The sequence below is a fragment of the Solanum lycopersicum genome, chromosome 7, assembly GCF_036512215.1.
Source record: "Solanum lycopersicum chromosome 7, SLM_r2.1".
Taxonomy (NCBI): Eukaryota; Viridiplantae; Streptophyta; class Magnoliopsida; order Solanales; family Solanaceae; genus Solanum; species Solanum lycopersicum.
This window is the reverse complement of record NC_090806.1, coordinates 61,325,231-61,436,616: the sequence shown is the minus strand read 5'-3', so window position 1 is coordinate 61,436,616 and position 111,386 is coordinate 61,325,231. Positions and strand designations below refer to the sequence as shown.

Below are 111,386 nucleotides of genomic sequence, written 5' to 3'. Positions count from 1 at the left end.
GACGTAAATTTAAATTTAATCAGACTTCAATACATATTGACCACTAAGTGAATATTTTTTTTAAAAAAAGTAGAGTGACTATTTGACTAATACTACGAGTCGTGGCAAGGTAATCGAACTATTTGACTATACTTGCTTTATATTTTTTATTCAGATTTCTTGAATTTGAGTCTTTTGGATATGGAGTTATCTTTGTTGAATTTTTTTTTTAATTTTTAATATAGTGTAAATTTTAATTTGATCAAACTCCGATATAATTAGTGGACTTATGTATGAAAATTTAAAAAGGAAAAGTAGGGTGACTATTTGACTAATACCTATGGGTCGTGGTGGTTAAATAAGATGAAATCTTAATTTGAGTATTGTGAACGGAAAAGAATAGTTTTTTTTCTTTTTTTTGGTCTAAATGTGGTATAAAAATAAACTAAACTAATCAACAAATTTTAAATATTAAATTAAAAATTTCAATAGTTGGTAATAGTATAGTAAAAGGATTGCATAATATATTTTATTTATTCACGTGAATATTAGGGTCTAGACTTGATGAAAAACTTGTTTTATGGTTAAATGTTTTGTGTCCATTAATTTTAAATGAAGTCTCTTTCTAACAAATAAATGTTAGACAAATACCTAATAAACGGTCGATAATTTTAGCACGATTATAGTGTTTAGTAAATCAATGAAATTAATAACATATTTAATAGGAAAGTAACTTTTATTTAATGATTTTCACTCCAAAGTTTAAGTAATTAATCATCTATTATTAAGATTATGGTCGGATAAATAAGGCATATTTCATAATTAATCAGAGATCGATTTCAAATAGATTAAAAGAAAAGTTCTTTTAAACACTTCCCTTTAGTGAATTTTGTATGATACAAAATCAAATTAATCAACGTATCAAATAATATTATTCATTTGGTGAAAAACAATATCTATTAGTAAAAATTGGTCTTCTTTGAATCCACGATATTATATTATTCATATTGTGAGATTTTGATCATAAAATTATCTTTGTTAGTACAGTAACTCTTGACATAATTAAATTAGTACAATTCATTATTTAAGTTTAGTCGCAAATGAAGAAGTTAGAAGAAGAGAAGAAAAACATAAGTTGATTTTAAACTTTTCTTAAACGAATATTAAAATGATTGTAAAAAACCTATTTGAATTCGATTATACCAATACAATAAATACATAATATGTGTCTCGTCTTTTATGTACATATTTTATCACTTAATTGTAAATCAAGTGATATATGTTATGATATTATTTTATTTTAAATTATTTAATTTAATATAAATACTCAATGCAAATAAATATTTCGTGAGATATTAATGTATAAGAATTTTGAATTGACTTGATCAACTCATCCAATATCCTCAAGACCAAATTATCCTTCATTTTTTTTCTTCACAAAAAGACCATATTCTTATTCATGGTCAAGAATCAAAACAATATAACCAAATTAGATGTCCGCATTCTACACGTTATACTACTAATTAAGCTGGAAAAATATATTGTGATCAATTTTAATCTGATTTGATATAGAATTTATCTAATAAAGTATATAATTTTTTTTAATTTTATGGTACTAAATTAATAAAATGTTAAATGTATCAAAAACATTATTTAATTATCTAAAACATGTCATGTAGATAATTGAAATTAAAAAATTATTAAAAAATAAAAATAATTATTTTGAACAATTAAAAAAATAAAACAAACAAATTAAATCAAAGAAAATACCTTTTCTTTTAAATTTGAAATAATTACAAGGGAATATTATATTGACTTGCATAGACCATGTATCTGCTTACATTTATTAGAGAATTTGATATTGATTCCAATAAAATATTTTTTAATGTAATTTTAAGTTTATCTTGACAGAATTATATATTTAAAAAAGTTATAAATACATTAATTTTAATATAATACACTTCTATTAAAATATTAATATCTTACATTATCTTATTACAATATTTATCGTACAATAATTTAGTTTTGAACGAAAATAGAAAAAATAAATCAATATATACCACATATTAATTAACAAATACAATACACTGACATCATAAAACATATTTTTATACAAAACAATTAAATATATACGCATTTATCGGAAAATAATTACGTCGACAGTAACTAAACCATTTGCATATATAGTAGGTTGCAAACGTTTACTTTAATTTTATTCTATTATTTATGTCTTAGTCATTAAGTCACATATTCTACATATATTTGCTAATTATATAATATTCAAATTGAAGCCCTAATAGCTCGTATGTTAGGATTTAGTAACAATTAAAACTTTAAAAGCTAATGTCATTTTAGTGTTAGGATAGTGGTAGTTAAAAGATAAGATGAGATCAATTATTGTTAATTATAATATAAGGATGAACTAAAAAAAATATTGTACAAAGCATCACTAGACCAAATTTCACATCTTAATGTCATTATTGATAATAATGATATCTTATAATATGATTAAGATTGGATTATACGTTGATCATTTGAGGTTATCACTAACATATATAGAAATTAGAAAGTGACAATTTTGTCATATGAAGTAAGTGATTTGGATGTTTTCCAAAGTTTAGATGATTAATGACAAGAGAGAAGAGAATTTTTTTTCCCAAAAAAATGTGTATTATTTAAACATATTAAACATCCTGAAAATGAGATTTTTGGTCAATGATTTTATTTGTCATTTTAATATCTTTTTGGAAATAATTTGGTTATTCAATAAAATCTCAAACAACTTGAATTCACTCAAGTTCGACTTGCCCGTTAATATTAAATGTAAGGGGTGGACTTACTACTTAGATGATTCCAATAATTATTCGTTTCACACTTAGCTATTCAGTATTTATCGTGGGTACGATAACTGATACACCAGAGGTGCGTTCTTTCCGATCCTCTCGTACTAGAAAAAGATTCTTTAATATCAATACTCTAACGCTCATATCGAATATGGACCGAACTGTCTCACAATATTCTGAACCCAGCTCACATATCGCTTAACTAATGAGCGTACAATCCAATCCTTATAACATACTACAGCCCGATGGCGAAAAAGCCGACATCAAGGTGCCAAACCTTCCCGTATAAACTCTTGGGGAAGATCAGCATGTTAGAGTAACTTTTATTTGTAGAGCCGACTTTTGTCCCTATATATGTCACATCCAATTGTTAATAACAAATAAAAAATTAAAAAATATGAACAAATGAGAGTGTTTTATAAAACTTGTAGAACAATTTTAAAAAAAAATTAGCCCAACTAGTTTAAAAAATTTTAGCCCATCTAGTTAACGAGGTGATCCCCTCATGTCATCATTGGGATAGGGAGGGATCCATAATTTGAATTTTGTGAATTTGGGTTCAAAATTGTACTACGATTTATTTAATTTATACTGTGTTGCCACTAATTATTGAGTAATACTTTCTTTAATAAATAAAAATTAAATGTAGGAAACTAATAAATCAGAGTGGTTTGATTAATCAACTATGCACTATTGCTAGCTCAAAAAGTTTTTTTGTTTTGTTTTTATGAATTTTGAAGTACTTTCTGGTGGGATTAATTAATTGCTAATTCGAATTTAAGTACAATTATATTCTATTGGGAATTAATTAGTTGGGTTGTGCTCCTATACCTTCGTAGCATTCTAGTATATAAACAAGTTGTGACAAATGTTGCAAAAAAGTATTTATAATTAATCAATGTATAGTGTGGTAGCTTTTCTTTTTCTTTTCATTTTCTTGTTTTGCGTCGGAAGCTCGCATTAGAACCTCAATTAAATTCAGATCAGGCACTACAGGGCCCGTTTGGTGATTGCGATCCCAACATAATTTTTTCCATCTAGGACTCGAACTTGAAACCTTTAGTTAAAGATGGAGCAATCTTGAAAAGTGTGTAGTTAATACTATAACACAGTTTTGAATATACAATGATACAATCAAACTCCAAATTTACGTTAGAATCAAATATTTAACATCATGTCAAAAACTATAGCCGATAGCAAAAAAATAATTTTCTTCTTTTTTTAGTGAACCCTTCAATTTACATGACTCTGACCTAGGTCACTCGACTTCTTCGTTCTTATAGGTCTTCCCATAGGCAGAATATGGTACTTATTCACAACTCTTACTACTAAAAGGGATTTTTTCATAAAAAAAATTATCGAAGTAGTATAGTTTGCTTAAAAGTTATTATTATTTATGATAAATTAAAGTAGCATGCAAATAAATGAATTGAGTGTGTACTTATTATGTTGAAGAACTCATCAAGCTAAGTGGGACAAATATTAGTTACTCATTTCACAAATATAATGTAATAATCTCAATAATAAGTTGTTTGTAACACCTTTCGGTCACTTGTCTACTAATCCAATGAACATCAATTTTATTACCATTATAGTTAGTGCTTCTGCCAATTATTCATTTTTAAAAAAATAAATGAAACTTTGATATGACAGCCATTAAATTTTATGTTGTCAGCATTACAAGTGTTTTAGTAATATTTATTATTACTAATACAAGTCATTAGAAATATAATAAAGTTTTTAAAACAAGTTAAAATATTATAGGTAGCAATTTTACAAAAAAAAAAATTTAGTGGAATGTTTAAATGGTCATTTAATTTATGGGATAATTGTATATAATAGCAAACTAATAATTTAAAATAAATAAAGTAGCTACTGTTTGATTTAATTGTGCCCCATAGCAAACGTTTGCCAAAGTTTGTCAGTCGTCTCTCTCCTAAAACTCTCGCTCGCCACTCTCTCATTCTTGCTCGCCACTCTTCCTCTGCTCGCCTCTCTCGCTTTATACACATAAGTGTATAAATTGTGTTTTTGTTTTATATAAAGCGAGAGAAAATTGTATATGCACATGCACAAACATATATCTTCGTCCTATACACTTAATTATATTATTTACAAACATTTTACTTCGATTCAATTGTATACAAATGCAAATCTTATATAAATATAGCAGCAAAAAAGGCCAGCGAATTATACAATTGCAGTGAAATAAAATTTTCCCTCGCTTTATACAACAGAAATGTATAAATTGTGTTTCTGCTTTTGTATAAAGCGAGAGAAAAACATATATCTTCTTCCTATACACTTATAATTATACAAAGATACAAACATTTTACTTCGATTCAATTGTATGCAAAGCAAATTTTATACTCATATTGCAGCGAAATAGGCCAGCGGAATATACAATTGCAGTGAAATTGGTCAGCGAATTATACAATTGCAGCGAAATAGGCCAGCGAATTATACAATTTAGACCAGCGAATTATACAGTTTTATATGTATAGCGGATTATACAGCTATATGTTTGCTATGAAGCGCAACTATACAAATTTTGCTATAACATACAAATATGATTTTTTTATTTGCTATATGCAAAAGTTGCCCTTCATTTATAGCAATAGATAATCAAAGTTATTAAATTTTTTTTTTTTTTTTATAGTCATCCAACTTTATCTAGTTAGATTTTATGGTCGTTCAACTTTGTTAAGTTAGCTTCATCGTTATTTAGTCGAAAATATAATTTCTAATACATACTTAATGATGTGAAAACTGTAATATTCTAATCAAAATATTAAATTAAATTAAAAGTAATATTTATATTTATTTAAGTACTTTTAGAATTAATAATTAGTATTGTAATAAGTTATCTCTCTTTTAGGTGAAATAACTTATTGAAAAATAAAATAGTTAAAATTAGAAAAGTACCCCCATCAAATCCTTACACGATATTAAATAACAAAAATTATATTTTTGGCTAAAATGATCATGAGAGTTAACTAGTTAAAGTTTGATGACCAAGGAATACTAGATAAAATTAGTTAACTTTTTGAAAACAAAATTAAATTGAGTGACTTTGAAAGTTAATTAATATTTTAAATAAAAATAATTGCAAGTGCATATTCCCTATTTAAATTACATATCATGATTTTTGAAAAATAACTAAGTCAAATTATATGTTATTTAGAAATTTAATATAAAATTAATTATTTTTCTCCATTTTATCTTTAGTGGCAACTTTTTATATTACTATAAATACTTTGATAGAAAAAATATTTAATGAAGAGATATTTTATGTTGGGACAAAAGAGGGTATATAATAAATAAATAAAAACCTCTAAAATAGTCTTAAGGTGTCAATAAAAGGGAAACGCAAAATAATTTGATACAAAGGAAGTAAATTGTAAATCTATTTAAAGGCATATTTTTATTTAATTATTTATTTAAAAAAAGAAGGATAAATGAATAATTTAAACTGTACAACAGTGTTAACCAGATTCTAAAAAATCTTGGGCATGTATTAACTGCTACTACTCTACATTTTAAGCCATCGGATTATATATTCTTAATTAAAAGGAATCGAAAAAATTATAGAGCTCAAATACCTAATTGTCTAGCTAGTGAGTATGTTGACTTCCATTTAAGAATCAATCTAGAATTACTTGATATTTACCTTGGGAAAAGATAGTAAATATTCATGTGCTAATAATTTTGTATGGTAATACCAATTTTCAACACAAAAAAAGTGTGGTACATGGTAGTCAACGTGTTCAATTGGACACCCTTCGTCAGACAAAATGTGGTATATATAAGAAAAATGATATAAGAAATGATTAAATAATATAGTTTGGACACCCATAACATAACAAGTTGTTATAGCCCAGTGATTTCAGATACTCGGAATGAGGTAGTGCTGATATGTTCGATTCTCACTAGTTTTACTTTTTGAAAAGAGATTTTTATGTATTATTTCTGGATATCATTCGTGAATTTCTGACTCCACTACTGACAGATAATTAAGCACCTGTTACATTAGCATAGTAGCCAATACTCAACTACCTGTTACATCAATATAGGCTCATCTCAAAGTATTCACGAACTAGTCTAAACATCACCATAATTTTTTAAAGAGAACAAAATAGAAGGTTATATTGGTACATTTACATGAAAAGGATTAATTAGTCTCCTTTTTTGTCATAAATAAAAACTAGAAAGGTAAAGTTTAAAATGATTTGCTTACTAAAAAGAAGGCTAAAACTAAGCAAGTTGTGTAGATTGATAAGTACTACTACTACTACTATTTAATAACTTTTGTTTTTAGCTTAGGGAATAAAGGTGATTAGTAGAAACCTATGAAGCTATGAAGGGACAATTAATTTAATTAAAAATTAGTAGTGGCTAATCAGAGTTTATTTATAATAATAAGAATGATTATGACCCACACGGTTAAGAAGAGAGACAACTTTCATTATTAGATAGAGAGATTACGTAGGAATAAGTGACTTCCACTTCAGCTAACATGCCAATTGATCTCCACCCACTTTAACTTATCTTTCAACTTACATTTCTTTGAACATTTTATTATTAGCCAAATAATTTTTATTTATTATTTAAAATAACACATTTTCTTTTTTTTTTATGATGACTGTGTTCGGATGATTTTGAGCTTCTGTGTATATTGACTTATTCTACGGGAACATGTCATTTTTCATCACTTTAGATAACTACACTAAGGTTAGGATAGATGAAAAAAATCACCTCGTATTTTTTTATTTTCATTAAATTTTGAACCTAAAATCTCATGTTTTTCTACCACTTCATTGCCACCCGGTCATACCTTTTGGTGCAAATAATAATAATAATAACCGGATACTTTCTTTTGAGAATGTAATTATTTGATCTAAATCTTTTTTCAAGCCAAATTTCTATATATATTAAATAGAACGTGTCAATTTTAAAAAAAGTGTGAATTATATAAAAAAAAAAAATTAGAAAAAATATATCAAAATTTATAGAAAAATAAATTTTCTACAGATTTTCATATTAATCTCCAAAAAAAATTCTTATATAATTTACACTTATAAGAGTTATTCAGTAGGCAGATTAAATTATTTTAAAATTATATAAGTCTTAAAATAATTTATTATAGACGAGAGGCGGGATAAAATAATATAAGTTGGATGAGATTAAATGAGATATTTAGAATTCTAGAACTTCCTTAATATTCTACCTTTATTCATTCATTGTAAATCACTTCTGTCTATTCTCACTTGCAATATAATATTGAAAATCTAATATGAATAGGTAACAGATATGATAAGTGGCGAAGTTAAAAGTTTTAATAAAAAAGTTTAAAATTAAAAAAAAATACATAAATTAATTAAAAGGAATTTGATGTTTAATCTTTTTCTATCAATCTATTTTATTTATGTATAAATAATAATATTTTTTAAAGAAAGAGTTTTGATTAAACTTATAACAGTATATTGGCTCCACCCTAAAATGTGATGTCTCTTTAACTTTGTTCCATTAAGTATCATTAGGAGATTTGATATCACATTCAATATCACTAATATTAATTTGTAAGATTGTTCTCTTGTGATATCAAATCCCATCTCCCATTATTTTATTTTGTCAAAATTGAAAAAGGAAAAGAAAATTCCTTTTTTAAAACTCTTATTAGTTTATTTTTCTTTTTTCATTAAGGTCTTAGTTGTTAAAAGAAAACAACGACTAAGTAATGTTAATTAAGTAATTTCATGTTCATATTTTGTCTTTACCTACTTGGAAAATGTGATTAATCAAGTTTCAAACTTTGCTATCCAATTTGGGATTATGTATTTTATTCATTAATTAATTTGCATGCAATCACGCAGGGATTCTCCCTCTTGGAGATGTAATTACGTTAGCAAAAGATAAAGAAATAAATTAAAAAATGAAATATTGTTTTCCCTTTGTCCCCCCTTAGTTCTTATTTATCAAAAAAAAATATAAAATTGGTGTTTATCTTATGGCCCACAAATTCTTATCTTCAAACATCAAACAAAACCTCTTTATTCTTTTTGTCTAAATTTTTTACGTTCGATATCAATTTTGAACTTCGAATTAATCTGAATTTACTCAATAAAGAACAGTGAGACTTATTAGAATCAGGTATTTAAATTTGTATGTAATTATTATTAGTGTGCCTATAATTCTTTTATTCAACTTTAATTTTATTAGATAATCATCAGCTTATCGAGCACTTGTATGCAATTATATCACTCGATTAATCTATAAAATATACGTTATTTCATTTTTTTTATTTTAATAACTCAATTGTGAATTCTAATTTAAAAAATTTATATCTATCACATCATGAGTCATGCCAAATATATCCATTCATTCAACTCCTTGTGTTTCGAAACAAATATATAGTACAAATTTAATATTCATATTTTTAGTCAAGAAGATCTCAAATGCTTATCGTGATGAGATATCCTTTTTTTTTTATATTATTATTAATAAGATCTCGTGTTTTCATATATCTAAATAAATATTCTCCTAATTAGGTAAAGGAGAATGCAAGGTAACAATTTTACCACAAAACTTCTATACGTTATTAAAAATAGTATTAACATAGTCTAACTTAGAGTTTGAAAACATTATTACAAAGGTAAATTTTAATAAAATACATTTTAAATTAATCTTTTCTAAAATATAAAGTCAATATGAATAAATAAAACGAGGGGACTGAGTTTTAATTAATTAATTTATTTTAAAAAATTATGACATGCATGAATGAACAATGTTTTTAAAAGTAAGTGTGTTTCTTGGTCTACTTCCTTTTTTTCATTTTTGTGTGTTCCTAAATGTACTTTGTTCCTTCATTATATTGGAGTGATATGCATAATTAATTATTTTTTAAAAAAAGTTGCCAAGTCATTGATTGGCATGCGCTTAATAATATATAATAGAAGTTAGATCTTAAAAACATTATTGAATAATTTATATTATTATTGTCTGTCTGCGCACGCGTGTGCAACTAGTTTATATTATATTTATACAAAATAATAATCTTTGGTTCAAATATTACATCAAAGACTTCATATATATATAACTTTTACTATTCCTTTTACTTGTTCGGTATTAGTTTCATATATTAATGAAAAAATAATAGAAATCTCACTCTTAAGTTTTTTAGTATCATTATTCTTTATTATTTTTTAAAATTTTTTTAATTATTTTTATTTTTACGCATCAGATTAATATATCAGGGCATCAGATTAGTGTATTTTATGCATCAGATTAGTGTATCTCGCACGACATATTAGTGTATCATGTATAATATGTACGTCAGATAGTGTATCATGTATAAAATGTAATGTGTCTTACTTAACGATTAATATATATCGCATATCAGATTAATATACCAACACTTATATAATTGTATTAGTTTGAGGAATTTTATATTTATAAATTTATAAGGAATGGTAATTTTGAATTATAAGTATGTGAGTTCTGTCCTTTATTCATATTATTTTAAAAATAATAATTTTATTATATTATTATTAAATATGATAAAATCGATGTGTTAGAAAAATTATTATTATTATTAATAAATATTATTTAAAATAAATAATAAATTATGTTTTGATAATTTTAAATTTAAATAAGTAAAGATAAGTGGAGGGAGTAATATTAGCTCCCCAACACCATGGGAAGCCATTTATAATATTGTGGGACCCTTTTTCTTATAAGTGTGAGTGTACTAGAATTAGTTCACATGAAGATGAAGACCTTATGATAAAAGTATCCTTTTCTTTTTCTCTAATTCCTGGGAAAAAGTGTAGTCCTATTCAAATATAATGTACTTAAGAGTTCGATAAAATTTAATATTTTAATATAAAGTTGAATTAAAGATAGATTTATAATTCAAAAATTATGAATTTGTCTGATAATATATGCTTAAGAACCCATTTAATAAAAAACACACATGACTAGACTTTATCAAGTGATATTTTTGCCATGTTGGGTGAAACAAAAAAATAAAATAAATTAGTAGTGATTTTGTTTGTGCTGTAATTTTCCGCTAGAGATCTAGAAGAGGAAAAAACAATACTGGTTATTTCCCCCCCAAATTGTGACAGTTTGTACTAGTCAAATTTCAAGACATTGTCAGAATTTCCACTTACAAAAAAGTGGTATCAACTTTTTCTTTCATTATGTAAAGAAAAATGGAATTTATTGTTTGATCATCTTGCTAAGCATTTTGTTTTGTAATATTATTTTAAGATTCCTATCTTAAAACTAAATTACATTATATTTGTTTTCTATTTCTAAATTATAAAAATTCTTTAGAGTTAAGTGAAATCGAGATAGATTTTAAAAAGTCTCGAGATATCACATTCTTATTTTGGATACACCTCTTAACATCTTGATATACCGCATCTCGATTTTAAGTACAGTACACAACGTCTCGATGCATCGCATAAAGTGATGTATCACATCCAAAGTGACGTATATGATTGATACATCGCGTATATCCCGATACATTATGTAAAGTGATGTATCACACACAAAGTGATGTATGTGTCTGATACGTCACGTAGAGTAACGTTTGATACATCGATATGCCATGGTACATCGTAAATTTATGCATCTGACTGATATATCGTGTAAAGTGATGCATCCAATTGATAAAATAGTAGTAGGAATGTTTATAATTTTTTCAAATGATTAGAATTTATATATATAACAAGGGAAACCCGCACCACACCCTTTGAGTGCGTACAAGGTAAAACCCCCGCTCTTTTGCAATAGTTTGCAAACCACATAGAAGAGGTAGCTCATACTAGGCAAATCCGGTGTGATAAGCTCGGCCTAGAAGGAAAACTCTTTGCTTTCGCTAGCAAGAAGTGTCGAACTTGAGACCTCCAATATAAAAGTCCTAAGCTCAAATCACTAGGCCACGCGAAGGGTCAAATCATTATAAATTTTAACAAATATAATAAAATAAGTTACAATTTTTAAATAATATTTCCGTGATATATATTTAAAATTGTCTTAGACATCTTTTTATCTTTTACAAAAATGCATATAAAGGCTTTAATATCTTTTAACATGTTTTGCCTCATTAGGAAAAAGAATTATTCTTATTTTTTGGTGAAGTTATTTTATTAACAACTCAAAACAAATATAGTCACCCAATTAAAAAAAAAAATACTATTAATGGTGGTAGTGCAAGTATTTTATTTTAGCAGTCTAAAAGTAGTCAATTACAAGATCACTTTAAACATACAAACTAACTTTAGGTGTGCTATTAGTTCTCAAAGTGTTCACAATATTCATCTACTTTTCAATAGCCTCCTTTGGATTATCAGATATGACTAGTTTCTTGTCGAATTGATAGTATTTCTAAGGGGAAATGGAAAAATGTATTATGATAGTATTCGTAAAAGAGTAAAAAGGAAAAATATATTATCAAATTATTGTAAATATATCGAGACATTCTTTTATCATATTTTTGGGATATTAATGCTCCTGTCATTCAAAAATTAGAGTATGTGTCCTTCTATGAGAGAAAAATCAAATATGGTTACATGACACAATTTTATTCATTGATCCGAGATATATTAAATATCGAATTTGTGAATAAGATTTTGATTCGTATATATCAGTTAGTATGAAGGGTATATATACTCTAGTTATGTGACAAAATACTTACTTTCTTTGTCCCAATTAATGTGACTCATTTTTTTAGTCTATACAAAAAAAGAATAACACATTTTATATTTAATATAGTTTAACTTTAAAATGTTTATTTTACCCCCAATAAAATTGATTTACAGTTACTATTTATTTTAGACTAATAGTTCAAAAGACCTTGTTTCTTCTTAAACTTGTCAAATCAAATTATGTCATATAAATTGAATCTGAGCGAATATTAGTTATGTTTCTGTATTTTTGAGAGTCAAACTTATTTAAACATTAATTGACAAATTTAAGTTCATAAAATCACATTTAATTCAATTCGATCAAAATTAACTCTCGAAAAGCGAAATTGTGAGTCCATGGAGTAAATTATTACTCTATTTGTCTCAATTTATGTTACTTACTTTCCTATTTAGTCAGACCCAAAAAGAATGATATGTTTTCATATTAAGTACTCCCTCCGTCCTATTTTATGTCGCATCATTTTTTTTGGTCAGTTCCAAAAAAAATATCACATTTCCTTATATGGTAAGTATTTAAAGGTATAATTTCTTTTTTATCCTTATTGGTCCCACTTAATTTTCTAATACATTTATGAAAGAGAAAATTGAGTTATTTTTTTGAAGGACAATTTGATAAACATTTCAAAGTCTTCATTATTTTTTAAATTTCATGTCGGGTCAAATGTTGCCATATAAAAAAGAGGACAGAGGGAGTAACAATTTAGCTCTAAAATGCTTATTTTAGCCTTAATAAAATAATTTTCAACCACATAATTTTCTATTACTTATTTTGAATCACAACTTTTAAATATTTTATCTTTTTTCTTAAATTTTATACCGAATCAAATAACCGCATATAAAATGAGACGGGAAATACTATATGGTGTATAGTATATTAGTAGTGTTATTACTATATAGAAACAAAGATTTTTATTTATTTATTTTATACTATATAGAAACAAAGATCTTTTTTTCATTTTTGTGGAAATCAAAGAAAGAAATAAGAAGAGAAAAAGTCATGATGAAATGAAACATAAATTGACTTTGTGAGTCATTTTGCAATCAAAAGAAGGAGACAGACAATGTTGTCTTTTTCAGGGTTTTTGACACTTAGCATTCTTATATACGACCATTACTCTTAACTTTTGTGCACTCTGTTTCCTTTGTCTTCATCAAAAGCCTGTCAAAACACACTAAAATATGGGCCCAATTTTTACTATTTTTGCTTTGTATTTTGGGTCTCACATGGACCCCTTTTAGAGTTTACACATCCACCCTTCTTTTTACTTTTAATCTTTTGATCCTCTATTTCCTTTTTTTTTCTAAAAAAACAAACAAACTTTGTTTTAGGTATTTGATATTCATAAACAAAGTTTAGATAGAATGTTTGTTGAGTTAAAATTTATTATTTGTAATAATTTAATTATCATTTATTATGTAAATGGTTACTCGATCAATGTTATTTTGCAAAAAAATGTATTTTTGATAAGGAAAAGGTACAAGTATCCTTAGACTATGATCGAAACTCTACAGATACATTTTAATTAAATTAAGGTTCTATTAATCCCTTGATCCCCCCCTTTTTTTTTTGAAACTTTATGCACTTTTCTGGCTTACGTGATGACATTCAAATATCTCTCACGGGTCTCAATTGCGTCGAGCCACCGACTGTGCCATGTAAGACAAAAAAGTGTAAAAAATTACAAAAGAAATAAGTTCATAGGGTAATAATACCTTAATTTAGTCATAGTGTGTTTTTGAGATTTCGCTCTCAGTTTAATAGTTTAGAGGGTGCTTGTGTCTTATCCCTATATTGATACCTTGTCCTCTTTCAATTCTTAATGGTTATTTCCTTCTTTTCTTCTTCGCCGCACTCCTTTTTCTTCCTCCTCCTCCTTTCATGTTTAAATAAAAATTAACGTGTCATACGTAAGAATTATTTTGAATTAATAATATATTAAAAAATTGAAATACCAAAGTGATTTAAATTTTGAGACTGTTTAGAAGAGATTTGAGTTGGTTTTAATTGGAAAAAATAAATCTGCAATGTATAAATATCGCATAAATAATGTGTATATATATCTCTAACTCTCTATACATAGTTATACACTATGTATGCATGATTATATAACATCGATACATTATACGTATATATGAACATTTTGTTGAGTTTTTTTTTATTGCCCGTGCAAATTGATAAAAAAAATCCCTATTTATAATATATTACTAATATATACGTCAAATTGTGGGTATATGAATATTCCACGAATTTGCGGAATATTTGCAATCTTGATCGTTAAAAAACCCAAGAGTTTATGGGATATTCAAGATGTCTTTTAAGAAAATTTTGTACCCTTTGTATAGGCGTGGACTATGACTTAGGGTTAAATAACCTCCAAATATTCTAATTGGAATTGAACACAATTAATAGAGTCCAACAAAATTTTAATTTCTACGATAACATTTAAGTAAATTGTATGTTCAAACATGTGATACAACCAATATTTTAGGACTTCGACATATTATATTTTACTCAAAAAGATTCAATTAGAAGCATTTAAGCACCATCAAAATCACTAGAGCTTTGAAAATCAAAATTTTATTGAATAGCTTGTGCAAAATTAGCCTTTGAAAACATTTATAATTTTTCTTACAAAATTTAAATTCGAAGTTTTTGGTTGACTATTGTTGGGATGTTTTGTTCTCATGAGGATGAAGGATCGGTGATTTAAGAGGTGGGTTTAATATATTGGTGGATTTTATTTAATTAGAAATTTAAAATGTAACAAATAATAAAGTAAAATTTGACCCAATTCAGAATTTGTTTGAGGGGTATTCTTAAGCTAGAAAATAAAGGTTGATGGTATTTCTGAATTTAAAGATTTGACGGACGTTATTTTTGAGTATTTTTTCATTTTATTAAGGATATTTTTTGCATTTTTTTCTATCGTAAAAATAATTTAAGACGTTGTATTGAATTTTATAAACTTTAAATTTTAATTCTCCTATTTACATATGATGACACTCTATTAAATTATGTAATACAATTAAGATTCAAAGAGGTAATTAACAACGTTGTATTTTAAGCCCATTTATTTGAGGCCCTAAAGGTTTTGTAATATCGATTTATCACATTATGTTTACTTTTTATAAATAGGGCAACTTTCACATATAACAAACAAAAAATTTATATTTGTATGCTATAGCAAAGTTTGCATAATTGCGTCTCATAGCAAACATATAACTGTATAATTCGTTATACATATACAACTGTATAATTCGCTGATCTAAATTGTATAATTTGCTGGCCTATTTCGCTGCAATTGTACAATTCGCTGGCTTATCTCACTGCAATTGTATAATTCGCTAGCCTATTTCGCTACAATATGTATATAAAATTTGCTTTGCATACAATTGAATCGAAGTAAAATATTCGTATATTGTATAATTATAAGTGTATATGAAGAAGATATATGTTTTTCTCTCGCTTTATAAAAAAACAAAACACAATTTATACACTTTTGTTGTATAAAGCGAGAGAATATTGTATTTTACTGCAATTGTATAATTCGCTGGCCTTTTTCGCTGCAATATTTGTATACAATTGAATCGAAGTAAAAAATTTGTAAATTGTATAATTAAGTGTATAGCATGAAGATATATGTTTTTGCAGGTGTATATACAATTTTCTCTCGGTTTATACAAAACAGAAACACAATATATACACTTCTGTTGTATGAAGCGAGAGAGGCAAGCAGAGGGAGAGTGACGACGAGAGTTCCGGAGAGAGACGACTGGCAAACATTGGCAAACGTTTGATATGGGGCACAATTAAATCAAACAGTAGTCACTCCATTTATTTTAAGTTATTAGTTTGTTATTATATACAATTATCCCTTTTATAAATATTGAAATTTGTAGTAGGAAAAGTGCTAAATCATTACAAAGAAATTAGGAAAGAATTACTTTTTCTTAAAAAGTGAAAAAATTCTAGACCTTGAATTAAATTATTCAAATTTTCATATTATTAGATAAAAAAATTTATGCAACAAGATCTAAGGTAATGTATTACATATACATGGCTATATTATTAACTTGAAATTGCCCTAATAACATTATTACTATCATATTTTCAATATAAATTAAAAACGTTATATTTTATTAAAATATTTTAAAATGCACTTTCAGTATGCTCCAAAAATTAAAATCTCTTATTAAAAGATACTTTTAGACTATCAATTTTTATTGAGATTATAACCAATTTTGGTAAAAAAAGAGTTTGTATAGGATCTGAATAAAGAAAAGATTATTCCTACGAAACAAATAAAATTGAAACCAATGATATATATTAAAAAGGAAAGATTTATAAGTGCAAAAGTATTTTGAATAAATAATAATGAGTTTCCAAAGTGATATAGATTAAAAAAGGAAAATTCAAGAGTTCAAAAGTATATTAAATAAATAATAATGGTCTTCTCAACAATTGTGGGCATTGCACTTCATAATTTTACACATAAATGTATTTATTGTAAATGTTATCTTTATATATAGTTAAATAAAATTTTATATAATTAAAATTATTCATATATTTTTATTTACCAAACATAATAAGTTTTTTTTGTTGATATCTTGTAGTAAATTGAGAAAAGTGTTCTTTAGAGCACTCACTTGGATTTCAAAATTTAAACAAAATCAAGAAATAAATTAATATTTCAATTTGGACTACTTGTAAAAAAAAAAATAGACCCTTGATTAAAAATTCAATTTTATAATCATTATCAATGTATTTTAATATATGATTGGACGGAATAAATTAGAAAAAAACATATTTTTTTTTTATAAAATAGATATCAAACTAATTGAATGGAGATGCGTTTTTCTATGATTTCTTTTCCTAAAACTTATGGACATTGAAACTTAATATGACTTTACATGTTCGAAGAAATGAATTTGAATTTGAAATATATCTTAATTATTAGTTGAAAAAATAGATTTATTGTTGAGGCTCAAATTATGATTTAGAGTACATATTCAATAAGATATTGGTGGAAAATCAAATTAGAAATGCAACTCATTATTACTAAACCAGATTAAAGAAATTATTTAAATTTCGAAGTTGATCGATACGAGAAATATAAATTGAACATTGTTTAGATTTATTGGAACTAGTTGAAAAATTAACTATAAAATTTTGAAGTCATTGGGTGGATATTTGAATTTGGTTTGAATAAGAATTATAACTACAAATAACCAAACAAGTTTGTAACGGGAGCTAATGTCGCTTATAAGTTGTAACTCCAGTCGTTGAATATACGTGGCACTTTTCAAATTTCATAATCTAAATATGTTTATTTTTAATCATAAATTTTTATATATTTTTTAATTAGCTTAAATTATTAATTATTGTGATTTATATTACTTTTTAAATAGTTTCATACATATAAATTTCATTTAAAAAGAAACTAAAGATTTCACGCACAAATTATAACTCAAACTTTTTGACTCTCGGAAGATGAAAAATCATTGACAAACCGGAAAAGGGTCAAAATTGTTATGTGAAATAGACCACTTATACCCTTCGTTACATTTAGGGATAAAGGATGCCCCTGCCGTTATATCCTAAGAGACCACAAATATCCTCAAGAGTTAACATCTCAATATTTTTAGTGACATGACAAGTCACGTGGGACTAATCCTTCCACCTAAGCATTGCCAACCAGGATTCACTACAAAAAATTAGACCTTTAGCGGTGACTATAGTGGTCACAAAAGCCCAAAAATTCGTCACTAAAGGTTTAATGCTAAACTTCATGTGATTCTTGTTTTGTTTTATTGAGAATGGCAATGATCTTGTTGATGTTGAGTTTTTATTCTTGGTTGGATACATTTAACTAAATCAATGGTATGTTTAAAACAAAACAAGAATCACCTGAAGTTTAACATTAAACCTTTATGACGATTTTTTGGATTTTTATGGCGATTATAGTCGTCGTTAAAGATCTAGTCTTTTTTGTAGTGAATCCTAGTTGGCAATAATTATGTGAAAGAATTAGTCTTACGTGGCTTGTGATGTCACTAAGAATTTGAGATGTTAACTATTAAGTGTATTTGTGATCTCTTAGAATAACGGCATGAACATTTTTGATCCTAAAATATAATAAAAAATATAGATGATCTGTTTCGCATAGTTTAGTCGCAATTTTTACATTCTTTTCGGTTGATAAAACGACATAATTCCTCTGTTTTCACTTTTTGGGGTAGTATTTGACCAAAAAGAGAACTTTAATATAGTAATAATTTGGTTTTAAGATTTTTATTTTGGTATGAGATAATTTATATACACATAAATATGTATAAATTATATTTTAGAGCATAATTTTTTTTAAAAAAAATTCTGTTTTTAAGCTTCGTTCTTATTTTAATATCTTCACATAATTACCTTCACATAATTTATTTTTGACACGAAAGAAATATATAAGAATATAGAAAGGAGAAAGGGCTCTAAAAAATATTTCAACATAGTGATGATATTTACGTGAACACACATATAACTTTAAAATAAGCTATTAAATAGTGTAAGGACAAAAAATCTTTTTCTAAGTTCTTACAAAAATATACTTTGGGTTGGCGATATATTTTTGAAAATTTCCCTTTTTATGACTTGCATTCTAATAAATAGTTATAGACAAAAGTTTCTATTCTCTATATTTCTAAAATCTAAAATAATATATAGGCGACTCAACACAAAAGTAGTGGTTTTAGGCTCCAAACAATAATGCATTAAATTATTTATTGTCAAATTTTCATTAGTTATTGTGTATATATTTTTACAATATTATTTTTTATAAAAATGTGATTGATGTAATTATAGGTAAAAGTGTAGGTAATTTAACTGCTTTTACTTTCTATTTTTTAATTGGTCTATTTTACTTATATATCAATTAATTATGTTTTAGTATTTACACTGTACGAGTATTTTTAATATTTTGAGGTGTTATCTTTGACACTTCAAATATAAAATTAGATTATCAAATAATTAAATTTTAAATAATATTGTCTTAATTTGTATGATTTTTTAAAGAGTAGCAATCATTTAAATATGAGAAAAGCCTCAAATATGTCATCGAACTTTTAGAAAAGACTCATTTATATCACCTGTTAAAAGTTAGGAAAATTTGGCAAGAAAACAAACTTATACTATTTAATTACTCATCATAGCTATAGTTTGCTATAATTATCACTCGCGACTAACATTATACATTAATTACGTGGACTGACTTCGAGTTTGTATAATTAGTCACGTTTGTATATGTAAAATTCGCCTCAATATATAAATATATATGTATAATATACAATTATTTAATCTATATACATATACAATTCACCACTCTCCAACTTTATGCCCTCTCTTGCTCGTCTCTCTCCTGCCTCGCCCAATCTCGCTTGCCCTATATACAAATGTATATGTATAATATACATATACAATTCACCTCTCTCCCACTCTATGCCCTTTCTCCTTCCTCTCCCAATCTCGCTCGCCTCTCTCCTCCCTCTCTAGTCTCGCTCGCTTCTCTCCTCCCTCTCACTCTCGCTTGCCATATATACAAATACAAATGTATAATATATAATTATTTAACCGATCAATATACATATACAATTCACCTTTCTCCCACTCTTTCCCTCTCTCTCGCCTCTCTCCTTACTCTCCTAGTCTCGCTCGCCTCTCTCCTCCATATAACAAGTAACTATGAATTGTAATTATCAAACTATAGCTATGGAACGTAATTAAGTTATTTTTATGTGGTTATATGTGAAAGTTTCCCTTAAAAGTTTGATTCATCTATGCATTTCGGTCCATCTATGCCATTGTTTGTAAAGTAAAGCTAGTTTTTATTTTGCAAATAATTTTTACCCATGATCAATTATGATTCGGCCACAATATTAATTATTTCTTTTTAAAAAGGAGAAAACGCTTAAATATGTCATTGAACTATGAGAAAAAGCTCATTTATGCAATTCATTAAGAGTTTGACTCATCTATGCCATTTTAGTTGACATAGAATATCATCGATGAGTCTTTTCTCAAATGAAAATGACATAGATGAACAAAATTTCTAACATATATCATAGATGAACCTTTTCTAAAAATTCGATGATATATTTGAAGCTTTTTCCTTACAATATAAATGATTTAAACCTATTTTATATTTAAAAATATTATGAAATATTATGATTATAAAAAAAGGATATTATTTGGTGTGAGGTTTTAATTCTATTTTAAAATACTTTTAGATAATTTTAATAAGTTGTGTAACAATTGGCTCACTAAAAAAAGTTTTCTTCAGATTTAAACATTTGTGGTATTATATGACGTACAATAATTTATATATGCATATTTTGTCATGCAAAGTACTAAGAAAAATGTTGTTGTCCACTGGAAAAAAAATCAATAATCAAATTATAATTAATTACTATGCGTTTTAAGAAGTTACGCGAGTGTATATATATATCTATATATGTATATATATATATAAAAGGTACTAAATAAGATAATTGTTTTTGCTATTATAGATTTTCTTGAACAAATTATCAACAAATTTAAGGAGAAATATTTTATAAATTATCAAGTGAAATTTAGTTTTGAAAATATAATTTATAAATTAATAGAATTGGGTAGAATAGAATCAAACTATCTTGTGGCCAAGAAATGAAAGAAAAAAAAGGTTTATGGTCATAGACATAGACATATAATATGTGTCACATAAAAAGATTGAATAAGAGTAGATATGTAGGTCCCTTAAATCTATAATTAAATCCACATGAGGTCCACAAATAATAATCTAAAATCAATGTCGCACTTCACCACCACTCCTTTCCTCAAAGTCAAATCACTATTAAACAAATCACAACTCTAATCTCAAATTACAATATATATTTTTTCACTCAATAAGAATATATTAAAAATACTTTCATAAAAAAAATATTATTATTGTTAAAATTTTTACTTAAATATTAGTGAGAAACCATAAAATATTAAGTACAAACTGGTGAAAAATTATTTTAACATCAAAAATTATTTTTTAAAAACCAAACTTGATGACTTCCGCAAATCAAGGATACAAAAATATAATTTTTTGATTGTGTGTGATGTCCAATTAAAAGAACATGTGAAGCTGCTGAGGACCACAACATATCACATATTCGACTTATTTATTAAATTAGCAGATTATATACTTTTAATTAGCAAAAGAGGACGAGAATGACTATTTATTATGTTTAATAGCTTCTTAAGAAGGAATCCAAAAAAAACTTGTTTTATAATGCAATTTAGGGTTGGCTCCATTTCTTCCAGTTGCCAACCTATTACAACCCAACTTACCATCGTTGTCTCTTTTTCAAACTAGAATATTTAACTTATCACCATAATGAATGGCACAAATGATGTTCAAATCAAAATTCTTTCTTATCCACCAAAGTCTAGCTGGTATGAAATACTGTGTGAATTAATCGAGATACATACAATTGATTCAAACATCATCGATACAGAAAATCTAGAATATAATAAAATTATGTTAAAAAAATATATATAGAGAGAATGGAAATGAAAATTATATATAACTTTATTGTTAGCACTTAAAACATTAGCATTTCTGTTTATCCAACTTTGCTAGATCTGGACCTATCCATCAAACTTTAAAGATATATCAATTTCTTATGATGTGCACCTAAGAGAAAAGAAAAATAATAATAATAATAATAATAATACTTTCTGCAAGATCAGATGTATTTGCAGGCAGCTGAACAACTATACTAAATTACTATGGAAAATATGGAGGAAGAGAAGTAGTAGTTTGTGGGTCGAATGTCCAAATTGCTATTCCGAAAAAGTCAGTAGTCCTCTTTGTAATATTTGAGTTTCTGAACTTACTAAGTGACCGTTCAAATGCTATTCCTTGTTGGAGATGCAAAAGGGCTTTCAGGAAGATTCAGTACTTGAAACCTGCACGATTCCGAAATATTGATTGAATACAAATAAACATATTTTTCTTACACTGGCATATTGTTATAACATGTTAAATCGTGATTATATAAAAAAATGACTTACCTTTCTTGGTCATAATGATTTGTCTTAACAAGACTAGTTTTGTTGTTGCTGGCGGAACCATTGTTCCATACATTTAGCATGTAAGGAAAACCCTCAGCCGATGGAAAATCTAACTGTTCGCTATGTCCTATACATGTAGGAAAAGATGTCAGGTGAAATGGGAAAGTAGGAAAAGAAAACAACAATGTTAGATGAAATGGAGGATAAATAAGAAAGATTCTTATATGGAATAAACTTAACAACCTTCTGAAGCAAGTTTCAAATTCTCTATTGAGTAGCCAACATGCATTTGATAATGTTGAAACTCCTCAAAACGTCTTCGCTCAAACTCAATTGCCCGCCTATGTACTAAAAACAGAAACCAATATGAATATTACTTCTATGACAAAAAATTATTAAAGAAAGGTATGATGCAGGAAGCAGATTTCCGTAGATTGAGGTGAAATGCATCTTACAAGATTGGTGTGCAGATACTGCATGAGCGAAAGGATTATAACAAGAAGCTTGATAAGCTTTCTCCGGACATTTTCTGCACATAGAAGATAAAATCGCATCAAATGCAAATTCCAACAGTGTTATCCCAAGTCTAAGAGATTCTGTAAGTCGTAGTCCCTCAAGTGAATCGATATTCTTCAGATGATACATACAATATTCTTGAAACATCACAATGTTAACAGTTGAGGAAAATGTGTAAATTGTAAGACTTGTATAAAACATACTTGTTGAAAAATAAAAACAAATATAATAGCTTAATTGGAACTAAAATTGAGCCATGTTGCTCAAGTATCCTGAAAACAGCCATTAAACAAACAACCACAAATCTGAAAACTTAAGTTCAAGAGTATTCAAAGTGCAACCACCACCAATTTCAATATATTGAACTACAAAAGATAAATGACATTAGCGCCAAATTATCATTGCATCCTCATCATTCCACATCAAGCCGGTTAAGTAGGATACTTAGGAAATGAAGATTTTTTAACAATATGTAACAAATATGCAAATATGTGATTAGAAGCCTTCACAGAATAGAAACCAGGGAATGTACCTATCTACTAGCTTGGACTTTTCCCTGTAAGGTTTCACCAAAACACGTGCATCGCAGACTAAATGAGGATTCCCCCTTGACAAGATCTGCTTAACTGTCTCTGTGTAAGCAAAAGTTACAAATCCGAACATTCTCTTCTGTTGACAAGGAATCCTAACATCTTGGACTGGTCCAAACTGACTGCATAAACATGAAATACGTTGTGAAGACGGAAAAAGATGACTAATAATGTGTCGATTCACTTGGAGTGACTTACGTGAAATAGTTGGAAACATCTTGCTCGCTGAAGGTACTCTCAGCCGGAAAAGTCAGATAAATCTGGCGAGAATCAGCTACAATTGCTCCATGTTCATTTCTTTCTCCATTGCATTCCAAGTATTTGTGAATATCCTTAGCCAAAATAACCGCATGCTGTCCATGGGGCCTGTTGTAAATACAAAAAAATTTATATCAAATACAGTTTGTATCAAAGAACAAAATCCACAAATGAGAGAGATAGAAAAGTTGCACCTGTCGATGACACGAATGCTGTTTCTTAGTCGGGAGAGGAGTTTAGTCAGGCTATATCCAGCTTTCCCGTGTCTCTGACTTTCTGTGAGATAACCCTCGGCCTGAAGTGTTCTGCCAAACATCTCATGATACAACATAGGCAATGAAGCAATAGAAACAGGGTCACCCCCTTTGGATTTGAGAAGCTGAGTGAGCTCCATCTCTAGTTTCTTTAGAGATCCAGGAGAGATAGCATGTTCATCAGTAACTACATCATTTAAATTTCCGTTGAAAACTTGGGAGAAGCTTTCCTGCGTTGGATATGCATGAACGTATCTACAGTTATTTCCATGCTTACAATAGCCTTTGTTAAAGTAATGACAAATCTTAACAGGAATCTCAGGTAAGCTTGAAGTTCTTCGACTCGATCTTGGACCAAATGTACGTCCAACGAAATTGTGGTCTGAGTGATCATACAAAGATAAGAAATGAAGTTGATTTTGGAGTTGATATTCATCAGTCATAGGATCGGAGCAACCTGCTGGCAAAATATCTGAGCTATGAATTGGACGATTTTCAGCCTGCCCTTGATGCTCCCAGTATAGATTTCCAACTTGATGGTTCGTAAAGGGGCGAGGTGAAGCTGATGAGAATAGACCAAATTTCAATGGGGGTGAAAGAGGACCAGAAATGGCTGGTTTGGGTGATAATAATCCAAGATCATTCTTAGCTTTGTTAACAATCGAACGGATCACATTTTCGGGACTAAACGCTAATCGAATCATGTCCTGCTCACCATGATGCTGATCGATGAGATAGACAATGATCTTATTCACATGATCTGGCTCTAGTTTCTGGATTCGATTATATACATCTCTAGTAGACTCGGAGAAATTCATGCTCATATTCAACCTAACAAATCAAACATGGATGTTGACTTAATCCAAAACCATTACTAATAAAACAATTCAAAAAATTTTATTTCAGCATATACATCAAAAAAACAAAACTTATCTAATTGAAATGGCATATACATACATTTCTCATGACTAAAAATCAAATAAATTCAATAAAAAAAATGATGAAAAATAACAAATAAACAGAGAAAAAGGAAGACAATAGTTATAAGCTTTATCTAACACTACTGCTGATAACATCACAACAAGCCCATCATCAATTTCACCAAAAATAAATGTTATAAAATTGAAGAAATCACCCAAAAAATTGTTTAAAGAAAGAACCGATAATTATAACATTCGACATAGAAATTAACCTAAAACTACAATTTAAGCAACAAAATAGAACATTGCTATGAGATTAAACAAACTTTGAACATATAAACTGACTGAGATTTTTGGCATTTCTCTGAACGCAGAAACATCTCGTCTCTTTTCGTCATTGAAACAATATGAACAATTTAAAACTTCAAATTACTTTACAAAATTAAACAACAACAAAAAAAAAGCAACATAAACCCACCATGAAATTTTTTTTTACCTGATATGTGAGAACAGTTCAACACTGAAAAGCAAATGAAAAAAAAAAATCAAACAAACTCTCAATCCACAAAATTTCTTCTTGCCATTTTGCTTCAAATCAAAACACAATTTTAATAATTCAAACTTTAAGTAAGATTTAAGGAATTTTTAATTGGAGGTTTTGTTGATAGTGATTGAAACATTTTTGGATAATTTGAAACTTTTATAGAACAAAAAAAGGTTTGAAATGAGTCCATATACAGGCTGTATCTCTGTTGTTAGAGAAAAATGGGGGAATTTATTAGGATATGCGCCTAGATTTTCTAATTCAATTAGTAGAATGTTTATTAGACAAATTAAATTACATAAATACCCTTATCCAGCTGTTCTTTCGGATATATCTATGTGGCCAAGTCTTACCCCATTTTAAAAAAAATTAATTAATTTTTCAAATAAAAATATATATTTGTAACTGAACGCAGGTTTTTGTCTTTTGAGTAAATCTTGTGTGTAGCACCATATAACTTTATCTAATCCTATGAGCAATTCTGGTGACGCCACGTCATAATACTCGACGAGAAAACATATGAGTTCATGGAAATTTAATATTATTACCGGTGACGAAGTCAGGGGATTTAAAATTTGAGAAGTAAAACATACGAACGAAAGATTCAACATATATTATATATACCTAAAAAATAATTTTAACTATGTATAATTAGTACTATTTTTACACTACCTCTGCCCCTGATTATTACTCATATATTATCTATATTTAAGAAATTTATTTTAAGTAAATAATTATGAATTTGATTATAAGTTTATTTGGCACATTATGAATTTTTCTTTCTGTTCTAATGTACCGTGAAATATGATGAAGTTATTGTTATTGTTATGTAACAATATTAACCATTTTACGAGTGTGATGCGAAAGAAGTCAAAATTATATATAGAATTATTAAATGTTATTTAACAATGTTAATTATTTCAGTGTGTATGAAAAAGTTAAAGAGTGTATACAGAATTATTATACCTTTCCACTAAATAAACCAATGGATTAATTTTTTTAATTTTTATTTTTCTGGTTCAAATATATGTTTGTTTTACTTGACTTGAATGGGGCCCTTAGTTCAAAAGTGTTCATGTTTGTACGTGAAACAGAATGGTTTGTTGTTTTTGTGGAAGTATGATAAATGGCATGCATGCAATATATTTATTTATTTTCTTAATTAGTATAATTATTTATTTGCATGTGTGTCACTTGTCAAAAAATTGTGACAGTTTTTGGTTTGAGTTACTTTAGCCAAAGTACAGATAGAAAAAAAATCCCAACAGAAAGGCTACTCCACATATTCTAACTCAAAATCTACATGGCAATTTGTGGTATATAGAACTCTAATTTTTGTATATTTTTATTTTTAATTTTTTAATAAAATATAAGAGATTATAATTTTAATAATTTTCAGTGTAAAAAAGAAGAAGTTATCGATCGACATTTTTATTTTTTGTTTTTATTTTGTAATCGATAATAACGGCAAGAGAAGAGGCATCAATATGTAGTCAAATTTTGATGACTGATAAGTTGAGCAAAATGTGCTGTAGATTTAGGCATTTAGGTGAGCCAAAATAGGAACGTACGAATCTAAAATGATTTCAATTTTATCCATATGTTATTTATTATCTTTTTGTAATTTATAATTGAATATTCAAAAGAAAAATTATACTCGAATGTTAAAGTTAAATGATCAAGTGAAAAAAAATAATAAGAAAATTTATGCGAGATGAGTTTATACGGCGGAGGCAAGCGGGTTGAAAAGGTAAAAATTAGTCTATGCAGTTAGAGCAGGTGGATTAAAGTCTCCTTAAATTTATACGGGTTTGCCCTCGCAACCGCCCGCCCCGGCTCGATTGCCATCCCTAGTCCTATCTTTTAATTAGTTTTTATTCGATCTTTTTATATTATTTGACTATATTATACTAAATTGGTCATGAGCACAGGCTCAAAATGCTCGTAATTAAGTAAAAATATACTGGCGAATTATTTATCATTATTATACTTTCAACTAATTATGATTTACGATTAGCTTTTAATTTTAATAGTTACTAATTTTGCGAGACCACGAACCTAATTTTTATCAACGCATAAAATGCCGTCTCTTGCTTTTTTCTCTTTTATATAAATTAGTTATTCACTTTTATCAAACACTAAACTGCTTTGCTGAATTCTCTTAATTACAATCAAAAATTGAAATTTCAAAGATATTCTTTCCATCTTCTAATCGCGCTTCTCCAATTTTAAATAACTTCTAACGATTTTTAATTTTATTTTATTTTAAAATTTTCATTTATATATCAAGATGCAATAAATTTTGCAGGATTTAATTTAATAAATAGGAATTAAAGAAGGAGAGGAACAAAAAAAAAAGATGGTTCAAGCGAGTTGTTGAACAAATGGAAGGTGGTTCAAAAGTAATAAAGAAAAATTAAGTAACATATTAATTGTGTCATTCCTATCTTTTAGTAGTTTTTATATCATTTGTCTATATTATATTAGATTGGTCCAAGATACTTGATTTAATAAGAAAAATTATGTAACTAAGAAAATATTTATTAGTGAGTCACTTATCATTATTATAGTTTCAACTAATTATAATTCGCAAGCAGCGTCCAATATACTAATTTTGCGATACCCATAAACCTAATTTGTATCAACGCATAAAATATCCTCTCTTACCTTTTTTTTTATATATATATTTTATACAAATTAGTTATTCGGTCTCATCAAACACTCCACTCTCACTAAGCCATAATCAGATTGAAACTTCAAAGACATTCATTTCTCCTAATCATGCTTCCCTAAATTCAGTTAACTTCTGGCGGTTTACAATTATTATTATTTTTACATTTTAATTCAATAAATAAGAAAAAAAAAGGATAGGAACAAAAGAAAGATGGTTCAAGAAAGTTGATGAACAAAAGGAAGATGGTTCTAACAATATTAAAAAAATGAAAAGTTAAAAAAATCTGTATCTATTAATACTGAATCAAAAACATTTGAAGAAGAAATTGTCGAATTTGAGTCAATAGAACAAGATGATGGTGAAGATTTGAGGCGTTTGTATAATATATCTCATATATTTTTTGTAATTTGTATTTTTTTTTATCAATTTCCCATTATGTTATTTTATGTTTTCAGTGTACTAAAGTTTATGTGTCTTTTTTATTTTTTTAAATTTAATTTGTATATTTTTTAATAATTATATATAATTACTTTTTTTTGAGTTTTATGCATCAGTCATAGACACATTAAAGGAAAAAGAGTTAAAAATATCCCTCAACTTTAGTTTATTGTTTGACTTTATCAAAATGAAATTAATTTTACCTCTCATGTTATTAATTTTCACCAAATTTACCTCTCATTAGACGAAATCTCCAAAATCAACCCAAATTGACCAGAATTATTTTCAAAAAGTCCTACTTCCTATTTCAACCCAATGACCCGACCCATTTATCCATTTATCCTCTATTGTTCTTCCAGCTGGGTCGGGTCATTTGGATACAGTTTTGAAGGAGATCTGAATCTGTTTCACCAGTTATATTGCTGTACCATTTTAGACCAAAGAGAAATGCACTAGCTGCTGCTGTACGTATTAGAGTTGCGAACCAAAATAAGCCACAAAAATATAAAAGTAATCAAAATAGGCCACTATTTTAGTAAGTAACTAAAATAAGCTTAGTGGAAGAAAAAATTTCACTATATCCAATAATCTAAACGTTTTCCGTTAGTTTCATAACGTTTATTTTTAATATATAACGGAACTTTTTCTTACACTTTATAAAGTGAAGTTTTTTCTTCCACTTTATAAGGTGGAACTTTTTATTCCATTTTATAAAGTGAAACTTTTTATTCCACTTTATAAAGTAGAACTTTTTATTACACTTTATAAGAAAAATATTATTCACGTCTTGAAGAAGCTTTTTCAGTGTTGTCATATAAATTATATTAATTTGATATGTCATTAAAACGAAAAAAAATATTTCATTATGTATTTTTATTATTTTATTCTGAAAAATCTATTTAAGGACGTTTATACATAGTTGATAGCACCTACAACATAAATCTTCTATATTTGTTCATTTCAATCTAAAAAAAATCTAAACCTAAATTTAAAGTTTTAATTGATTGGGATGGCGAAATTATACATGACGGAAATACCATTTATTATAATTGTCCTCCCAAACACAATGCTAAATATCCAATAAATGTCCTATATCATAAATTTATTTCATCAATTTATTAAAAAATGGGTATAAACGGTACGATTATAAGTTGATTATAGCTGGAAAATATCCTACTTCATTTTTATCATAGGACAAGTAAATTTTGGAGAGTGAATTATCTATAATGACGAATCGTTGACCGACTTTTTAAAGGTTCCAAATGACTATATAGATCAAATCAAGTCAATAATACTTGGAATCTATGTTAGGAAGGAGCCTAAGATTAGTCAACAACGTTCTCCTTTATCAGTCGATGTTCATCCCTAATCAGAAAATCGTAATAGCATTGATGAATTTCCGGTAACTCAATCTACTGACTTTTCTAAAATGACTCATTATCAAAATACTCTTATCGGCCGATATGATTTTGATTTAAACAAAACTATCAATGATAGTGATCGGTAATGCTCAATTATTGTATTTTAATGATTGTTGATTTTGTCAATTATTTATTAATTTATATTATTTATTATTCTCATTATTATATATTTTATAGCGGTTTACCTCAGCAAGATAGGGATATTGCTCCAAGTTATGGACTAAATAATTATTTTGGTCAGTCTTCACACTTTGAAATGACGGAAAATGCTGGGACATCCTCAAATTTTCATGTCTCGCCTACTTTTGATGTAGATGATTATCGCTATGTCTAACACTTAATTTTTTTATTTGAGTAAGTTAATTGCATGAGCCAAATATTTATATTTTTTTTACATATATAGAAAAGATACTACACAAGATGAGCCCATTGATCCTGTGAATATCGATGATCGTGACCTTCCTAATTACGGCTCACCTTCAGCTAGTGATAGTGATGATTTGTCTAATGCTAAGGAATCAGGAGATGATGTTCCATTTGAGGCATCATCTAGTGATGATGATTTTTTGACTCCCAATCGATCGCCAAGACCAATGTCCATGAGTCCGTTTCGTAATCATGAAATTCCTATCTTGATCATCTCTCGAATGGTCCAGATATCTTTGGTGATACACGTGATAAATATATATATCACAACCTACGTGGCATGAACCAGAAGATTTCATGAAATGCTATTTATATTGAAAAAGACATATTATTCAATTCAAAGAAGCAGTTGCAAAGAGCAGTTAAACTTCTACATTTGAACATAGCAAGGGAGTGATTTGTTATTAAATCAACAAAGAAATCATGGCGACTTGTTTGCAGGTGTGTAGAACAAGGATGTCGATTTAGGTTGACTTCTTTTATTTATAAACATACTAACATGCGGAAAGTTGAAAGACACATTAAAGAACATACATGTGATATGGGTACGCGCCGCGAAGGGAATTTCAACTTGGATGTTGAGATGATTGCTAACGTCCTCCGTGTTGATATAGAAAGAACGCCAAGGTATAATTTTATCCCTAGATAATTTTTATTTATTAAGGGAATATTCATTTTTTATTTGATAATTAATATTATTATTAATTTCAGGTTTCTCATCAAAGACTGTCAAACAGTTGTTCTTAAAGCATATGACATTTCAGTAAGTAAAAGAAAAATTTATCTTGATCGCAAGCAGGCTTTTGAAAAAGTCTATGGTACTTGGGAGTGTTCTTTTGCCGAGTTGCCGAGGTTCGTGGAAGCTTTGAAACACTTCAATCCTGAAACAGTAGTCAATTTGCATGTTGATAGTCAAGACACATATTGGTGCAGAAATAGTCAACCAATAAAATCCACCATGTGGGAAAATTATGAAAATTTGTTGATATTTTTTAGGAAAAAATAAAAATCAGAAAATGTTTCAACTTAAAGCTAGACAAAAAGATGAATTTTTGTGTACTTTATGACATAAATACTTTTATTTTGTCATATATTTTACGATATTCTGCCTCTTAATTTATTTTATTTTATTTTCATATGATTTTGAAGTAGTGTTACTATTGAAACTTTTATAGGACGTGTAAACCTAAAGTTTTGTATCAATGAATTTAGATGCCTTCCTAACCAAAACTAAATTAAGTCTAAGGTTGAAAGTAAATCAAACCAAAATCACATTCTAAAAAAATAAAAAAATTCCTACAAGTACAAGGCTGCAATCTTACCTATTTTTGCACCTAAAAAAACGAATATGAGTTGCATGTTGTCGGGTTGTGCTACTCCAAAATTTCAATTTGTTTAGTGTGGGGCCGCTTCAAACTGTCGGATTGGGACCATCTTCAAAGTTAATTTTTTTTTGGAAGCCATGAAAAGGAAAAGAAGAGAAGGTGAAGGTGAAGATGAAAAAGATATCTTTTTATAAAGTGGAAGAAAAAGTTTCGTTATATATTAAAAATAAACGTTATGAAAGTAACGGAAAACGTTTAGAAAATTGGATATAGTGAAACTTTTTCTTCCACTAAGCTTATTTTAGTTACTTACTAAAATAGTGACTTATTTTGGTTACTTTTATATTTTTGTGGCTTATTTTGGTTCCCAACTCTACGTATTACTCGTTCCATTTCGTGAGTTAACTAAGATATTTTCGGTTATGGCTCTTCATGTGTTTCCTGACCTAACTATATTACCTTATAAATGATATTTGTAGTTTTGTCCGTCCTTTAAATTTATTAAAAGATAATGTTTATAATCTAAGTCTAAATTTATTAGATTCAATGAAAATTATGTAAAAGTAAATAATAACAAAAATTCAAATAGTTTCATATATTTTCAATTTACTATATTGTTTCATATAAGGAAAATAACTTTCTTAATAAAATAAGTTCTAGTAATATTTCAAATTCATTATCTTTTTCTCATTCATTCGATCTTCGTGACTATCCCACTCACAAACTCCACGCACCACTCCATCCCACCCTATTATATAAGTTATATAGAATATTAGATGCTATTATTGAGATTATATATGTAGGGGTGGGCATAAAAATCGGAAAATCGAAACACCGAATCGAACCGAAATTTTTTTAAATTTCGGTTTCGATATTTCGGTTTTTGGTTCGGTATTCGGTTTAAATTTTTATATTTTTGGTATTTCAGTTCGGTTTTCGGTACATGTTACTTTGGAATTCGGTATTTCGATTTAAACCGAAATATTATATTATAATTTATAAATTATATTATATTTAATAATTATTAATATTAAATAATCTTTTTTTAAAAAAATAAGAAACCCTAAGTTGAAATATCAAAGCCCATTAAGTTGAAAAATCAAACAAAAAATTGAAAAAATTGTTAAGTTTAAAATTTTAAAAAGCCCACTAAACAGGCCCATTAAAAAACCGAAATAAAAAACCGAACCGAATTAATAAAAACCGAACCGAATTAACAAAAACCGAACCGAACCGAAATATTTCGGTTCGGTATTCAGTACGCAATTTACAAAAACCAAAAACCGAAAAAAAACCCGAACCGAACCGAAATACCGAATGCCCACCCCTATTAATATATGTGTACATTTATCTTAAATTAGTTTTTTGACACGTGCGTTGCATGTGATGACCAATTAAGAAAATATATGATATAGTAAATACGATTGCTTATTTTAGTGAAGATTTGAATAATAAATTTAGCTCAAAATAATATTGCAAGTGCCTTTTGAATTCTCAATGTGGATCGTCATATACATCTCTTATACACGAACCTCTGAAGACGGTCAATGAAAAATTTTATTAGTTAAATAAAAAATGTATAAATTTGTTTCAATTTAATGAGGTTCAATCATGTAATTTATCATCTACAAGACCCAAATCGAGCCGTGAATGACGTCGACACTCCAAGGAATCCAAATTCCAACATATATCAATAATTTAACTACAAATTATATATATATATATATATATATAAAGCAAATGACACTATAGAAAAAGGTAAGATGGAGATGTTCCATATTAAAATTGCATATATATGTGTATTTAATTACTTAAAAAATTTATTATCTAAATATATATTCAATATATTTTTGATGAAGATTCATAAAGTATGATTCTTTGCTTTTTCTTGTATAATTTGTGACATTTCTCTATAACATTATTTGAATTTATATTTTTTCTTTTACTTAAATTTTATAATTATTTTATAAATTATGCTAAGATAATTTTTTGTTCTTTTTTAGGTTTTATAGGTAAAGATTTATAATTTTGAATTTGAACATTAGAAAAAACAGTTGACACTATAGAAAAAAGTAAAATGAAGATGTTCCATATTTAAGTTGCATAAATATGTGTATTTAATTACGCGAAAAATATATTATCTAAATATGTATCCAAAATATTTTCCATAATATGAATTCATAATTCATTGTAAAAGTATGGTTTCTGTCTTTTCTTGTCTAATGTGTGAAATTTCTGTGTAACATTTATTTATATTTATATTTTTTCTTTTATTTAAACTAAGTATTTTACTGTAAATATGAAAAGTAAAATTTATTGCAAACCTATATATAATAATAAAGATGTATATAAAAATGAAAAATAAAATTTATTACAAACCTATATATAATAATAAAGATGTATATAAAAATGGTTAAATTACAAACCTATATATAATAATAAAGATGTATATAAAAATGGTTATGTGACCCTCCCTAAGGTTTCAATCAATTTTATCTCTTTTTGGCCTTTTTTCTAATTTTCTAATAAGAAAAAATCACCTAAAAAATGAAAGACCATTAAAAATAATCATATTTGTTATATTTTCATCAATAGCTATATTCAATTTATTTTGTCATTAAAATTATTATTCTCTTACCTATAATATTTCTCAAATTCTCATCAATTAACAAATTATTTCATTTTATTTAAAAAGAATTACAGCAAACTATTCACGGTAATTAAATTTTATAATTTTATTTGTTTTGTAGTTCTTTCCGTGCTTTGCTCCCTTTCTTTTTTACTTTTTTTTTTTTGTTTATTAAAAACAAAAAAATCATATCTTTCTATGATATAAATGTATTTCTTCTATCTACTTTATTTACGTTTTTTTTATATTTTATTTTAATTTTAATGTTTTATCTCATAACGTAAACTATAAAACTTTATTTTTTATAATATCATTAATTCCGTGACTTTTTCAAGTTTTTATATTCATAATTTAACTATTAAATTATAAAATTTAAGATACATTATGATATCTCTATTTTTATTGACAAAATAAATTTACAAGCTTTTTGTTTCATGAAATTTCAACTTAAGATTATTTCGTATATTTCATTGTTTTTTTGTAGTATTATTAAATTCATGTTTTAACTTGATACGGTGAAGAAAACTATTGATTAATTATCAAAAAGGCTGTCATACAAGAGATCAAAAAAGTGGAGATTGATTTTGTATTTTGATTTTTATCTTTTTTTTTTATAAGGTTCCAAGGAAGATGGATGTGTGTTTATTTCTTCATTAACTTTTGTAGTTTAAATTTTTACTAACTTTTTACTATTGCAACTTGCAAGTATGTATTTTCGTTTAGATGTAAATTATTTATGTGACTTTGTACGTAATACTACAAACTACTAACAAAGGTTTTAAAATATTGCACAGAGGACTATTTATATTTTTTCTTTAAAGATTTCTCAATTTTGTTCGTAATTTTTTTAATTTAATGAAATCCCTACTTGAGATTATCTATCTTTTTTATTTCATATTGGAAATAGTGTTTTTTTTATAATTTTTTTTTAAAAAAAATCTTCCTCAGATAACTACTAAGACATAAGTTGAAGAGCCAAAGAGGCACCTAATCATTTCTTATCTCAAGATAAATCACAGACATTGAAAAAGAGTATTAACTACTACTAATCCGTTCTATGATATTTGCCTTCTCGTAGTATGTTAAATTTCTTTTTTAATTTGAGGCGAGGCTATGAAGTAAGATACTTTTACTAAATTAACTTTAAATATATATTGAAAAAAGTAGTTCTTTAACCTATATTTTTAATTATATAAATTTTCTTTTGATTAAATAAGGATAAGATTGAAATAAAAATCATTAAATTCTACATAATGTAAAACACAATTCGAAGAAAAAATAAATAAAATAAAACTCTGTTTTGAAATGAAGGGAGTATGTAATGTAAGAAAGTGAAAAAAGAAGGGAGTATGTAATGTAATAAATAAAATCAAACTCTTATGTATAGGCTATGTTTTTTTTCGCCAATAATCTTTTTAACGAGCTTTATTTATTTTTAAGCTTGTTATATGACATTAAATCAATTTATGTTTTATGAAATATCAATAATCTTTTTAACGAGCTTTGTTTATTTTTAAGCTTGTCATATGATATTAAATCAATTTATGTTTTATGAAATATGAAAAAGTACTTTTCTTTCTTAATGTAATAGTAGTGTATTATGTTTGTTAGAAATTAGTACAATGTGAATAATAATAAGTTGAATTCAAATTTTAATATATTTAATTTAATTTGAACTATAAAGTTTTTATATTCAAATAATATGAAAAGATTAATTTATATTTCAATATAATATTTTAAGTTACCTAGTAAATAAATAAATAAAAATTAAAATACATATTTTTAACATTGACTCAACCAAATTAAGCTGATGATGTAAGTGGAATTTGGCATGTAATAACTATATAAATATTAAAATAAATCAAGGGGAAAATGAAAGAGAACAAATGTTTTGGATTTAATACTTTCGTATAGTTTTTAAATATCTATTTTTTTTCTTAAAATATTGAATTAATATAATCTAGTTTATAAATTAGTCAAATTAATTTTCAAAAAATGCACCATAACATTTAAAATGAATGAGGGATAAATTTGTTAAATAGACTATGAAAAACATGAATTTGACCAACATAGAAAAACTATATAATTAAACATAAATGTTCGTTCATGCATAACTTAATTACGATGACATATAAGTAGGAATAAAGAATATGTATTTGAATATGAATTGAATAATGTCGAAAAAAAGAGTCAAAAAGTGGGGGTGATGGCAAGCGAGGAACAAAGTGAGCATCAGACACGTCCATGTCAATGAGCACTACCTTCTAACCTGTCTAGAATATATATTCGAATATGAATTGAAAAATATCGGGAAAAAAAAGAGTCAAAAAGTGGGGGTGCTGGCAAGCGAGGAACAAAGTGAGCATCAGAGACGTTATAAGTAGGAATAAAGAATATGTATTTGAATATGAACTGAATAATGTCGAAAAAAAGAGTCAAAAAGTGGGGGTGCTGGCAAGCGAGGAACAAAGTGAGCATCAGAGACGTTATAAGTAGGAATAAAGAATATGTATTTGAATATGAATTGAATAATGTCGAAAAAAAGAGTCAAAAAGTGGGGGTGATGGCAAGCGAGGAACAAAGTGAGCATCAGACACGTCCATGTCAATGAGCACTACCTTCTAACCTGTCTAGAATATATATTCGAATATGAATTGAAAAATATCGGGAAAAAAAAGAGTCAAAAAGTGGGGGTGCTGGCAAGCGAGGAACAAAGTGAGCATCAGAGACGTTATAAGTAGGAATAAAGAATATGTATTTGAATATGAACTGAATAATGTCGAAAAAAAGAGTCAAAAAGTGGGGGTGCTGGCAAGCGAGGAACAAAGTGAGCATCAGAGACGTTATAAGTAGGAATAAAGAATATGTATTTGAATATGAACTGAATAATATCGAAAAAAAAGAGTCAAAAAGTGGGGGTGATGGCAAGCGAGGAACAAAGTGAGCATCAGACACGTCCATGTCAATGAGCACTACCTTCTAACCTGTCTAGAATATATATTCGAATATGAATTGAAAAATATCGGGAAAAAAAAGAGTCAAAAAGTGGAGGTGCTGGCAAGCGAGGAACAAAGTGAGCATCAGAGACGTTCGTGTCAATGGGCACCACTACCTTCTAACCTGCCCGGAGGTATTCAACTCCGGGATCTAACACACGCGTAGGCATCGGTGTTTCTTTTGTTTGGCACAACTGGAGGAAAACACCGGGCAAACCACCCCCTTACTCTAAACTCTTCTGATTACAGAAGCGGTTTAGGGTTTGGACATTAATCGTGCATTGATCTCAGCTCCACACCCCCTGGAGGTGAACTATGCACTTATCCTTTTAGTTTTAAAGGACCATTTTTCCTTTTGAATAGCCGATGTGGGACAATAGCGCTTATACAACATTTATTAGTCCAGTAAATTCTTTGTTTGACTACTATGCCAAAACTGTACAATTTGTTTTTTTTTTATGGTGGAAAATGACAAGAAACTTATGTCACTAATAAGACAAATTGTGGAAAGTAGAAAATTAAAGTAAAGGTAAAAAGGACATGAAGATGTATAAGAATGAAAAGGACAACAGTTTGTGGTGATAAATTGTAGAAAATGTAATGTGTTGGGATAAATTGTAGGCATATATATTCCAAGGAGTACATTTCACAGGTTTGGATAACGTTTAGTTTCCAGTTTTATGTGAATTCTCGCAGGATGTTTCAGTGATACATACTTTTGGAAACTCCCTCGGAATTAATCACCGATTTTCGATTTGGTTTCGTACACCCCTACTTTGTACGTTGATGCTGCAATGCTAGATGACATAATACTAGGCACAAATGTCTAGTGATTTTGTAGAGAATATGTTGTAAATAAACAAAATGGTGCATATGTCAGTGGTTAATCAAAATTTAGCTTGCTTACCCTCACTAAGCTCTTCAAATGCTGATGAGGAATATGTCATAAAGGTGCTCTTGTATTGATTTAGATGTCAATAATGTTAAAGTAAGAAATAATTAAGGCCCAAAGAATGTATTGACACTTTTATTTATCAAACAAAAAAGAAATTTATTACTAGCAAGTAATGACCGAGAGAATCCAATCCAAGCTCGAATTAATAACTCACCCTTGGACCTGATATGCCGAGACTTGCTAGAGCTGAGGTCGAGTCGAATTCAACGGTACACTTGCTAAACTCCATGAAAGGAAAACAAAGAAAAATACAAGTAGGGCTCAGTACGAGGCAACATGTACTGAGTAGGTATCATCGGTCAACCCAAAATAGAAACTTACATACGATGAATAATAGTATGAACTCAACTACGACACTTAACAGGTGGTAAGCAACAAACAACATAAACAAGTGTCAACAACACTAAAGTAAGTATGCAATAAGTTAACGATATCAAGATCATTCATGAGGACTCATGCCTCCAACTGAACTATTTGGGAAATTGAGTTCTTTGAGATTGAATACATTTTGTTAATTCAATATGTTTTTTCTTTAATACTCTAGTGTCGAAACGTGACACTCCAATACAATTATTCTGTGTCGGAAAGTTACACTCCAATCCAATAATACCATATCGGAATGTGACACTTCAATCCTAGAATACCGTATCGGAATGTGACACTTTGATCCAAGAATATCGTGTCGGAACGTGACACTCCGATCTAATAATACCGTGTCGAAACGTGACACCCTGATCCAATAATACTGTGTCGGAACATGACTCTGATCCAATAATACCATTAATTTATCATTTATTATCACCACTTTCAATTCATTGATAATAGGGAAAAGGGTCTGATATACCCCTCAACTTTGTCATTTAGAGCTGATATACCCCTTGTTATGAAAGTGGATCATATATACCCCTACTTGTAAACAAATGGCACACATATACCCTTTTCCTCTAACGGAAATGGAAAAAATAATAATTTTAATCTAAATTTTTATTTTTTTTCTCTAAAAAATATAATCCCATATGAGTAAATTTAATCCTCGTCAAACATATTTTTTTTGACTTTTTTTTGTTTCAATGACTAATTTATAATTATTATTTTGATAATCAAATTTATTTATGTTTCACTAATATTCTTGTAAAACTTATTGTAGATGACCAATTCTTTTCTTCGAATATGAAATTAAATTACAATACACACAAAAAAAATAGTTTAAATTTGTTCTCTTTAAACTAAGGAATGAAAGAAAAACATAAGAATAAGAAACTCAAATAATTATAATAAAAAAAGTCAAAAAATAATTTATATATGAAAAAAATTAAAATATACCTTGAACTTTGATAGAAGAATCATATATATCCTTAACTAATTTTTTTTTAAAAAATTACAAGTAATAAATATCAATTTAAAACTAATTTTTTAACTTCCGTTAAATGAAGGGTATATATGAGCCATTTTGTAACGGGAGGGGTATATGTGAGCCGTTTGTATAACGGTAAGGGCATATATGAGCCACTTTTATAACGGGGATATATTAGCTCCAAATGACAAAGTTGAGGGGTATATCAGACTCTTTTCCCTTGATAATATTTCATCAAGCCCTTTTTATTCAAGGCATCACTTCGATAAAGAAGGTTCAAGAATATAAATTCCACGGTCTCAAGATTTTAGACTAATCACAAAACACACAAACAAGTCACATAACCACACAATCAAGTACATAGAAAACTTCACAATATCATTCAACACATATAAATCACTATTAAGAGTTTACTATCGAATAACATAAACCATGCATAATCTACCTCCATCGAAGAATCGAAGTCAAGAGATAATGCACAAATACCCCTCAACCTAAGCTCGAAATTTCAGAGACACATTTATACTATAATTAAGGTCCTATTAACCCCTGAACTTATTTTATTGATAATTTTCTACTCTTTTTCGGTTTACGTGACATTATCTTGTGGGCCGTTGACTTTTTCTTTCAATCTAGTGCCGCGTATGCCATAAAAGGGATAGAAAATTATTTATAAAATAAGTTAATGGGTTCTTAGTATAGTATAAGTGTGTCACTGAGTTTTCAGGCATAAGTTGAGAGGTATTTATGCATTTTCCCATATATAAATAGAAACAGAGAGAGTAGTAATTAATCGATTTAGGTGAAAAAAACTCGATATTAAATGAATGAAATAGGACATCGGAGAATATTTCTTGTCTTCCCATAGCTGCGGTAACAAACTTTTTTCCAGTGTAATTGCAGACATAACAGAAGGGCTATTCTAATTGATTTTAAATACTAATACGGTATAATATAAGCTTTGATGGATTTAGTGTTGTTAATGAATTAATTACTCCGATCCATTTGATGAAAGGAGAATGAAGAGATTGAAAAGAAGTTGGAGTGATCATCGACAGGCGGTGTGGTCTTTGGATAAACCAATTTCCACGTCGAAGTGGAGTTTGAATCCTGTCAAACTTATCGGATTTTTCATTGTTGGTTTGATGGTATTCACAGCAGCCTCTATTATACTCAAAGACTTACCCTCTCATACTCGTCTCAGGCTTTTGACTGATCCTGATGGTACTTGATTTTTCCCTTTTGTTTAATTTCCTAACCAGAACACATACATCACACATTGCTGAAGATGACTGTGCTCATTCAGCAACTCTTATTGACAACATTTTATAAGAGTTTGAGACAATTTGTAAATCGAGATGCATCTAAGTGATAAGAATATCATGCTCTTACGAGAGTTTGGTACCACTTGCTATATCATATGACAGATTGGGGTGTATCTAAGTTTAGTTAGTCATGTAAAATGGTGTTTTTAAGGCTGTCAATAGTTCAGAAACGAAACCAATAATTTGCATGAAGTTGATAGTATGTATATATACTGTCAATAAATACTAGCGCGTATAGACATGGATTGTGCACGGCTCCAATGTTGATGGCCTAGAGTTTTACTACTGCCAGTAAGAAGTTTTGGTTTTGGAACTGAAAAGGAGGAATGGAACTAAACAAAAGAAATTCACGCAAGGTATAAAAATGGAATGAATTATTACTAGTAGTAAGTATTTGAAGCGGATTAGGAGCTGATCGGTCACCTTTTTAGGTTGAATGTTAGTAATCCAAAATATTTAGTATTTTTGGTTGTCATTTCCTTAATATTACTTGTCACATTGTTATCTTAATTACATTGTTGCAAATTGCCTACTGTTGATTGGCGTATAACTGACTTATTGAAGCGAAAGCTCAAGTACATTCTCTGTTTCTCCCTATGTCCTTGTGTTGGAGATGGAAATGGATGCGAAGTAATGGCATTGGGTCCGAGATATTTATTTTGTGCTTGCTCATTTGCCTAGTATATCGATCAGTGATGAAAGTTAGAAAGACGCTGCTTGTTTTTGAAGATTAAATCAGTAGAATAAAGCTAAAGCTAAGTAGCAAGGTTTGCTGCTGAAGAATCAGTTTCATCTCAGTAATTTTGTTGAACTCTATAGTGTTTTGCTTGCTATTCTAGTTTGATTGTAGATTGGACACTTTGAAAAATGTCTGTTTTACCTGATCATGGCTTCCCTAAAATATGATCAGCTTTTTCTTCTATTTGATTTACTTCTTTTTTTCGCTTTTCCAGCCACTGAAGATGTTAGTCATCTGTCAATCACCGTGCAGAAAGATAAACTACTTGATGGCCTTCTTACTTCTGGATTTGATGAAAGATCTTGTCTAAGTAGACAAGAGTCAGTCTTATATCATAAAGAATTACGCCAGAAGCCTTCTTCTTATCTCATCTCAAAGTTACGAAACTATGAGGCTCTTCATAAGCAATGTGGACCTCATACAGTATTATACAATAGAAGTGTTGAACTTATTAAGTCTGGCCAATACAGAGATTCTGCAGATTGCAGTTACTTGGTTTGGATTTCGTATAGTGGTTTAGGAAATAGGATGCTAACCTTAGCTTCTGCTTTCCTTTATGCTCTGCTTACAAATCGAGTCTTACTTGTTGATCCCGGAGTTAATATGCCTGATCTGTTCTGTGAACCTTTTCCCGGGGTTTCCTGGTTGCTTCCACCAGATTTTCCTATAATCGACCAGTTTAGTATGTTTAATCAGGAATCTCCTCATTGTTATGGTTATATGGTGAAACATGATATCATAGGCAATTCAACTGGTTCAATACTACCTCCCTTCATCTACCTTCATTTAGCTCACGACTACGATGATCAAGATAAATTATTTTTCTGTGACCAGGACCAAAGTATTCTACACAAAATCCCTTGGCTAGTCATGAGGACAGATAACTATTTTGTGCCTTATCTTTTTTTGATGCCAGCGTTCGAGCAAGAGCTAAGTAATCTTTTTCCGGAAAAAGAAACTATTTTCCACTTCCTGAGTAGATACCTGTTCCATCCCACTAATTCTGTATGGGGGCTTGTTATGAGGTACTATCAAGCTTATTTAGTCCAAGGAGATGAAAAACTAGGCATTCAAATTCGAGTCTTTGATACAGGTGTTGGTCCTTTTAAGTATGTAGTGGATCAGATTACCGCTTGTTTGATGAATGAGAATCTGCTGCCACAAATTAATCGGGAGGAGCCTATTCTTAATCCATCCGGGAAGCAGAAAACCATAGCCGTCCTGATCACTTCTCTAAGCCTTGGATACTTTGAAGAGTTCCGAAACATGTACTGGGAGCATCCCACCGTGACAGGAGAGATCGTTGGCGTTTACCAGCCGAGTCAGGAGGAACATCAACAAACTGAGAAGCTCTGGCATGAAAGGAAGGCGTTGGCAGAAATGTATCTACTGAGTTTAACAGACAAATTGGTTACAAGTGCATGGTCGACTTTTGGATATGTAGCTCATGGTCTTGGAGGTTTGAAGCCCTGGATCCTATACAAGCCTGAGAACAGAACAGCCCATAATCCACCTTGTGTTCGAGCTGTATCACTGGAGCCATGTTTCCATGCCCCACCTTACTATGATTGTAAAAAGAAAGCGGGAACTGACACGAGCAAAATTGTTCCTCATGTGAGGCACTGTGAGGATGTGAGCTGGGGTTTAAAGCTATTTGACCAAAATAATGAATTATAACCATGTAGCTAGGCTGTTAGCTTGTGTAAAAAAGAGTTAGGTTTTCCCATCCAGATACAATTTTGCTCTCTGGTCATTGAGAAACCGGAACCCTTTTAGCTAATCAACAGAGGCTACAGAATGATTCTATGTAGTTGAAAAGATGTACAAATAGCTCGATGATAGCATCAAGTTATTAGTGGTGCACAAATATATAAATCAATTGTTGTAGTTCGACAAGCTTAAAATAGTTTCTCTGATGGGATAATAGTTTCTTATTTTAGTTTGCGTAACTTAAACCCTTTTAGGTATAGCATTTCCATGCCTAGTACCTTTATATAGAACATGAGAACTTTACTCGTCTTGTTAGTCTCCATGTGCTGAGCTTCAACTCTTTATTGGTCCTAGCTTATTAGCTGCAATTAGGGGTGACAACTCGAATATGAAGTGGTTGAAAATGAATCAGGTGAAATAAATAAATAATTATTTGACGCGATCCATATTTGATATGTATAAAAATGGGGAAACCCAATGGATAGTATTATTCATAACTTCTGATTACAAGAATTTTTTTCTTATTCTTTTTCTCCATTCTGGTCATGAAGTCCATCATTCTAATGAGTAACGGCTCAATCACGATGCTATTCCTTTCCTAGTGGAACCTGTTTTTCAGTTTTATGAAGTAAGAAACTGTTTTGTACAAACTATTTGCTTAAACATAACTAATGATTCTACCTATTGCAACAGTAAAATATTGTGTCGATTCTCAATGTTTTGATGAACTAATGCAGTATGTCAAGTGTAGCTTTTCGTGTAAGAATTTTCCCACATCTGTATTCCCTTTGTGTTGTGGGGATGCCAATGCTACGATATGAAGAGTCCCTAATGGAACAAAACTTGAAGGTGAACATCTCTCACTATATTCTTACCCTACAATGAAAATGTGAGTGTTCTCTTGCATTTATCGAAAACTAGGAAGCTCTTCTTAGAGAAAGAAAATCCTGGTTGAAACTTTATTAGTTCAACAGTTGCTTGCTAAACTAGATGTTATAGCTACTTCTTGAGATTTTTTTTTTTTTGAAATGCTTATTATATGAAAAGTTCATGATTAACTGATACAGCTTTCCTTTCGTTCCGCTATTGAAGATAGATCCTACAGAATGCAAAATTCAGCTGACAAATCCGCCTCTCAATCCATCTCAAAATAGTGAAAATATGGTTTGTGTTAATGTTTTTCTTTTTTGAAAAATGCATTCAGTCTTTGTACTGCTTCATTGACTCTTAACTTATACTCGGATTTACCTGAATTACAGGTAGAAACCATGTTTGAGAAGTACAACTTTGCTGGTGTACGCTAAAGGTACCATTATATATATATATATATATAAGTTTTTGGGACATAAATCGTTTTCAATTATCTGCAAGCAGGACCTTAGATAGGAGAGCATGGAGGTCGTGGATTAAGGTAGAAGGTTAGTTAGTAGCTGAGCGTTCTCTCGCTTCCCCGTGGGATAGGCTTGATGGTCATACTTGAACCTTCCTTCTTACCAGCACTATTCTTATAACTTGTTATTCTTCGATTTCGGCTATCGCTGGTGTTTTCGGTGCCCAATATTATTTCATTGTTATTACTGTTCTTTCTCCAGTTTGTTGTGTAATGCTAAATGCTCTGCTGTTATTGCTCCCATATCTGTATCCCCTTATTTTCAAACTATTTGACATGCTTTATTTAAGTTGAGGGTTTATCGGAAATCTCTCTATCTCTATGAGGTAAGGGTTAGTCTATGTACACTCTACCCTCCCCAAATTCTACTTGTAGGGCTTACGGTAGGTATGTTGTTGCTGCGAGAAGGACCATCATGAGTCAGTTCAACATTGATTCAAAAGAGTTGGTTATTTCTTTAACAGTTTGAAGTAATCAAACTACGAGTTGCTATTGCCAAACCTAGAACTGTTTTCCGGCATAGTCCATTGAGCTCCCTGTCTTAGTAGAAGCTGGTCATAAAGGCAGTGTTTTATTCAGCAATTTGTTCTTTTGACGCCACATGGCTACACTTACTATAAACCCTGGGGATATCACTTCTTCAGTATGTTATTCAGAAATTACAATTCTTGTTATATACAGTTATGACTTGTGACCATCTTTTGTCTTACAACTACTTAAATTTGCTGTTTAAACACAATTTTCACCTCTCAACCATCCAATACGAAAGCAATAGAGTGTTTATCTTCAAACCAAATTTGTTTCAGATAGAGTGTCAATGAAGTGCTTGTGAAAAATTGAAGCAACAACACATTGTCTGAATTGCATGGTTCGAAATGCTATTCTATGTTTCTCAAACTTGGCTTCTACTAAATTCTAATTGATGGGTTAATGTATGTGCAAGGAAGCTAAGTGTCACTTCTTCTATCCATTTCAGGATCTTACTGATGTTGAAGGTGATGGCATGGCTGACATGATATTTCGCCGCTGCATCCAGGAGATGGATATTGATTACAGGATGATGGTACTTCAATTTTGAAATTTCTTCTGTATTTTTTTTTTGTCATAGTGTACTGTTGTCATTTGCCATCCATCTACGAGGAACAAGTCATTTGTCAGAGATACTTGGTTAAAACGGCTTAAGTCATCTAGAGACCCTTAATGTTGTTCATACATTTCACATAGACACTTAAAGTCAACCTTTTACCTACTGAACACTTTAACTTTATAAAAATTTTCTATTAGACATATTTTTGATAATTAGCAAAACGGAAAAGGCCTAAAATACCCTCCATCCACCTATTGACTCCTAAATGCCCTTCTCATATCTATCTTTGGGTTCAAAGTTTATCACTTATTTAACGGTTTTAATTTTAAACTATTTAAATATTTTTTTAAATACTTGGCGCTCAAGTATTGGATATAATTTAATTTATTATTATCATTGATAAATCAACCCATTACTCACCCATTACTAATTAAACCTCACCCAATTAATAAACCAATTCTAATATTTGACTTGCCCTAAACACTACTAAAACACGACAAAATTAAGATTCCCGAAAATGACATCTAAAATTATTCGAGTCCGAATTGACGCCCCAATTAAATTTAGATCAAGTCATTTATTTAGGAGGACACTTTCAATAGGATGACTAGCATCCCTTTCCACCGTGCATTTTTCGAACAAAGAAGACGACTATAGGATCAAATTCGCTCTTCTTTCCAGAGTGAATTCAAAATTTATGATTAAAGGTAAAGAAGTATAGCAACCTGAATTAATTCATGCACCTCTTTAAATATAATTTTATAAATATTTGTTATCTGTTTTAAATATTAAAACATTAATAATTTTTTTTAAAAAAAAGTTATCTATTAAGTAACATCACATAATTTGTCATGCCCCGAGCCTACATCTTGAACGTGGCCGACACCCCATGACCATTGCTGGCCTTGGGCAAACCATTGGTCTGGCTTACTTATCTCAGCGGAGGACTTAACTTAACTCAATTATGAAGTAAGAAATATTCTCAATAGAAATACTTAAAACATGATAGTCTGGCCAAATTGGGACTTAAATCTCATAACAAAGTATTTAAAATACAGATATAAGAGACTCAAACTAAAGTGTATGACTGTCTAATACTAAGATGGATGTTGGGACAGATCCCACAACATCCTGTTAAAGGACTCATAAACAATAAATATGTGTCCTCCAGAATACAAGGAGGCTCACCACTGATTTTGAATGATCAAACTAGATCAACGAGGCGCTGCGTGCAGATCCTGCTTGCCTGCGTCTGCATCATAAGACGATGCAAGACAACTAGCATTAGTATATACGAGTATGCGGGTTGGAATGCTAACAACAACTTAAGGATTGAAAGGATTAAGAAGAACTTACCTTGGCTCTACTCAACTCATGAAATACTAACTCAATATAAAGCAGTAGAGAAACATGTAATTTATGTATAAAACTTGTAAAACAGTGTAAACAACTTAGTTCGTCAAAGATAATACAATAACCAACTCAGCTTTACTTATATATGAAAGTAATATAGTTCTGCAGGAGATTCTCTAACCAACAAGCACCACTATGAGCCGAAGTGGTGATACAACGTCTTGCCCACGCTGCTAGAATTGTTTTATACTTTGTCGTCGCATAGAACTCCTTAACTTAGTAAATCCACTAGCTTAACTTACGTGATCATCTAAAAAGTATGACCTGTTAACACCCATGATGACCCGTTAACACCCATGATGACTACATGGTTTACATGGGCACTTGAGTTAATATGAACTATTATTCCCACATTGGTGCTCAATACTACACCCAAAACATACTTTAGCTCATGCTTTAAATTATTTTCTTTCTTTAGGTTGAGATATTTGCTCAACACTTATCTTTAAAAGTTCTTTTCGGAATCACTGTTCCTTTTCTTGTTCAAACTCTTTTGGGAAATCTTAGTTTCCTCTTCACTTAAGTGTAAAAACATTTATAAACTTTATAAGGAATACTTAGTTCCCTTATATCCTTTGAGAAATGAACTCAACTTTTACTCTTAACTTGAAAATTGAGTCTTAAAATAAAGTTAAAATGTCTAAATAAGGCTCTTGAAAACTTCTACTTTAACTTACTTCTTAGCTTTAGACTTGACTTCTTAACTTCCTTGACGTTGATCTTAACTTTCCTTGAATTGAATTATGGATTCAAGTTGCATGTTCTCATGTTTATGGATGTTCTAAGCGACGGCAAAGTATAGGACAGTTCTGACAGCTTGGGAAAGACGTTGTATAACCACTTAGGCGCATAGCGGTGATTTTCGGTTAGAGAAACTTCTATTTTAGTTACATGGTTCCTCAAGGGTTCTACTTAGTATGAATGGGGGCGTGGGAGTTCATTCATTCATTGCACAAGTAGACTTTGAGAGGGAGCATGATATGTATTTTATGATATTATTATCTTGAGTTAACATCATGTTTTTAAACAGCTTTTCTTTATATTGCGCTTGTTATAAATTGTTTTATATCGAAATGAGTTCAATTAAGTATCAAAAGTTAAATATTTTGATTTGAGTATCTTGAGTTCATCTGCGCTTCATTGAGTCAAGTATCATTTTTTTAAAGTTGTGTATATAATCTTTAAGTTGAATATCTAATCTTTGAGTTGAGTATCTTGTCCTTGATTTGAGTTGAGTTGAAAAGAGGTAAGTATGTTTTCGTTTTATTCAAGTATCAAACTTATGTTATGCTTTATAATTCCCCTTACATGCTCGCACATTCCATGTATTGAGCCAGTTGACCAACATCTTCTCATGATGCAGACACAGGTATGCAGAATGCAGGATCATCAACAGGAGTTGCATTGATACATCCGAGATTCGAGTTAGCTATGGTGAGCCTCTTTGCTTTCGGAGGATTTCATTTATTTTTCAGCTTAGTTAGCAAGTTGTTGGTCTTGTCCCGACTTCCATCTTTATCAGTTAAAGGCTTCATAGATAGTTAGCATAGTCGAGGAGTCTGTATTAATCATTTATTGCATTAACTGTGTTAAAGACTATAGTTGCCTATTTTATGGCGATTTGAATAATTTATTTTTATTCAAAGTTTTCATTTGACTTAAAGCTTTGTATTTTACTTCACGAATCTTTATTCAGATTTTAAACTTTGTATGCTTAAGTAAGTCTTTCACTTGTAGTCAGCCAGGATGAGGGTTCGCTTAGGGACCAATAATGGTCTTTGAGTGTCGGTCGCGTGCAAGATGTAGGCTCGGGTCGTGACAACAATCCATATAGATTTTTCACTTATACAATGGATGAACATTTTCCTTAGGTCTAACTTAGCATTTTGGAGAGGTTGCAAGTTCAATAGCCAAATTCAAAGAAAATTAAAGACATCGGATCCAAATTTAAAAATGACCCAATCATATTTGATGAAATTAGTGCAACATCAAAACAATCTAAAATTGTTGGAGGTGACAAAGATTTGCACGATACTAGTTCAAGTAAGAAGAGGAAAGGAAAAACATTTGTATATTAACCATTAGGTTAATATACAAACTTATTGTATAAAGCAATTTGTATATTAAAATTGTTTTTGGCTCATTGGAGCAAAAAATGAACATGAAGAAGTTCTGGCATTTGTATAATCATTAATTTGTATATAGTATGATTGTATATTAGTCTTGTATTTTCTCTGTAAATTTTTGTCATGTATTTGTTTGTTTATACAGATATGTACATCCATTAGGTTTAATATACAAACTTATTGTATAAATAGCAGTAGTTATTATAAAAATTTTACCATATATACAATGTTAACAATTATACAATTGAAATATTTTGTATAATAAATAATATTTATATAAAACATGTTTATGTTATATTTAGATAAAATTAGTGTTATACAGAATGACTACATGTGCTTATATATATATATATATATATATATATATATATGTTTATTTATACAAAACTGTATTTTTTTAGCGATTAGGTTTAATATGCAAACTTTCTCCATTAATAGAAGTACAATAATCTCATTATATATACAATATAAACTATTATACAATTAAAATGTGTTGTATAATGTATAATCTTATTTATAAAACTTGTATAGGATAAAATGAATTAAATCTTATTTTATACAATTTGCTCATTGTATTTGTGTCATATTTATACAGAGTATGCCATAGTTATGTATATATGTATATTTGAGTAAAACGGTATATGCATTATTTTTCAGTGTGTTAAATTTCTAGGCAAACGTGTACCCAATTACGATGGAGTCACTACTGATGAAGAAGTCGTAGAAGGAAAAAAATCTTTTTTGCATGAGCTTTAGCGATTGTCTTCCTTTTTTATAACACAATTTACAGCCTTTTATTAAATTTATTTAGAAAATAAAATTGTATATAGCTTCGAATGAATCCTAAAATATACAGACTAATAACTTCATAGCAAATATAAAATTTGCTATTTAACGCAATTATACAAACTATAGTTATAAGATATAAATATAATTTTTATGTTTGCTATGTGTGAAAGCTGCTCTAAGTTAAATACTAACAAACACTACTAGAAAGGGTCAAAAAGAGACCTAGAAAAGAGACCTCACGAGGTCTCTTTTCGGAAAAAAGAGACCTAAAAAGAGACCTCAACGCTAGGTCAGTAAAATGCAGGTCATTTTTTTACAGACACCTCATGAGGTCGCCAAACGGAGACCTCACGAGGTCACCAACAAATAATCTGATTTTTTACAAAAAGGAGACCTCACGAGGTCACTATTGTATTATTTAATTTAATTTTATATTTTTTATATAGAGACCTCATGAGGTCACAATTTTATAATATTATTTAATTTTATATTTTAATTAAGAGACCTCATTAGGTCGCCAAGATATTATTTAATTTAATTTTATATTATTTTAAAGTAGAGATCTCATGAGGTCTCTTTTCTGCATTTATATTTGGAGACCTCACGAGGTCTCCATTATGATATTTACGGAAAATATAATGCAGAAAAGAGACCTCATGAGGTCTCTAATTAACATATGAACTAGGTTGTCTTCCCTTAACGTGTTAGAACACAAGTCCTTAAAGAACAAATTGATTTCAGTCATAGGTTTCCAAATTCTATCAGGCAAGCCACTAAATGCAACGGGGAGTAATGTTTCCATGAAGACATGACAATCATGACTTTTCATACAATGTAATTTTCCATGCTCCATATCAACACATTTTCCTAAATTTGAAACATGTCCAGCAGGCATCTTAAGTTGCTCGACCCATTCACAAATTTTACGCTTTTGATCCCTTGTAAATGAATAACTAGCCTTAGGCTTGAAGAACTTGTAGTTCTGTTTCTCTTGCAACCATAACTCTTTTCGCCTGCAATATTCAGGTAAGTCCATTCTAGCTTTAACACAATCTTTTGTCTTGCCAGGGACATCCATTACTGTGTTAAATAAATTATCAAAGTAATTTTTTTCAATATGCATGACATCAAGATTATGTCGAAGAAGATTGCCCTTCCAATACGGTAACTCCCAGAATATGCTTTGTTTTGTCCAGTTATGTGCAACACCATATCCATCAAATTTATAGGGTTGTTCTTTTGCGACCTTTGGAAAGTTTTGAACCCTCTCCCAAACTTATTCTCCAGTTAAGATTGGAGGAGGATAACCTTGTTCAACAGAATTCTTTCTGAATGCATTTTTCATACTCCTAAACTCATGATCCATTGGCAAGAACTGTCGATGACAGTCAAACCAAGAATTTTTACGACCATGTTTCAAAGTGAATGATTTAGTATTTTCCATACAATAAGGACATGCTAACTTTCCCGCTGTCATCCACCCTGACAACATTCCATATGCTGGAAAATCATTAATAGTCCACATTAAGGCAGCTCGCAAATTAAAATTCTGCTTAAGAGACACATCAAATGTTTCAACCCCTTGAACCCACAATTGTTTCAAATCATCAATCAAAGGTTGCAAGTATACATCAATCAATACTTTTGGGTTCCGAGGGCCAGGAATGACACAATTGAGAAATATATATGGACTGGTCATACACATCTCGGGTGGAAGATTATATGGTGTTACAAATACAGGCCAACAAGAATATGGTGCAGCAGAAACAGAATGTGGCGTGAATCCATCTGAACATAAACCCAATCTAATGTTACGTGGTTTAGCTGCAAATAGTGGATATGTTCTATCAAAATGCTTCCAAGCCTCTCCATCGGATGGATGACACATAACTCCAGGTGGTCTTCTATGTTCATGGTGTCATCTCATATGAGGAGCAGATCTATTAGACGCATACAACCTCTTTAATCTTGGTATAAGAGGTAAGTAATGCATTGCCTTAATAGGAACTTTCTTCCCACTAGCTGTCTGTTTATAACGACATTTTTCACAAAACTTACACGATTCTAGATCAATATCATCCTTATAGTATAACATGCAACCATTTCACAACAATGAATTCTCATCGATGACATTCCTAACTTTGATACCAACCTCTTTGCCTTATAGAAATTATCAGGTATCTCTAGATTTGGGTCAACTAAATCATGAATAAGGTCAATCACAGAGTCCATTGCCCCTTGAGGAACACTCCAATCTGATTGGATACTTAATAATCTAACCGCAATAGACAACTGTGCGTGTGGACTCCCCTCATATAAAGGTCGACTAGCAGATTCCAATTGTTCAAAGAAAATTTTACATTCAACATTAGGAGCTTCGTCACATTGATTAGCAAAATTAAAATCAGAATGCACACCAAAAGCATCTTGAACCATGTCATCAATTCTATAATTTTGTGCATTAGAATTCACATTGCTACTACTTTCACCAGGAACATAATGTTGAAATACATCAAAGTTATTATCAATTTCTCCATGACTAGTCCACACAGTGTATTCTTTTTTAAACCCATTTCGATAGATATGAAGCTCAACATCATCTGGTTTTTCATAATTCAAACATTGACATTTATTACAAGGACACTTAATCATACCACTACGTTGAAAAGGATCTAATGTCTTTGCATACTCCACAAAACCAATGACACCTTCTACAAATTCAGGTCTTGGCCCCATTCGACCAAAATTAGTCATATTATACATCCAACTACGATCCATCTACATAAGAATCATAAATTAAATTTGTCAAGCACTAACATAATAGTTACAAATTTAACTTATTAACCAACTTAACAAATTTCTAAGTCTAATTAGTCTAGTTTTAAATAAATTCTAATACTATAGTAACAAGTTTAACTTATTAACTAACTTAACAAATTTCTAAGTTTAATTAGTTTAGTTTAACTTAATACTAACACGATAGTTACAAACTTAAAGCTAAGTGTCAACACTAGATGGACACAAATTGATTTTTAAAAGAAAATCAATTTTGTCATCAATAGGATCAACTAGTGTTGACACTTATACTTAGCAAATAATTATATCTAAATTTAAAGCTAAGTGTCAACACTAGATGGACACAAATTGATTTTCAAAAGAAAATCAATTTTGTCATCAATAGGATCAACTAGTATTGGTACTTATGCTTAACAATTGCATCCTATGCCATAGTAATCCTTGCATCTTAAATCCTATTAGGTATACAAGTCAAACCTGCCGAAGGTTGCAAAGCGTCGTCATATACATGTAAATCTAATAAAGCCTTTATTAACTATGTCAATAGGTTCATAATTGTCACCGTTAAAACATACTTCCAAAACAACCTGCGAATGAGCCATGAGACTTGTCATAAACGACTGTGTAGGAAATTAACACAGCACCCTGACAGTCCATGCCAACATATATATATGCCTCAAATGTATACTATGACAACATGTATGGGCCCCTAACATATTATGGCAGCATGTGTATGCCCCTAACATATTATGGCAGCAAACGATTATGAGTGGTCAAAGGTTCAATACAATTTTCAGCTTATTAGATCAAGGTAGTATCACACACATTTTACCAATAGGTTCTTTTCATTAAAGATTCATAACATAAGTATATGTGCAAAGTTACAATATCACAATGAGATATAAATATATAATAATACAATCAAATTAACCTCAAACACCTCAATGATCTAACACATTTAGTTTCAATAACCAAAAATAAATAAATTTACCTGGAGATGGAGGCACTGCTGAGGCGACTGCTGCTGCTGCGAGAGCTGGCGATGAGCGAGAGGGTCGCGAGGGCAGTGCTGCTGCTGCGAGAGCTGGCGGCGGAGAGGGTCGCGAGGGCAGTGCTGCTGCTGTGAGAGCTGGCGGCGGAGAGGGTCGCGATGAGCGAGAGGGTCGCGAGGGCAGTGAGAAAGAGAGAGAGGCGGTCGCGAGCAGTAAGAAAGAGAGAGAGGCGCGCAGTCGTGACCAAAAATTAAGAGAGAGGGAAGAAAGAGTTATTTTAATTTTGGCTAGGTTTTTTATGTTGTTTGAGGTTTCTAAATTTTTAAATATTTTTAATTATTATTTTTAATTTAACAAGTAGAGACCTCATGAGGTCTCAACTTGTTAAATTAAAAATAATAATTTAATTTAATTGAATAGTTGAAAAATTAGAAACCTCATGAGGTCTCCAATTTTATGAGAATTAAATTAAAAATTTAAAATTTTTAAATAAGTCAGATGAAAAAAAAAATATTCATTATATTGACCTCACGAGGTGTCTTCTACATTAAAAAAAATTAAAAGATATTAATTTAAATAGCGACCTCATGAGGTCTCTTATTATTGACCTATTTTTGAGATCTCCATTTTTAGGTCTCTTTTTGGTTTTTTTTAGTAGTGAAATAGTTGAGCGTCATGTATTAAAAAAATATTTAAATAGTTTAAATTTAAAATCGTTAAATAAGTGGTAAATTTTGAACCCAAAAAAAGATGAAAAAGAATATTTTGGAGCCAATAATTGAATGAGAATGATATTTTGGAGCCAATAAACTATGTTGCTGCCTCTTACCTACTGCATGTGCCCCACTTCATCTTCTTCCCACTTTTTAAAAAAAAATTAAATCTCTTGGTTTTTTCTACTTTTTTTAAAGATTTTTTTGTTCTTACGCATAGATTTGATTTAAGCTTGAATTGATTTGACAGAAAGAAAGATATGTATTTGGAAATCTGAAAATTGTGATTGATTATTTGAAATTCTATAGAACAAGAAAGATACTAACGCCATAGGTTTGGAGAAAAATGAGGTGGTGTTAATGGTGGGTGATGGGGCCAATGACTGGTAAAATAGGGAACATAGACGATGGCCTAAAGAAAAGAAAAGGGCGAAGAAGATGATGGAGAAAGAACGGTAAAGAGTAGAATGGGTATAGACTATAGTGACGACAATTTTCAGTAAAAATCAAGGTGGTGCGAAGAAGAAGAATGACTGCAGCAGAATGAGCTTTAGTGTTGGTGTTCAATAGGTATATGATCGAATTGAGGTTTCTAGTGAAATATGAGCGCAACTTTAAGTTAAGCCTAGTTAAAACTTATTGATGACTTGTTCCTCATATTGCATCTCAGATCCCCTCTTAGTAACTGTCAACTTTTAGGCCCTTCGTCATATTATATATTTAGTTAACTGATCCTAGAACTTTGTTCGATATTTTAGAATTTTGAATTAAACTATTTTAACTTATTATCTGTCAATAATATTTTTGATAATAAGAACAAACATATTGAGTTGCAGCAAATGACTAAGGTGTTATTATTAGATACGGATTCCTTGCCTCCAAAATTATAAACCATAAGTTTAGGATGAATGAATACAATTTTGTGTATTTTAACTTTATTTTTTAAAATAACAACATAGTAAAGAAAAAATTATAGTTTCAATAATTTTCAATTATAAGAACAAAATAAAAGAATTACCAACTAAATAATTATTTGTAATTGATCAATGCATCATCTAGAATGTATTTGTAATCAAAGTAGCTAACGAATGGTCCCATGTTGATTTATACAATTTTTATTTGATAGTATAATTTTAAATAATATAATAATAATAAAGAATAAACATGCAATACACATAAAATAAAAACTAGTACTTTACAGTAAGCATGTGCATTTTAATACGCCAATAATATCTGCATTACCACGCTTTGAATACATTATAGAAGTCATCTATTTTTTTTCTAATAAAAGCACATGCATGTGTGCATGTTCTCTATATGTAGACAAGAATAAGGTGACAAGTTTTCTTAGTGTAGCAGTATATAGATTTACTTCTTTAGGCGTAGAAGACAGAGGTTTAGAATATTGAAATAGAACACGTTAGGATGAGGCTGGAAAAAATATTGAGTGAAATGAAAAGAAGGACCATGCCAGTTGATTCTTCTGCCAAAACATGTTTCTGAGTATAAACACAAGAAAGAAAATTTTGTATTCACTAATTAATTTAAATATTAAATTATTTATTTAAAATCTATTTTTTGAATTTAATTGTGTAATTTCATTTGTCCAATCAAATAGGATTGAACATTACACCGTAATTATCCTCTTACAAATAAATACATCATTACAGTTATTATGTTGTGTAATTATCAGGCCATGTAATAATTTCAACTGACCTTAAATGGTCACTCAATTCATTTTTTTATTTTTTTTCTGTTTTCTAGTATAGTTACTACAAGTTTGCTTATATAGTTGGTGATGTCCGTAGTTGGAATGTAATTTTCAAGTCGAAATCTTAAAAGTTATAATAATGAACTCAAGTTGGTTGTTCGCAAGACCTGGTTGGCTTTTGTTCCATTGGTTTCGCACGGGTTAATTAATTAGGTAGGTGCAAAGTGTATTGAAGTTCAAATAAGATATTAGTCCTAGTTAAAATGGGTTGATCCGATCCAATCCAACTCAATTCAATCCTAACGGGCTAGAGATTTAAATGGGTTGGGTTAGACTGATACTTTTAATTAAAGGGCCTATAAAATAGCAGCACAATTTAGTCCTAAGTGGCACAGGTAGGGATGAGTTGACCCTTCAACCAAATAATGAACAATATTACTTTCTTAGAAAGACTATCGAACATTGACGTCTATGAACACGACATCAACATATACAAATTTTCATTTATGAATGACACAATTCGGTGAATAATTACAAAAATACATAATAGTCAACATAAAATTTAGCAAAAAAAATGTTGATCATGGCACCATTCCTCTCACAAAAAACTAGTTAGTTTTCAGACTTGATTTTTTATTTTTAAATTTTTTTATTGACAAAAACTTTACAAATAGAACACTATTAAACATACATATAAAAAGTATTTTAAATATTCATAGCCCTCGGTCTAACTTTTGAGGCTTGTGGTTGAGCCTACGAGGCTAGCGAACCAAATGAGGCTGGGAATGGGCCAATAAAATTAGGCACAACCTCACTTAATTCAAGGAATTGAATTGGGCCGACTTAGTGGGTCAAATCTATTTTGACATCTCTAGTCGTAATGAAGCAAATACTTCTATCTGTACACGTTTTAAACACCATACATTAGAAGTTTTTAAAAGATGGGCTTCGTTAACTAATATCACATGGTTACTGATCTTATTTCATTTATTCATTTTTACTTATTATGTTTTGATTTTTAATACATCATGAATTTTAACTAATATTTTGAAATGTATATTTTCATCATAGTATCATGAGAACTTAGAAGAATTGACACTTATAATATTTTCATATAGATTTTTACTTTCTAAAATATGAGTTTAAAATATTAAATTATATAATCCAATTTAGCATTGAAGATTAGTTAAATTGACTTAAGTGAAACAAAATGTGCCAATAATATTTAGTTACACTCCCTTCACACGGATTTACTTGTCAAATTTTGATTTGAAACACCTATTAAGAAAAGAAGAATGAATATAGTGAATTTACTATTTCACCTATTAATTGATATGATCCCAAATATATTTACTCACTATATTTTTTAAATATCATAATTCAATATAAATAAATGGAGGGTATAAATAATTGAAAAAAAAATATTCTTTATTGATTTGCCAACATGACAAATAAAAATAGAAATCAAATTAAAATATGTAAGAAGTAAAAGTAAACGGAGAAGTATATATAAGTCATCAGAACATGCATGTAGTCTCGATAAGTTAGCGTCCTAATCACCTTGTTAGTCTTCACTTTGGTGGTTGAGCTTTGTTGAAGAGTCACACACCCAAGATGAAAAAAAGGGGTGAGAGGTAAGCTTTTCATTATATATTATAGGGATAATGCACAAGTACTCCCTCAATCTATGTTTAAAATCTCAGAGATACACTTATATTATATTAAGGTCTCATTACCCCTTGAACTTATTTTATTAATAATTTTCTATCACTTTTTGGCCTACGTGACACTATTATGTTGGCCCAATACTGGTTGGGTTTTTCTCTCTCTTCAAATTAGTGTCATGTAGGCTTAAAAGGGTAGAAAATTACTTATAAAATAAGTTTAAGGTAATAAGACCTTAGTACAATATAAGTGTGTCTCTAAAATTTCGGGCATAGGTTGAGGGGATACTTGTGCATTTTCCCTATTTTATATATATGTAAGTTTCTGAAATTCATCTGGTCTATCGTTGTACCTCTTGCGTTATCATTATTAGTCTCGGGGGATCTTGTAATAATACTGCTCGATCCTCTCAAGTCGGAGGAGGAGTTATGATGATGATAATAGAAAGTAGTTGTTGTGAATAAGTTCTCCATAGAAACCAATGGTCTGAGTCGTGCAATATCACCAAAAGGCCGCTCGATCAACTCACTAATCATCTTCTTGTTAACATAGTTGGTGATGAATGGATGATGAAGTAGCATCTCCGCATTCCATCGCCAATTATGATCTCTGTCCAAACACTTACTCAGAAAATGCTTCGCATCATTAGATATATTAGTTGGTATCTCTGGTTTTTCGTGTTCAATCTTCAATTTTAATTCTTTCTTGTTTTTACATTCTGACCATACCCGCTTTCCCGTGAGCATCTCTACAAGTATGCATCCAAATGCCCAAATATCAACACCTTTATCCTGAATCCCACACACTACAGATTCAGGTGGTGCGTATAGTAGAGTCCCTCTGCAGCGACTACGCTTCTTCACTGATGTGTCCCAACAACTTTTTGTTTCAGATCTCAACGATGCCCCAAAATCAGCCAATTTCACGCTTGCAAGGCGGTGTTGTCCGCCAGGAAAGACAAGTATATTAGCTGGTTTTAGATCGCAATGGATGAATCCTTTACGATGAACATGACAAATCCCAACTAAGATTTGAAAAGCATAGTACGCAGCGTCTGCTTCTCCGAGCACCGTATTCGACTTATGAATCAAGTCATTCAAAGTTCCAGCAGCAGCATACTCGAGGAAGAGGTTATAAGTTTTTTTACCGTTTTCGATGCTTACATCTTCTCCGAAGCAGTGAATCACGTAGTCCGACCCTCTGAGGGCATGCAATATTTGTGCTTCCGCTCGGAGTGAAGACGACCGATCATCTTGGGCGGATTTGACTGCAGCAAACAATGTATAGTAATCGGTTAACGGCGTGGCAAGAGATACCGTACCGTAAGAACCTCTGCCCAACAACTTGAGCTTTTTCCAGGACATACTTAAACTTATTGATGAGTAGTTAATTACTTTAATGGCTTCTCCATCAGATTATAATACTTTCTATTTGTTTTCCTAATCTTATTATATCTCAGATTAAATTCCCTTTTTCACTCTACTTGGGAAGACCAATTCTGCTATACAAAGGAAAAAGTTCGTTATTCCTTGGATATAAGACGGGGGTAATTTCGTCTTTGGGCTCATATTGTTGGCGGGAAGTTTTGTGGGGAATTTCTTATTTTCCTTTCCTCTTTTATTTTTATATGATTAATCCATTTCTTCTATTTAAATTAATTTAATTTCCAAATTGTGAAACTATTGATTTAGCTAGGCTTCTTCTTTAGTTTTTTACTTATTTGTTATTTAAAATTGGGATAATTGTATAGAATAGCAAACAAATAATGTAAAATATATACAATAGCTACCGTTTGATCTATTTGTGTTCCTTAGCAAATTGTTTGCCAGTGTCGCTTGCCTCTCTTGCTTCATATGAGTGTCCAGGCCACTCTCTACTAAGCTCTCTCAATATTTGGTTCACTTTGAAAATAGAGTGATTTGTGTTTTCAAGTACAATATTTTCACGGTACGAATACATTGGATTTTTCCCAGCTAGACAGCTAAAAACTCTAGTACCTTGTTCACAGAACCCAAATGACCACTCGTCATTGCTATTAACCTATGTCAAATATACACCAAATCTAACATTTACTAACACAAGCTTAAAAGGATAATGACATAAAGCAGAGATATATACAGTCTAACTATAACGATTTATATAAAGCGAGAGAAAATTATGTATATATATATGCAAAAACATATATATTCGTGCTATACACTTAATTATACAATGTAAAAATATTTTATTTCGATTCAATTGTATACAAACACAAATTTTACACAGATTTTGCAGCGAAATAGGCCAGGGAATTATTCAATTGCAGCGAAATACAATTTTCTTTCGCTTTATACAACAGAAGTGTATAAATTGTGTTTCTATTTTGTATAAAGCGAGAGAAAATTGTATATACACATGCAAAAACATATATCTTCTTCCTATACACTTATAATTATACAATATACAAACATTTTACTTCGATTCAATTGTATACAAATGCAAATTTATACAGATATTGCATCAAAATAGGCCAACAAATTATACAATTGCAGCGAAATAGGCCAGCGAATCATACAATTGTATATGTATAGTTAATTATACATTTATATATTTGCTATGGAGCGCAATTATACAAACTTTATTATAATATAGAAATATGATTTTTTTGACTGCTATATGTGAACATTGCCCTTTAAATAATCATGCCTTTTATTATTATTATTATTATTATTATTATTGTTATTATTATCTTGACACTTTATAAAGCATATTCCTGACTATTTGTTATTGATTATCATAAAAATTTTATGTACAATATATAATCATAATATATACAATACACGTGTTAATTAAATTAGTAAGCATTTTATTTATTCATAGTCTTAAGTAATTTTATCATGTTGCTTGTAATTAATTTAAAGAATGATATCCTACGTAGTGTTACTATTTAGTCGATTACTTATCAGTTAATGCAAATACAATATTTTATTAATCCAACAAAAAAAGTTACACAATAAAATAAATATAAACGATATATAAATCACTAGAAAGATACAATTAGTAGCCATATGTAGAGTTTTGTAGCAATTTTCCTCTCTCCCTCTCGCCGTTGCTTTCTCTCTCTCTCTCTCTCTGCCTCTCACCCCTCTCTCAAGCCTCAAAAAACATCTCACATAAATATGATTATTGTATATTATTTTATGTATCAAATGTATTTGTATTACATATCAAATGTATTTTTGTATTATGTATCAAATGTATACATATTTGGTATAAAAATATCATGAAATTTGTATTCTTGCATTTGTAGTCTTCCACACAAATTTTGTTCATCAATACAATTGATGTATATATAATACAAATTAATTGTATCAATTGCATACAAACTATTATAATTGGACTTGTATCAACTGTATTTGTATTCTACATCATTTGTATTCATACTAAAACGAATACATTTATTACAAATCAGTTACTCGTTGGTCTCTCTCTTCGTCTTAATATGTAGATATAATTTATAATTAAGAAAATGATAACTATCAATTTCTAATTAAGTCAAAACTATAATCATTTTCCTGTCAAACAACTCACCTTATTCAATCTCGACCCAATTTTACTTGGGTTCTCTTGTAGAGACAAATGTGGCCCAATTTCAAATTCCCAAACCAATACCACAATTAACCCAATCTGAACTAGCCCATTTTTCCTGCCTCCCATGGTTTTCTCCCTCGCCAGCCACCACTAGCCGGTGAACACCACCACGCCGACCAAATCCCCGCACTCAGTATCCCAAAATCCAAAGATTACTTCTTCTCCGGAAAATTTTGATAAACTCTGAGAAGGCGGATATCCACCACTCAGTGACTGAGTTCTCCATTGCCGTCGTCATGTTCGTTTGCAGATATACTCAACGGCGCTCTATCAGAACCCTAACATCTCTATTTTCTCAATCTTCCTTGCAGTATATTCCATCTCTCTCTCTCTCTATCTTTGTGTTCTCGTTCTAGTTTTGTTTAGGGTAAATCATTGTAAAGGATAACTGACTACTTCAATCCACAAATTAAGCACTATATTTTCACTTATTTGACTCAGTGTGTACATTGAACAACGCAGGCATGAGTCTATGAGGAGATACGATTCGGTGAATATAATGTCTAGCAGTGGGAATATGATGAGTTCTCCGGTCAAATATGTAAAAGTTCCTATTTGCAATGTTGGAGTACGGTGGATGTCAGGGAAAAGCATGAGGAGCAGAGTGGCAGCCAGAATGCAAAATGAGTCCAGCAAAACCCTTAGAGAGATTCGAAGGTCAAAGAAGTTAAAGTTGAAACTCATGACTGATGAAGAACGATTAATTTATAATCTCAGAAGAGTAGGTTCAATTGTTCTTAAATTATTTACACCCAGATGCGCAATCATCTCAGATTTTGATTTTTGCTCGTTAGAAAGATATGCTTTTGCATTCTTTTTTCTTCACCCTTTCGTGCATAGAAAATACTTAGGAAAGAATTAATTTTCTTGGTGAAGTTCATCATGTGTGCTGAAGTTTGGCCATAAATGTGCCATTTTGTTACTTAGCAAATTGTGCTTTGCTGCTTGTGTGTTTGTGGTTACTGAAGCTGAGTAAAACTTTCTTCTTTGCATACAGATCACAGCTTCTTTCTTGGGGTCGATCATTATTTTATTTTATAATTAGACTAGCACAATAAGAGTCAATTGATTAAACTCTTAAAGATATCAAGTTGAACAGTCTTCCAACGTCCACTTGAAATGATCTTTATGTGTTTGTTGGTATTTTAAGAACTTTTTCTCTGCATGCCTTTCTACCATACAGTGTTTCGACTTGTTACCATTCCATCAATCAGGATGTCGAAAAGTCAGACTGTTATTCTGTTTCTTATGTCTACATGGTACTGTTCTAAGAAATGCAGCTAAGTGTGCCATCTTACTTGTGTAGTCGTATTATAGTGTTTTGTGTTTTCACATATTGTTTCATTTGTCAAACTTCAGTTTGTTGCATTCTTGTGTATATCTACTCAACGAAACCTTATTAATCCAACTCAAACTTCTCACTTCCTTTACTAGTGTAGGCAAAGAAAAAAGTGGCTTTGCTACTTCAAAAGTTGAAAAAATATGAGCTCCCAGATTTACCATCTCCGCGGCATGATCCTGAGCTTTTGACTCCTGAGCAACTGCAAGCGTATAAGAAGATTGGTTTCAGGAATAAAAATTATGTCCCTGTTGGTGTTCGTGGAGTCTTTGGAGGAGTTGTCCAAAATATGCATCTCCACTGGAAGTTTCATGAGACTGTGCAGGTTTGCTGTGATAACTTTCCCAAGGAAAAAATTAAGGAGATGGCTTCTATGCTGGCTCGACTAAGTGGTGGAATAGTGATTAACATACATAATGTGAAAACGATTATTATGTTTCGTGGCAGAAACTACCGGCAGCCAAAGAATTTGATACCTGTCAACACACTTACAAAAAGGAAGGTGAGCTACAAATATCCTTTTATTTTCCTTGCCCATTGTCTGTCAATCCATTACTTCTGTAAGGGCCTTCTAGTAAGTTGTATTGATGAATTGAATATGTTTCTTTTAACTCCTTAATTTTGTATTTGACCTAGGTTCTATCTGTGTTTCATGCACATACGATGTAAAACTTCAGGTGGTTATGTTTCTTAAGCATCAATACGATGTAAAACTTCTGGGGGTTATGTTTCTTAAGCATCAATATTTAACATGTATTCCAGGTCCATTTGTTTTATTCAGTTTAACCGAAGTTCAATTCTCTTGCATGTGAAAGTAGTACAATGGGTAGACGGCATGTCTCATCTATTGAAAAGTTGTTGATCCATCTGCTTTCGGGAAGTAGTATTGAAATTGATCCATGTGAAATTGTGAACTCTTCCAATACCTATTGTATGTAATGAGCTGGATTTTCTGCAACTTGTCTAGAACTGAAAATTTGAACATGTTTGGTTGATGAGCACACAGCCACACACCTTCTGTTTGACAATGTTATCTTTGGTTTGTAGGCATTATTTAAAGCCCGATTCGAACAAGCCCTAGAATCACAGAAATTAAACATAAAGAAAATAGAACAAGAGCTCCGGAGGAAGGGAATAAATCCTGATGATCCGGCAGCCAGAGCCAGCATCCAGCGAGTAGCATCCACATTCTTCAATGCCATTGATAAGAAAGAAGGAAGCCCATATGTTTTTCAGGAGGATTATGGTACCAAGTTGAGTCACAGCAGTAGTGTAGACGAAAAACATTCAACAGCTGAAGACAGTGACCAGGAGGAGCTTGACGATTTCATTGCTCAGATAGAAAAGGCAGCTGATGACGAATGGGCAGCTGAGGAAGAAGCAGAAAAAGAAGAATCGGGAAGGATTAGATATTGGAACAAAGAAGATATAGGTGGTCGATTTAGAAGATCTGGAATGATGGGAAGTGATGAATCAGACGATGAGACAGGAGGAAGGTCAAGTGGTAGGAGTAGGACATCTGGAAGGAAGATGGGTGATGACGATGAACAAGATGATGTATCTGAAGATGACAGTGAATTAGATGATGATGATGGTCGACATACCCACAAGTACAATGCTCCTGTCAGGCATCCTAAGTATAAAACAGAGAAATGGCAGAAAGGTAAGAGCAATAGACCTATGAATGATGGAGGTTCAAGAAGAAATTTTGACCCTTATTTGAAGGGAACGATGGCTTCAGATAGGTTAAGTGACCTTGACGAAGCCATGTGGTCTTCAGATGATGAGGACAGACACAACAAAACACAACCAAATGAGTATAGAAGTAGTAGTGATGAGGGGGAGGATTATGATAAGATAGCAATATGGGAATCAGATGTAGATGATGCACCTGGTTCGAGGGCATCAAGAAGGGTTGGTAATAGCTTTAGGACCAGTGGTCAAGGGCAAATGAAGATAAATGAGGATACCCGCGAGAGCAAGAGAAAGGTGAAAAGCTCAAAAGACGTGGATGAAACTTGGGACAGCGATTGACCAGGATGCCAAGGGATACAGACACTGAGGCTGGTTTTATTTATGGTACTTGATCTATGCAAACTGACCAGGAAGAAAAATATGGACTATTAAGTTAAGTGGTTATGGACGTTTGTGATTTCTAGTTGAGTGCTTTCTTCACATGGGCAAGGAATCAAGCTAGCTATTTCTTCCTGTTTGCTGAATTTGTGCACCTAAATTTCTTTATTTGTAGTTTTCTTGTATCCACATTGTTTTAGGTAACAATTCCCTTCTCATAATGTTTGTCAAAGTAATTGTTGCTGCAGATAGAGTAGTACATTGATAAATCTACAGTGGTAACGCTTGTATATTAACAGCGAACCAAATTGTCGTTTCCATAATATATACTGGGGACTTCAATTAGTTATTAATGAATTCTTTTTTATGCTTGCTTTATATTATTAAATTTTCTACTATGAAAAATAGTTTTTTATCAGGTACTATGATGTTACAATTTTTGTATAGTTATAGATATGTAGAAAATATAACAATTTTTAGAAGTTCAAATTGAACCATAGTATACAAATCCCCTTAATGGATGGTAATTTATTATGGTAATTTAAACATACGTACATATTTAACACAAAATGAGAAAAATATAGTTGAAATTATTTGATAAATCCCTATACTTGTATGCATTTGTATTATGAACTTTTCTACTTAACCATTTGTCAATTGAGTCCTTCAACTCATTAAAACACAATATTTCAAATCCTTCTGATCATTGATCATACTTATGTGACATTAAAATGAATGAGTTGGCGAGAGAGTGTAACACACACCTCTAAAGGCAAGTGCAGAACATATTTAACTCTAAAAAAAAGTAATATTATTTGAAAAAAAGTTTCTTCTTCCCTTCACCTCATTTTCTTCATTCATCCCCACCCCCACTCTTATCACCGCCCAACCTTCCTTATCAACCAACCTGCCACTTCAATCTCCCTTTTCAGCCATCCCTCGCTCCATATCTTCCCTAATCCCCTTTTTTAGCCATCCCCAACTCCATATCCACCCCAACCCCTCTTTCGGGCTTCAACTATCCACCACCCATCTTTGCCTCAACTCTTCTTTTCAGTCACCCCACCCCATTAGTAGATTCAATTTTTATTTTTTTAAAAAAAATAATTTCATTTTAATTTCATCAAATACCACCATTCAAGAGTAAAATTTTCAACTACAAAAGGATTACCAAGTAAGGAAAATAAAAGGAAACAAAGAGAGACTAATTTAGATCTAATTTAAGATTCAAAATTTTCTTTTTAAGACTTTCATTTTCAATGTCACTCTTTTTTGTATGAAGACAAATTTAAATGAAAGAAATCCTCCTCTTTTTTTTTTTTTTTTTTTGTGTATGTATGAAGACAAGTTTAATGGAACAAAAAGAGGCTATAAGAGTGTAGGTAGTGGTGGTCATGGTGGCTTTTGGTTGAGAGAGATGGAAAATTAGAGGAAGGTGAGAGAAATAAAAATTTACTCTAAAGAATTATATTATCTTTTATTTAATGTTTTGATTAATGATTTTCAAAATAGTTAACAAAATAAATATGACGTGTTATTAATTTAAGTGATATGGATTTGACGTGTCATCTAGTCTAGGGAAAGTGTGATACACACATGATGGGTTTTAAAAATCTTTTTTTGATCGAGTTCAAGGGTTTAGTTGATAAATAGTTAAGTAGAAGGATCCACAATACAAATACGTACAAGTACAAGGGTTTATTATACTATTTCGTGAAAAATATATTAAAAAAATTAGAATGGGAGGGTTACACGAGATGGGGTAGTTTTTTTTTTAAAAAATAAAATAAAATCAATTTTTTTTATGGGGGAGGGGGTAATGGAGGAGGAGGTGGAGTGGGATAAGGAAAACAATTTAATTTTTTTTAGCGATAGTATTACTTTAATATTTAATTTTTAGTTAATATTAATAGTTTATTATTTAAGTTTTGTTAAGGTAAAATATTACACACATTATTGAGTAACTGAGAGTTTAAATAAGGACTTTGAAATTCTCCGTTACCATATTTTCCATTCAGTAATATATTAAAATTCACTCGTAACTAATTCATACAATACTAAATACTAATATCTCCATAACTCTAATCAATTATCAAACGATCCTTTCTCATCAAAATTTCGATTACTGCGCGTGGCAGCACATGTGTGGGAGAAATCGCGTAGGAAACAAAAAGAGAAATTATTATTAACTAAACATAAAATAAACACACATATATTCAGCAAATGCTAATAATGGTCAACGGGGCCTATATGTAGGGCCTACGTGGTTACCAAAAAGCACAGCTGACACTACACTTTCAAGAAAAAGGAAACCAATAAAATCACTCTCTAACACAATTACCACTTTTTCTTTTTCCTCTCTCACACACTCAATTCTCTCTGCAACAAACATAGAAAGCCAAAAAATTCCCAATTTGCACAGTTGAAAAGAAAAACAAAACAGCTAGTTGATTAGGTATGTTTACTAACAGTGTGGGGGTGTTTGTTTGGTAGTTAATTACTCTTGTGAATGGAAAAAAAAATATCTTTTTTTTGATCTAATCTTGATTTTCTCTTCAGCTTCTTTTTACTCCCTTTTTTTTTTGGGTTGGGAATTGCTGTTTGACTCTATGAGCAAAGAAAGGCCACCAGAGCCTCTGGATTTCTTTATTTGGACTGTTGAGGTATGGGGTTTCTTTCTTAATTTTTGATTCATTAGTATTCCAGATCTTGGGAGTAGCTTTGAGGTCATGATTTTGTAATGAGGGTTTTTTCTTGATTATTGGATGTTGAATGTTATTTGATTGGTGTGTATTGATGAGTTCTCTTGATAATATGCTGATGAGGGAGGTGTCAGCAGTTAAAAAAAATGTACTGTTTATCAATTTTTGACCTTGCTGTTGAACTTTGTAGGCATATGATAACTTCTGCTAATGTGTGTGCTGTCCGTACGCCATGATTATGAAAAAAGAACACTTGTTGATTTGGAAAGCAAGTATATAGGTTGTTCACTAAAAACACTCTCATCTGTCCTAAATAGAGTTAGGTGGTACTTGTTGCTGGTAGGAGGTGACAAGTATCTCATGGAATAGTCGAGTTGCGCAAAAGCTGATCTGGACACTACAATCATAAAAAAAAAAAAAAAAGTAAAAAAATAGGTTTTTCAGTATAGGACTCTGTTAGTGAGTCCATTTATATGACTATGGCTTATTGTCATCTCCATTTGTTGGAATTTGTTTAATAAAACCTTGGGTTTACACGTTTCGTGTAATTCTGCTCTGGATTCTTAAAATATGTGAGTTCTGGAAAATTTGAAGTAATAGTTAGATATCCCATATAGTACATATTGCAGCTTTTTAAAAATGCAGCAAACCACTTAAACTCAAGATATAATAGATTACAATTGCAGTTGCACTTGATGACTTTTGTCAAGTTTTGAAAAAAATCAATGATAACATTATGCACATTTTCAAATGCTTCATCCTCTTTATAACAAACAAACAATTATCCAAAAAGTCATCACCAATTCTTGGTCTTCCTTCAGCAGTATGGTCTATGGTGGACCATTTGGAAGGAAATGAACGCAAGAACTTCTGAAAATAGATTAGAATCTGTATTCAATACCAAGTACAAATGTTTATCCCAATTGCTTTTTTTGGGTGTAACATGGCAATTTCAAATGATAGAGGCCATCATAGAATTTTTGAGCTCATTACACAATATGCAAAGTTGCCACCCTTTGTAAATTCCTCACAACACCTTCTGGGTGCTGAACATTTAATGCATTATCTTTTACTGATCATAAAAATTTGCTTCTAAAATAATTTTTGATAAACTTCACTGAAACTCTTCCCAGTGTTGATTCTGTAAGGTACTCATTTGGCATATTGCTTTGCTCATTAATTGCAATTAACTCCTGTAGTTGTTGCAAAGAAACATTCTAAGCTGGATGATATTTTTAAAATCTTGCTGAAGTCTTGAATATTGCTGGAGGTTCTATTAAGATTAAGGAGATGATAAAGCAAAAAGTAATGGAATTACTAGTGCTTGGTGAAGTTTATATGGGTCAAGAACTTGAACTTCAAAGACCAGGTGATATCCATTAGGGATCTCATTTTAAGACAACGTGTAGCTTTATTTCTTTACTGTCATGTACTTGGAATTCTTGCAACAAGGGTTCAATTTATCATGAGAAGTAATGACAAAAGGTCTAGTAGACAAATAAGATTATATAAATTTGTATATTTCATGTTGAAAGTGTTGACCATTACATATGATTAAAAAAACAAGATATTGTAAGTGTTATGAAGCTTGTTGATTTCACAAAGAGGAAATTGCAATCGAGAGGGATTCGAAATGGAATTCTCTCATTTTGTAAGCATGGAATTGTGATCTCAAAAATGGATGAGAAGTATGGTCTTGGAATTTAAGTCGTAAGAGCTCAACTGTTACATATCCTGATATGGAATTCTTAGAGCAATGCTTTTAATGAAGTGAATTAATCTGCTTCTTGATATGGCTAGTTGAGCCCCAATTATTCTTTTGCTAATTATGATAATAACAAGATCATGAAAAACTGAATCAGTCTTTTGAAGCTTGAAGATTTCAGTTTTGAGATTAACAACTATATTGACTTTGTGAACTATTAAAAAAAATAAAATATATTGACTATGTGCCAGAAGTGGACAATGCCTTTTCTAACTTTGAGATCTTTCAAGACATGAGTTGAAACAAATATGCATACTTGTTTATTTGCTAGTTAAGTTTGATTTACGTGTTGCTACTGCAACAACAGAGCTTTTTCTTCTAGGAAGTTTTATTAAAAATGATTTGTGAAGCAACTAGTGATTACTTTTTGAATAATTGTCCAGTTTATCATATAGAGAATGAAGTATGAAAGTGTAACTAATGAGGGGATTATTAATTGTTTTAAGACATGACAAGTGGTCGAGTGCAATAGTAATGTCTACATTCAGATATTGTGTTTAAATGGTTCGTCATTTTTAAGGTTTCATGTTGAAGATATCAGTTTTAGATTCTGATTTCAATTTAGAGAATGAACTGATAACAAATTTCTTGTTACTAACTCATCAGAAAAACAATCTTCTTGTTACCAGATTCCGTTGCCTTCTGCATCACGATTACTAAGAACTAAGAATTCATCTGACAGGTGCACAAATACTGCACGGAGTTTCAAACTATAGGTTCCATTGGACTCAGTTGGTATTTCTTTCAGATTTTTGAGAAGCACCTACTTCTCAGGTGGCTACATCCTATATACCTCAGTAGGAGCTAGTTTATCAACAATTACATCCTTAATAAAGTACAAGCACATGCAGTATTGTTGTTGCCAACTATTTCATGAAATAAAAGCCCGTCTACTAATGTGCATGGATTTCTTATCTTAACAAATGCATAGAATAATCAGTTGAAGTGATGAAGATTACTTAGCTGGATAGTTTTACTGATTTTTTTCAATTTCGAGTCTTTCTCTTAATGTCTTATGATAGAATGAACAGGAGGATATACAATACTTTTGGGTCTCTACTTTATAGTAGTATACTCAGTATCTCGTGTAAAATTAGAAGATTACTCTAGGACCCCTAGGAGGAGGTGGAGGACAGTTCAGCGAGTTAGAATGACTTTACATGTGATTGTGATCATCAAGAATGCTATCTTGTATAGATGCTGGTAAGCTGCCTGGCTAATATACTCCAGAAAGTTTTTATTCTGATCATCAAGAATGCTATCATCTTGTAGATACTGGTTAGCTGCCTGGCTAAGATACGGCAATCTTTGCTATATATTAATCCTTCTTTAGTCTTCAGTAGCTATGGAATACATTGAGATGCATGCAAGAATATGTAGTCATTTTGGGTTGTGTGCGCTTCAAGATAGCAAATGAGCAGGGCCTGGTAATGGTCTTATGAAATAGAAGATAGTCGTGACTTGTTGATTGGAGAAAATAGTTCTCTTTGGATCTTTTCTTGGGGATGATTTACAGAGTTATGTTTTGTACTTCTAAAGAAATAGCTCATTGGACTTCAACATATAGGGTCGCTTTAATGGTACTTCTACCTCTTCTGGTAAAAATAGTCTAGAGGTTGGGGTAGCATGTAAGATGCTTTATGATGCTCTTTTGCTAAAGTCTTATCTGTTAATTCTACTATCTTTCTTGAATCGCTCAGCTGTAGTGACTGAGATGTCATCATAATGGAATATCCTGTACGTCTTTTCCAGCTAAAGCAATATGATATAACATAAGTAATATTGATCACATGCTGTCTTTATTTCGACACAATTTTATCATCTTTTTCATTATAATTGCATTGTAATATTGTTCCAGTTTCTCCCTAATTTTTGTAGCATATTGAAATATAAAAAATTAAATCTTCCTTCTACTTTTAGTCCATATACTTGTATTCTTTGTAAGGTATATACTTATAGTTTTTCAACCATGAGTTACTGGAAAGTTACATACATGCCTCAGTCTACTTTGTGAATCAGTTTTCACATTTAAAATATCTATATGTGGAAATAAACTAATGTGTTGTAAGTTAGAATTTAAGCTTGAAAGCATTACTTGGACTCTGGGCCTCAACTATTAGCCATCTGCAAAAGTTGAGGACTTTGCCCTTTTAGATGGTGGAGGCATTAGTAGATGAGCATGGTGCTGTTTTTTCTTTCTGTACTAACAAGAGCTACTTTAACGGCCAACTTCCCCTTTAAGGTTGGTACCTCGAAAAGTGATTTGCTGAACCACATGTCTCTGAATTTAAATTGTGAGAGTCATATTTGAGTATCATAACCAGAGAAAATTCTAGCCTTTTAACGTATAAAATAAATTTTAAGATTTTGCTTTTGTGAGATACTTGTAAATATGACCATTAGATTTTAAATGAGATTTAAGGCATTTAATGGATTATCTTCATTTCTTAGTGAGAAAATGGAAGGAGAGCATATAGAGCTAAAAGTGGAGTGTGTATAGCACTCACCTCTGGAAATTGTAGCACTTTTTTGTTTGTGAACTCATTGCAGCCAACCATCAAGGGTTTAAGTTGATTCTAGTGGTTAAATTGACTAGTTCTATAGTATTTTTCAAACAACAAAAATACTCCTTCCATCCTACTTTATGTTACACCATAAGACTATGAAAGAAATTCAAAAGGTTAATTTGATTCATAGGTTGTATTAGAAGCAGTAGAAGATAATATTGACATAGTTGTTGAAAAGTTAGTTGAGAAAATAACATAGAAAAAGTTAACTTGAACAGTTAAATGAACTAACACTTTTTTTTGAAAATTATGAGCATTTTATGATATTATTTTACTATTTTCATCTCAAGTTAACCATTCTTTCTATGTTGGATTGTTCCAATATGTTTCCCCTTCCCTAAAATGAAAACTAATTCTAAAAATTGTTCCATTTTTTCAAAATATTAATTTATCTGTACTTTTGAAATTTAAAGCTCTTACCTTAATAATTGCGACAAAAGTAGATGATAGTCCTAAATTTAGATGAAGGGATTCTAGTAGAATCGTTGAATGTATTTGGATGTCCTGAAATAGAAAGATTGCCGTATTAATTGGGATGGATAGAGTAATAGTTAAGTTCTGATGATCAAGAGCTTAGGATAACCATCTAAATTGCAATCATAAATTATCCCAAGGTCAGCTAATATTGGATAGAGGGAGTATAATGTATGTCATGACTGCCAAAGTTGCAAGTCTTTTGGTGTAAAGCTTCATAAGAAATGTGAATTATACTGGGAAAGATGAACTTTAGTTGTCGTTATTTACCTCTCAGGTCACCACATGGAAGTCAGACAATCAGATTTAGGCCCCGAAGGCTAAAGAAATGTAGTTAGGACTTAGGAGTTAGTCATTCTCCCGAGCGGGGATATAATGTTTATAAATATACCTTGTAAATAAAGGGGTGAGGTAGACATGTAATTTACCTCTTAAGCATTGACATGAAGTCTTGTGATTAAGTTCAAATATGTGGAAGCCTAAAGAGGTAGGTAGGAGTTTGCCATTCTCGAAGGGATTCTATACCTGACAATGCGATTACCAAAGTTTCAAGCTTGTTTTGACCTACAGCCTACAGGTATCAAGTTTCTCACATATACCTTACAGGTGATTGCAATGCAGAAGCCCTTATTTACCTTTCAAGTAGTGACAAAAAAATCATACAATTGAATTCAAGTATGAAAGTAACCTGGATAGTTTCATAGGAGTTTATCATTCTTCAAAGAGGACAGATGCATGATAGAATCTGGCTTGAATTCCATGAATTTGCTTTTAACTCCTTGAATGTGCGTGTCATATACAATATCCACAATGTCTAATGAGCAGATTGTGTTACAATGGAAAGTGATCACTCATTTGATAAAGGGGTTAGCATCAATGAATAGCTAAAGAGATCCGTAGTAATTCATCCTTCTTTGAAGAGGAAGCACATGTGTAGGCTAGCATCAATTTCTGGAAGTGCCTGATTAATTATCTTCTTGAGAACTGAAACCGACTAATTGACTATTTGAGTAGATACTATCCTTGTTTTTCAAATCATTTTTAGCACCAAGCTACACCGAGTATGCTCTAAGTTGGTGTGATTAGGCGTCATTTCGTAGCTGGTTAGGAGCTAAGTTATTCATGTATTAAATCCCACATAAGTAATACCATGTTTGGTTTGTTATTTAGAAATCTGCATGTATAAGTTATGACGGAAGCTATATATTTAACTAAAAGATATATAACTAAACCCTGCATAAAATAATATATAGATTCCTTATAACTAATCAATGTATTACTAATATCTGCATACCTCTAACCAACTACCAAAGGACCCCAAACACATGAAAAGAAGTGTTTTATTCCTATTGCAAGATTTGCACGCTTCTTTGTCCTCTTTCATGTATTGACATTTAGCTTTTTTTATCCACGACTTCATCAGACATGGAGCCAGATATTCACTTCACAATTGCTTTCCTGGGGCTTTAATCCACACTGATTCTGTTGATGAAGATCTTCCTTGCCCCTAATCCACCCTCAAATAATAACTATAAATTAAAAATAGTAGGAAATTGTAGAGTTCTTCCCAGCTCTTTTCGGTGGTTTGGGGATGGCAATGGCATGCTACACAGAAAGGAGATGTGTATCTTTTTCAACAAAAAAAAAAACATGAGAAGGAAATATATCTTGTTCAATGACTGATTTATGTTGCTAATTTTGCTGGCAGGATGTTGGTCTATGGTTGGAAGAAATAAATCTTGGTGGCTATCGTCAAATTTTCAAAGAAAATGGTGTTAATGGGGAGTACTTGGAGGGTATGTCTATGTTCACGACTGAACAGATACTAAGGTTTATAAGAAGGTGTCACATGAAATGGGGAGACTTCATAACACTGTGCAAGGAGCTCAGGAGGATAAAAGGTGCATCTAGTCCCCTACCCCTTCCATCTCTCTCTTTCTTAATTTTATCTGTTATCTGTTTCACTGTCTCAAGCATGACTTAGTTAATCAAAAAGATACTGTTACCAGTAACCATTGATAAACAAAACATCAGTGAATCTTCTGTTGCTATATAGGATGACCATAATGTTAATGTATTTTTTACTTTACTTTAGTACACTTGCATTGATTCAACTCGTTTCATGTAGTGGCTTGCTTGAAGGGAGAGCAAAAAGTTCGCCAACCTTGGTGGGCACCGTCATGTCTCTCTATAGTATTTACCAAGGTGGCCAAGCGTAACAGGCAATCTAGAGTGGTTTCACTGAAGCTGGAACCTTGACACTGATATTGCCCTCGTGTATGTATGTTTAAGTTGTATCTTAAGAGGCTACGTATAATTTTTCGCTTTTTCTTTTTGGTTGGTTCTTCTTTGGAGAACTCCCTCCCCTGTCCAAGCATTTCTTATACATAGTTTTGTAGTCTGTCTTTGTTCTAAATTAGTTTTAATGAATATATACTTAAATGAAGCAAAGAGATACACTTATGTAAATCTCAACCTGCACTATTGATAATGAAACAAAAATTGATACTCCAATACTTTGGTGCAGATTGGATGTTATTATAGAAATTTGTTTATTTTGTAGTGCCACTGTCCACCTTATGCCAAACAGTTCTACATTTTCAAAAAAACATCGAATCATTATTTTATTGTCTTAGCTTTGATGTTTAAAGAAAGTTGAGCTTTGTATTAAAATTAGTTATAATAACGTTTTTTCATTATATAATCTCCGTATACAGTTTAACTAATAAAATGTTAGGTTTCTATTGTTCAATTCCATCTAATGTATCGAGTCTTACTTTGTATTTCCTTTTCAAAACCTGGCTCCACTCCTTTACACTAGCTCGCAAAGGTAATTTGTACTAGGCAAGCTTCGTGCAACGAGCTTGATCCGAAAGGAAAATTCATTGCTTCTGTTGACAAGGAGTTTCGAATTTGAGACCTGCAACATGAAAGTACTAAGCCCAAACCATTGAGCCATATTTACAAGAGGTCACGATCTTCTTGTCGCTTAGAACCAACTCTTATGGGATAATTTCTAAGAACATGTGCAATTAATTACCATAACGTAACTCTTCTAAATCACATTTAACTCTACAATGCTTGTGGCGTTTTCATTTCGTAAATGTGATATTAATTACATTCATTAACAACGTATGTTACCGTACCACTCACTAATCTATAGTATTTAAATCGTCCTAAACATCACAGATTATTCATCCAAGTGCTAATTAGCTCAGCTTAAAACACACACGAGAAGGTATGAAGCAATTCTCATCTTTAATTTGTTATTAATTCTACACAATTATATATTCCATTCTTATAATTTTGCTTTTTTTTTTTTTTTCATATAGTACGAGTACTTACTAACGAGGCTGTGGTACTTACTGGTGCAGTGTTAGCAGCAAATAGGAAGATGAGTAGCAGGTTGATTTTTTTGTTTGTTGTGTGTGTTCTCGTGCAAGCGACATATGCAAGGAAGCTTCTTCAGTTTCCATCAATGGACATCCCCGGCATTGGCGGACTTGACAAAATTATGGGAGGTATTGTAGGCGGCGGTGGTGGTGGAGGTGGAGGCGGAGGAGGAGGAGGAGAGAATGGTGGATCTGGTGGAGGGATGGGAGCTGGCTATGGTAGTGGATCAGGTAGCGATGGAGGCGGAGGCGGAGGCGGTGGCGGAGGAGGCAATAAGAATGGTGCATATGGTTGGGGAATTGGAGGTGGCTCTGGTAGAGGATCAGACAGCGAAGGAGGCGGCAGTGGTGGTGGTGGCGGCGGAGGAGGAGATGGTGCATCTGGCTGGGGAACAGGAGGTGGCTATGGTAATGGATCAGGTAGCGATGGAGGCAGCGGAGGCGGCGGCGGCGGAGGCGGCGGCGGAGGTGAAAATGGCGGTAATGGTTTTGGTATCGGAGCAGGTGAAGGTCATGGAGTTATGGCGGCAATTGATCCAATTGAAGTTTAAAATAAAGCCTCTTTATACGGACGGTTTAGGTGATCACTGATCACCTGATTTTTCTCAATTTTTTAGAAATTAGAATTAAGAATAAATAAAGACAATTGTCATTAAACCATATATTTTCACTAAAAATAAATGGTGTAATTCATAATTTTGTGAATTTTGAGCTGAGTTATGTATTGACTATTGAGTACTTCTCATTTGACAGATGGTACCTACAATAATACAATAAAATTAAATTCAATAAATTTATAAATTTTTAAAAACACTCTATTTTAGTTACTGCATGTTACTCTATTTTTATTTTTAATAATGATAAAAACGAGCTTCAATCTATCAATTCTAATTATATTTGAATATAATATAATTTCTTCATATTAAGTCACAAAACGCACTCTGATGGTCACCTTCCATCAATTCTTTAAGTTTCAACCTTGCTACTGTACTCTCTCAAATCCATTTGATCCACCCATTTTAGTTAAGTAAAATTTGGACTGATTATTAACCTACCAACTTAATACTTGAGCCTATTTTTAGATGTTCAAATTAATTCAAAATTATTTATTTGCCTATTAAGTATATTTTTTAAAATATAAGTAGTACAATATAAAATAAAAAGGTATAAATATTTTGAACTGACAAATAGAATAAGATGTATATTTACCGATCATTTTAACTTTTGTCATGAGTCAACTTAAACTAGCGGAATATAGCAGGATTAATTCATCAATAAATACAACTATTACTGCTTTGTTAAATTTTAAACGAATTCAACAAGTTACAATTTATTGAGTTGATTATTTACCATCTTTAATTATATCTAATTAAAAAACAAAGCACTTCACAATCTCCTTTCAAAATAAAGAAAGGGTAAAATGCAAAAAATAAAAATGAATAAAAAACCACACAAAGAAACAAAAATATCCAAATCGTTATCATATTTTTGAAGAATTTAAAAGTCTTTTTTTAAATTTCTAATTTCTTACTAGTGAAAAATTCTATATTTAAGTTTCACCAATAGAGAAACTAGCAAGCATTATGGGTTTTTTTTATGCATAACACTCGATACATATGCATAAAGATTTATTTGAGAATATTCATTGATATTTAAGAAAAAATTGGTCTAAGTTAGGGATTGGATTATGGCATATGTTTGCGTTTACTAAGAATTTTTTATTAAAAATTAATAATTGTAATGATTTATTTTATCATGATAAAATTTTAAAAAAATTATTTCATTTTATCAGTCAAGATTACAAATTCATTGAATATATCCGTCTAGATTGTATGTGATCCAAAATATTTAAGGATATAGCAAACTTGTTATGATCTTAAAGTTTCATGATCTAAAAGGTCGTAGCACCTCTAAAAAAATGACAGTGAATGTATATATACTTAGCAGAATGAGATCTCATTTATTAACGAAATTAACCAGACAAATCATTCAACCAACCAAGAATGACCCATAAAATCAATAAAGAGTTCTCAGTTTAATAATCGTTGCTATATTCAGAATTAATAAGTTTCTTCAAATTAAGTAAAATTAAGTTGTAGGATCCATTCCAAATGACGTCCACCACCAAAGTTTCAGGCTTGCATAATCATAAACCCACTTTGATTCTCTCATTTTAGCCAAGTAAAGCTTGCAGGGGGCAGGGTCATTAGCCCCCCTATTTGATAATTAAGCCGATTTTGATTTGTCCAAATTTAGCTAAAAATTCTTGCACTAATATTTTTCTAAATGCAAGTGATACAATATAATCCATAACAAAAAGTTATAAATATGTTCAATTTTCTTATTTGATAATAAAATAAGTTATTGTATATTCACCTGTTATGTCTCATATCTAAATTTGTCACAAGTCAGTTTAGACTAAAAGATATAACATGTCAAGTTAGACATTGTGGCGAAGTCAGAATTTTCATTAAGGGACTCAAAAAAATAAATAAGTACTTTAGTAATATTCAAATTTAAGCCATTGAGTCACATTTGAACGGATCGAATCAAATATAAATAACTAAATGAAATTCAACTCTACGTCAACAAGAAAAATAAGACATGAAAATTAAAAAATAATATTACAGTCTGTTGAAAGAATAAGCAGCAACAAGAAGCCAAAATAAGGTAAAAATAGGTTGCTACTTGAATTCGAACCCACAAAGCCAGAATAGGCAGCAAAAACAAGCCAAAATAATAAATTCACTTCACCACTTAACTAAGGGCCCGTTTGGATGGGCTTAATAAAAGCAGTTTTAAAAAAATACTTTTGAAAATATTGAAACTTATTTTTAAAATAAGCAGTTATGTGTTTGGATAAAAGTGCTGAAGTTAAAATGTCTGAAATACCCTTAAAAGTTGTTAACATAATAAAAGTTAATTAATTTATATTTTACAGCCATAAATAATTATATTTTGCTATCACTCACATATTTCTTTCTCATCACAAATTATTTATAAGAAGAACATAAACTTATTATAGATTTTAAATATATATATAATTTGAATAGATTAAAGAACGATTTAAGATTTTATTTTAGTTTCATCCATAGGTAATAATAATTGTCTATCATTCATATATTTCTTTATTATCACAAATTATTTATAAGAGGAATATAAATTTTTATTTAAGTTATATGTGCAACTTATTTTACATTTTAATAATATATAATTTGAATAGATCACTTGAAAGATTTAAGATTTATTTTATTTTCATTCATTAGTAATAGTAATTGTCTATGTTCCACACGTGAAAAGGGAAAAATAGAAGAAAGAGATGTTAGGGTTATATAGGTAATTTGGAGATTGTATAAAAATATTAAGGGCAAAAAGGTAAAAGTATGGTCAACTTAAAACAACTTATAAGCTGGAAAAAAAAGCAGCCCTACCCCAGCTTTTAATTTTGGCTTAAATTAAGTTTTTTTAAACTTAAAATAAGTTGTTTTGAATATTGCCAAACAGCTAAATAAGTCAAAAACTAGCTTTTAAGTCAGTTTGACCAGCTTTTAAGCTAAGCCAAACAGGCTCTAAGGGCCCGTTTGGATGGACTTAATAAAAGTAGCTTTAAAAAAGTACTTTTAAAAGTGCTGAAACTTATTTTTAAAATAAGCAGTTATTCGTTTGGATAAAAGTGCTGAAGTTGTTATATCAAACGTGAAAAGGGAAAAATGGAAGAAAGAAATGTTAGGGTTATATGGGTAATTTGGAGATTGTACAAAAATATTAAGCACAAAAAGATAAAAATGTGATCAACTTAAAACAGCTTATAAGCTAAAAATAAAAAGCACCCCTACCCCAACTTTTAACTTTTGGCTTAAAATAATTTTTTTAAACTTAAAATAAGCTGTTTTGAGTATTGCCAAACAGCTAAATAAGTCAAAAACCAGCTTTTAAGCTGAGTCAAACAGGCTCTAATTATATGCCTAATAAAACAAAAAAAAAAAAAAACAAAGCTCTTCATATTCCCCTTTCAAAATGAAAAAAAAAAAAAGAAGAGGTAAAATGTAAAAAAGAGAAGTAAAGAAAAAAAAAGACCATCGGAGAAAAAAGAGCACAGCAGCACCCTAACCGCTGCCATATTTTTCAAAAACCTGAAACTCTCTTCAGATTTTGCTTTTAAGTTTCTAATCTCTTCTTCTTACTAGTGAAGTTCGCCATTAGAGAACCTTGCGAGCATTAATACGCCATTTTTATACTCAAACCACTTTAAACCCTACTTCTCATTCCGTTAACCCAAATGTTCTCTCCGGGAACAAGGAGATCAAATTTCAATGCTCGTAAGAGTGGCCGGGATAAACCTACTACTGGTTCACCGGTGACGCCCTTCACCGAGAATAGAAAGCCGCTTGATGATAATTCTCCTATACCTAATCGCCCTAATACTGGTACTCCTGCTCCCTGGGCTTCCCGTCTTTCTGTTCTCGCTAGGTAAGACACACACATTCAAATTTACTTTACATTGTGCTTATGTTTCAATAAATTGAGCTAATCTTGATGTTTATCTGCGCTTCTAGTTTAGACTTTAGATGTACTCTGGACCGTGAAATGGTTATGTAATTATCCTGGTGGTACTATGGAGTGCATTATGTAGTTCTATAGTTAGTTGAATGCTTTTGCTTGTTTTCATTTTTTACTTAGTTATTGTGTTTTCTTTTATATGATGCAATTTCGCTCAGTTTCAACTTGGCATGTTTATCTCACTAAATTAGAAGATTACAGTGTCAAATGTTGCATATGTATTTGTATTGAGCTTTCTTACTGGGAAACAAATGTGTGGTTGGACCTGCACATTTATTGTGAGGGTGGTTGTGGTTAGTTGATTGTTAATGAAGGGATGTAAGTTGTAGAAGTATATTTGAATAAAAACTGATTAAGATAGTGTTTGTTGTTAATTGTCGTAGAATCCCGCCTGCGAAGAAGAGTGATAAAGGAGAAGAGACTGATCCAATTCAACCTGTCTATGTTGGAGAGTTCCCTCAAGTCCTACGCGATGAACAGGACGTTTTGCTTCAGAAACATGCTCCTGGTTAGTGAATGAGCTGATAACCTATCTTGTTTGATTTCACTTTTTTATCAGTACCCCGCTTTCAGAAAATAGTTTTTCTTAGTTTGTCCCACTTTTCAATATTCCAGTGCTTTGAATGCCTGCTACCCTGAAGTGTTATTATTGATTTATTGATTTTGAGATGACAAATTTGCTTTTGTTAAGGTAATGCGTCCATCTCTGGGGGAATGGATAAGGAAACTTCCTTGGCGTGGGTTATATGTGGCAACAAACTCTTTGTTTGGAGTTTCTTATCACCTGCAGCTTCGAGGAACTGCATTGTACTTGATCTTCCTCCGACAATGTCTGGAAATGAAGATACTGGAAAATATATTAATGATTGGTTTGTTTGTCTCATCAATTGGGATAGGAATACCAATAAAGTTTCCCAACAATGCAGTTCTGCTGGTATTGTTGCCTGTAATCGGAGAACTCGAAATCTCGTGTACTGGCCAGATATCTACTCTGCAACTCGGAATGAACCAGTAGTAAGTTTTCCCGAGGAGTCTGAGGTGAGTTCTTCTTCTTCTGATGTGAAGGGCACCCCAACCAAGTTGCGACAGCAGAATAAACCTGGGAGCGTTGTTACTCGTTCAAATTCTCTCAACTGTTTGATTGCTTGTGCGGTCCCTAAGGTTCATCACAATCATGTCTCTGTTGCTCTTGCCTGTAGTTCTAATGGCGAACTTTGGCAATTTGTCTGCAGCCCCAGTTGTATTCAGCGCAAAAAGATGTATGAGGACATGTTTAGTAAGAACTCTCATGGAAATGATGGACAGTTCTTTGGAGGAAGGGGTTACCGTAGGTCACTGGTTTGGCAGTCTTGTTCCCATTCTTTGGACAAGTCCAACAGACAGTTTCTTTTATTGACAGATCATGAAATACAATGTTTTGCTATTGAACTTTCTCCCTCTTTCCATGTTTCTAAGATCTGGACTCATGAAATCGTTGGCACTGATGGTGATCTGGGTATCCAGAAGGATCTGGCAGGGCAGAAGCGTATTTGGCCTCTGGATTTGCAGATTGATAATGATGGCAAGGTTATTACTATTCTCATTGCAATTTTTTGCAAGGATCGGATCACCAGTTCAAGCTACACTGAGTATTCACTTCTAACCATGCAATATAAATCTGGAGTGAATGTCTCCTCAGAATCTGTGCCGCCACATGAAAGGATTTTAGAGAAAAAGGCTCCTATCCAAGTGATAATTCCTAAAGCTAGACTTGAGGATGAAGAGTTTTTATTCTCTATGAGACTGAAGGTTGGGGGTAAGCCAGCCGGTTCAGTGATCATACTTTCTGGTGATGGCACTGCAACCGTCTCGCATTACTGGAGAAATTCTACTCGTCTTTATCAATTTGATCTTCCATATGATGCTGGAAGGGTTCTTGATGCATCAGTTTTCCCTTCAGATGATGGCGAGGATGGCGCTTGGGCTGTTCTAACTGAAAAAGCTGGAGTTTGGGCTATACCTGAGAGGGCAGTTTTACTTGGTGGAGTTGAACCACCGGAGAGAAGTTTGTCACGTAAAGGAAGCTCTAATGAGAGGTCATCTCTGGAAGAGAGGAAAAATTTATCTTTTTCAGGTAATGTTGCTCCAAGAAGGGCGACTTCAGAAGCATGGGATGCTGGAGATAAGCAACGGCCTGGGCTAACTGGAATTGCACGTCGAAATGCTCAAGATGAAGAATCTGAAGCTTTACTAAATCAGCTTTTCCATGATTTTCTTTTATCTGGGCATGCGGATGGTGCTTTCGATAAATTGAAGACGTCAGGGGCATTTGAAAGAGAGGGCGAAACAAATGTTTTTGCAAGGACAAGCAAATCAATTGTGGATACCCTTGCAAAACATTGGACAACCACCAGAGGTGCTGAGATTGTGACTTCGTCTGTCATGTCCTCACAACTTTTGGAGAAGCAGAAAAAGCATAAAAGATACCTTCAATTCCTGGCTTTATCCAAGTGCCATGAAGAACTATGTTCTAGACAGAGTATGACCTCTTTGCCATATTATATTTGCTTCTTCCTCTTAGGCTCCAAGTGTGGTTGAACTAAGTGTATTTGGTTAGACGAAAGTAATTTTTCTGGAACTATATACACACTGATACACATATTAAGATAATATCCACTTTATTATTCTTACCAATAGTTAGTCCTTGGTTAAGTTCAACAGAAAAAAACATTTACAATCAAAAGATTAGTTAATGCTTCATGGCTCACAAATACATGTTCAAAAGACTAGTTGAGAAGATTTAGAGGATAAAATCTGTATATATAGCAAAATAAAACATTATATGTAATGCACAAAGAAATGAAGGGTATAAATCAGTAGATTTAAGTTACCTCAAGTGTAGCAACATTTCTATGCCCAGTAGCTTCACCAGCAAATTAGATATTCAAAAAGATGTATCAGCCAGTCCTGCCCTGCTCCGCATATGGTCAAACTTGTCCCGTTGCCATCGGTACCATTGGAGATCACAGGTTCTGCTGAAGCAAGTCAGACTATCTAGCTTCCAATATTCCTTGAATGGTCTAATTAGATGATCGATTACAGTCCTTACTATGATAAATAAGTAGTTATTGCCAGGATGCTATTTGCTTATCTTAAAATCATTTTACTGCAACAGCATAAGTTAATGACTGCAAAAGCATATTGTCCACATGCTTTTCTGTGCTCCTTATATGCTAATGCATTTTTTTCTCTTAGAAACTATGGGCCTAAGAGTTTTACAATCTGTGACAGGGCATGCTTTGCATATTATCATGGAACATGGTGAAAAACTTGCTGGCATGATCCAATTGAGGGAGTTGCAGAACGTGCTCAATCAGAACCGTGCCTCAGGAGCTGGCTCTTATTCAACTACTGAGATGTCGATTTCTAGTTCCCTCTGGGATGTCATCCAATTGGTAGGCGAAAGAGCTCGCCGAAGAACAGTTCTTTTGATGGATAGGGACAATGCTGAAGTTTTCTACAGTAAGGTCTCAGACCTTGACGAATTTTTTTATTGCTTAGAGAGAGACCTCAATTACATTATCAGTGAAAAGATGACAGTTTCTGTTATATTCCAAAAAGCATGTGAACTCTCCAGTGCCTGTGTGACTTTGCTTCGCACAGCCATGACTTGTAGAAATGAAAATCACCTCTGGTATCCACCGTCTGAGGGCTTGACACCATGGACTTGTCAAGAAAAGGTGCGGAACGGGCTCTGGAGCCTTGCATATTTTATGCTTCAACTGGTGAAGGAAAATAATTCCCTGGATGATACCATCAAATTAGATTTTCATTCACACCTTGAAGTTCTATCTGATGTACTTTTGGAAGCATATTCTGGTGCTATCTGTGCGAAAGTTGAGCGTGGAGAAGGACACAAAAGTCTGTTAGATGAGTACTGTAATAGAAGAGATGACCTCTTGAAATGTCTTTATCAGCAAGTGAAAGATTTAGTTGAAGGCAAACTGCAGGTTGATCTCTCCTTACCTCTTATTCATTTCTCTTGGAAGGTTTGATTTATGTACCTGAAGATATCTCAGCCAAAAAAAAAAAGAGAAAAAAAAAAGAGAGAGAAAAAAAAAAGAGAGAGAAAATGCAGTAGGTCCTTTTTTTCTTCCCTGGACTTGTTCGTTAGTTTCTGTATATGTAATAAAAGGATTCACCTAAGAATAAGATATTCTTGAAAAGGAATATGGCATAGAGTCTTATCCCAGTCATTTTTTTGCTCAAACATATTCATCCATGCAGGATTTAGGTGAAGCAGCTGAGGAGCAAAAGTTTGAGATTTTTGGAAAGCTTTCCTCAGCCTTGTTGTCTCTTGCAAAAAGACACGAAGGTTACAAAACTCTATGGAGTATATGCTGTGATCTCAATAATACTGACCTACTTAAAAATCTTATGGTAAATATTTATCTGTTCTGTGTGTGTTTTGCTTGTTCTTGTTTGTCTTAGTGAAAGCTGATTGTAGATCACATGCTTCTTTAGCTGTTTGCCTACTTCTGTTTAAAAAGCCTTTTCATGTGCAGCATGACAGCATGGGACCTAAACGAGGCTTTAGTTACTTTGTGTTTCAACAACTGTATGACAGCAGACAGTTCTCTAAGCTTATGAGACTTGGGGAGGAATTTCAGGAAGACCTAGCAATATTTTTGAAACATCATCAGGATCTCCTTTGGCTTCATGAAATATTTCTTCATAAATTTTCTGAAGCTTCTGAAACTCTACATGTTTTGTCTCTTTCACCAAATGATAGCTCCGCTATGGATAGTGAAACCAGCTCATTTGGCACCACCATAAAAACAAGTTTGGTGGAAAGAAGGCGGCTTTTGAATCTCTCGAAAGTAGCTGCATTGGCGGGTATTCTTTCCTTTAACTATTTAAATCAAGAAATTTAGAGAATTTTTTTTTATGAAGTTAGATTAAAATTTTCAAATAGTAAAAATGGCTGATTTATTCTCATTATATCAGTTGATTCCAGATTTGTTATAATTATTTGAGCTTATTGAATCTTCATCTTGTTCATTTTTCCACATCTTTTGGACTTTGGACCTTTAGAATTTAGCAAATTTCATGTTTCAGTTTATCATTTTCATATTGCTTTTATGCTTCTTACTGGTGACAACTTATGTTTACTTCATCTCTTGATAGGAAGAAGTGCTAATTTTGAATCAAAGGTGAAGCGCATAGAGGCTGATTTAAAGATTCTGTACTTGCAGGTATCATTTTAGTTTTTTGCTTATTCGGTTATTGGAGCTGAGGATTTCTGTGTCACCTCAGTATAAGTCGGTGAAGAGAAGATGTACAATGATAAACATACAAGTTATTAGGACATTAGCCTTAATACTAGCAGAGATTATCAAATTCTACCTTGCTATCTTGTGGGTTGTTACCCTTAATATGGTCCATCTATCTCTTGATATGAAAATGTGATATATTACTGTTAGGCTGTTCTCAGCCAGAGACAGCTTTTCTAGAAGAAAGATATGAAAAGCTAATAGGAAATGAGAGGTTTGTTTTAGTTCTGTGGCTGAACAAGCCAAATTTAGTGCCCCATCCAGGCAAATGCAACCAGTCAGTGCCCCACTTTCCATTTTTGTTACTGTTGTTTTCTGTTATTTTCTTTTACTGGTCCAGTTGGTTGTTGTGGTGAGGGACCTCTGATAGATGAATATCCTCCTGTTCTTTCCATCTCTGTTAGCTATGTTCTTTTCAAAGTATGGTGTTGTTCGGGCAGTTTGCGCACACCTCAACTATTCCATCGATTACCTGGTACCTCTCACCTATGTTACTTGCACTTGTCAAAAATGATGCAGCACCCATGTCGGATTCTTCAATATACACTTCTGTAGAATCCGTCACACACCTAGCAACATAGCCTCTCATTAGCACATGCACCAGATAATTTTGCCTACCAAAGACTTAGGCAAATGGGAAAGAAATCACTTAATATTGTTTTGGTCTGTGTTGGAATTTGAGTCGTGGCCTCCAAGGTTTCTACCCAATTTATTGAACACTAAGCCACACCCTTTGGGTGCCCCTCTATTATCCATATCCGTTGTGCTTGATCACTTGTTCTTTGTATGTGTGTGCGTATGTGCAGGCGTCTCTTATTGTCAATTTTACTTCACTCGCAGGAAGAAATAATGAAACTCCTTCCGGACGATGAAACGCAAAATATAAGCCAGCAGCTTCTTCCTCCAGTGGACCTTATTGAATTGTGCCTTAAAACTCAGGATAGGGAGCTTTCGTTGAGAGTTTTTGACATTTTTGCATGGACCAGCTCCTCTTTTATCAAGTCTAATGCAAGCCTCTTGGAGGACTGCTGGAGAAATGCCTCCAATCAGGACGACTGGGAGAGGCTGTATCAAGCATCAGTAGATGAGGGGTGGGGTGATGAGGAGACTTTGAGCATTCTAAAAGACACCATTCTTTTCCAGGCTTCCAGCAGGTGCTATGGCCTCAAAGCTGAAACTTTTGAGGGCAATTTCCAGGAAGTGCTGCCGCTGAGGCTAGAAAATTCTGAGCAAGTGACTTTAAAGAACATGGGATCCTCTGTGGAAACAATACTGATGCAGCACAAGGATTATCCTGATGCTGGCAAGTTAATGCTCACATCAGTTATGCTAGGAAGTGTTCATTCCGATACCATTAGTATTGTGGAAGAGGAGGGACCTACCCCAATGGAGTAATTGCCCTAGTATTCTGATGATTGTGGGAAGCCGTATAGTTTCTTTAGCCGCTTGAGCATGAGCACCTTGATCTGCACGCAGTTCTTTAACGCCGATGGATGAAATTGCATATGGCAGTCATATTTCTTTATCAGTGCTCGTTGAAGTTAAATCAATGTATGGTGAGTGCGTGGTGGTGTCAAACAAAGTTTGTTTAGAATGATTGATGAGCAGTGCCGGAACATTGGGTTCTTTTAAGAGTTCTAAGTCACCAAGCAGGGGAGATTTTGCCTTGTAAATTTAGTTAACATGTGCTTTATGATTTCTTTTTAAAAAAACTGATGTTTTTTTGGCTTTGATGATCACAAGTCACAACTATTAGTTAGGCATATGAGTTTCAGAGAGTTATACTGATTCTTTCGAAAGAAAACAGTGCATTTTATGTTGGATTGTGTGTTGTTTATATATTGTTACGGCAAAGGAGAGCACTTCTTGAAATAAAAAAAGGTTATTCACACTTGATATGAGTCGTGAATACCACCCAATAATATAGATGCGAGAATCGAAAAATAACGACGATTTAAGAGGGTTTTATTAATCTGTTCACTTAATTTTTATTTTTTAAAAAAACTCTGTTCGATTTTTGTCCCAAAAATTATAGCCGTTAGTATTATATTGATTCATTTGTGCCCTTCAATATTAACACCAGGAGTGTTCACGGCTCGTTTGGATCGGTTATAGGTTAAAATCAAATCAATTATAATGTGCATTTGTCGGTTTGTTCATTTTTGGTTTTGGTTTGATTTGATTCGGATATTCGGTTATTATTCATACATAAAAATAAAAGAAAGCAATCATTCAAAATGTGAAAAAAGTAACAATTCATTCAAATGAAAAAATAGTTAGAATATGTTATTACAGAACTTTCGATCATTGAATTTACTGAATAAAACTTTAAAATTTACTATTTTGGCATTAGAAGGAACAAAACAATGACATTTTCAGTTCCACAAGAAATTTCAATAAACACTCATATACATGAAATCAATAAGAAAAATGTTCTCACCTTGGATTTTTTTTATAAATAAATTTTGATGAAACATATTAAAAATCTTTAAAATTGTTTTATGAATATAAAATTATGTACGTACAATAATAAAATTTATGTATATAACTTGTTGGTTCAGTTTGATTATTTCTTCGAATATTTTCGCACAAAATCATAATCAAATCCAATACTATCAGTTTTTAACTATCCAAAATCAAATCAAATCAAAATCCAAATTAAATCAATTTAAATTAATTTTTATCCAAATTATAAACACCCCTAATTAACACCCACATAAAATAATTTTCATTTGCTGAGTTGGAATATTGTTCGGTCCTGTAAAACCGGTACATTTGTGAAAGATTCTTTTACTCTATTCATTTCACGTGATATTATTTTTTTTACTTTTAGTTTATCCAAAATATATTATTAATTATAATATAGAATTTCTTTTACTTATAATAAAATAATTTATAATTAGAAAAATATTTTAGATGATAAATTTTAAAATTAAATATTATCAGATAAAATTAGACGGATGACTTACTATAGAAAACTATTCAGTGGCTGCAAATCTGAAACTCTAAGAAAATCTCACCCAACAGATATCTCAACTCCACGTGGCAGAACAGAGGCCTCTATATGCCATGATTGAAATCCAAATACTAAACCATAACCAATCAGCAACTGCTTAGTTGTACGTCTTGTAATCCTCAAAAATCCATTAAATTTGCATATATATAAACCCCACTTCTCCTTCTTCCTTTCATATCATCAGAAAGAAACAAAAAAGCTTCAGCAAATTCAAAAAAAAAAAGTAAAAAAAAATGGCCACTTGTGCAATTCAACAATCAGCCTTTGTTGGTCAAGCAGTTGGTAAATCTCAAAATGAATTTATTAGGAAAGTTGGCAACTTCGGTGAAGGCCGTATTACCATGAGACGCACTGTTAAAAGCGCTCCTCAAAGCATCTGGTATTTTTCTACTCTGTATCATAAATTTAATCATTACTAATTCAGAATTTCTGACATCTTCTAGTTTTTGAAAACTCTAATCCATTTGATGTCCGCGAATTTTTTGTGAAATAGGTACGGAGAAGACCGTCCTAAGTACTTGGGCCCATTTTCGGAGCAAACACCATCCTACTTAACTGGGGAATTTCCAGGTGATTACGGATGGGACACTGCTGGACTCTCAGCTGACCCCGAGACATTTGCTAGAAACCGTGAGCTTGAGGTGATTCATTGCCGTTGGGCTATGCTTGGTGCTTTAGGTTGTGTTTTCCCCGAAATCCTTTCGAAGAACGGTGTTAAATTCGGTGAAGCTGTTTGGTTCAAGGCTGGATCTCAAATTTTCTCCGAAGGTGGGCTTGACTACCTTGGAAACCCAAACCTTGTCCATGCTCAAAGCATTCTTGCTATTTGGGCTTGCCAAGTTGTTCTTATGGGCTTTGTTGAAGGATACAGAGTTGGTGGAGGCCCACTTGGTGAGGGCCTTGACAAGATCTACCCAGGAGGTGCCTTTGACCCACTTGGCCTTGCTGATGATCCTGAGGCTTTTGCTGAATTGAAGGTGAAGGAAATTAAGAATGGACGTTTAGCTATGTTTTCTATGTTTGGATTCTTTGTTCAAGCTATTGTTACTGGAAAGGGTCCAATTGAGAACCTCTCTGACCACATTAACGACCCTGTGGCTAACAACGCTTGGGCTTACGCCACAAACTTTGTACCCGGAAAGTGAAAGTAATTTGGGCTAATTAATGAAAGTTTTATGCTTGTGAAAAAATTGATTTGTACCTTTGATTATATTTCTCAGTGGTGTTCCTTTTTTTACCCTAAGTTGCTTAGGGGAGAGACGGGATATATAATGTTTTTTTTCATAAATATATTTATCCATCGTTATAGAATTGACGGTGGAATGAATAATCCCCAAGCTAACTAATACCAGCTCTAACCAAATGAAAGATTAATAATTCAGCATTTGTTTCAAAATTTATTATTATCCCTCGTACTAGACGACTTGTTTACACAGTGACCTTTCAAACTAGATTGAATATAATTATTGTATATTTTTTTAAAAAAAATAAAATCGAGTAAGTATATTTTTTTGTTTTTTTGATTTTTCATTCTGTGTTCGATATCTATATTGAAGTCTGACTAAATTTAAATTTCATGCTAAAAAATCCAGATTAAGAGTAAAAAAACTTCCTAACAAAGGCGATTAAATACATCACCTTGAATGAAAAACTAAAAATATGAAATAAGAAGTCCTTTACTTTGAACTGAGGAAATAAATTAGTACTATTTTTTCATGTTTTAGTACATAGATATATCATACATATGCATATCATACATTTGAAATTTGAGAGTAGTGAGGTCAAAGCGTTAGATTAATTAGTGGTTATTAGATTGTCAGTATTTTCAGTAATTATACCTAAAATATAAAAAAAAGTAAACACATCAATATATATATATATATAATGAATTTCAACCAATCATAATTTTTCAATGTGATAGTGACTATGTCAATTAATTCCTTTTGGACAAGTGTAGCTCCTCCACATATCTCATACAAACGAAATTGAAAAACTTGTATGATATTTTTCTCATTTTTGGATTGCAAGTTAGTGTTGGGAAATGGAGAAAATGATTAAAATGGTCCTTAACCAGAGCCAAGACCCATATAGAGTCATTTTGAGTGCTCGAATACTCATTAATTTCGTCTTAAAATATATATATATATATATATATATATTTTAAGAAGAAATTTGTATTAAAAATTTAACATAAATCATTTAATAAATAAATAATTTAATTGATTCACTAATTCTTGAATAAGCGCTTAAGGTTTTTTTAATATGACTATGCCTGATTTCGAATATCACTTTTAACATATTTTTTTATATTTTTTACTCCACCACTTAATCTTATTATATTTACTTTGACCAATATAGTTCATCCAGATTATAAGTGAATGAAAATGTTAAGTCTTATTATCTTATTGCATAAGTGAAAGAATGACCGAGTCACAACAATCCTAAAGGTAGGGTATCATGTAAGCTTAACATAATTGAAAGGCTAAGATAAAATTTTATTTAGAGATCTAAAACTGAAATAAATTTCATTTACAAGATGCACTTACAATTAAAATGAAATTTTCGACACAAATTTAAATTAATCGGCTTATATATATTTATTAGATACAAGTTGAGAAACAAAAGGTTGATAAATAGTTTTCTATAACCAATTAAATAGAAAACTTTATGAATATCTCTAGTGTTTTATTTACTAGTGTCTGGACATAAATAAAATGATAATGTTATAATTAATAATGTGTCACCAAGACTTAAGAGTAATGAGAGCGGAGAGTCAGAAAGACAAGAACGCGCCTACATTGAGAAGATATATGTAACGAATATAAGAATACTAAAATAGATACGTGAACATATTAGAATAAATATATGTTTCAGAATGAAGTTATACAGAGTATGGACAGAATAACCTCTGTGGCAAATAAGATGAGAGAAAGATGACTAAGATGGTTTGTGCATCTTAAAATGAGGTGTGCAGATGCACAGGTTAGCATGTGTGAGAGGTTGACTATAGTAGGAGTTAGAAGAGACAGAGGTATCACGTGGAATTAGTCGAGGTGCGTGAAAGCTGGCTCTAACACCACAATCATCAAGTTTTAAGAGGTATCCCGTAGAATTAATCGAGGTGTCCAAATGTTGACTCTGATATTGCAATCATCAAAAATTTTTAGAACATGTCAAAAAAGAACAAGGGCGCAATGATATTTGATTAGATAAGATATGACATAATTTTAGTTATTAAAGACACAATCTTAAATAGAAAAATACGAGGTTTGAATATTAGGTTAGAAGTTAGTAGCTAGCTTAGGTGGAGAAGTAGAAGGCCAAGCCTATAACTTTTTCTCCTTAATAGTATTTAGTAATCACATAGTTCATATTCTTTATTTTGTTTTTACTATCTGTTGCTTCATTTGTTTTATATTTTGATACAACTATTTTCTGAATAATATCTTTTTTTAGCTGGATGTCTATTAAAAATAATATTTCTATTATATAAAAATAAAAATAATCTTTCTCAAATTTTATTTATGAAATTACACTATATAGTAATGAATCAAAAGTCCAAACTCTACATCAATTGGTAGCATATTGGTTCACTTTTTCTACCCTTTGTCCTGGATCTATTTGCTCCAAATTTAAGTTTTTTTTTTTAAAAAAAACTAATAATAAAAGAATTGCAAAACAAAATAACCCCACATATCTTATCCAATTATTGGGATAAGAGGGTATTGCTTTCTTTTTCCTAAATATATCATCTCTTTCTATTTTATGCAAATTTGTAAACATTAATTTAGCAGGAAAAAAAAAGGGGGGGAAATGTTTGAACACATAACAGCAAGTGAAATAGCAGGATTTGGAGTGGGTGGTTTGCTACTTGCTGCCACCATTTATGCTCCCAAAATTGATTCCTTCATCTCTACTTCTCAACGCAGGTACTATGCACTATAACTACTTTTTTCTTGTTTTTTCCTTTTAGGGTTTTTTGCCTTGTATTTTTATCCATGTAAATGAACTAGGATTTAAGTAAATTATCACCAAAGATTGAATTTTTACACATTAATAGTACTCCAAATTACCTAATGTGTGAATTCAGTGACAAAGCCAGAAGTTCGTGTCCAAGAATAATGGTATGTGATGGTCAAAACAAAACAAAACAAAACAAAAAATTATTGTGTTATCTGGGGTTAGAACCCGAAACTCCGCCAAAGGTATACTTTTGTTAATTGGCAAGGGTGTTCAACTTTAAATATATATCCATTAAATATAGAAGTTGGCATATATATATATATATATATATATATATATATATATATATATATAACGTAATTTTTCGATGAAGTGTGACACCTGGAATTATTGTAGTTATGCTACCGTGTGGATTAAGCACACGCCATGGGTTTTAGAATTCATTATATATATATATATATATATATATATATATATATATATATATATATATCTTAGTCTTAACATATTCATGCCTTCTTTTCTGTTTGTCTTATTTATTATTATTATTATTATATGACTATAGTTTTTTATACATATAATATGTTTCGTCTAGAATAAGTCATGTTTTATCTAGAGTAAGCCTACTTTTAACAAAATGTAATTCAATTAGTATGAAAATATTTTTGTCTATATATTTTAATGTGATGTCTTTTATTATGGATGTCATGTCTTTATTTACTTCTTCTTTTTTTTTCGTTTGAAATTGTAATTTTTTCTATAAACTTGATGGTATACCGCCCAAACATTTTATAATATTTTTCTTTATACGTATCTTTTTTTATAGACAATTTCTTTTTTGATTATTAAAACTTATGTGTTTAGTTATTAAAATATATTAATTCCTTTGATAAAATAAAATGTTTATTTTTCATGAAGTATTTAATATATCAAATCTCCAATATCTAACACAATATTTTCATGTTATATTTTGTGCAGAGTTATATTTCTTATGTTAAACTTACATATGAAAGGACTTAGATTTGAACTTAGCTATATAAATTAAAGTTTTCTAATATCAATTAGGGGACAAACATGCGATGCACAATCCGAGAACTAGTATATATATATATATATAAACAAAACAAAAAATTATTGTGTTATCTGGGGTTAGAACCCGAAACTCCGCCAAAGATATACTTTTGTTAATTGTTAAGGGTGTTCAACTTTGTATATATATACATTAAATATAGAATTTGACATATATATATATATATATAACGTAATTTTTCGGTGAAGTCTGACACCCTGGAATGATTGTAGTTATGCTACTGTGTGGATTAAACACACGTCATGGGTTCAAATCCTGACAAAAGACTAATATTAGTCCCTTCATTTTAAAATAAGTGAATGTTTTTAGTTTGAACATACATTTTAAGTAAACAACTACTCATATTCCCAAAATGTACTATATCCGTTCCATTTTATATGTCACCTTTCGGATTTCAATAGTCAAACAAGTTTATCTTTGACCGTAAATTTTCCATAGATCTTTTAAACATTTTGAATTATCAATTATTGTGACTCATAGTACTTTTTACGTAGTTTACAAATATATAAATTTCATTTCAACTTATTTTGAAACGGAGGGAGCGACATTTAAGGGGAGAACGATAGAGGGACAGACCAGCTATTCACCGAGTTTTAAATATTGGTGCATACAATATAATTTCATAGCTCTTATTGATCATCAAGAATCCTACTGTTTTTTTGTTCGAGTGTTAATACATAATGCATATAGTATTGGTTTTTTTTGCTATGAGCAGTTCACTGGGGATGTGCAAAAAATGTGGAGATTTAAAACTGATAGCATGTTCAAGCTGCAAAGGATCTGGTACAATTAAAGGAGGACCATTAAATTTCATTGTTTTAGAGGATAAATCGAAAGTAGGATCCTCTTCTTCTTGTATGAAATGTGGAGCTAGAGGACACTTTCAGTGCCCTGAGTGTTGTAAACTTAGTCAGGCTTGATCTATTTTACACTATACAAGCTTATTATGTTCAAAATGATGATGCTTTTGCTATAGAATTGCTTCTCTAGTATGAAATTTGATCATACACAAAAGTTATTCTATCAGTGCCCTCAGTTCTGGTCTCTGGATATGTTATCTACTATTATATGAAATTTCAGCTTGTCATGATACTTATGGATCTCGATAGGTTTCTTGGTTCACGGACATATTATACATGTAGTGAATTGAATTCAACATACAGATATCAAATACATGATTAATACTGCAGAGTTTTATACCTCATACCAAACGAACTATTCGACCACATTCCTTTTCATTTCAATGTACTGCTACATGTTCCACGCTCCTCAATTTCAATGTATTTCCTAAATATCAAATGTCTCACCATGATCCATGACATAATTTAGGCGCTAATTTACAGAAATTAGGTGATCTTTTCAGTTTTATGTGTGTTATCCCATAAGTATTTGCTCATATGACTACCAATCTTTTTGCTTTACAAAATCCTCTTTGGAAGTTAGGGGAGAGTAGTATGTCTTTAGAAAATTTCCGCAGTTTTTTGTATGATTTTTTAGATCATGAATATTTTGATGATATGACCTTCAGGTTTTTTTTATTTTTAGAAAACCTTTGGGAGTTAGAAAAAAGTAGGTGAAGCCGCCGGCCATTTTCCGGACATATTTTGAGCAGTTAGGAGTCAATTTAAAGGAATTAAGCAATTTTCTTAGTGTGTGTTAGCCAATGAATATTTTGGTGATACGACTTGCAAAAAGTTTCTTTTTTTGGTTAAAACAAACACTTGGTAAGGAGTTGGGAGAATAGTACATGGAGCAAAATATTTTGGTGATTAACTTCTGATCGATATGTTTGCAAAATCTTTATGAACCCCCGTCCCCCCCATAGGGAGCAATACAGTCTCACCATGATTCACGATATGTTCTTGACCCTTACTAAAGAAATAGACGATTTTCTCAGTTTTTCGTTGGTGGCTCAAGACTGTCAGTCAACATAGCAGAAAACAAGCCCAAAGATTCCAAATACTTATCGTTCATTTGATTGAACAAGTCAAGGGCCAACCCATGAATCCATATTGCTTGATTAATACAAAGCAACTTACACTTGTCTGTGTTCTGCATAATCAGAAGCTCAGGTTGAAACTAATATATATAGATATATCAAGGCACCTTTCTGTATTCTGCATAATCAGTAGCCCAGATTGGATAAGGCACCTCTATGGCTCAAGTTACTCAACATATAATTTACATTGCATTCCTTCCTTCCTACCTAACCTAATATATTTTTAATGTAAAATTACACTGCATCTTGTGGCTGTTTGATATTCTCACAATTCTTTACCAAACCAGTATATCCATCAGCTGAAGCTATGGCAAACTCTGTCAGTGAGCTCAAAGCAACTGACATTCCTGCACATAGCACTCTAATGGCAACCTCTGCCATCTTTTCTGCTGTCATTATGTCCTCATCAAGCTGTCCAACTTCCACGATATCCATGTTGTTCCCATAAGATTCTCCACCGAGACTCTTTGACCCACCAGGAGTCCGGCGGGAATCTTCCTTTAGTTGTTGTGCATAGAGTGAACCTACACCTGCTGCGAAAAAATCTAGTCCTTCAAGCACTGGTGTCTCCCGGATGGAGTCTAATAACCTGGACCACTGGATGCAAATGCTGAATATTGGTGGAGCTCCCGCGGAACGACGAGGAGAGAAGGGAAATTTTGATGAGTCAGAATCTGAACGAGCACAGCGCAAAAGCCAGCCTGCTAAAGCATGCAAGTATGATCGTTGAGAAACGATCCATGACTCGAAACAGGCTCTCCAGTTTCTGAGCTCCGTCTCAAGGTTAGCAGCAGAACGGGCTAGCCTATGAGGCTCAGAAGGTGACATGACTGTGTACTTCCTTATTCCGGATTTCTTTGAAGGTGTGCCAGCTAGTAAGAGCTTGGCTTCATCTAGAGTATGCTTCTGCATTTGGTGGCACTCTGTCATAACCTTCCACATTCTTCCTAACCTGTCATCAAAGGAGCTATGTTGTAAGTTTTTAGTACATAGCAGCAAATAACATTTAATAGCAGAAGAAACCTAACTTCGATCATTGAATTTTAATTAGCAACTATATTGATGTCAAAGCGTAGCTCCAACAATTGACTAACCGAACCAAATTGAAAAAGTTGGGGGACGTCAAAAGAACAGAGTCTCTGAAGCTCTAAATAACTAAATATGCTAAAACCAAGACCATAGGGATCCTTCTGGAAAATTTGATATGAAAGAAATAAACATATTTGATATGCTGTAAATAATTCTAGTAGACAGCTAGGGGTGGATTAAAATTAAATGTATAAAATTTACAGTTATTCCCTCAACTCAGATGTCCGATCATTTGAGAAGTTGGTCATATATGTGTCAACTCATATTATTTACATCATAAAATAAGGAAACCCGTGGGTATCTACCGATTGCACTCCTTTAAATTATGAAAGGGTGAAGTAACCTCAAAAAAAAAATTAATTATAAGGGTGTCTTTGGTGGTATGAAGGAAAGCATTTTATAAATTTCTTTGTTCATCAATTTTATCATATTTGGTATGAAATGTTTTGAAAAATATTTTTAAAATGGAATTACTTTTCTCTAATGAAAGAAAAATGAAGTCTGTATATAAAGTAAAATATTTCTTTAAAAAATATTCCAACCCCACCACCCAAAACGGGTACACAACACCCGACTACGACTGCAATACAGGACATGTCTCCCAACCTAAATTCTGAACCTGACTCCCGAGCTAGACCTACACACCCAAAACCAAACCAGACCCTGACCTGGAACCCGAATCCCGAGCCCAAGTTGAGACCTGCTGAACCTCAACCAGGACTTGAGACCCAACCCGGGACCTAACTCCCTGACCTAGGACCCGACTCCTGGCCATACCTGATTGAACTGTTTTCAAAAAAAAATTAAAATGGAATTATTTTTTCCCTAATGAAAGAAATACGACTTCTGTATATAAAGTAAAACATTTCTTTATAAACTTTTTCAACCTCACCACCCCAAAATGGGTACACAACACCCGGCTACGACCCCAATACAGGACATGTCTCCCAACCTGAACTCTAGACCCGACTCCCGAGCTAGACTTGACACCCAAAACGAAACCAAACCCTGACCTGGGGCCCGAATCCCGAGCCCAAGTTGAGACCTGATACATGACCTAGCTCCTGAATCTCAACCAGGACTTGAGACCCAACGCGGGATCTAACTCCCTACCTAACCTAGACCCATATCCCAACCCAAAGTTGAGACCCAACACTAGATCGGACCTTGACTTGGTCCCTGAATCCTGACCCCGAGTTGAGACCCAATTCAAGATCTAGCTCCAAATCTTGACCAAGACTTGAGACCCCGACTCCTGACCACCCAAATCCCAACCTAGAGTTGAGACCTAACTCTTGACCATAGACCCGAATCCCAAACCCAGAGTTGAGACCCAAGACTTAACTCCCCAACTCTCAACCCATGACCTAACTCCTTGACCTGGGATACGAATCCTAATCCAGAGTTGAGACCCAACTCTTGACCTAAGACCTAACTCCATGACTCTCAACCTATGACCTAACTCCCTAACATGGGACCCGAATCCCAACCCAAAATCATGACTCGAGACCAGATTGAACCCGAACCTAGGACTCGTATCCTAACCCTAAGTTGAGACTCGATCCAGGACCTAGCTCCCAAATCTCAACCACGACCTGAGGCCTAATTCCCTGACCATAGACTTGAATCCCAACCCAAAGTCGATAACCAACTCTTGACCCCTCCCCAATTCTCAACCCAGGACATAACTCTTGACCATATATCGAATCTCAACCCCCGAGTCAAGACCCAAGACCATATATCGAATCTCAACCTCCGAGTCAAGACCCAAGACCTAACTTCCCAACTCCTATCCCTAGACCAACCCCAAGCTTGAGTCGAGACCCAACTCTCGACCTGGTACCTAATTCTCCAACTCCTGACCCTAGACCAAAATCCCAACCCCGACTTGTAACTCCGGACCTAACTCCTAACTCTTGATCCTAGACCTGCAGGCTGAAGTCGAAACCTGAATCTTGACTCGGGACCTAACTCATAGACTCTTGACCCAGTACCCAAATTCCAACCCTGAGTTAAGACCCGAGAACTCTTAGAGACTCTTTGAGCCCTAGACCCACATCCTAACCTCAAGTTGAGACTCGACAACCTCACTAACCGACGCTTGACCCTAGACCTAAATCCCAAAACTGAGTTGTGACCTGACTCCCAACCCAGGACCTAGCTCCCCGACTCTTGACCCTAGACTAAATCTCAACCTCGAGTCGAGAGTAGACTCTCAACTTGGTATAAACTACCCGACTTCTGAACCTAGAACCTCGATTAGAGGTCCGACTCTCAACTTGGGACCTCACTACCCGACTCCTAACCCTAGACCTGAATCCCAACTCAACTCTCGACTCGACACCTAACTCTTCTCTCGACTATTGACCCTAGACTAGAAATCCCAACCCCAACTCGCTATCCAGGACCTAAAACCCAAGACCTAACTCATCAACTCTTAACGGTGACTTAGGACCCAACTTCGACCTCGACTTGGGACCCAACATCCACTGTAACTCATTTCCAACCTCGAATTGGGATTTTATCCCAACCTTGGCATAAGATCTGAAATCCAACTCTCGACTCTATACCTAACCCTCAACTCCCAACCCTATATCTAACCCTTGACTCCCGACTCCTGATCCTTACCTGCGACCAGACTCTTCACCCCGACCCTTGACATGAGACCCAATACCAAAATCCTAACCATTTACCTAACACTCAACTCTCGACCCTATACATAACCCTCGACTCCCTACCCCAGACCCAACTCCCAACTCCCAACTAGTAACACCTGGCTCCAGCTCCTCACCTTGACCCGTGACCCAACTCCAACATGGGATCCAGGACCTGACACCGACCCTGATCTCTCGAACCCAACTCCCTCCCCTGTTTTGACGACCATACTCCTAACCCTAATCACCACCTACAATCCAACTCCAAACTCTCTGTGGAAAATATATCCCTTTATACCAAACAAACATGTTCTGAGACCTTACTCCTAACCCTAATCACCACCTATAATCCAACTCCAAACTCTCCGTGGAACATATCTCCCTTTTATATCAAACAAACCCTAAAAAGAGAAAAAGAAAGAAGTAACATTTGTAATCTCTTTTACCCATTTTTTATCCATATCAAATATGGGTGGGTCATGTACTTTATCCATTTTCACCTAAACCATTTTTTATATGTCCATATCTGACTCAACCATCCCATTTGTCACCCCTATAGACAACTAAGTACAACTAAGAATCAATACACAGAGCTCTTTGTCAACCTTGTGTTAGTAACAACTTGTAAACAATGTAAAATGTCTTAATTGATTCTGTCACAAAAGGAACTTCTTCTCTTTTAAATCTTTTTTGATAACATATATATACAATTAAATTATGTGAGTAGATACAACCGCACACATGTACATTTGTATGTATAGATATGGTTTGGGGGGTTGGGGGGGGGGGCAGCTTCAAGAACACAACAGTTTGAGCAAATAAATCATAGAACTGGAATGATGAACAGTAAGAGGGATATCATATACATACCCTCGCACTAATTCTAAAAGCTGAGGTTGCAATTCTTCATCTCTTAAAGTTTCAATCCTTCTCGAGATAGATTCAACAGAGTGGATTGAAACCTTTATCTGAGTATCCAGATTCCTAATGGCTGCTCTCGTTTTATCCACAGACGAAGGGTCTGCTCCATTCACATCTAGATTTCTGAGTTGAGCCACTTTTTTCTCATAGGCTAGCCGGATCCGCTCACCTGCCTATCAAAAATTATAATAGTGAATAACTGATGTTCACAATCAACATCTTAATTAGGTTAACAGGAGAATGTTACTTAAAAGAAACATGTTGGGAGGTCAGATAAATTAAAGAAATTTTTAAGCAATAATTTCGTATTATCCATATATGCATGTCTTGCATTATCATGTTTCTGGAATGAACAACAATAATTTTTTTTCTTAATCAAGAAGCACATTTGAATTCATTCTACTTTCAGCAGGTTGTAAAAACAAATGGAATCCATGCAACCCTTTCATTTTATATATACATGCATGTCTTGCATTTTCCTGTTATTTCTGGAATGAACAGTGATATTTCTTCTTCTTGCTCAGCTCAAGAGTCATATTTGAATTCTTCTCTTTCTAACAGTTTAGTGTCTCGTCCTATTTTTAGATAGAAACTAGTTGAAAATTGATTTATATCTTAAATTTTCTTTAAGAAGCAGAAGCATACCCTGACTTCCTCATATAGTTTTTTCTCCCAGGCATATAATCTATCCAAGGTTGATTGATGACTGCTTGAGAGCACGCTAGATTCATCGGATAAGTCACTACTGCTATGATAACCCTCATCTCTTAAAGTTGAAGGATTAATCAAAAATCTCGACGAGGATGATCTTGATGATCCTGAGCGAAACAGAGCTACTGGATTCAACATTTTCATCGCTGCAAATAAAATAAGAAGATAAGCTCCAAACATAAATATTTCAAAAACTTTGACCAAATAACATGGCGACAATCCTTTTGAATGACAAATTTGGAGGTGTTAGGATTAATTGATGACAATCAGAAAAATAAGCATTTGCTCACTTCTTTTAACAGAAAAAATGGCACTGCTACTAGTTGACTTCTATATCATTTGCATCGGAATAAAGAAACTTCTATAGAAAGCACATCACTTCGGAATTACATTAAGCTTCAAAGTGAAGAAACAACTCCTCTTATTAAATTGTTCCAGCACAAAGAACCTTGGTTTCTTCTAATAATGCAACTGTATACTGTTTGAAGCTTGCCATTTCTACAGAAAAATATCAGTTATTTTTGGCAATAGACCTTAAAGAAAAGTCCAAATTAGAAGCAAGAAAAAAACTAGCATTTTCTGATGCTACTAGGAACATGCAAGGACCTAACTTTTTGATCTTGAATAAGCTAAAATAATGTGAATGCTACTTCCACTGCATGCATATTTGATTCAGGGTGCAAATTCATGAAGAACAAGAAAATCAGAAGAGTGTTGTGAAGCATTTTATGTAAACATCTTACCTGATTGATCACTCGATTGCAATGAGTACTGAGCCCTGATAGCTTCTAAAACAGTTGACACCTCTTTAGCAGAATTACAAGCAATCACAAACTGACTTTCAAGATCCTTAATAACTTCTGACATGCTTGTAGGCCTTTTATTTACATAAACAGTAAATCCAGGTGTTTCCTCTTTTGCTTCAGGATCAGCAACTGCTGTCTCCTTATTGCTGAGTTGCCCTATATTCTGTGTCTTTGCCACTGCTGTGGTTTGGATGGGCTTAGATAGTAATTCTTGAATATGGGGAACATTTTCATGTTCATCGTCGGTTTCTTCTTCATCGCTATCAGCATCATCGTCATCGTCGTCGACATCTTCCACCATAACTTCATCTTTATCACAACTGTGAACTCCTTTGGTCCTATCCTCTGTCACATCCTCTCCATGATCAGTCTCTTCTACCTCTGTTTCCTCTTCTAGTTCAGGAATTCCTTCTTGCTCCCTAACTTGTCTTAGCCCATCAGTGTCGTCATCGAGAATTGTCTGCTCAAGGCTGTTGTTTCTCATAGGATAACCATAATAATCAAGGGAAGAAAATGGATTCCAAAAAAAATCCCACTGTGATGTTTGTGGTGAAGGGGGAGGCAAATTAGGCCTGTTGTTGGGGGAATATTGAAAAATGGATGGGTTCATCGGTGAGGATTGCATAGAAAAGAAACTATCCATCCCATATTGATGCACTGGGGAGTAAGCCTGGATTCTAACTGTTTCGGGTGACCGAGGTCTTTCTTCAACAGAAACAGCAGGATTCCCACCTGACCTAAGATAATTTATTTTTATAGTAGATTTGGGTTTTGGTTCAGGCTTCAAGTGAGTTATGGAAAAGGATTTTGGTTCTATGGAGATGAAACCAGGACTTACTTTCTTAACAGGTGTAAAGGGTGGAGTTTTAAAAGAATCTAGCGAAAATTCACGAGGTTCATCGACTTCAACATAATCTCGAAGAGCAGCGGAAACTCTTTCCATGGCATGGATATAAGCCAAGTGTCCAGAAGCAAATCGCATCCTCTGTTCCACTGCTTGTTTAATAAACTTCTTTCGGTCTTTACAAAGTTGAACAGCTTCTTCATCATCCAACTTGGATGAAGAACATCCCATCTCTCTCAAAATTAAACTTTTTATCTCTCTTCTCTTCTAAAAGCCTAAGAATTTTTCAGTCCCGAATCAAAACAGGAAAGGAGATTAAGTCCTCTTAATATGGTCACCAGATTCATATGGAAACCAGCAAACTGTTCAAAACAAGAAAGCGAGTTTCAGAATTTACATTCTCAGATAGAATCAAAAGATATATAACCAACAAGAAAAGAAACAAGATACTCTATACATAAATGTTTGGAAACAATGACATATGTAGGTTCTTTGCCTTGTTAATAAGGCATAAGAATAAAGAAAAACTTGAAACCACTTACAATCTTGTTCTTAACAAATAGAATTGCTTCATCTCTAAGAGATCAAAATCATATCAGTAAAAATGTTGAATTTTTTATATTAAAAAACCCCATCAATAATTAAGGCAATGACAATTTACGAAAAATAAGAACAAATTTAGCAAAGATTTTGAGCAGCTTACTACTACACTCCACAAACCAGTAAAACTGATGAATCCAAAAAAGGAAAAAGAAGGGTTCTTCAGGAAATCGTATGAAGATTAAATAATCAAAATCACCCATTAATTCCAAGAACTAAAAACTAAATTCGCAATGCATCCTCACACATTAAAGCAAAAATAGCAACTGGATTCAGTATATTCAGTTAACAAATCACAAAAAAAATAGCAACCCATATTAACATTTCCCAAATTAACCACAAAAATCTTCGAATAAACACAAAGAATCCCACAAAAATGTTACCATTTCCTTTAAATAAACAAAAAAGGGCTAAAATCTTGAAGAAGAAGAAGACAAGTGAAATGAACGAAACTCACACAAAAACTGAACTTTCTATCATGATTTTCTCATTCCCTGACAACAACAAACAACCCCATTTTCTGAACAAACAAAATGAAGAACTGTACATGATAAGAAAAATCCGTACCTGGCAATAAGAAGATGAAGAAGACAGAAACAACCCAAGTGGGAGTTTGTGATGAATGCCTAGTGTGTGACTGTGTGAGAGAGAAAGTAGAAGAAAACAGAGAGACGTTGTGGGGGTTAGAGAGAGAAAGCAACGGTCAAAACAGGTTTAAAGCAAAGAAGAAAAAAAGCAAAAAAAACCCATAAAAGAAGAAGAAGAAGAATAGTAGCACCGAAAAGCAAAAAATAAGGTAAAGGAAAGAATATAGTGAGGTTTCAGAATATTTGACGCTTTTATACTTACTGCCATTCATCTCCTCTTTATTTACGCAAATACCACTAGTAGTAAAAAGTATCCCTTTGATCCAAAAATATAATCGAACAAATATTTTAAACGATCGTTGTTAAGTTTGAACATATATGTACACAAATAATTATTTCGAATAAATTAATGTAAAGTAAAATAAATTGAGTTTAATAAATGAAAAATTATTTATACAACCCTATCTAAAGTTATTGGCTAAGAATTAAGATATATTGATCATATGTTTTTGCTTGCTGGTCATACTGTTCATGTGATTTTTGATACTTGTTATTATTTTTATTTATTTTTAAAAAAAAAAATTCTTTTGATGATTCATAATATCCTTATGATTTGTTGCATGAAAGTTTTTGAAATAAATAAAAAAATAATGATGAACATATGTAGAGAATAGAGATAATTGATGTTTTTTTAATAGTTATTGTAAGTACATTTTTTTGGTCCAAACATCTTAAATTCTTAGTGTTAACAAAATTAAAAGGAGAAAAGAGAATAATATATAGAAGAAGAAATACATAGGAAAAATAATTAAATTCTTAGTATTTTCAGGTAAATTTTATTTAGTTGTTGACTCATTGCTATTGAAAAATTAATTAATTTCAAATCAATAACTTAAACCTCTTTTGGTAAAGCTCGTTAATTCTTAATGTTTTATTCATTTCCCCAAAAAAAAAAGGATGTTTATATATTTGGTCATTAATTTTTCATGCTATATAAAATTTGTGGAGTGAAAAGTAAAAGATGAAATTCATGTGTTTGATTTTAGAAAGAATATGATAATAGGAATCATATTCCTCTTTATTCCTTCATTTACCACTAGTTGGTTGGAGATACAATTATAAAGGTATTAAATTTTTTTTATAAAAAAGATAGTTTGATTCATAGGTAAATTATTTATGTAATATAGAATTAATAGGAAATTTGGTTTGTGATTTAGAAATTTGCATATAATCAATAGATAATATAAATGCGAAATTTATGTGTTATTTTATGCATGATAGAGAATAAAGAAAAATCACTACATCAATAATTAAGTCCCGCATAAAAATATATAGATTTTTTCATAACTAATAATTACACAATTCTATTCAATTATGAAAGACATGTAAGATTGAAGTGGAGTTGTAAGACTTTTATAAATACTCTTTCATTCTTATTTTATTTTAAATTCGAATTCTATTAAATATAAAATTATTTTTGTTAGAAAATAATTTTACTTTCAAACTACAACACAAATAAATTTAATCATATCTCAATTTAAATATTAAACTTCAAATAAAAAAATATAAAACGAATAAATTGGTGATACGAGCATAACCCCTTTTCTTAGTATGAACTAAACTTGTACTTTTAAAGTTTCCCTTTTTTTTTTTGATTCGTAATGTGTTTGCTATATATCATTTTAAAATGTTTTTTAAAAGAACAAAACGTGGTCTTTTTCCCCCACAACTAATTCTCTTTTAAAATTAATTGCATAAAATTATAATATATATTTAAAGTATAGTAAAATTATAAGGCCATAGTCAATTTTTTTAACACAAGTTTGCATCTAAATAATAAAGGAAAGTATGATATCATATCTTATTGTGACGATTTGATAGTGAAAAAGTGGAGAAATAACATCTCAATCACTAACACATATTTATAGATTAAAAAAAACCTCATCATATAATTTTAATATTAATAAATAATTATTTTTTAACTTATCAAATATATTTTAAAAAATACGTTATGTCTAATTAGTAACCTTTATAATTAAATTAAATTATTATATATTAACATCTTATTATTTCCAATAAATTGAAATGACGTAATTAAAAAAATGATAGGAACATTAATCATATCTTATTCCTAAAAAGAAAGAAAACTATTTTGAAGAGAAAAAAAAAAGTTGCCCAATAAAGCAAAAAAGATAAAGCAAAAGCAGCTTTAATTAATACTTACCACCGGATGCATCGACAGTTGCGATGAAAATACCACTCTTTAGCTACAAAATTTCAATAATGCCATTGCCTTTAACTGAGGATCAATTTTGAAATTTAATTACTTTCATCATTAGTTCTAATTTCTAAATTATATATACGTTAATTAATAATTTCCATTTTGACGAAGATGATAATATGGGACAAAATAAAGTCATTATGAAAAAAAATAATCGTACAATTTTTCCACTTGCTCATATTCCAATAAAAAAATAATGCCTCTCTTATTCTATATTGTGGGACATAAACATCCTTTTCTTATTTAATTTACCACCTTTAAATTCATATTTGTCTTTTTTAAGGTTATATATGTTCTTATGAATAATTACATGTATTATTGTTACGAGAGAGGTAATCGTTATATTGAGACTTGCGAGTATTAAAATAAAGATTAATTAATTCGAACTTTTAAATATGAATTGATTAAATTCTCTTATTTATGAGTTTAGTTTATTTTAACTCAATCCAATTCAATCTATTAAAAATAAAATTGATATGTAATTTAAATTGATTTATGAATTTTTTATCAAAATATTTTTTTAATTGATATGTTACATTTAGTATAATAAACAAAAATTTTGCTTACTTGGTGCATAAGGAATTTAGAGCAATATTGATAATTTTCACAATTTTTATAAAAAAGATTACGAAAGTAAAATACAACTTAAAAATTCACATGCATATCCAAACAAGCTTCAACTTCATTTTTTACAATTTTATAGTATGATTTTAAATTATAATTTTCTCTCACATGGCCAAATTGACCTAAGAATGATTTTTATTGTTTTGCAATATTCTACATTATAAGTTGTTTAGAGTTTAATGGCATATATTTTTAATAAATATGTTAAAACATATTTTTTTTATTTGATATGAAAAATTATATTTGTGATATTTTTAAATATTATTTAAAAAATTAAATAAAATTAACCGTAAAATAAAACGCAATAAATATATTAGAATATAAAAAAGTATTTGCTTACTTTACTTTTTTATGATCCAATTTTCTGAAATTAAAACTAATCGGATCAAATCTTGAGAAGGACAAAATATTATTATTAAAAGAAATGAATGCCGCTGATAGTCTTTAAATTAAATTAATTGTTGTCTATTTGATGTCAAAATAAAAAATAATGCAAATATTTGACTTTGGGGTAAAACATTATTATTATTATTATTTGTATTTTTCTACTTTGGCTGTTTCTCGTAATTGTAATACAGCCAAAAAAATAAGACAATATTATTATTAACGGGTGGGACGATGTTCAAAATTTACTTTCTCATCTGACCCAAATGCCTAGGAAATAGGATTTGCAGAAAGTAAAATTATATATTAGTTTATTAGCTAATATTTTGTTATAAATTTTAAATTAAGCTTTTAAAAGCTATTTTTAAATATCTATTTAATATTATTGAAATAATTTGATCCATTCTATCTGTTTAAATTTTAATTGGTTATTGATCATTTATTTACTAATTCAGATATATTGTAGCTCATTAAAAATTGAATCAAAATATAGATAGTCTAAGGAGAATTATTATTTATATACTTTAAAATGATATAATAAAGAAAAATAATAATTTGATTAGATAGTTTTAACTGTCACAAAAGAATAAATAAAACAATTAAAATTCGCTAAAAATTATATGGATTGAATTATGATCCGTGCTGGATCAGTTTTAAGCCAAGTAAATTTGGATTGGATTAGATTTTTATCTGTTTATCATTTTAAATGATTCTTAGGAATGTTCATGGTTATGGCTAAGAAATCAAACTTAATGCAATTTGAATCAAATTGACTAAAAGAATTGATATTAATTTGGTTTGGTTAGATCTGCTTTTTTAAAAAATCGATATTATTTTGCATGTTTTTATTTTACAAAAAAAATAATAATAACGAAATCGAACCAAAAATATAAAGTTTACAATTATTAATATATTATTCATAAATAAAATATAGATATTTTGTTAAATTTTAATTAATTTAAATCTTTCACTTTACTATTTTTTCAAACTCAGTACTTCAATTCTAGCTCAACTATTACAATTTTAAGTCCAAGCTCATCAAAATTCATTATTTTGATTGTTACCTACTTCATATAAGATACTGACAATTTCTTTTAATTGAATTACTTTATATAATAATAATTTCAATACTGCTTAATTGAAGCCATAATAACTTTTTTATTGATTATTCATGTATTAGATGATTGTTTCTATCAAGATACGTATGTCCTCAAATAAATTATTACTTTAGAACCGAATAAGTCAGAAAATTAAACCAAATCGACAATAATCTATTCTAATTCACTAATTAGATCCAATCCGCTTACTTAATATCCCTAATTTTTATACACCTCAACAAATTAGTATAACACAGAATTCTCATTTCACATGTTTATTTAAAGAGAGAATGCATAACTAGTGAATAGTGATACATATTTATTCTTTAAAGTTAAAGACTACAAATTCCCTTCACACGTGCATTTGATTCTTGAGTAGTCATATTTTGAAATTAATAATTAGTTCTCTTTTAAATGAAATAATAATATTGCAATAGATTATTTGGATTTAAAAAATAGGTCAAATGATAAAAGTGTCCTTTAATTATTTTTTATATTTTACTTTTCACATATATGTATATTTACATTATTTTAATATCATGTATAATAACATTCACCACTTTTTATTTTTATAATAATTCTTTCATATTTTCATTAAAAATTACATTATATAAATATAATTTTTATTTATAAATTCATTTGACCAATCTTTATATTTATCTGTATTTTGATTTCTCTACTATTACTGTATTACATATTTTTAGTTAGGAAAAATGCACAAATATCCTTTCAACGTATGCCTGAAATTTCAGAGACAGACTTATACTATACTAAGGTCTTATTACCCTCTGAACTTATTTTATAAGTAATTTTCTATCCCTTTTTGGCCTACGTGGCAGTAGCTTTAAAAAAAGAGTCAACCAACGTTGGACCTACAAGATAGTGCCACGTAAGTCGAAAAGGGGTAGAAAATTATTAATAAAATAAGTTAAGGGGGTAATAGAACCTTAGTATAGTATAATTGTGTCTCTGAGATTTCGGGCATATGTTGAAGGGTACTTGTGAATTATTCCATTTAGTTATATATTCTTTTTGTCACTTGAAATTTTATATTTTATATATCAATTCTATAACTTTAATACATTACAATTTAAGAGTGAGATGTGATCAAATGAAGTGATATAAATAATAAATAATTTTTTACTTTAACGATTTTAAGATGGAAGTTTTGTTTTAAAGCAAAATAAAATGAACGTTTTATTTTAAATACACACAATATAATCATTGAAATATGTACACTTAAAAATATTTAAGTCAAACAAAATGAAAGTTTTATATTAAGAATGTATAATTAAGCTCGAAAAAAATATAAAGACAAATTAAGTGAAAGATATTTTGTAAACAAACAACTTATTCTTAGAACTTAGCAATACATATTGTCTTGACCCAACAAACTAAACAATCAATAAAGAGATTAATATAAAATAGTCTCCGCATAATTATCCGAATAAAATTTATACCATCATGATTCATGAATAATCTCAAAATAACTTATATACAAACAAAAGATAAATTGTGTTGACTGCATATCAATTAAAAAATAATTAATTTTTTAAAGTTATATTTCTCGTTAAATATAATAAATTTAACATTTTAGAAAATAACTATAATTGATAAAAGGAAATTAGGAACGTGATGAATATTCTTTTTTGAATTTTTTGATTGACAAATAAAATTTATAATATTTATTTTGATAAAATGGAGAAGTAAAATGAATAAGAAAGTCAGAAAGTATTGATTTAAGTATAGGAAATCACATAGTATAGAAAATCTACCTGCTCGTAAATTTTAAACCATATTTTGACTATTTATGTTCAAAAACTTGTTTAGCCATAAATTTTGAGTTAGATTTTAAAGATTTATGTTAAAAATATATTTGATCATAAATTTTGAACCAGTGTTTAAAGATCTATGTTTAAATAATGTATGTTTGACGGTAAATTTTGAATCAAATCTTGAAGATCTATGTTCAATACGTTTGACCATAAATTTTGAATTCGGTTTTAAAGATTTATGTTCAAAAATCTATTTGACTAAAAATATTGAATCAGATTTTGAAGATTTATGTTAGAAAAATGTGTTTGAACATAAATTTTGAGTCCAATTTTAAAAGTTTATGCTCAAAAATATGTTTGACCATAATTTTGATTCATACGTTGAAGATTTATGTTCAAAAATATGTTTGGCCATAAATTTTGCATATGATTTTGAAGATTTATGTTTAAAATTGTTTGACCACATATTTTAAATTGGATTTTAAAGATTTTGATCATAAATTTTGAATTAGATTTTAAATTATGTTCAAAAATATGTTTGACCATGACTTTTAAATTAGATTTTCAAGACTTGTGTTCAAATATATGTTTTGACCATAAAGTTAAAACGTCACTTACTTTAATATATATACACATAAAATAAAACTTATTTTAAATTGAGGGTATATTTTAAACTTTACTACTTCTTTAGAGATATAAATATTTATGAAAAGATAAACCAGAAAGTAATTGAAAATGGAAGGTGACAAGAACATT

The 111,386-nt window shown here is 31.2% G+C and overlaps 9 protein-coding genes and 1 long non-coding RNA gene across 11 annotated transcripts; 6 read left to right on the top strand and 4 right to left on the bottom strand.

Annotated features, from left to right (window-relative positions):
• Positions 1-22,101: 22,101 nt before the first annotated feature.
• Positions 22,102-25,949, bottom strand: LOC101252701 (zinc finger CCCH domain-containing protein 18). The gene is made up of 8 exons (XM_004243500.4): positions 25,654-25,949; positions 24,178-25,068; positions 23,924-24,091; positions 23,668-23,847; positions 23,075-23,148; positions 22,863-22,967; positions 22,620-22,746; positions 22,102-22,514 (listed from the first exon to the last, which is right to left on the bottom strand). The coding sequence occupies exons 2-8, from the start codon at positions 25,059-25,061 to the stop codon at positions 22,454-22,456; spliced, it is 1,599 nt and encodes a 532-aa protein (XP_004243548.1). The 5' UTR covers positions 25,062-25,068; positions 25,654-25,949; the 3' UTR covers positions 22,102-22,453.
• A 14,635-nt stretch (positions 25,950-40,584) lies between these two features.
• On the top strand, positions 40,585-43,996 carry LOC101261727 (galactoside 2-alpha-L-fucosyltransferase-like). The gene is made up of 2 exons (XM_026031829.2): positions 40,585-41,143; positions 42,198-43,996. Exons 1-2 carry the CDS (start codon positions 40,939-40,941, stop codon positions 43,658-43,660), a joined length of 1,668 nt encoding a protein of 555 aa, XP_025887614.2. The 5' UTR covers positions 40,585-40,938; the 3' UTR covers positions 43,661-43,996.
• A 3,122-nt stretch (positions 43,997-47,118) lies between these two features.
• On the bottom strand, positions 47,119-54,555 carry LOC138337138 (uncharacterized). Its single transcript, XR_011210564.1, has 2 exons — positions 54,286-54,555; positions 47,119-47,422 (listed from the first exon to the last, which is right to left on the bottom strand). It is a non-coding gene; the product is annotated as an uncharacterized lncRNA (long non-coding RNA).
• A 3,640-nt stretch (positions 54,556-58,195) lies between these two features.
• On the bottom strand, positions 58,196-60,009 carry LOC101262028 (mitogen-activated protein kinase kinase kinase 20-like). Its single transcript, XM_026031828.2, has one exon. The coding sequence runs from the start codon at positions 59,737-59,739 to the stop codon at positions 58,633-58,635; it is 1,107 nt and encodes a 368-aa protein (XP_025887613.1). The 5' UTR covers positions 59,740-60,009; the 3' UTR covers positions 58,196-58,632.
• Positions 60,010-61,948: 1,939 nt separating this feature from the next.
• Positions 61,949-65,795, top strand: LOC101262328 (CRM-domain containing factor CFM9, mitochondrial). Its single transcript, XM_004243824.5, has 4 exons — positions 61,949-62,315; positions 62,468-62,726; positions 63,445-63,846; positions 64,392-65,795. Exons 1-4 carry the CDS (start codon positions 62,242-62,244, stop codon positions 65,376-65,378), a joined length of 1,722 nt encoding a protein of 573 aa, XP_004243872.1. The 5' UTR covers positions 61,949-62,241; the 3' UTR covers positions 65,379-65,795.
• Positions 65,796-67,696: 1,901 nt separating this feature from the next.
• Positions 67,697-75,439, top strand: LOC101253004 (uncharacterized). Its single transcript, XM_004243501.5, has 4 exons — positions 67,697-67,872; positions 67,977-68,080; positions 74,634-74,826; positions 75,054-75,439. The coding sequence occupies exons 2-4, from the start codon at positions 68,027-68,029 to the stop codon at positions 75,182-75,184; spliced, it is 378 nt and encodes a 125-aa protein (XP_004243549.1). The 5' UTR covers positions 67,697-67,872; positions 67,977-68,026; the 3' UTR covers positions 75,185-75,439.
• Positions 75,440-80,309: 4,870 nt separating this feature from the next.
• On the top strand, positions 80,310-88,010 carry LOC101253396 (nuclear pore complex protein NUP133). Its single transcript, XM_004243502.5, has 8 exons — positions 80,310-80,787; positions 81,261-81,385; positions 81,569-83,395; positions 84,148-84,866; positions 85,144-85,296; positions 85,422-85,752; positions 86,044-86,111; positions 87,030-88,010. The coding sequence occupies exons 1-8, from the start codon at positions 80,597-80,599 to the stop codon at positions 87,582-87,584; spliced, it is 3,969 nt and encodes a 1,322-aa protein (XP_004243550.1). The 5' UTR covers positions 80,310-80,596; the 3' UTR covers positions 87,585-88,010.
• A 1,369-nt stretch (positions 88,011-89,379) lies between these two features.
• Positions 89,380-90,533, top strand: CAB4 (chlorophyll a/b-binding protein precursor). Its single transcript, NM_001247810.2, has 2 exons — positions 89,380-89,584; positions 89,699-90,533. The coding sequence occupies exons 1-2, from the start codon at positions 89,439-89,441 to the stop codon at positions 90,348-90,350; spliced, it is 798 nt and encodes a 265-aa protein (NP_001234739.1). The 5' UTR covers positions 89,380-89,438; the 3' UTR covers positions 90,351-90,533.
• A 2,384-nt stretch (positions 90,534-92,917) lies between these two features.
• On the top strand, positions 92,918-95,272 carry LOC101253702 (uncharacterized). Its single transcript, XM_004243503.5, has 2 exons — positions 92,918-93,134; positions 94,974-95,272. Exons 1-2 carry the CDS (start codon positions 93,019-93,021, stop codon positions 95,176-95,178), a joined length of 321 nt encoding a protein of 106 aa, XP_004243551.1. The 5' UTR covers positions 92,918-93,018; the 3' UTR covers positions 95,179-95,272.
• Positions 95,273-96,211: 939 nt separating this feature from the next.
• LOC101254220 (protein ALTERED PHOSPHATE STARVATION RESPONSE 1-like) lies at positions 96,212-104,697 on the bottom strand. Of its 2 annotated transcripts, none has more exons than XM_004243504.5 (5): positions 104,450-104,697; positions 102,376-103,644; positions 101,567-101,778; positions 100,871-101,094; positions 96,212-97,209 (listed from the first exon to the last, which is right to left on the bottom strand). In XM_004243504.5, the coding sequence occupies exons 2-5, from the start codon at positions 103,511-103,513 to the stop codon at positions 96,492-96,494; spliced, it is 2,292 nt and encodes a 763-aa protein (XP_004243552.1). In that variant the 5' UTR covers positions 103,514-103,644; positions 104,450-104,697; the 3' UTR covers positions 96,212-96,491. The 2 variants fall into 2 exon arrangements, with proteins under 2 accessions (XP_004243552.1, XP_019070495.1); XM_019214950.3 differs by having other exon boundaries at positions 104,340-104,661.
• Between the last annotated feature and the right edge of the window lie 6,689 nt (positions 104,698-111,386).

What these genes read in the sequence shown, in the direction of transcription:
- LOC101252701 (XM_004243500.4), bottom strand. Translation starts at nt 25,061, where the DNA reads ATGAGCATGAATTTCTCCGAGTCTACTAGAGATGTATATAATCGAATC. An exon ending in AGCATTCGTGTCATCGACAG is followed by an intron (nt 24,092 to 24,177) that starts GTGCAACTTTTC and finishes TATTTACAACAG; the next exon opens with GCCCCATGGACAGCATGCGG. An exon ending in AGTATCTGCACACCAATCTT is followed by an intron (nt 22,968 to 23,074) that starts GTAAGATGCATT and finishes TTCTGTTTTTAG; the next exon opens with TACATAGGCGGGCAATTGAG.
- LOC101261727 (XM_026031829.2), top strand. Translation starts at nt 40,939, where the DNA reads ATGAAGAGATTGAAAAGAAGTTGGAGTGATCATCGACAGGCGGTGTGG. An exon ending in GCTTTTGACTGATCCTGATG is followed by an intron (nt 41,144 to 42,197) that starts GTACTTGATTTT and finishes TCGCTTTTCCAG; the next exon opens with CCACTGAAGATGTTAGTCAT.
- LOC101262028 (XM_026031828.2), bottom strand. Translation starts at nt 59,739, where the DNA reads ATGTCCTGGAAAAAGCTCAAGTTGTTGGGCAGAGGTTCTTACGGTACG.
- LOC101262328 (XM_004243824.5), top strand. Translation starts at nt 62,242, where the DNA reads ATGTTCGTTTGCAGATATACTCAACGGCGCTCTATCAGAACCCTAACA. An exon ending in TTTTCTCAATCTTCCTTGCA is followed by an intron (nt 62,316 to 62,467) that starts GTATATTCCATC and finishes TGAACAACGCAG; the next exon opens with GCATGAGTCTATGAGGAGAT. An exon ending in TAATTTATAATCTCAGAAGA is followed by an intron (nt 62,727 to 63,444) that starts GTAGGTTCAATT and finishes TTACTAGTGTAG; the next exon opens with GCAAAGAAAAAAGTGGCTTT.
- LOC101253004 (XM_004243501.5), top strand. Translation starts at nt 68,027, where the DNA reads ATGAGCAAAGAAAGGCCACCAGAGCCTCTGGATTTCTTTATTTGGACT. An exon ending in TCTTTATTTGGACTGTTGAG is followed by an intron (nt 68,081 to 74,633) that starts GTATGGGGTTTC and finishes TTTTGCTGGCAG; the next exon opens with GATGTTGGTCTATGGTTGGA. An exon ending in GGAGCTCAGGAGGATAAAAG is followed by an intron (nt 74,827 to 75,053) that starts GTGCATCTAGTC and finishes CGTTTCATGTAG; the next exon opens with TGGCTTGCTTGAAGGGAGAG.
- LOC101253396 (XM_004243502.5), top strand. Translation starts at nt 80,597, where the DNA reads ATGTTCTCTCCGGGAACAAGGAGATCAAATTTCAATGCTCGTAAGAGT. An exon ending in AGAACTATGTTCTAGACAGA is followed by an intron (nt 83,396 to 84,147) that starts GTATGACCTCTT and finishes AATCTGTGACAG; the next exon opens with GGCATGCTTTGCATATTATC. An exon ending in ACCTACTTAAAAATCTTATG is followed by an intron (nt 85,297 to 85,421) that starts GTAAATATTTAT and finishes TTTCATGTGCAG; the next exon opens with CATGACAGCATGGGACCTAA.
- CAB4 (NM_001247810.2), top strand. Translation starts at nt 89,439, where the DNA reads ATGGCCACTTGTGCAATTCAACAATCAGCCTTTGTTGGTCAAGCAGTT. An exon ending in AGCGCTCCTCAAAGCATCTG is followed by an intron (nt 89,585 to 89,698) that starts GTATTTTTCTAC and finishes TTTGTGAAATAG; the next exon opens with GTACGGAGAAGACCGTCCTA.
- LOC101253702 (XM_004243503.5), top strand. Translation starts at nt 93,019, where the DNA reads ATGTTTGAACACATAACAGCAAGTGAAATAGCAGGATTTGGAGTGGGT. An exon ending in ATCTCTACTTCTCAACGCAG is followed by an intron (nt 93,135 to 94,973) that starts GTACTATGCACT and finishes TGCTATGAGCAG; the next exon opens with TTCACTGGGGATGTGCAAAA.
- LOC101254220 (XM_004243504.5), bottom strand. Translation starts at nt 103,513, where the DNA reads ATGGGATGTTCTTCATCCAAGTTGGATGATGAAGAAGCTGTTCAACTT. An exon ending in GCAATCGAGTGATCAATCAG is followed by an intron (nt 101,779 to 102,375) that starts GTAAGATGTTTA and finishes TTTTATTTGCAG; the next exon opens with CGATGAAAATGTTGAATCCA. An exon ending in CTTTTAGAATTAGTGCGAGG is followed by an intron (nt 97,210 to 100,870) that starts GTATGTATATGA and finishes CTTTGATGACAG; the next exon opens with GTTAGGAAGAATGTGGAAGG.